Source organism: Rattus norvegicus, chromosome 5 (genome assembly GCF_036323735.1).
Source record: "Rattus norvegicus strain BN/NHsdMcwi chromosome 5, GRCr8, whole genome shotgun sequence".
Lineage (NCBI taxonomy): Eukaryota > Metazoa > Chordata > Mammalia > Rodentia > Muridae > Rattus > Rattus norvegicus.
This window is the reverse complement of record NC_086023.1, coordinates 154,448,197-154,589,672: the sequence shown is the minus strand read 5'-3', so window position 1 is coordinate 154,589,672 and position 141,476 is coordinate 154,448,197. Positions and strand designations below refer to the sequence as shown.

Below are 141,476 nucleotides of genomic sequence, written 5' to 3'. Positions count from 1 at the left end.
CTACAGGAGGTGGCCTTTTCAGGTTTCATATCCCCAATTCTGTGAGTCACAGCTAAGGTCACCCCCATAGATGTCTCCCCTATCCCAGGTCTCTGTCATGTCCTTGAGAAGAGCCCCCACCCCTCACCCCCAAGTCCCATTTACTCCCATCATTAGAAACACACCGAGACCAAGTCCCAGCCCTCCTGTAGCATGGCTCTCCAAATGCCTGTGTATCTGGAGCCACACCAACATCCAGTATGCTCTCAAGCAGTGATGAGTGTTAGCCAAGGCAACAGAGCCGCTGAGGTAGAGAGAAGGCCAAAGGAAGGGCATTTGTGGAGAGCTCAGGTCTGTGAGCTTTCTGAGGAACGGAAGTGTGCAGGCCTGCATGGAAAAGGCATCCATCCAGGTGAGGGTGGAGGGCGGAAATGCTCGCACGCTTACACACTTGCACGCCTCTGCATGGACACCTGTTACCTCAAGAAACAGATTCGGTGACGTGCAGGCCAAAGATGCACAGCTGTCTGAGCTAGAGAGCACGGGTGGAGCGCTCCTCACATGGAGATTGGATTTGAACAGAGAGAAAGAACCAGGGTGGGTTTTAATCACCTGTATTGACGCGTTTCTATCAACACACTCCCAAAGTAAAATCCAAGAAGATTAATAAGATGGGAAAATATTCTCAGGACTTAATGACCAAGAAGGCCCTCCAACCATCATCTCCTATGGAATCTGAATTTTCTTAACTATTTGAGAAATCCTGGAAGCAGAGCCTAGTCCTGAAGGCATCTTCTGTAGACCTCCCTCAGCTGACGTACCTCATGCCTGCCTGGGTGTGTGGGCTCCTCCTAGCTCCAGGTCAGACCTTTTACAGTGGGTTTGGAATATCTCCTTGGGATCACGGGAGGATCACCTCTGATTTGAGTCAAGGTGTGTTCATGTGCTCGAATGCATGCGTGCTTACTTAGGTGGGTGTGTTCATGTGCCCATGTATGGGTTCATGTGGTCCATAAATCGGGAGAATGGAATTTAGACTGGCCTGCTCCCTGCTGGGCTGGGAGCCTCTGTAGAGAGTGTGGCTCTGGAAAGGGCAGCATGGCTCCCCAGGAAGAAGAGTTGGGGCTGTGGTCTTTGCATTGAACCCTTGTTGAGTACTACAGTAACTATTTTGCCTTCCACAACAGCAGAGGTGGGCACTCAGTTAACAGAAGGACTCCATAGATGTCTTAGGGACAACGTAGTCAGTGGAGGATTGATAGACCAGGCTGGGTGTGATCCTTAAAACTAACACCCACCTTGAAGAAATTTCTAAACTTACCTATATCCGATGTCTTTATCTTTAAAGTGGAATAAAGAACCCCAGACTGTTGGACACGGTGGGTTTTGTCTGTAATCCCAGCACACAAAGGATGGTTGCAAGTTTAAGGCTAGACCAAACTATATAAAAAGACTCTCACCAACTAGGTGTCTCCTGAATCCTTTCTAGCAAATGGGCAGTGAGTGCTGAGTCTGTCGTGGAAAGAGGGTCTAGGTCAAATACATTCTCAAGTTGTGTCTGTGTCTAGTGGAGAGAGAAGCCAACAGAAGCCACCCCTGGGAAGAGACAGTCACTGAAGCAATCTAGGAGACTGGAGAAGAACGGGACGCTGACAGGTCTCTAAAGCCATTATACATGGTCCTAGCCTGGGTGCCTCCCAGGACACCTGAATTCAGCATTCACCCAACAGGAGTTTCATATACCTTTAGCCAAATTCTGACTTTTCTATCTCCTCGCTGCTCAGATTATAAGTGTGTGACGCCATGTCAACTCTAAAATTGTGTGTGTGTGTGAGAGTGTGTGTGTGTGTGTGTGTGTGTGTGAGAGAGAGAGAGAGAGAGAGAGAGAGAGAGAGAGAGAGAGAGAGAGATGTATGCATGGTGCATGCATGGAGGTCAGAAAACAGATTTTTTGGATTCGGTTCTCTCTTCTTCCACCATGGGATCCAGGGATCAAATCCAGGCCAGCAAACTTACGCCACAAGCACTTTTACCTGTGGAGCCATCTAGCCAGCCCTTCTAATAACCACGCCAGCTTCAGAAAGGGGCGGTCATAGATGCCACTAAAATGAAAGTCCCTGAGGCCTGCTGTCCCTCATTGGCCACAGAAACTCGCAACAGCTGGCCCACAGCAGGAGCTCAATAAATATCAACGGACCGCACGTACGCTCAGTGGGAAGATGACCACTGGCAGAAGGAGTCGTGCCATCTGGGTTGGTTACAGAGAGTACGTGGGACAGAAACTGTGTAAGATGGAGAGGCTGGTGTCTCTCCACAGGGCGACGCACCCCTGATCTCCAGCAGATACCTAGTGAGAGCAAGTTCTCTGCTCCAGGCCTGACTCCTGATGCAAGACAAGGTCCCTGCTCTCAAGGGACTGACATTCCCACATGGGGAAGTGGGTCTTAAACAATAATAACCGTGCACTGGGACATGAGAGGTGCTGTGAAGAAAACCAAAGGGAGCCAGGGAGAAGATGGCTCAGTGGCAAAGCACCTGTTGTATCAGTATGAGGACCTGAGTTCGAATCCCCAGCACTCATGTTAAAAAGACAGATGTGACCTGTGCTGGCCATGCTATGCTAGAAGCTGGGGGACAGGAGGATCCCTGGAGGTTATGGGCCAGACAGTCTAGGCGAACTGGCGAGTTCCAGGTTCTGCAATAGATCTCGTTTCAAGAATTACAGTGGGGGTTGGGGATTTGGCTCAGTGGTAGAGCGCTTGCCTAGCAAGCACAAGGCCCTGGGTTCGGTCCCCAGCTCCGGAAAAAAAATATTAAAAAAAAAAAAGAAATACAGTGGAGAGAAATCGAGGAAGACACCCAGTGCCAACTTCTGACTTACACACACACACACACACACACACACACACACACACACACACAGGAGAAGGCTAATAGATGACGGGGTCATGGAGATGCTATTATAACGGGCTAATAGCCTCTCTGGGGATGGTATTTGAGCCAGGTGTGGTAGCATCTACCTGTAATCCGAGGACTTGGGAGGCCTAGGCTAAAGGATTCAGAGTCCTATGCCTGCCAGGGAGACAAAGTGAGATCCCAGCGTTAAAAAGAAGGAAGACGACATTGGTGCTGGGAGGGTAGCTCAGTGGTGGAGCACTTGTCCGGCATGTGCGAGGCCCCGGGCTCAAGCCCTGACGTCCCAAAATAAAAAAGATGACATTAGAGCAGAGACATGAAGGAAGCCATGTGGATATCTGAGGCAGGAGATTTCCTCCCCGCTCGGAATAGTTGAAAGAAGCGCGAAGGCATTTCATCCGGTACCCGGGCCTCAATTTCAATCGACTGAAACAAAATAAAGGCTCTTTGAGGTGCAGACCTGAAAGCGGAACAGAAATACACTCCACATGAAAGGCAAACCTTTGCTTAATCTGTTTTCGCTGCTACTGGAGTCTTAAGTGCCTCCTTTATGGCTCAAAACCTACCGGGGAGAGAGATGCTTTAGAAATATAACTCCAAATGAGGAAAACAAAAGAGCACTGAAAGACAGCCGTGACAATGGCCTCCCGCGAAATAACTGGACGTTTTGAGCGCCCCTCTTGATGAGATTTAACAGTCGGAGGCAAATGGCTTGGAGCTCTGTAGAGGAAGATATTCGGATAAGTCATCACAAGATCCCAGCTGGAGGCACAACCCAGTCAGAGATGGTCTTTGGGGGAGAGCCTGCTTGTTATGGTTTGTATATGCTTGGCCTAGGGAGTGGCACTATTAGAGGGAGTAGGAGTAGGTGTGGCCTCGTTGGAGTGGGTGTGGCCTCGTTGGAGTAGGTGTGGCCTCGTTGGAGTAGGTGTGGCCTCGTTGGAGTAGGTGTGGCCTTGTTGGAGTGGGTGTGTCACTGTGGGTGTGGGCTTTAAGACCCTCATCCTAGCTGCCTGGAAGCCAATATTCTGCTAGCAGCCTTCGGATGAAGATGTAGAACTCTCAGCTCCTCCTGCACCACGTCTGCCTGGATGCTGCCATGCTCCCGCCTTGATGGTAATAAACTGAACCTCTGAACCTGTAAGCCAGCCCCAATTAAATGTTGTCCTTGTAAGAGTTGCCTTGGTCATGGTGTCTGTTCACAGCAGTAAAACCCTGACTAAGACAGGCTCATACAGGAAATATTTGTTGGGCACCGTGGTGATTCCCTGCAGTACCAGCATGTGTACTGCTGAGACAGGGGGATTATGAGTTCCGGGTGAGTCTGGACCTCATAGCAAGACTCTCTCTTTCTCTCAGAAGAGGAGCTATAATTGAGCAGCCAGGTGTCTGCAAGACTCCATGCTTGCTGACTTGGAAAATAAGCAGAGGGTACATGGCTGGGGCCCAGCTAGCAGTGTGCATGCCTAACATTCATGGGGCCCCATGTTCCATCCTCAGCATCCTAGAAACTGGGCATGCCAGCAACTCCAGTGCTGGGGAGGTCAGAGCAAGAGGATCAGAAGTTCAAGGTTATTCTATGCTGTACAGTGACTTGGAGCTCTGCACGGAGCCTGGACCACTTGAGATCCCATCTCAGATTAAAAATGAAAGGTGACCAGAACTCGTATCTGCTCTGTCGAGGTTTCAGTCTGGTTCCAGGCTAAGCATCTGATTTACTGTCTTATTCTTCAACTTCATCTTTAATTGTTTGTCTCTTATTTCCAGCCCCATCCCTCCTGTCCCATAAGCACGACTCCCAGGTCCTCTGTCATTCTGTCTGTGTTTACAGATGCACTGACATTTTAACTATATCCACTTAGCCAAACAACTTGCTCTATTGCTCGTGTGTGCTTAGCGTATACAACTGGTGTGTGGCTGTCTCAGCTGTTCTCTTTCTCTGAGGTGTGGTGAAGTTGACTGGTGTGGAGTTAGTCCTTTTAGACAGTAACCCTGAGTCCTTCAGTCACACACTTTGTGTTTTACTGAGTAATGCTCTACTGCAGAACATTGAGGTCACATCCAAGTGTGTGGGGTAAGAAGGCCGTGACACATCTCGGTGAGTTTAGGTCAGACATTTCCCCAAGGTTGGTACACAGCTGTGATCTGTGCTATAAAGTGGTCCACGCCACCAGACAGCACATCACTAAACTGCTCTCCAAACTGGCTGGCCCAGTTCCTCCCAGCGGTGGATTCTTTTAGTTTTCTTGATGGGTCAGGAAGAGTCTGATCAAGGAAAGGTTTATTGGAACTCACCACGGGGAAGCCAGAGTAGCAGATGTGGTTTGTCTTGTGGCAGCGGGAGCATGGGGAGATGGTGTGGATGAGGAAGCTGAGGATGGGACTCCAAACAGGGCCAGTGTCTTCGTCAGGGTCACCACGACCAAAAGCAACTTGGGGAGGAAAGGGTTAATCTGGCTCATACTTCCACAGCATTGTCATCCTTGAAGGCAGTCAGGACAGGAGCTCAAATAGGGCAGGAACCCGGAGGCAGGAGCTGATGCAGAGGCCGGGGAGGGATGCTGCTTACTGGCTTGCTCCCCATGGTTTGTTCAGGCTGCTTTCTTATAGAACCCAGGACCACCAGCCCAATGCACCGAGCCTTCCCACACTGATCATTAATTAAGAAAATGCCCTAAAGACATTAGAGCAGCTTGATATTATGAATGCATTTCTCAATTGAGGTTCCCTCTTCTCAGACAACTGTAGCTTGTGCAAGGTGACATAAGTCGAGTAAGCACAGCCAGTCTATGACACTCTTTTTTTTTTTTTCTTTTTGGTTCTTTTTTTCGGAGCTGGGGACCGAACCCAGGGCCTTGCGCTTCCTAGGCAAGCGCTCTAACCACTGAGCTAAATCCCCAACCCCAGTCTATGACACTCTTAAGGCCCATCCCCAGTGACACTTCCACCAGCCAGATCCTACCTTCTAAAGGTCCCACGGCCTCCTAAAACAGTGCCTCTAGCTGGTGTTCCTACACATGGCAGAAAGGAGGGCTTTTGCACAGCAAAACACCCCACCCTGCACACGGCCATCACACAATGCAAAGTACATCCCGCCCAGTTTCAAGTCTCCATGGTCCTGAGAGTCCCAGCACCATTCAAAAAGTCCACCGACTCTTCAGAGATCTAAGGCAAACTTGTAGCTGTGATCCCCTGTAAGAGTTTAAAATGTTCCCAGTGTACAATGGCCCAGAGCAAACTGATCTGAAACTCACTCTGTAGACCAGGCTGACCTCAGACTCACAGAGATCCACCTGCCTCAGCCTCCTGAGCCCTAGGCTTATGAACGTACATTACTACACCTAACCCCTCTGTAGGCTTTTGATAGAGAAACTGTATAAGGGTATGGAAGCTACTTCAACCACAACTTGATGTTCTTGTGTCTACTATAATTTTTCTCTAACGATTCTTGGCAGATTTATCTGATTCTAAATAAATCCTGCCGTTTTTTAAATTATTAATTTACTACTTGTGTTTATAAGACTTCTCAGGCTGTACCTATTTATTTATAATTTGCTTTAACTAGATTTGAAAATCAGTTGGGAGACTGTCTCCTTTATTCTATGCAAAAACCTCAATAGAAGTGATCTTTTCTACCAAAAGCTTGGTAGGATTCGCCTGCAAAATCTCTGTGGCCCGGTAACATTTTGATGAGGGGTGGGAATGGTTGCTGACCGTGTTTGAAATAGCAGCTAGAATTTAGCAGGCTCTCAGTCACGGATAGAGCAAAGGATGCTTTAGTTCATTTTATCCTTGCACCAACTTCACTATTTGTCCCCAAAGAATATTTCCACTGTTTTCGATCCTCATAAGATGTTGGTACTCTCGGTGTCTCGCATGGTCGACTGCTTCTCCTGAAGCCACTCCGATATTCTCCATCTTCCTTTACTCACTCACACAGTTCAGGGGAGATTTTGGACCCCTCAGTCTTGGAGAGGATCCAAGATTCCGCTTCTGTGGAAACGGTGGCCCCTTTTCTAGCCAGTGGCAGGCTTAGATGTGCGTGTCAGATCAACGGAAGAAGGAGACATGTGAGGGGAGGGCTCGGGGGACAGAGTTTAGGAAGAGAGGATTTTTTTTCTTAATTTTTAAATTTAATTTATTTTTTAACTCTCTGACAAAAAAAGGAAACAAACAGCAGAGAGTCTGTTTTCTGGTAGTGAACATAGCAGTGGTGATGGGAAGTCTGGCGTTCCTGCAGCCATCTTGTGTCTAAGAGGAGCCAGTGTGCAAATAAAGTCATACACTGAAGACAGAAAGAAACTTGATGCTGATGACATTAACACAAGTCCTTAAACTACATTATTTTTGGGCTTGTTATCGGATTTATAACAGACTCTACCATCATCATCATCACCATCACCACCACCACCCCCATCATCATCTGTACTCAGAGCATCCTGCCGCAGCAAACCTGTTGCTGTTGTGTACAAGTGGTTCTGTCATACCGATTATTTTTATGTTTTTAAATATACCTGTGCGTATCATGTGTGTGCAGGGGCCGTAGGAGACTAGAATAGAAAATCCAATCTCCCTTAGCGCTGGAGTTACAGGAGTATGGGTGTTGGGACTCAGCTGAGCCCTCTAAAGAGCAGCATGTGCTCTGAGCTGCTGAGCCACCTCTCCGGCTCCCATCCTGTGCTTTATTTGCGCTCGCACTCAATTCTCCCTCCCTTTCCCTTCCCCCTTCCCTTCTCCTCCTCCCCCTCCCCCTCCCTCTCTCCCTCTGTGTCAGAAATTGCCTTCGGTCCCTGGGATTAAATTCTTGGCATTAGACTTGCCTGGTAAGCACCTTTGCCTACTGTGCAGGTTGGTTTTGGTCAGCTTGACATAAACTAGAGTTTGCATCATCTTCATTGATGATTGATTGATTGATTGATTGATTGATTGATTGAGGTGGGAGAGCCTGGCACAATGAGGGTGGTGCCACCCCGGTATTCTGGGAGGTATACTAAAGGCAGCAGAAATGAACATGAACCAGGAAGCTAGCCAATGAGTGGTGTTCCCCCATCGTCACGAGACAGGAAGCTAGCCAATGAGCGGTGTTCCCCCATCGACACGAGACAGGGAGCTAGCCAATGAATGGTGTTCTCCCATCGTTACGAGACAGGAAGCTAGCCAATGAGTTGTGTTCCCCCATCGTCACGAGACAGGAAGCTAGCCAATGAATGGTGTTCTCCCATCGTCACGAGACAGGAAGCTAGCCAATGAGTGGTGTTCCCTGTTGTCTCTGCACGAGTTCCTGCTTGCAGATTGGAGTGTGACAACCTACAAGACGTAACAGGGTCTTTCCTCCACAAGCTGCTTTTGGGCATAGTGTTTTATCCCAGCAATGGAAAGTAAACTTAACACCCACTGAACCAACCCAGCAGACCCTTCTTTAATACACAAGTCCATTGAGAAGCCTGCCCACGGCCTAGAGGCCCACCTGCCATGCCCGTCCGAAGTAGGAACTACTGTGGTGTGCGAGAATGTGGTGGAGAGATGGGGGAGGAAAGGAAGCAGAGAGGTTTGAGCACTATGAAGGGAGGCAGAACTGGAGGTGCAAGGGTGGAGAGGAAGAGCCTGATGCGAGTGGCCTGCCCTGCCACTTGAGGCCATGGCGAAATCCCAACCTGTGCTGCTGAGGGTCATGTCTGGGCCTGTGGTCGTGCAGCGGCAGGGTTCTGTGTCGATATGGCCCATATTACCCCCAACTGAAGCACTAAGGAAAATCGCCCTGCGCCTCACCTGGGCAGTACAGTAGAGCTGGCCCCGCCTCTTGTCTGCAGCTGTGATGTGGGTGAGGGCGAGCTGCTCTCCCCTCCTCACCCCTTGCCCTACTTGGGCAGGCGGGAGAGCCAGTCCTAGGTCATGAGAGCTGGAGAGCTTTCCCTGTCCCTCCTTGGTTGTAGCCCTTGAAGATAGAACCCTGCACTTTACCTGGGCAGTATAGTGGGGCTGACCACGGTGGCTGGGGCACCTGTGAGCTGGACCAAAGGCCTGAGAGTGGGAGAGCTGGCTCACCCCTTGCTGGCTGTGACACTGGATGAGCTAGCCTGGCAGTGCTGGGGAGCTTGCCCTGGTGGTGTGGGAGCAGAAGAGCTGGCTGGCTGACCAACTCAGCTACCGCCCAGGCAGATGCAGAGCTCTGGGTTAGCCCACTCCAACATCTACCCCATCTATGAACTGCTGGATCGAGTGAAGGGGCCCAGTCCTGCAGATCCAAAGCTGCAGGATCTCCATGACACATGACAACAGGCTACCCGAGAGGAGTCCCAGTGAGGACCCGGTATTGATAGTGTAGCAGAAGCCTGAGGTCTCGAACCGGACAGATGACTCGAACATTTGCCAGGACAGATGTGTGGATAAAAGGGTATACTGTGTGACAGACACACTGTGACACACAGCAGCATTCACAGAGAGATGGTTTGGTAGTGGTAGTTTTTCATTTCCTTTTCCAGGGGTGGGGAGGGTTGCAAGAGTGGAGGACGGATGTGAGGGGGCAGAGAGATGAGTGGGAATGGGGGTACATGATTTGAAATTCACAAAGAATCTATTAAACGTTTAAAAAAAGAGCTGGAGAGATGGCTCAGCGGTTAAGAGCACTGACTGCTCTTCCCGAGGTCCTGAGTTCAATTCCCAGCAACCACATGGTGGCTCACAGCCATCTGTAATGGGATCTGACGCCCTCTTCTGGTGTGTCTGAAGACAGCTACAGTGTACTCATGTACATAAAATAAATAAATCTTGAAAAAAAAAGTAAAAAAAAAACCCAAAGCCCCCAAGTCCATTAATCCCGTTTATTGCCCTTCCCTCATAATTGATAGCTTTAATTTATTGTTCCCTATCTTCACTTCACTCCATTTTCACCTCCTTTTAAGGCTGACACATAAAAAGTGTACCTTTGTAAAAGTTTTTTTTTGAGATGAGGTCTGACCATGTAGCCCAAGTTGGCACGGAATCCTCTACAACCCTCCTCTTTCTGCCTTCCCACTTCTAAAAAATGCATTCAATTCCCAGTGAAAGTGCCTTGGCAACATTTCACTGGTTTTGTGCATCTCCGTCTTAGATACTAATCTCCCTGACAACACCATCTTTGCCCTGGGGATCAGAAGCATGAGTCTGGGTTTCCAGACCGGTGCAACTTTTAATTATTGATTCTTCCTGGCTCAGCTAATTGCTCAGGACTCTTTCAACGCTTAGGAACTCCTTCATTCTTCTGGAGCTTAGCATGTGACCGGCTTCTGTGAATCTTGTGTGATTGGTGACAGGTCAGTGTTCTGGGCTTGGGGTGAGTCTTTTTAAGTCTATTTATGCTAAGGAGTCAAACACTCCATGTCTTTGCTTTTGCTGTCTGTCAGTTTCTGAGAGGATGTGTTCCCATCTGCAGCTACCACTATGAGTTTGCCTGCCTGCTCTGGAAGCCCCCCCACACATACATGGTAGATGAAACAAGCTTCAACAACTTCACACAAACACATACATATGTACGTACATACATACATAAATACATACATACATACATACATATATACACATTCACACACTGAGTGGAGGAGCAAAGCACCAACCATACACATACACACACATACATGCATATATACACACTTAAAATATATACATATATACATAATACATACACACATATACATATATACACGTATACACAGATATACACATACAATATACACATACACATATACATATATACACATATACTCATATGCACATATATACATTTGATGGATGGAGAAAACTCCAACAAGCAAGGTCCAACAACTTTATTTTTTTTCTTAACCTTTTTATACCACCTAAGACAAAAATTTTCTAAGTAAGAAAAAAGATTACCTTATAGACACAAGTTACATATTCTCTAAAAACAATCACAAGGGCATATTCTTCAAGGACAGATTAAAATCATTACACAAAAGGAAATTACAACAGGATTAATACATATTCTTCTTTTGAAACTCATACCTAATTAAACATTTCCCATCTATCTTTCTCTCCACGAGTTCATTGTAACCCCAAAGCAATAATTCTTTGGTCATTAATTAACAAAGTTTAAGCCAGTCTATAGTAGCAAGATTTTTTCTATGCTTAGCCGAGGACAGTTTGTGTTACCAAGAAACACATCAATCTTACATCTTATTTTTAAAGTCTTGTTTAGCTAACCTGGTTAATTATCCATCCTATATTCTTATAAAAATATTTACTCTTTATTCATAACTGTGTTTTCACGGTGCACACTGAAACCTGTGGCCACATCTTTAGATCACAAGATCTGGGAACTCAAACCCAACCTAGAATGAAATGTTTCCTTTGATCATTAACTTGTCCCGAGTCTGTTTTTCTCTCTTGTACAGTTACATTCTTGTAATGCATGAAAACCCATTGTCCTTCTTTTCTAACATTTGCAGCCCCCACTATTCTGCAAGGAAAGGCACATTCTATTTTTAATTCTAACTTTATTATAACTTTCTGGCAAAATAACTTAAAACCATTTCCTTAAACTTTCTATCAACTGCCCTAACTTCCCAAAACTATTTAAATCGAATCAGGAATTCTGTGAAATTATTAGTTCATCCGAATAATATTATTTTATAAAAGTTCATTTTCATATTGATCTGCAGGAAATTCCCCCAAAAGAGTATGCTGCGTCGGGGTTGGGGATTTAGCTCAGTGGTAGAGCACTTGCGGCCTAGCAAGCGCAAGGCCCTGGGTTCGGTCCTCAGCTCAAAAAAAAAAAAAAAAAAAAAAAAAAGAGTGTGCTTCATCTCCCAGGAGACAATCACATCAGATTAAAGGCAGTGAGAGTCTCCCCACACCCAATCGCACCATGCTAGATGTATGAGGAATACAGCAATGAGAAACATGAGAAGGCAGAGCAGCAGCAAGAAGCAATCTAGAGACGAACCCCTGAGGCTGTGCCTCTCTGAGGTACATCCATCACAGCTGTGCAAATGGTGGTGGGCTGTCTCCAGGAAGCTAACTTGCCCACTGCGGTTCCTCCTGCATGGTGTCTGCCACTGTCTCAGAGAAAGGACTTTAGAAAAATAACAAGGATCCGTGTGATCCTTTGGATTCATTTGGATACATTCTTGTCCTAACTTTCTTCTGTTTTCATTTACAGAGTGTGTGTGTATATATTACTTGATGTATATGAAATATATTAATGCACCAAGTAATCAAATAAAATATGTTCACATGATTCAAACTGTAACGTGGTAAGCTTGGATAAAGTACTTGACAAAGTGGGATAACCAAGGTTAGCAACTGAGTCTCAGAGCTCAGAGAGAGGATGGTGACTGTCTTCCAAAGAAGGAGATGATACAATGTCACTTCTCATATAGGAGGTAGGTATGCTAACCATGTAGCTACTTAAGAAAGTCTACTTAAAGAAAAGACAAAATAACATTAGAAGCTATGCTGGAAGGGACTGGAGAGAGAACACAGTGGTTAAGACCCCTTGCTTCTCTTGTAGAGGATCTGAATTCTCTTCCTAGAACCCACATGGCAGCTCATATCCATTTATGACTCCAGTTTCCAGGGGATCTAATGACCTCTTCTGGCCTCCAAGGGCACCAGGCACATACACGATGCACATACATACATACATACATACATACATACATACATACATACATACATACAGGTAAATACTCAGACACCTAAAAATAAAGAAAATGTAAAAAAATTTCTATTCCCATATCTAATAGGCCTTTTTCTAGTTTCCTAACTTTTCCCTATGCACTCACACACAAATGCACACATGTAACCATTGAAAACATGAGAGAAAACATGGGGTTTGTCATTTGAAGGCTAGTTACCTATTAATGTGTTTCCTAGTTCCATCCATTTTCATGCAATTTCATTTCAGCTTTTCTTTATTGCTTAATGAAATTCCAGTCTCTGTGTGTGTGTGCACATGCATGTGCATGTGTGCTTGTGTGTTTACGTGCATATTTGTGTGCATGCATGTGTGTGTATGTATATGTGAATGTGTGTATGTGTGCATTGTTTTGCTTGTTTGTGTGTGCGTATATGTATGTGTGTATGTATATGTAAATGCTTGTGTGTGTGCATTTGTGCTTGTGTGTGCATGTTTGTGTGTGTTTGTGCTTGTGTTTGTGTGTTTATGCACATGTGCATGTATGTGTGTGTATGCACACCCTGTTTTCATTATCCATCCATCAGCGGATGGGCAGCTAGGCTACCTCTAGCCCCCTGTTATTGTGAAAAGAGCACAGATAAGCAGGTTGGGTGCATGTCTCTACGGCAGTTAGGATCAGTTTCGCTGTCCTGAGACCCTGGGGCGGAAGTGCCTCTTGTTCTCAGTCAAAGGTGTAAGGCATCCCTGCCTTAAACAAATTGGCCAGCTCCGCTTCTCCAACAGCTTGTGCACATTTTGGGTCTCAGAGTCATGCTTTGGTAATTCTCAAATAGTCCTAGCCTTTTCACTCTTATTGTGTCTGTTGTGGTGACCTTTGATGACTGACCTTTTGCTGCTGCTGTTTTAATTGTTGCTATGGACTGTGCCCAGAAGAGATAACATGCTGAGCCAATGAATGTTCATCCCCTGACCTCTGCATCCACACACGATTGTTACTCCCACCCTCTCTCCCTTCCAGCTTCCCTACTCACTAAGACAACACTGAACTCAGGCCAGTATTAACTCTACATGGCCTCTGAATGTTCAACTCCAAGAAAGGGCTGAAAACTATGTCAGGCCAAATGTAGGCTTCTGGCCTGAGTATGCTAACTTGCATGACAGAAATTAGATTACAAATAGATCCACCTCTTCAGTGAGCAAGAAACAGAAGACAGGAAAGCCTCACTGTTGAGACAGAGAAATTTAATGGTTTGGAAAAAAAGATCAAACGACCACAACAGTCCCTGAGCCAAGGTCTAATCCAGAGCCAGGGCCTAATTGCATCCATTCTGGGGGCGAGAAGCTCGCAGAGGTTGAACTATGTGGCTTGAAGAAAGAAACCACCACCATAGAGAAAGGAGGAACGAGGTGATGCCACAGGTATAAGGGACCCAGAAGCAGTAGCTCTGATCACTGATTATAGCCACCATAGTAGGCAAGAGGGTCCTGACGGAGGGGAAGTGACTTCCACTGGAGGAAGTCATCAAGCACGGTCACACTTTGCCTTAGGGTTTCCGTTGTTGTGAAGAGACACCACGACCAAGGCAACTCTTACAAAGACAAATATTTAATTGGGGCTGGCTTACAGGTTCAGAGACTCAGTCCATTATCCCCTAGGCAGGTGTGGCACAGGAGGAGCTGAGAATTCTGCATCTCGATCTGACTGTAACCAGGAGAAAAATGGACTCTTCCAGGCTGGGTGGAGCTTCAAAGTCCACCTTCCAACAAGGCCACACCTCCTAACAGTTCCAGTCCCTGTGGGCCACTGCATACATCATAGACTGACAGACAAGGGGATAATGTGGCTGGTTCCAATTGGAGCTCTTCCTTTTCCTGTTGCTGTGGTAAAAATACTCTGACAAAACCAACCTAAGGGAGAAGGGGAGTATTTTACCTTGCAGTTCACAGTGTAGCCCATTAAGGTGGGGAAATCAAGGCAGCAGGAGTCTGAAGCTATCCCACCTAATTTGTGACAGAGGGGGCAGAAATGTGCCTTGGGGGAAAGATGGCCTGTCCAACAAATGGTGCTGACAAAACTGGACTTTGCCTGCAGGAGAATGAACTTAGATTTTTTTTTTTACTTTTCACAAAAATCAGTTCAAAATAGATTAAAGATCTTAACTTAAAACTTGAAACACAGGCTGGAGAGATGGCTCAGAGGTTAAGAGCAGTGACTGCTCTTCCAGAGGTCTTGAGTTCAAATCCCAGCAACCACATGGTGGCTCACAACCATCTGTAATGGGATGGGATGCCTTCTATTGTGTCTGAAACAGCTACAGTGTACTTATATACATTAAATAAATAAATCTTTTAAAAAAAACTCGAAACACTTAAACTTTTAGTAGAAAGCACAAGAAACTTCAAAATGTCGTGGTAAGCAAGAACGTTTCATTTACTTACTTACTTACTTTACTTACTTACTTACTTACTTGTTTGTGGTTTTGAGACAAGGTTTCTTCTCTATGTAGCCCTGGCTGTCCTGGAATTCAATCTTGTAGACTAGGCTGGCCTTGAACTCAGAGATTGACCTGTCTCTGCTCCAGGGTGCTGTGCTTAAAGGTCAGAGCCACCACACCCAGCTTGGTAAGAACTTTTTAAATAGGAAGTAACTCAAATATCAACAGATACATGATGATAAAATGTATCTACATAGAAAAGGACACAACAGCAGAGTTAACAGACCGACAGTCCAGAGAGTGGGAGAAAATCTTAACCAGTTCTGCTTCAGACAGTGACTAAAGTGTAGGATTTACGGAAAATGCACAAATTAAATGCTAATCAACACATGGACAAATGAACTGAATAGAGGTTTTTGTTTAAAGATTTATTTACTATATATAAGTACACTGTAGCTGTCTTCAGATACACAGGAGGAGGATATCGGATCCCATTACAGATGGTTGTGAGCCACCATGTGGTTGCTGGGAATTGAACTCAGGACCTCTAGAAGAGCAGTCAGTGCTCTTAACCACTGAGCCATCTCTCCAGCCCGAGAGGTTTTTGTTGTTGTTTGTTTGCTTTTGTTTTTTGTTTTTTTAAGAAAGAAAGAAACACAAATGGCCAATAGCTATTTTTAAATAGGGTACCCATGGAGGGGCATTCATTATCCTTAGTGCCCTGGAGAACTCGAGCTAGAAATGTGAGATCCGACCCCGCCCTGGTTAGCATGGCTGTCATCACTACATCTGATGACAAATGTTGAAAAGGACGAGGAAAGAACTGGAACCAACCTAGCTTCCCATCAACAGGTGAATGGGTAATGGGAATTGGCACATATATAAAAATGGGACACTACTCAGTTCTCAAGAAAAATGAAGGTAGAATCTTGGCAGGAAAACAGGTGGTTTGGAATGTATGATATTAAGCAAGATCACGCAACCTCAGAAATAAACCTCATGCTCCCTCTCCTATGTGAAATCTAGCCAATAATATATGTATGTATGTAAACAAATGCGCAGGTGGCTACAGTGTAAAATAGAGGAAGAATGAGAAAGGATAAATGTTAGAAGGTGAGGAAGGGCGGGGTGCAGGGAACAGACACGGTTATGACAGAGGACATAAACGTAATTGTTTTTCCTGTTCTAAATCTATCAAAGATTGTTTTGGTTTGGTTTTAGTGGAGGATAAGAGCGTAAGATGTATTTGGCTCCAAATGCACACGATTTGAGGTGAAGCCCCACATCTGTTCTGCATGCCCTATAGAAGTTCATTGGGCCGTATAGACTTTGGGTCTGGCTAGTTTGGGTATGTGATGTTTTTATGCAAGGCTTTTGATGATAAAGTTTATAAACATACTTTTTAAAAGGCTTATAGGAAATCTCTCCTCTGCCTGTGTTGTAGGTACAGAACAAGCCTTGAGGAGTGCACATCTGTTTCCAATGTGGTTTTCTGAACATTTTAAACCCACCGTTGAAGGGAGGAAAAAAAAAAGACCGCTTTCAAGATATCACTATTGGCAACACACACAGATACTCGGAAGCTCTGTTGGAGACATACAATGAGATTAATGCTGTCTGTGTGAATGTTGATACTGTGAAATGACGGCCGTGGAAGTTACTCAGTGGTAGAGCATGTGTCTGTATGCAGGAGCCCCTGTTTCAGTTCCTAGCACTGTAAGTCAATCAACACACTGAAGGTCCCTGTCTTAGTCAGGTTACTATTGTTCGTTTTGCTCACAGTTCCTCAGGAAAAGCAGTGAGGGAAGACCCTGGAGGCAGGAGCTGATGCAGAGGGCATGGAGGGGTGCTGCTTACTGGCTTGCTCATCATGGCTTGCTCATGCTCTGCTTTCTTATAGCACCCGGGACTATGGGGGTAACACCATCCTTAATGGACTGTGCCTTCACCTATCAATTATTAATTATGAAAATACCCCACAGGCTTGTCTGTAGCCTGATCTTTTGGAGGCATTTTCTTAATTGAGGTTTCATTCTCTCAGATGACTTTAGCTTGTGTCAAGCTGACATGAAACTAGCCAGGGTAGTCACTGTTGCCTTGTTCTAAGAAACTGTTACTCTGAGCATCAGTAGTGACCACCTTGACCATCCAGCAGCGGTCAACACCAAGGCAAAACCCTACACTGGTAAAAAGATTATACGTTGGGTTGGAAGGTAGAGCTTGGAGCATGTGGACGCTTGCCAATTCCATTCCCAAGAACCCTTCCGCAGATAGATCGATGATGGCTCAGATGATAAAAGAGATTTTAAACAGTCTCTCTCCATTATGTGTGTGTGTGTGTGTGTGTGTGTGTGTGTGTGTGTGTGTGTGTCCGTCCATGAATGTGTGCACACGCCTATAGTGTTGGACATCAAGCCAGACTGAAAATCCACAGGAGCTGAAGACTGGTTGAAGGCTGGAAAGAAAAACATTGAAGAGAATGGCGGATGTAGGCATCATCTCTGAGCTGAAAGGGAGAAACAGGCTTGAGGGGGAAACCAGCCCTGGGGTCCTGGGTGAGAGGAACATGAGGGGGTCTGTGCACTGTGTCAGCAGACACATTGATTCCAACTTTCTGAATGTGAGAGTGCCTTTGGCCTTGGGCCCAAACAAAACACTGAACTCATCTATAATATATCAGCGGGCGCAGGGCTCGAGAAGTGCCCCAGGCTGGGCAGTGCAGCTGGAGCAAGACGCTCGCCCTTTTGTCTTTTGTCATTTAGGATAGATGAGCAGGCAGCTGACCTTTCTGAGGTATTGGGCAAATTCCAACGGTGGCGCCATCTGAGACTGAGGTGGTCACTGGGCAAGATCTGAAGACTGGGACTTCACTGGGGACTGAAGGAAGAGAGGAGAAACTAATGCTTAGAAAGGCAGGAAGGGGCTGGGGATTTAGCTCAGTGGTAGAGCGCTTACCTAGGAAGCGCAAGGCCCTGGGTTCGGTCCCCAGCTCCGAAAAAAAGAACCAAAAAAAAAAAAAAAAAAGAAAGGCAGGAAGGGGGACCCAAAGCCCCGATACCTGCTCTAACTAACTACCGCAAAGCGCGCGTGCAGCCTGTATGTAGCTGACTTTGATTCCACAAATAATACCACTGCCTTGGGGAGCAGCAAGATAGCTGACCCGGCAGCAGCTGCATGGAAAATGCTATTTAAAGACTCAGCCTTTGCAGCACAGGACCCTGGGCTCGGTATTTGATTGGAAGGCTGCAACTCCATGGAGAGAACCAGATATGGGGGAGGGAGGGAACATCAGCAGGTGGGTGGCTACAGTGAACCCTGAATGTGCTCGATGAGTTCATTATAATAAAACGATGTCCCTCCTCCACCTCTTTCCGAGTATACTGAGTGTGTTGGTTCGTGGAAAGGGCTTGGGATAATGTGTGGTGTGCAGCCATCAGTGGGTAGAAGCTGTCATCGTTGTCATCGCTGTCTCTGCAGCCACCAACTCATGTAAACATGTCCAGGGACGGGGAGAGGCTCAGCTCTAAGGACGGGGTAGTATAGCTGAGTGGTGAGCTTTCCGCCCACTGGCCTCCTGCACTCTCCTTTGTGTTTCCCTGTAATCTTTCCATTCCTTACAGCGAACACACTCATTATACATAAAAAACAAAAGTTAATATTCAAGGCTGAAGAATGAACAGACTCTGGAGTCTGACCTCCTGGGGGAAGCTCTAATTCTTTGGAGAGCTGTGTGTTTGTAGTCAAATTACTGTCTTTCTTTGAGTCAGTTTCCTCTTTTTAAAAATAAAATTGTTTTAAGTGTGTGTGTGTGTGTGTGTGTGTGTGTGTGTGTGTGTGTGTGTGTGTGTGTGATGTGATGGGGGTTATGTGTCCATGAGCACAGGTGCCCACAGATGCCAGAAGAGGGCATCACATCCCCTGAAGCTGAAGTTACAGGGATGGGGAACCAACCTCAAGTTCTCTGCAAGAGCCATGAATGTTTTATTTTATTTTCTATGCCCGTTGGTGTTTTGCCTGCATGTGTGAGGGTGTCAGACTCTCTGCAACCGGAGTTGCAGACAGTTATGCGCTGCTATGTGGGTGCTGGGAGTTGAACCCAGGTCCCCAGGAAGGGCAGTCAGTGTTCTTACCCACCGCTGAACCATCTCCTCAGCCCCACCAAAAATGCTTTTAACCGGTAAACTATCTTTCCAGCCTCACAATCCCTGAGTGGTTATGACAGTTAAAGGAGATAGTATAGACACTCGTGTGGCACAGTACACGGTATATAAAGAGATACATGACAACTGCTCTAGTGAGCAATGGAATGCTGGTGGCGGCTTTAGTTCCGGTGTCCTCGTCCTTGGTATGGGCTTGACACAGTGGGAATGGCAGCTCTTCATTTTGGCAGCTCGTCTTTCAGTGCTGGGGATCAAGCTCAGGACCACTGGAATAACAGTTGCGTGTTCCAGCACTGACTCGCCCTCCTAAGACTCCACAGTGATGAATTAACTGGAACCATGCCTGGTATTTACATGGGGTAGTGGCCCAAGGACCACATCTTTTAAGGTGGAAAGAGTTGAAAGTCCCCAAGTGTCTTCCCTGTCAAGGCCAAGCTTCTACACATAGGGAAGCACATGCTATTTTTACAAAAGCTGTTGCCACTCTGAGAAAGTGATGCATTGTAGTGGATGGTCCAGACATTGTTTTTTATTCTTCCACGGGGGCAACCAGCCAGAAGCCAGGGGCGGTCTTTTCTGTTACCCTATCCTACCATGGACCCTCCTCTAGCCTTCTGGTGCGGTGCTCTTCTTCCTGAATTGTAGGCGAGTCACTTCCAGAAGATTGTCTCCTTCCCAGTGCTCATCTCTGCCCTAGGCATCTGTAACTCCTATCCAGGGGATCTGATGTCCTCTCTGGCCCCCTCAGGTAACAGGTACCCATATAATGTTGACATATATGCAAACACACACACACACACACACACGAGTACACTGACAATCTGATTTTAAGCAGCCTTCAATCTAAGAGGCACCCATGACTTTCACATTTATTTTGCCTGATGTTGTGGTATAATTAAAAAAGCGCACAACTGGTTCCTGCGAGTTCCTACTCCATGAGGATTCAGGCGCCCTGTTTCTCTGTCAGCCACTTTCACATGCTGTCCCCTTGGTGGGTTGTTACCATGCCTGATACACACATCAAGTTTCACAGGCTGTGCTAGCACAGCCCCCCAGCTGTCCTAGCCCCAAGCATTCTGTAGCCTAAAACGGCTTCCTGTCACGGACTCTGCTCACACTCCCAACAACCCAGTGAAGTCATGACTCAACAAACTATAAACCAACAAACAGATTTATATGTCAAATGCTTAATATACAATACATCCACATAATTAACTTACAACCAGTTGATAAGGATATAAAGTGTCCACCTAGATAAGATATAGTTTGCTCATCTAGATGCACAGAATCCTGTACACATCCATCCCTTAAGAATAGTCATACCAACCTATAAATGTGCAGAGAGAAATCTTAACATCTGCCACCATCTTCTCTCCACTGCCCTCTCTCCTCCTTCTGGTCTCCTCTGCCTCTCTAAAACTTTTCTCCTGCCCATCCTTCCTTCTCCCACAGTGACGGCCTCACCTGCCTTCACCTGAATAAGGACACCAACCTACAGCCTGATACCATATATTCCTTTTAAAATAAGAAGAAAGCTTTAAAAATCCCCCTCTTGAGATTGGGAGGTGTAGCTCAGCAGAAGAGCTACTGACTGCCATTTGCAAGATGTGGGTTTGACCCAGGCACTGAAAAAGAATCCATCCTCTGGTAACCATGGTCACGAAAACTCTGTGTGCATGGTGGCCTCTTTCCTTGTGATTCCTCTTTTTAATCCTTATGTGATACAGAACCTGGTTAAACAGAGGAGCTTAGAAGGTATTCCTATTGCTTGAGATGCAAGTCAACTCCATGTCTATACAGAACAGTGGCCAGTATCCATATTGTTCTTTAAAAACACAGTAATTTAGTGCCTACTTGTGGGAGTCCTATGTGCTGAGCACTGTCATGGGTATTTCCTGAACCTGACAGCCTCACATTGTGGGGCTCCTGCTGTAAGTGGGTATGGGGCTGCTAGATGTGGGGGATTGGTACTCACAGCAGCTGTAGGTGAAGGTCTAGAGGCTATGAACATGATAAATCTGATGCTGAAGGTGACAGTGATCTGCCTGGGTAACAGTGACCAGGTGCCTGCTCACCAGGCAGGGAGGGCCCTATCAAATACTGGTTTGACTGTGGCAAGAAAAGTAGCCAAGTGCTGACAAACCACCGATAGGGGGCATGGAATGCTGATTTATTAGCTTGACACAACCTAGAATCACATGGGGCCCTCTCTTGAGTTAACCAATGTCAGACTACCCACTATCCACTGTGGGTGGCACCAATTCCCAGACAAGGGGTTTTGAACTGTGCCCACAATCCAACTGGGCACAAGCAAGAACATGTATGTATTAATTTCTCTCTGCTCTTGACTGTGGATGTGATGTGACCAGCGGTTTGAAGTCTTTGTCTTGCCTTGAATTCCCCCAAAGTAATAGACTAACCTGCAATTGTAAACTGAAATAAATCTTTTTCCCCTTGGTCCTCCTCCTTCTTCTTGGTCTTATTGTGTAGCTCTGAGTGTCCCGGTGTCGGTGTATATATACCAAGCTAGCCTCAAAATTCAGAGATCTGCCTGCCTTTGCCTTCAAAGTCCCAGGTTTAGAGGGTGAGTCACCAAGCCCGACTCAGTATGCTGCTTTTTGTCAGGGTATTTTATCACAACAGAAATGAAATAGAATAGCTGGCTAGAGTACTCTAATGACCCAGACTGTTCTAATTTATAGTTCGTGGCGCTAGCTTCAAATTAGGTGACAGCGATTCGAGAGGCAGCTCTGATCAATAGGTTGGGTTTTTGTTTTAAAGGTGTTGCATTGAGTCAAGCTGACAGCAGCAGTGCTGGGACGAGATCGAACAGCTGTAATCACATTGGGAGCTTGACATTGCAACCAGAAGCCTGGATCTGGGCATCGGTAGCAGGGACAATTAGGTCTCCATGTGATTCAATGACAACTTTCATGACCAGCGCCGATGGGGCTGATGTTAACTGGATCTGATTCACATCCATTTGACTGTCAGGACGCTGAGGCCCGGGTTCAAAAGCAGCTTGGGGTGCTGTGAGTCAAAATAATGGCAAAAGAAACGCTGTGTACACCCACACCAAGACCAGTCCAGAAGTCAGTCTCGTCCCTGCCCCGCACATGACTGTTATGAAAGAAGGAAAGAAATCTTTGTTGTCTCTTCGCTGCTAACCTCAGAGGTGGCAGGGTAAGGGGTGATCATGCAAAGGAAAGTTCTCCCAAGGTACAGTTGCGAAGGTCAGAGGTCAAGAGCAGTCCAGGCACCAACTAATTCTGGGAGCCTACCATTGGTGGAGAGCCTGCACGTGATGTAGCCACCGCCTTCTCGCGAGACCGTCTCCCAACACGTGACTATGGCGTGCGCACATCCGGGCTACGGCCCTGGGCGTCCCCGGCCCCAAGATGGCTGCCTTTTGGCGTCTCCAGCGCTGTTGAATGGAGAAAGCTTTATTGTTCCCTTCGGGCAGGAGTGTTCGTGTTCTCTATGGCGCTGTCAATAAAGAACGGCAGTTTGAATCGGTACTGAACAGGTAACCATAGAAACGGCGCTGGGACTCCGCGTGGAGACCCCTGTTGCGGCGGAGGCTCCAGAGACTCCCTGAGTGAGGGGCGCCCCGGGACCCCTGCGGGACGCGTGCAACGCACGTAGCCAGCTCCGCTAGGCTCGCGTCGGTCGCAGCCGCCACAACCCGCTGTCCTCCGGACGTGCCCCGGGGACGGCCCTCACTCCGGGCGTAATCTCGGTCGTAGCGTCCCGCGGGAGGACGCGGGACCCTGCCTGGCAACTGCGACCCTTTTTACTCCGCTCCCGGGCTGTGCTGTCCACACCGGCGCCCCGAGGACTCCCTCCCCTCCCTTCTCTCAGCTTTTGTTTACTGCGAGACAAGACCGGTTTATCGGTTTTAAAACAGTTATGGGAAAACAGAAGTCATAGAAAATAAAACTTCAGTTCCCAGAAGTGAAATTGCACGGAGACGCAGCCATGTTCGTTTTTAGTTTTTTTTTTTGTTTGTTCGTTTTGCTTTTTTTTAAGTGTGTTGTCCGGCCGCTTGCCTGCCGCGGGGCGGGGGAGTGCGCGCAGTTGACTGGCTGCTTTTTTGGCTTTGATGGAAAGGCCCATAAAGCCAGAGTCATTTCTCTCAGGCGCTTTACAGACCTGGCCCCAGGCACAAGTAGATTGAGCTACTGTTCAATTGACACAGTACCCTGGCTTCCATGACACGGTCGAGCTAGTAGTTTCTCATTCTTTGCAATGTTATCATCTGCCCAGTGTGTGCAGTTGGCCATCTATTTTATGTTTATACGTAGCTTTGCAGTGTATTTTCTCTTCATAAAACGTGTAATGTGATTGTGCTGTTTTAGGTTGTGCTAGGTTATAGGGCTGGCAGTGTAAGCCTGTCTCTGGGACACACACACACACACACACACACACACACACACACACACACACCCTGTATGGTAGCCTAGGTCAAATTGCCTCAGACTGTTAAGTTTTCTCCCTCTGGGAGTGTTCTTCCTTGGAATTGGATCCAAATCTTGATATGGGTGATAGTTGTTTAAGCAATCTAGGGTTAGGGTTAGGAAGTGTAAATTTTCAGTGCTTGGCATAAATTATGCTCACCTGTCAATGTAGACATGATTCTTTTGTGGCAGTATTTCCCGTCTTTTGTTTGCTTTGAGACAAGATCTCATATAGCCCAGGCTAGCCTGGAAATAAATATTATATTGATAATATATAGCGTATAATAGGAATTCATATATATGTCCAACTTTGGTCTGAGGTCCTGCTCCTGTCTTCCGAGTGGTGGGGTTCCAGGCATGTCTCTTGCTGACTTCACTTAACAGGTTGGATGGGGTTTTTGTTGTTGTTGTATTTAAATGTTTGAAAGAGCTTGGGTAATGCACAGGCACACAAATAATTTTCCTTAAAAAAAACCAACAAAACAAAAAACCAAGGCCTGCTGTGTAGCCCAGGCTCACCTTTAACGTGAGATCTTCTTGCCTCAGCTTTCGAATGCTGGGATAAAGATTGTGCATCTCCCCTGCCTGTCTAGCAAGAATGAATGATTTCACACACCCATCTCCTAGCATCATAGGTGAGTGGTTTTGTTGTGAGCAATTTCGTTGTTAGGTACTGGCACTAAGGCTTAACATGAACTGTCACTTACTCTGTGACAGAGAGAGTGCTAGGATTAACATTTTTCCCCGGGGGTTGGGGTGGGGGTGGGGGTGCTGGTATTACATGTTTTATGCATAGGGAGCATGGAGCCGAAGTCAACAGATCAATGCCATGCTGTGTTCCACCTGCTGTCTTTCCTGCAAGCTTGTGAGATCCACAAGAGTAACGCCACACCTGACATTTTGTGGCCTCTGCTACTAGCCAATCCACAACTTCATGTATCCATAAGGATAGTAAATATACAAATTTTGAGCATCCATTGAGCAAATACTTAGGAATTTGTTTCACACCAAGAGCTCAGAGCTGGGTGGCTCGGTGCATCGCACAGCCCTTGTCTGCTCTTACAGTCTGGACAGTGCGGCTTCCTCAAAAAAACAAGTCTTCACTGAAGAAGAGAAAATATCCTAATGGGTCTCAAGTTTTCTTTCTGAGGTGGAGTCTTCTTGGTCTCAAACTGGTAAAGCAACCTGTCCTCCTGCTTCAATGTGCAGTGCTGGATACAGTGTTCTTGCTATTACACGTAATTTAATCTATTTGGAAATACTTACCCAAATTTGGTCCCACATGTATTAAATAACAGTGCAAATTCAGACATGTTGCTAACAAAATGAGGGGTGGCAGGATAGGAGGTTTTTTATCTTTTGAGGCGGGGAAGACAGATTTCTCTTTAGTGTTTAGAGAACAGCTTTTCCAAGTGGAATTTAATTGTTCTTCTAAATCATTTAAAAATTACATTAAATAATGGAGAGAGAGAGAGAAAGAGAAGGGGTGGGGAATGAGGGAAGGAAAGAGAGGAGAATGTAGGTGGTCGGGTGTGGATGCCTGTCTTAGGGTTTTACTGCTGTGAATAGACACTATGACCAAGGCAACTCTTATAAGAACAACATTTAATTGGGCTGGTTTACAGGTTCAGAAGTTCAGTCCATTATCAAGGTAGGAGCATGGCAGCATCAAGGCCGGTATGGTGCCAGAAAAACTGAGAGTTCTACATCTTCATCTGAAGGCTGCTAGTGGACAGCTAGGATGAGGGTATTAAAGCCCATGCCATAGCAACACACCTACTCCAACAAAGCCACACCTCCAAATAGTGCCACTCCCTGGGCCAAGCATATTCAAACCATGACAGTGTCTGAATGCAACAGTGCGATTGAGAAAGAAGGAAGATTGAGTTTACAGGACTTGGTTCTCTCCTTCCACCACGTTGTTCCACCAGGAGAGTCTGACCTCAGATGACGGACTGGCAGCAGGTACCCTTAATCCACTGACCACCTCATCAACCCAGAATTTAGTTCTTAAACCAAGTTAAACAATTGTCTACACAGAAAGTGTTTAAATCATTTTAGTGCTTTAAGCTTGGAGCTGTTTGTGTTCCTCTGTCAGAGACACTTGCATTTTGGGGGGTGTCGGGAATGGAACCCAGGCCTGTTCCACAGCAAGCAAGTGCTCTGTGCCTGAGCTACACTTTCAGTGCCAATATCCGCATTTTCTTAGGGGTTTCTGGGGAAATACTTTATGGTGTCTACAGGGTGTGTTTGCAGTTGATTGTGGATTTCCTTTCAAAATCATCTCGATAAAGTTGCATCCTTTAAGCGAGGCTTGGTGGCACACACCTTTAGTCTGCACTCAAAAGCAAGAACAGGGCAGATCTCTGAAAAGCAAACATCATAAGTCTCTGTCTCAAAAACCAAAAAAACACATAGCATCCTGTACTTTGGTATGGAATACTTGAAAAGGACCAGGCCTTTTGAATAGGTTTGAACAGAATGAGCATGAGAAACCACAGGCTGGGCTAAACCCAGATTTGCTGGAGCTGTCATATGAAAGAATGGATGTCAGGTTTTGCTTTAAACTGTATGCAGTAACCGTGTTGGACATGTCATCAGAAGATGTCACCCGGGCCAGAGAATGGAGCTGGGAGCTGGCCGCAGAGTGGCATGTTAATGCAGTGTTGAACTGCAAGCCCAGAATTAAATGGCTATTTTGGGTCTGGGTGGGACCTTCCCATCTGAGCTGCGCTGTTTCTACTTTGTGATTTGGGTCTGTTGGGTTTCAGTAAAGAGTAGGTGGCGACACCAGCTTTGAAGCATGGTAGGAAACTGCAGGAGGGGCCAGGGCAGACCAATTTGTTTTTCAATCTATTTTATTTCAGTTCAAAGCATCAGTGCAGACAGCAGCCCAGGAAAACAAGTCGCACTTTGGCAACACTCAGCTGCATTTGGAGATTGAGGAAGGCTGGGAGGAACCAAAGTACGGCTTGTTTTCCTGGGCTGTCTGTCTGAGATGATGCTCTGAACTGAAGTAAAATAGATTGAAAAACAAATTGGTATGCCCTATTGCCTCATACTGAGGACTCCTCACATAAGCCCTCCCCAGCACCACCTGGGCCGACACCCTGGGGGAAGGCACTGGCCCTCAGCCTTTCTCAACCCTCAACCCTGAGAGTGCTTTGGTTTTCTGAGGAAATTGAGTTGGGCTATGTGCTTTTCTGGTTCCAATGGCTTACCTTCCAAAGCTGTCATCTGGATAATGTGGAGAAGCAAGCTACTAACCACATAAGAAGGAGTTAAATATTAAGGACATTTATGTTCAGAGATGAAGCTGTCATTTTCTTCAAGCTACAGTATTTCATTCGCAGAAATCACACTGTGAGACCCTGGCAGCCCTCCAGGGAATGGAGGGCAAAGAAGGGAAGCTCCTTTCCTTCTGTTTCCTTGATGTCATTTAACTCAGATCCCAGAACCACAACACCGCGTAACTCATTTCCTTACCCAGAGTAAACACAGTCTAACTGATCCACAAAACCCAAGATCTTTAATCTCCAGAGACGTATTGACTCTCAGTGGATCCATGAGTCCTTTGAAGATGCCTAAGAATCTGCACCAATGCTATTCATTCTTCCTGGAGGAGAGCCCATCACTTTAATCAGATCTCAGAGGGTCCTTGACCCCTCTAAGGAGCAGAGCGGATAATGAATGTTGTATGTAACAACCAGAGTGAAGTGACACAGCCAGTCACTTTGTACAGTCTATGACCTTGACTTCTAGAGTTCTGAAAGTGCCTTTTTATGTTTTGTTTCTTGTATGAAGTGGTCAGACATAATTGACAAGCTTAAGGGCATGCTTCAGAAATGCCTTGTGAGTGTTAGGACCTTATCGGAGACTGGTGAGAAGTGGGCAGTTTCTCTTATCAACCTCGTTAGCAGATCCTGCCTGTGTGCCTTGAGTTCCTTATGTCAACAAGGATGATCTTGAATTCCTGGTTCTCTTGCTTTTTCATTGCAATACTGTGATTACCAGTATGGGCCACCGTATCTTCTTTTAAAAAGTTTGATGTATTTCTTTTAGTGCAAGGAATTAAACTCAGAACCTTGCACATGCTCAGCATGTAGTCTCACATATAGCTTCATCGCTGCTAATCTTTTATATGGTGTGATTTTTAATGTGTTCAACATGGCAGCCACGAGTTGGTTACACGCTCGCCTCTTACGTCAGCCGGAGGCGGTGGTAGACGCTGCCATGGGTTAAGCCCCTAGTCTGTTGGTCTCTGCTTCCCTTTCTCCTCTAGTCAAAGCTACTGTCGCTCAGTGCTTCGTGACACTGCAACAGCCTTCTAATATGCAACCGGATGCATGTTCATAGATGCTCCTTTAGGGTCTCTACCATTTCCTGTTCAGTACCTAGCACTTTGTCCTGTATTAGGAAGAACTCAGTGTCCACCTGTTAAGTGGGCGAGTAAACTAGAAAGGAGAAGTGACAGGGAGAGGACATTGGGAGCTGCTCTCCATGCCAGAACTCCATACCAGAAGCCCCTATGCAGCCCTGCCTCGGAGCCGTTCTCTACCTTAGCTCACCCAGCACTACCATGTCAGCAATAAAATGACTGTTGCTGAACGTGCACAAAGGGCCATGCACTGCACTATATAATTATGCCCTGTGTGCCCTCACGGCCACTCGGCATCACCGCTGGCCCTACCCCACCCCTTTGTTAGAGTCGCCTGAATAAGGAGTTTTCACCTATCTTATTTAGATTTTTACATTTTCTGGCTCTAACCAGAAGTGGAAGCCAGTGAATGCCAGTTTCACTCATGCTGAGTAGGGACATACGTGTTTACTCCAGGAAGGCTGTGCAGCCTGTGAGCCAATCCGCATTTCAAACAAAAAGCCACACAGTGGCCCCATGTCCATTGCTCAAATGACTTCAGCTTTTAGAACTTTGGCCCTGATTATTTGAATATCTAATTTTTTAAGAATTTCCTACGTGAGTCCCATCACTTCCACCCCACAATCTCCCCTCACTGTCCCTGACCCCTCTCGTTTCTATGACCTGTTTAATTATTAGTATAGATAGATAGATAGATAGATAGATAGATAGATAAATAGATAGATAGACAGACAACCTGCCGTGTCTATTTGCCCTATGTATTTATTTTTACAGATCCCAATTACAGATTTATTTAAGGTCCCAATTATTAGGGTTTGTTTTGGTTTTTGTTTTTTTTAATTATTACTGTCATGGTGGTAGTAGGTAGGGCCTTTGGGGCATGCTAAAAGGTGCTTTCCACTGAACTAGAATCAACCAACTTTGCTCCTAGCTCCCATTCCTAAAAACTATGAAGAAAGATTCCCGGTCTATTAGTTTGAAGATAAGGTTACGGCAAACTCCTTCTTAGGCTTGGGAAAGCACACGCTGAAGCCTCCATACCAGAACTGCCAAGGGAAGTGAGGCTTAGCTCTGTATAAAGCCTTTACAGATCGCTTATACATTTTCAGCTCCACTTGTCATGGGATAAGCAGCACAAGGAGACAGGAGCACTGTCCTTAGCCTGGCTGTGTTCTTAGCGTTGGCACAAGCTTCCCATCCAGAATGCTTCTCACTCCTGTCCAGACAGCCAACCTTGCTACGCTTCAATGCCTGCTCCGGCCCCTCCCCTTGGTTTTATTGGAGCCACCAGTCGTGATTGATTTTCTAAGGGCTGCCCTGGTTCGGAGTGCCCAGCTCCTAGCCCGATGTCAGAAGGTAGAGACTTTAAAGACAGAGACAGTGAAGTTTGCTCTATTAGCCTGTAGGTTTGCATGGCACTGTAACTTTGGAGCGTTTCTCTGAGGGCCTGGCAGTCATTAAGTGGGATCACCCTGGACACAAGCTGCTCATTCAGCTGCCCTCTGCTGTCAGTTTCCCTCAGTTCCAGTCAGGTTAGAACCAGAGGGAGAGTTCTGAAGGTCAAAGTCCAGACGGTGGAGTAATTGGCCCCTAGAGTTCTGGGTTTCTTTCCTGGGCTGCAGAATGGTGAGGATGAAATTTTCCCTGTTTCCCTTTGAACATTTTTGAGCAAATAACGATGGAATCCCACAGGCTCTTCGCCAGAGTGAAGGCAGTGGAGAAGCTACACTTTTTTTTGTTGTTAGTTCCTTAAGATAACCCTCTTGTTATACTCCCCGGTGATGGACTGGGGGAAAGCTAGAGATGAAAGCAATTCCCAATTCTTCAAAGACAAAGGAAGAAGTTAACAGCACAGGAGAGGAGAATAGCGTTGCTCTGTGGAGCGCACAAGGGTACGGAGGGTCCAGTGATCTGAGCATTTCAGTAGGACATGGTGCAGAAAGACAGGTGTCTGGAGTCATTCAGTGCTTCTAGCCTTCTCTGAGAAGGCAGAAGAAAAGGCAGATTTAGGCAGAAAAAGTGCTCTTCTTCCCAGCTGGGCCATTGCTCCCTGAGAGCCTAGTGTCTTACCAAGTAGTGCTGGGCATCATGAAGGGCATTGAGTAAGCTCTGCTGTGTAGACAGGCACACTCCATTCACAGACACTGCTGGGAAACTGAGGACGGGGTCATATGAAACACCCAAGAGAGCAAGCCGTAAAAGGGAAGAGTTTGGGCTCATGGTTTGGCCAGTGGCCGTTTGACTCTGCTGGTTTGGGACCTGTGGTGAGGATAGGAGCGTGCAGAGGAACAGAGTCCACTCTCCCCTCTAGGACATGTCCCTGTCAGTGCCCAGACTCCATACACCCCACCTTCCAAACTTCACCACCTCACAGTAGCTCTCTTCTGAGGCTCACACTTATAGCATGTGGGCTTGTGAGAGCGTTTAAGGTCTGCACTGTGCCAGGGCTTTGAACTGCAGAGACTAAGTATGTTTTACCATTTCCTCAGTTTCAGTGGTGCTGGGGATGGAATCCAGGGCCTCTTGTATGCTGGGTAAGTGCTGCGCACGGGAGCTTCACACCCCCTTTCTGAGGTAATTTTAACAAGCACCTTGTTTATTCTGTATGTGGTACCTCTGAGCAGTTGTCCAGATACAAGAGGGCTAGGTCCATCTAGTTGAATGTTCTCAGCCTTGGGTCTTAGAACTTTCTGGTAACATTGTCATCTCTAGCATCAGACAGTGTGGGTTCATTTCCTGACTGCTGCCCTCTGACTTGGGTACTTGGGCAAATCTCTTCATCTTGCTAAGCCTTCACTTCCTCAGTGGAAAGAGGTTAATATTAGTAACTGACTCACTGGTTTTCAGGATTGTGTCATGCCACTTGTATATGATACTTATACATCATGCTTAGAGTATAAGAAATGCTTAGTGTTACCTACTGCAGATGGGTCCCTATGGCAACCTCACAATTGTCTCCATCTTTCCAGATTGTCTTCCTCATTGCTTACCATTTAGAATATACTGTTGGCCCTGTTTGCCTATGGGTTTCTCATCCATGGATTTAGCCAACCTTGGATTGAAAATATTTGGGGAAGAATGCACCTGTTCTGAACGTGTTCAGAGTTTTCCTTTCCTGAACAACTGCTGGAACAGCTGTTTACAAAGCATTTGCATAGGAGATGAAAGTTTACCAAAGGATATGCATAGGTAATTCAGAGTTCTGCACAATATTCTATGAACCTCGGGCCTCCAAAGGCTTTGATAACTGTGGGACTGGAATAAACACATGCACCACAGGACGGCTGTTTATTGTTGTGAATTTAACAAGGACTTAGGTCTGGGGTGAATTCGCTCAACCCTGGGCCTAATCCCCAGCACCAGTTGACTAACACTGAGGAATGGTAGGTGTCCACAGGATGTCCTAGACCAGTTGATGTGAGACACAGCTACATGTGTAAGATAGGAAACAGGAAGGGTCTCTTCTAGACTTCTGTCAACAAAGATCTTGAAGATAAAACTCTCAGCTATGACTCAGAACTGGGCCAGGTCGCTTGAGAAGTCCTTGTCCTGTTATATCGGGGTCTGTATGAAACTCAGATCCTAGCCTGGGGCTCTTAGGAGAGGCCTCACAGTATCCCATTCCCCCCCTTTCCTAGCCAGTTTCCATCCTAATTCAGCTATGTGAGACGAGAGTGGGAATGTATCAAGTCTTTGCTCTCAAAAGCCATTGTAATATCTAATATATATCAAAGACAAAAATATAACTTAAAATGGTGGTGCACAGTAGCAAACGCGAACGTTTCAGCGGGAGAATGTTTATATTCTTCTCCTTGAAAAGTTGTCTTGTGCAGAGCAGTAACAGCTCACTGTGATGAGCGTCTGTGGTGCGACAGGAGCTGTTGATATGTGTGGGCTTGTTTATGTAGATAGATTATTCTCACAGAGCCTCATGAGCCAAGCAAGCCCTGATATCATCTCCATTTTACACATGAGGAAACCGAGTTCCCAAGAATAATCAACTTGCCTCAAGTCTTAGCTTGTTAGGGGCCAAGCTGAGTTCACCCCTGGGCAGCTATGTCTAGAGGGCACACTCCAGACCTTTACTGCTGAGCACACAGCCTCTGGCTTCACAGCACTTAGTGGGATACTGGGTCCCTGCCGGGGCGCTTTCATTTGTACATTAGATGGGGATTTGGAGTTTGGAGTTTGGCCCTGTGTTAAATGTGTCGTCCAGATGTATTCCCTGCCGAAGAAAGATGTATTCAGATAATCAAGTTAGGAGAACTTGCAAGTCATCCAGGTTTTCAGGTCAGAGCAAAAGGCCTATCAGTGACAAAGCCAAGGGTCTTTTGTACACCTAAGAGGCTGGATTTGAAAGCATTAAAGCGGTGATTGCTTGTTGAGACTCTTGACTGCAAGATGGGGAAGTTGGCATTAAGTATAATGCAGTCACAATCCCCAGTCGCTCATTAGGCGGCTGTGCTGCTCAGGGGATTTTGCAGTGGAGTCTGTGAAGAGTAATCTTGGATGAACTGGATCAGAGCAGCGTGCCCAGAAAGGCACCTAAGTCCCGCAGAGCCTCCTTCTGTTGTAATAGCCGTGCAGAATCGCTTGTTTCTATGAATTAGTCAGCGGCTAAGAGGGTTTGAGCAGTTTGCTATGCTATTTTGATGTTTTTGCTTCATTGTATCTTGTAGAACGCCTTGAGAAGACTTTTGTTAGAAGTTGAAAGAATCTGAGAAAAGCAGTTAGTTGCCTAGGGTAGTTGTTAGAGGGAGGGTAGGAGTCAGATGCCTGCTCCTGGGGTGGTTGTTAGAGGCAGGGTAGGAGTCAGATGCCTGCTCCTGGGGTGGCTGTTAGAGGCAGGGTAGGAGTCAGATGCCTGCTCCCAGCTTAGAGTTGTGGAGGCCAGCCTTCTCAGTGATCCGTGAATTTCTTTTAAAATTTTTAAATAGTTTTATAGATTTACTTTAAATTAATGTGTATATGTGTGGGTTAGTGTACATTTGTGCAGGTGCCTATGGACACCAGATCCAGCATCAGATCCCCAGGACCTAGAGTCACACGAAGTAGTGAGGCACTGTCTCTCGGAAGAACAGATGTGTAACCAAGCACTGAGGCGTCTGGCCCCAGCCCGCTTTTCTCCAGGCTTTGTCTCCTTGCCGATCTGTCGATCTGTCGAGGTGGTGGGGATGCTGAGATCAGCAGGTGCTTGATCCAGGAGCACTTGCTGTGCTCTTGACAGGCCGTGCTTTGCTGGGTTCCCCCAGCCTTTCAGTAGCCCTGTTTGGGAGGTGAGGAACCTTGAGCCCCTCACAAATTCCATAAACATAGTTTGTTTTACAATTGGGGTTCACACCAGCCCTGTGTAGTTTGGTTTACTACTGAACCACGCCAGGGGAGAGAGAACTCCTTCCCCAGAAAAGGTGCAGTTGGGCATCTTTGGTAATGTAAGACATTTGTGACTTCTCTTTCCCTGGATAATGTGGACTTAAATCCCACCCTACATGTAAGGAAAATCCTCCTAGCAGTGTCTTGATTACTAAGGTTTGCACATAGCTGGAGTGTAAATGTTTAGTGAGTGAGCTATGTCAGACCCTGGCATTGAAGCAGTCTACACAGACTTACCTTAGTTTCTCATGTTTTTAATTTTTTTTTTAAATAGACAGAAACTCAAGTATCCTAGAGTCACTTCAAACTGTGTGTCCAAGGACAACTTTAAACTTCGGATCCTCCTCCCTCTACGTCTTGAGTTCCGGGTTTACGATTATTGGTATGTACCACTGTGCCTTTTTATATGATGCTAGGGTTAGAACCCAGGGCTTCAGGCCTACTAGGCAAGCACACTACCAACTCAGCTATACCAGAAGCCCCTGGCTTCCCATTTCTTTTAAGTGCCCTGACTGTTTAGCACACATTTGAGCATGAGGTAAGGCTCAGTGGCAGAGTTCTTGCCTGCCCAGCATGTGCGAGGCCCATGTTTGTTCTCCAGCACTAATAAATGAATGAGTGAGTGAGCGAGCGAATGAATGAATGAATGAATGAATGAATAGACAAATAAAACTGGTGCATTTTGAATCATATGAAGAAGACAATGAATCCCCTTTAAGACAGTACTTAGGAATAACCACCATTAGCATTAACACATATTTTATGTTCTGTCTGCAAATACATATGCACATAAATGTGCTTTTAAAGTACACTTGCACTGAGTACTCGAGCACTGGCTGTTTTCCTTTCCCAACAGGGCATGATGGTGCATGCTCACACTTTCGAATCTGAGACAGAACGATCAGGAGTTGGAGGCAGCCCAGTCTACAGGAAACCCTGTGCTTGTGTGTATATGCACATGCTAGAGAGTGTACCCGGTATGGTAGCACATGGCTTATAACCTCAGTACTTCAGAGGCAGGGGCAGACAGGTCTATGCAAATTTGAGGCCAGCCTGGTCTACATAGCAAGGTCCAGTGTGAGACACTGTCTTAAAGCATTGAAAGACAAAGGAAGAGGAGAGGGAAGAGTAGGAGGAGGAGACAGCATTTCTTCCACACTATTAGAAATCCTAAAGTGTGGGCCGGAGAGATGGCTCAGCGGTTAAGAGCACTGACTGCTCTTCCAGAGGTGCTGAGTTCAATTCCCAGCAACCACATGGTGGCTCACAACCATCTGTAATGGGATCCAATGCCCTTTTCTGGTGTCTGAAGACAGCTACAGTGTACTCATATAAATAAAATAAATAAATATTAAAAAAAAAAAGAAGTCTTAAAGTGTCCATTATTTTTTTCAGAAAATGTATTTAGATGTAATTTATTAGATCTAATTTATTTAGATGTGATTTAGTTTAATTGCATGGTTAGTGTCTGTAACCATTACTTACTAATTTTAGGATCTTTTTTTAGATCACTTCAAAACAGTCCGGCTCAGTCACTCTCCTTCCTGCCCTGCAGTCTGCGGTAACCACTCATCCTGTCTCAGGCTCTGAGTTTGCCTTCTGTGGACATTCTCATGCAGGAGGAAGCCCGTGTTAAGAACTTACTTCTTTCTATGGCTAACTATTGCTGCACCCTGTAGAAGTGTGTTGCACCCGTTCCTCAGCTGATGCCCTTAGGTTGTTAGCACGGCCTGCTGGGGTTAATGCTCCACTGCAGACGTTTCTGTGTGGCTATTTGCAGCTCCTCTGAGTGTATCCTGGCAGTGGAGCCATTTGGTGTTTAACATTTTGTTTTTCCTTGAGACAAAGTCTCACTGTGTGCCTGAGCTTTCTGTGTAGTAGATTACAGGTGTGTACCACCACATCCGGTGAGTGTGTTGAGCTTTTTAAGGAACCTCCAGATCGTTTCCCAGGGCAGCTGCAATATCTGCCCGCCCACCTGCACTTCATAGGTTCGTAGCCCCACGCCCAGCAGCACATGACTTTTCTCTCTGCTGTGCTGTCTGGTGGCCTCGCCTAGCCTGAGCAATCCTTCGCTCACGTTAAATTGGCTTCCGGCTCCTTCCATTGTTATGAATGCTCACCCTGCTATAATGCTCTTATCAGAAAGCTGGTTTCTAAGTGACGGTTTCTGTTCTTTTCTTTGTACTTTCACAATGGTGTCCTTTGACCCTTAGCCAGAGTTGGTTGTTTTGTTTTTGAGCTCCTGTGTAGCTTTGGCTGCCCTAACTCCTGATCTTCCTGCCCTACCCTCCAGGTGTGCAGGTTACAGGTATGTGCCACCATGCCAGGCTCTGAAATCTTTCAGATTACATAAAATCCAGTTTGCGTGTTGTCTCTGGTTACTGGCCTTTGGGTATCATATAGATCTGGGCCCTTATGTATGCTAGTCAAGTAGGCATGTTCCTGATGAACGACCTCCAGCCAACAACCTGTTTGAATGGCTGCATAATATTCCCCAAACGTGACCCTATACTATATTTACTTAAAAATCTCTTGTGTTTTAAGTTTTTAGAGTTTTTTCCAAACCCATTCAAATGCTATTGCTTTGAATACAGTGCGGGTGGACATTCCACATCCTTTCTCTGCACTGATAGAATTCTAGAATGGATCTAAGGGACACATCCATTCTTCCTGTCAGGTGTCACTCATTCTGTACTTAATACCTGACATGTAAACTCATTTTGGTAAAACAATCAAGCAGCAGTACCAGTAAATGCGTTGCTCCCTATCCCCAAATATTCTTATCTTATTTTTTTTTCTTTTTTTCGGAGCTGGGGACCGTTTGAACCCAGGGCCTTGCGCTTGCTAGGCAAGCGCTCTACCACTGAGCTAAATCCCCAGCCCCTATTCTTATCTTATTAAAGGGCATTTTTCTAGTTCTGGATGAGCAGCCAGGCTCCACTTGACTTGCAGTTTTCCAGGGAAGTTTAACAGTGAGTCCTATGTCAAAAACCACTACTCTCCAGTTAAACATTACCATTGAAAAAGCTTTCTGATTAATTGCCTCCAAATTGTATCCACGTTTTTAATTTTTTAAAATGTGCATGGGTGTTTTGCCTGTGTGTCTGTCTATGTACCACGTGGATGCATGGTGCTCACAGAGCCCAGAGAGGACATCAGATTTCTTAGAAATGGAATTATAGATGCTTGTGAGCTGCCATTTAGGTGTTGAGAATTGAATATTAACTACGGAGCCCCAATGGTTGGTATTAACTCTTTAGCCCCAACGGTTGATATTTTAATTGTAGTCAAAGAAAAAGTAACAAAGGTGCTGTGTACCATGTCCAGTGTTGTACCAGCCTGAGACACAGATTCCTCCCTGCTGAGGGCCTCTGTTGTTTGCTTATAAGTTGGGTGTTTTAGTTTTGGCCCAAATACAGACATAAGATCCAAAAGCTGCGATCCTGGTTTCTGGCCTTGCTTAGATATATGAACGACTTGAGTGGGCTACTTAGTTTCTGTCTGTCTCTCCATCCATAAATGAATCCGGTTAAATTGTGTAGTCTCCGAGCATAAATAAACTGCACAGTTTCCTGACTTCTATTTCTTAGTGTTTGACAGCATCCTGCTGGGTAGCCCACCCTGGCATCTGACTCACCATCCTTCTGCCCTGTGCTGAGGTGATAGGTACCACCACAGCAACTTTCATCACCTTCTTACAAAGGGTCATTTCATGGTGGTGTACATGGGTGGCTGGATTTCTTTTCTAAGTTTTAATCTGGTGAATGGTGGAAAGGCAGGCTGAGTAACAATGGGGTGAGGCCCATGGAGAAAGCCAGGGAGGAGTAAGGCTGAGTGGAACAGAGGGAACGAGGACTGTGTGTGCAGCCAGCATGTGGTCGGTGACAAGGAAGGGAGCAGGATGAAGCTGAGTCTGAAGTAAGTTGGGAGATTCCTTGGGCTTAGGCAGCTGGGAGCAGGGAGAGGCTGATCAGCCATGGATGGATGCTCAGAGTGGCCAAAGTCAGTGAGGGGCCTGCTTGGAAAACCTCACTCAGCTCGTGGGCGGAGCTCATCAGAGACCCGCATGCATCTGTCACAGGAGAGACCAGGCTGCAGGAGAGTACGGGACCTCAGTGGTGGAAGGAACCAGATACACTGTCATTTGGCCTTGCACCGTAATCCTATAACTTGCATCTGGTTTACTCTAATGACCAAGGTGATTTATGGGGCTTTATCTAAACGTTGGCTCCGTATAGCCAACTATCTTCTGCTCTCTTCTGTGATTTGTAAAGGGCTTTCTGATGCTGTCTGCTCTAGCCACTTGCGTCTTCTCACAGATTATTACAAAGAACAGGCGTAGCTCACATTATGGATCCGTTCTCTGATCTATATTGAGTTATTTATGTTTCCCAAGCCCAGCCAACTGTGAGACTCTGCAAGGATAGGGGTTATGTATCTGCAAGGCTGATAGCCAAGTCAGACCTTTTGGTAAATTAAGTTCAGACCATCTGAGGAAGTTTCTTGGCAGCCAGCTAGCTGATCCGTGCCAGCAGCACTATCTTAGATACATAGCTTCTTCACTCAGTCTGTGGCAAAGTGCAGTAAGAACAAGGCATTCCCAACAAGGTGGCTAGCACTTCAGCTCTGCTCGGAAAAGCTTGGGAGCCTGGAAGCCCTGGCAGCAGAGAACCTGAGGTACTAGGTGAGAAGAGGGAGTCAGGTGATAGGAGGATGAGAAGGGCACTCACTGTGTAAGTCTGGTGACTTGAGGGTGATCCCATCATCCATATTTCTAGTTTCCTTTCTGTTGCTTTAATAAAACACATCGACCAAAAGCAACTGTGGGGGAGAGGGTTCCTTTTAGCTAACAGGTTATGGTTTGTCATTGAGAGAACAGTGGAGGAACTCAGAAACTTGAAAGCAGAAACCATGGAGCAACACTGCTTGCTGGCTTGCACACAGGTTTATGCTTACCTAGACTTCTTGTAAATAGGCAGATTCAACTGCCTGGGGAATGTTACTGTCCACCGTGGGCCAGGCCCTCCTATCAATTAATAATGAACACGGTTCCCACAGACATGCCCATAGGTCAGTCTGATCTGGGCAGTGCTCCAACCGAGACTCCTTTCCTCTAGGCTGTGATAATTAACAACTAATACAAATAAAAGGAAAGAAGTGACTCTCAGAGTTGTCCTCTGACTTCCATATGTTTGCTGTGACACCTTCCCCATCCCCAAAATGTAAAGAATTTTTTTAAGGGCAAAGAGTCAGGCAGACCTGCATTTGCGTTGTGCCTAACATTAATGACTATGGTGCTGTCTTGGGCAAGTTCCCTTGCTGGATACCAGTTTCCTCCACTGTAAAATGGAGACAGTATGCTTTCTACCTGACGGGATAGAAAACGCTTAGCTTGTGCTCCTGGCATTGGCATTTAAGAATCAAGGATCTGGGGCTGGGGATTTAGCTCAGTGGTAGAGCGCTTACCTAGGAAGTGCAAGGCCCTGGGTTCGGTCCCCAGCTCCGAAAAAAAGAACCAAAAAAAAAAAAAAAAAAAAAAAAAGAAAAGAAAAAGAAAAAAAAAAGAATCAAGGATCTGGGAAAGGGGAAGATTTAGAGGACTGGTCAAAAATGATATTTTAATTGTTTCCTCCCCTCCTTGATGAGGAAGGAAGGGTTCCTTCCTGTCCGCAGAGTCTAGGGATGGCCCTACACAGAAAACCTGACAGACGGTGGGTACCATGCTCAGCCGTATGAGCCTGTGGAGGGAGGCACCCTCTGCAGTACCCAGAGGATGTGACTGGCTTCTTCAGCAACTCTGGGGGAGCCGAAGCCACTGCTGAGGGACAAATAGGAGCTGCACTTGGTCTCTGACAGGAAGTTTGTTCTGTCGAGTAACCTGGAGCTGAGTGTGGAGGGGGACTGTGGTCTTTTGAAGCCCTCTCAATATCGCCAAATTCCAAGGCAGCATGTAATATTGAGTTTTAATTTTTGACACCACAAAATAGCGGTCTCGGATGCCATTGCAGGCAGCTTTCAGGGTCTGGCCAAGAGGCTGCTGGGAAGCTGAGCTGTGTGGAGGAAGACAGATGCATTCTGTTTAGAAAAGAAATGTCACAGTAGGTCATGTAGAGAGGCGTGGGCCAAGATCTGTTCACTGTACTTGGGTCTGCACATATTAATGGCTTGTGTGCCATCTGTGGCCTTCAAAGGCCCTGCCCAGGTCCTGGTGACCACTTCTGTGCCCTAAGTAAGGAGCAGCTTGTCCTGAAAGGGAACCCTGTTGGGTCTAGTTAGACTGACAGCAGCCAGGGAATCTGAAGGTTCTTGGAAGACCAGCTCATGGGAATGCAGGCCAGAGGCTCTCGGGTTGTTGCCAAGAGGCTGCGGAGTCGTTTGCCTAACACCTGGCAACTACGGAGATATAGAAGCCTCCGTAGATTAATGCCCAGAGACACTGGGGTGTTGTGGCTGCCTCTGTTTTTACTAGAGCCGGGGCAAACGGGAGGGATGTGCAGAAGACTTGTGACTTCATAGACATGAAGTGTTGCTCTTAACATATTTCAAAATAACCAGATGTGAGCACATGCGATCTGAAGATGTGAGCACATGTGATCTGAGGTTAGTCTGCGGCAGGCAGTGCCTGGTCCACTCTGCAGCCTCTGTGTCGCCTGGAGCTCAAATGCAGAGACTTGGGCCTCATGCTAGAACTTCTGGGTCAGAATTCCCTTTGACAAGATCCCCGTGTGATTCTGAGGCACATTAAAGTCTGGGAAGTTGCTCTGGTGGGTGAGAGGACTTGACTTCCAGTCAGACAGATGGGATGAGACACTCACTGCCTGTGTAAGGCCTTGGGCTGTCACTTAACATCTTCACTGTCGAGGTCTTACTGTAAACGGAGTGCAATGCCTTGCTGGGCTGTTAGCACTAAACATCTTAAGAATTCTTAGAAATGTAGTCTGCTTCAGCATTACGGTGGCTATTGGTGATTCTTTGATAAGTGATGTCCTAGTATAACTAGAAAGAACGCTCAGGCTGGCAGTGCTGCAGAAGGCATGGATTAGCAGTTTAGTTGGTCACCAGACACAGTGGCCCCGGAGAGACCAGCCTGGGTTGTGTAACAAGAACCTGTTTTAAGAAACCGAGGCCGGACACTGTTGCTCAGAGATACAGCATTTGCTTAGTTAGCGTCCAGGAGGCCCCCAGTTTGATCCGTGGAACCTCACACAAGGAAGAAATGGAGAGTGAAAGGGAAGAGAGAAGCAGGGTCTCCTGAACTGCTGGGTGTAGATAGATTAGTCCCCTGACCAGTCCCCTTGAGGAGAGGCTAGAGTGCTTCTGTCAAGTAAGCAGTGGTTGACGGCTCAGTGGTGGGAGAAGAGTTGCCTGTAGGAGGAGTTGGGGATGGCTAAGTCTTAGCAGTGCAGGCTGCACTGTAGAGTACACAGCCATGTTTGTGTGTCAAACCCAGACTTCCGTCAGGACTCAGCCCTTATTAGCTATTTGGTTCCTTCACAAAGTATTTAATGTATCTGTGCCTTAGCTTGCATCTGCGCACAAGGTGAATGGGATTGTGAACTGTAAATCCCAGTACATAAGCGAGCTGTGTGTCCTCGCAGCTCCTCGCTCAGGAGGTAGCCTCCCAGCTCCCTGAAGGTATGTGCCCTACTGAGTCAGCCCTTAGACCTTCCATGCTGGAGTTCTCGGGAGCTATTCTGGCTGCTTGGAATTCTCAGTGACCAGAGTGTGCCTTAGGAAAGATCACTGGCCCATTGAGGTGTTGCTTAACCAAGAAGACTAGTATTTGGGGCAGAATGAGGACGATGGTGATGGTAAGATTAGAAACACAGCCGTGAACCTTGCAGGAGCACAGGAGAGTCTGCATTCCTTAATACAGCTCTGCCTATCAGGCAGTGTTAGAGAAGATACCAAATGACAGCTGCTTTTGAACTTGAGAAATCCAGGCCCGCTGAAGGCTGCAGTCACCCTTTTCTAACCTCACCAACCGTCCTCGAGTTCTCAGAAATAATTGCCAGGGCTTCCCTTTTAACTTGACTGATTCCTCCGGTAGCTTACGTTTGAAATCATCTCTTCGTGTGGAGCGGTCCCCCATCTCTTGTCTTGAGTGTGTGATCTTTGCTCTAATTATGTTGAGAGAGCCCCTTACTTCACCTGGCTCTGGTTGTTTGTGAGCTACTAAACAGCCACAGGGTTAAGGCAGGCCTGGATCAGAGAGCAGCTCAGCCTCTCAGGACCCCAGTCTCTTCCCTTGAAAAGGAGGAGATTGGACTAAGGTCATCTGATCGTGTGACAGGAGTACGTGACAGATAAAGTAATGAAATTCTGTGCCGTGAAAGCAACCAAAAGGGCTCTCCAAGGTCCCTCAGCTCTGGCTGCCACAGAGCCCAGGCGATGAGACAGAAAGCAAGATCGCAGAGGAGACGGTTATCACTAGAGACATTAAAGCAAGAGGTAGAATTAGTACTGGACCCAAACTGACAGTCTTTGACCAAGAATTAATTAGAATAGTTTTTCTTTCCTGCAATAGAAAGCCAGCCATTGGGAACCTGTAGCTGGTTACTGACAGACAGCATGGGTAGGATGTCTGGTCGTCTATCTTTGCTGCTGGTCCCTCTCCTGGATCTGACTTCTCCTAATGCTCTGACTCAGTTAGGTTCTTCCGATTTTGGAAGCTCCTCCCTCAAAGTGCCGGTGCCCTGTCCTCTGCTCAGTGTCTGGCCTCACCCACCATATTGCTGTCACCTGCTGTCACTTGGTGGTGACACCTCTGTCACCAGTGCCTGGTGCAGTGCCATGGAGTCCCTTCAAGAAATGTCTCCTATGGCTGGAGCACTTGACCTTTGCCCTCACCTGTTAAGTCATATCTAAGTGACAAGTACAGCTCCAACCCTTTGCCTTCCCCTGCTGGTCAGCAGGGGCAGAGCCCATCCCTGGTCTCCCCCTTTTCTTCCTCTGATCTCAGACTGAGCCCACTGAGAGTTCTGTTTGCAATTGTTCCAGTGCTGGGTGAACTAGGTGCTCCCTGTGGACATGGGTCTTGATTTATATTCCACGAGGCTCCCACACAACACCTAGCAGTGTGCTGAGTGAATGACGGTGTGTGGGCTGCTGCCCTGAGACTCACGGGAAAGCAAGTACAGGCGATCTAGTCTCCGCTCTCTACTAGTGCAGCGAATGCCTTCACCGGTGCCTTGCTAGGGAACTCGCCTGAGGCCGTGGAAGCAGAACTTTTTCATTTAACAGTGTATGTGGACAGTGTAACCCACAGCGTTACTTCCTTCCGTGTTCTTTAAAGAGATGTCACCTTCCCCCCAACTGTGCCTTAGCTCCTGCTTGCTTTCTCCAGCTTTCTCCTGTGTTCTTCGTAACATAAGGAACCTCAGGACTTCCAAATCCTTTTTGGAAGGAGTCAGGATGGGAATTTAAATAAATAAATATTCTTTGTGCCCCTTTTAGAAAGCTGGCCTAGTTTTCTACTTTGTGTTGAATTCCCATTTGTGTTTTGGGTCATTATACAGCACTTGGTTTAGCCAATTAAGTTTCTTCTGTCTGGTGCCTTTATTCTGAGTTAGTATAGCCTTTTCTTGAGGCTTTAATAGTGCTCCTTTGAGGAGCATCCTTCTTTCTGGAGTTCTTTCTTGTTGCTTAAACGTTTTCCCCACGGGACCTTTGACAATTTCCCCCAGCCTAGCAATTTCTGCAAGTGCTTCATAACGCACTTTATATTGCTCCTGTGTCAATCTTCAACACTTAGAGATTTCAACACTCAGTGATCTTAAGTTTCTTTACCTCCCAAACCACATTGTTCAGACTTCTATTTTCTCTCCATGGAACTTCCCTGCAAAGGGAGATAGACTGAGATGGGAAAGCATGTTGGAAGCTGTGGGAAGTGTAGCTCAGCCTCTGGACTTTCTGTTGCCCTCCCACCCCCAAGCACAGCGGTCTGGCTGTTACTTAGTAACAATTCTGTAGCAGAAAGTCCCCTGCGAAGGTTGAATAGGTTGTGTAGTTTGTTTCTCAAGTGTAGCTTAGCCAGAGCTCTTGGGCTTTCTGTAGCGGATTCCCCCAAAGTGGTCTGCAAATGTCGTACAGTTTGTTTCTTTAAAGACAGAGACCTTAAGTCAGAAGGCCTGTTTTAAACCTATTTAGAGCCTCTCTTGCTAGTAAATGTAGCTAATTTCACTAATGCTTACTGCAGGTACCACTATTTTAAGTGAACACACACACACACACACACACACACAGAGGCAGGCATGCATATGCATCCGCACAGTATAATGTTTAAAAGTTAAAGCAGAGTATTCCTACTTCTTGATAAGAAAATTGTTGTCTGGGATTGGGGATTTAGCTCAGTGGTAGAGCGCTTGCCTAGCAACCGCAAGGCCCTGGGTTCAGTCCCCAGCTCCAGGAAAAAAAAAAAAAAAAAAAAAGAAAGAAAAATTGTTGTCTGTTTATAGTGTGATCACTAATCCTTATGCACTTATTTGCTTCTGTTTAGTGCACTTCTCTTGTCTTCCTTTTCCCTGTCTACTGGTTTAATCACCTCTCCCATGTTCACACCCTCAGGGTGAGAGGCTTACTCACACCCCTGCCACCAAGGTCAGTTCTATTATGCTGCCTAGGCAAGGTACAGGGTCAGTTCTCCTGCTCTCATGACCCCAGGTCAGTTCTCCCATAATGCCCAGGCCAGGGGTAAGGCCAGTTCTACACAGCCCTCAGGCATTAACATGTCCCCAGGCAGCAGACCAGACTAGGGACATCTGCCTGGCTTTTGGTGGCAACAGACTCTGCTGCTGCAAGGCCACAGACCCAGATATGGCCCCCAGTGGCAGGACAGGCCTCATGTATGGGGTTATTTGTCTCGGGCTCAATCTGGCTTGGGGTCCACTGTCCCAGTCAGAGTTCTTCTAGTCTTCAGCATGATCCTGCTGGGCCCTGAGGCCCCAGGCGGGGTTTAACTCCTGCTGACTTCCTGCCCTGGGAGTTTGTCCAGGCCCCGTGATTCTGGGCTGGTGATCTCTCAGGCTCATTTACTCAGATGTTCATAGGTCAGAACACTGAGCCTAACCATTGCCTCTCTCCTCTCTGCCACCTACTGACGCACAGGAGACACAGCAGCCACACCTGCTGGGGTGAGACAGACAGGGTCTGTCTCCTTCAGTGCCCAGCAACAGCTATGTGATGCCACTACCTGATAGGACCAGCTTCGCCGACATTTGTGCCCTGTACTGTCTAGCGTAACCCAGGACTGGCTAGTCGGGTGCTCCGATGGTCTGCTTTCTCTGGCAGTTTCTTTTTTTTTTTTTTTTTTTTTTCTTCTCTTTTTTTGGAGCTGGGGACCGAACCCAGGGCCTTGTGCTCGCTAGGCAAGCGCTCTACCGCTGAGCTAAATCCCCAACCCCTGGCAGTTTCTTTAAAATGCCTCCACGATGCAGTGTAGACAGGAATCTCTCCTTCATCAGGAAAACGTGCCGTTTCTCAAATTGTTACCCTATCTCTTCACCAACAGAAGACAGTCCAGTTCTCAGTGCACCCAATGGTTCGTGTGTTCACTGAACTGGGAACTTGGTGGTTTCTTTGCTGCTGCTGTTTTTCTTACCCTGTCTCTGATGTCTGGTTCATTTTCCCTCTCACAGTGGCCCTGTCACAGATGGTCTCCTCGTCACACACTTTGAGGCTCATCTCAAATGGCACTTCTTGTACATGCTTGGTTTATAGGCACATCCTGAGAGGGGAGAACAGCGCCCCTCTGACACCATTGCTGTGATTGGGAATAACTTGTCTGCCTTCCATCGCTATGAACGAGGAGTTGGTATTATATCTGCGGTGTATTAATTGATATTTTGAAAATTTCATTCTAAAGATATGTATCTATCTGTAATTTTATTTATTTATTATGGGGGTTGCTTTGTCTTGCATATTCTTAGAAGGGTGGCAGAAGCTGAGGAGTGTTGTGGGTGTCCTGTGTCACTCACTGACTTACTCCCTTGAGGCAGGAGGGTCTCTCACTAAGTCAGAAGGTTGCCATTTGGGCCAGGATAACAGAATTTGCCTGACTATTCCCTCTCCCTTCATTTCAGTGCTGCCATAGGCACACATGATGATGCCCAGCCTTTACAGAGTTTTGGGGATTTGAACTCAGATCCCTGTGCTTATATAGCATGCACCGTTACACACTGAGCCATCTTCCCAGCCCTGTCTTTAATTTTAGAAAATTCTCAGAAATGGTACATGCTCCTGTGTGCTCATGTCTCCATCTAGGATGCCCAGCCGATGTCTGTCAGGCTTGTATTGTGTCTTCTACAGTCTTAGCTTTCCTTTCCTATTTCCTGTCTTCTTGGTTCTACTGTCTGCTGTGAGTAGCTGTCCCAGACTTCTCTTCAAATGAGGACCTTTCTGTCTAAGCTGTTCAGCAGTGAATGGATTTTTGTGACTAGTTCCCTTGGTGTGGTGTGGTGTGGTGTGTGTGTGTGTGTGTGTGTGTGTGTGTGTGTGTGTGTGTCCTTTGATGTGTTTGTACCTTGTATTCATGGTATTGCCTGCTTTGCCTGCTATGTCTCATCCTGTTGCTTTAGTTTTTATTTTCATTCACTACTGTGTATATCTGCCCGTGTCTGCCTCAGTGCAGGCTGTTTCCTGTGTGGTGGCCTGTCTTCCGTGGTGTACACTTTCCATTTCTGCTTATCTATTCTCTCAGTCATGGACGTTTCCAATCCCTCTCATCTCTGTACCAAGCTCAGTGAGGCTCGTTTCCTAGTGGGCCTGTGTGTGTCCTCAGGAGAATGCTTCCCAGGCTGCAAGCATGTGTGTACTGCCTGACTCTGAGCTCTTTACCCGACTGCCATCCTAGAACAGTGTGGATGGCAGACCCACCAGTGCTCCCTGAACCCAGTTCTGCTACGCGTTTCTATTTGATTTTGAAGAAACCGAGCACCTCCTGAGCCTTAGTCTTCTCATCAGTGAAAGAGGATAATGTTAGTGTCTGCCACTAACATGGAATACTGTGTGCGTCTTAGGTGTTAGGGAACAGAAGGCGTTGATAAGCAGAATGGCTCATTCTGTCATACCATCACTGCCTGGCAGTCATTTCGCTTGCCCTTCCCTGCACATTCCATTTTCCCCCTAGGATTATTGGACTTTGGTATATTTTTTAGTTATAAATCCCTTGATGCCTTTAAACTTTGCAGATGTTATCTCCCACTTGTGAATCTGCGTAGAGTTCTGTTGACATCTATACACACAAAATACAAGCCCTCCAGTTTCTTTTAGGGCATCATTTAAGAAGCCTTTTCTTACTCTCACTTCAAAGGTCCCCTCTGAAACGTTCTTCTGATACTTGCTCACCCGGCCTTCTTCACGTGCTCTGTGGTGGCAAACATCCTTTCTGGGTTTTTCTGTTTCTCTGTGTGTGTCTCTTTGCTTCGGTTATGAAAGTTGTCCAGTTTCTTCTGATGCATTCCAGAGACAAGTTTTTGTGTTAATTTCTCAGACTGGGATTCCTGGAAGACACAGAATGCTTGCCGTGCCTATGAGGTGTGTGGCTCCCTGCATCAGGTCTGGATGACTAGGGCCTGATGTCAACTTCCTGGTGCTCAGTGCTGCTTTAGCATGGGGGGATGGGCCTGGGCCCTGGGCTTCATGCAGGGTCTCAATTCCTGCTCCCTGTCCTTGGTCTGCTGGAAGCCACATCTCTTGCCTGCATTACTGCAGTGTCCTTCAAGTCCAGAGCCTGTGCGGGAGCTCGGAAGCCCAGGGGCACCGGTCTCAACTCCCATTTGCTATCCCAGCTTTGATTTGACGTCTCTTTCATTCTCAGGTGCCTGGGGACTTTCTTTAACTTGACTATGTATTTTAAAAGCACTTCTGTGGGTTTTATCCAGCATTTCTGTATGTCTGTAGTGGTAGAAAAGATGACTTTATATCACCTCAGTGTGCTGTTTTGCCAAAGGTCGGTTCTGAAATTAGCAGTCCTGTTAGTTTTAGTATTTTTACTTTTAATACATTTCTTAAATAGCCCTTGCCTGTCCTTGAATGTTTTGGGCCATAACTACCTCCATTCTCTTTTTATTGATCAATTCTACCACATTGCTAGCATCCATACTCACTGTGTGATGTGCTTCCAAAGGACCTGGGCTCAATTCCTAGCACCCAGATGGTGGCTTACAGCCGTCTATAACTCCAGTTCCAGAGGCTCCAACACTCTCTTCTGGCCTCCGTGGGCATTGTAGTCCTGTGATACACATACATACATGCAGGCAAAACACCCACACAAATAGCATAAATGTGAATAAAAATGTTTTTCCTCTCCCGTTTTTTAAAAGTGATCCTATAATTTGATTGATTTGTTCTTACTCTGCTTGACTGCTTATTCATCAACTCACTGCATTATTTTTTCTTTTTACTTGTTGATAAGACTATTCAATAGTTTGACTACAAGGATCCTGTGGGCAGTGCTTACATTTTAAATTTCCTGCATGTTTTCTTTTGCTCTAAGTAGCATGAGATGGAGACAGGTTCCCACGCTGTGCCTGCTGCTCCTGCTTCGCAGCCCTCTGCGCTGAGAAACACACAGAACTTTCTCCTCTGTGGCATTTGTGCAGCCCTGACTGGGCTGGCATTGTTATGTAGACTTGGGGTGACCCTCTGCTTCCTTGCTGCTGGGGTGCAGGCCTGTATCGCTACTGAAGCCCAGGTACCTCTTTGTAACATAAATGTTAAAACCACCTCACAGGTACTCAGGCGGTCGCGCTAATGCTCCCAGCCACCCTCTTTAAGGAAATCGAGGTTATAGGAACTGACAGATGTCAGCCACCGAGGTGTGGGTGAGGGGCGGGATGGCTACAAGTGGGAAATAACTCTACAGTCTCTTGGGAACGACTCTGTAGGATTTACTCTGTGCCTGAGTGTTTTGCCTGCATGAATGTCTGTGTGCTTTGTTTGTACCTGGTGCCTGTGGAGGCCAGAAGAGGGCATCATATCCCCTGGGACTGGTTACAGGTAGGAATAAGCACTGCTGGCGCTCTAGGAGGGAGAACTCACGAGAGTGTGCAGGGTGCTCCATGACGGGGTGCTCAGCCCTCATCCCTTCATTGGCCAGGGTCAGGCTTTCCTGACCTTGCTTGTTTGGCGGGGGCTTTTGCATGGGGCCTCTGTTCCTGTGATTTTCTGCTTCTGCCTGACACCCATCTTAGGGAGCAACTGTCTCTCCTCTAATCGAGGTTTCTCCGTCATTCAGCTTCTTGATTAGTGTCGGGACCATGTGTCTTACATGCCCTCCACATACACCCTGAAGCCTGCACTGCAGGAGATGCCAAGAGAAGCAGCCATGATTATTGAACAAAGACAGCCACTATTTCTCTTCTTTTTAAAGAGGGATTCTCCACCTTCTCTTACCCCATGGAGATACTACAGTTTTGTCTTCAGTATAGAGTCTGCAAACCCAAACCTGAGCTGTGCCCTCATCACCTGTCTTCTTCAGTGTTATCTGGACCGTCCTGTCAGCAACCTGCAGTGTTGCTTCTCCTCATGCCATTCAGTTCCTGAAGCACTTGACTCTCCTTCTGTTTCCGCCTCTCATTGGTTTTTCTGGATCTCTTTCATGGTAGACTCTGCCTTTAGAATTATCCTCCTTAAATTCTGTAGAAACACCACTGAAATAACATATTTAAAATACACCTTTGATCATGTGACTTCCTACCACAAATCTCTTTAGTGGCTTCTCTTTGCCTTTAAGAGAAAACCCAGGTTCTTCCATGTGGCCTGCTCACCACTGTGCACAGATAGATCCCCATCTGCCTCTCCAGACCCATCTCTTGACTCTCCCAGTTCCTCGTCATGTTGTAACACCGCTGATCCATTCACAGCCTTCCTCCACCCCAGACCCCTGCTAGGGGGACTCTTCTTACCTGTGTGCCTTCTGCAGGCTGCACTGCATGAACCGTCTCAGCCCTTGCCATCCACTTACCTTCTCGTCTTTTAAGATGCAGCTCAGAGAGCTGGAGAGATGGCTCAGTGTGTAAATGTCTTTGCTACACACCATGAGGGCCTGCATTTAGATATCTATGTAGCACTCTCCATAGATATCCCTGGGACATCTCTACTCCCAGCACCTACTGTGGGGAGATTGGAGGTGGAGACAGTAGAGTCTCTGGAAAGTCATGGACCAAGTAGGCTGGTATTTGCATTCACATACATGAATATACATACATCCTACACACACACACACACACACACACACACACACACACACACACACACACAGAGTCAATACTCTTTCTCCAAGCTTTACTCCGACTCCTGGGCTCCTGTGTCCAAATCCAGGTTGTTATGTGCATATTACAAATGCCCATCATTATATTTCCCTCTGATTGGTGTTTCCTTCTACCACGTCATCAGCGGTATTGTGTGAGGCAGCACTTTAAGCACTGAGAGACAGCAGGCTGTAAAGACCCTCTCCCAGTAAAGCTTAGGCATTACCTAGGAGACAAGTAAGGCACGGCCACCACATCACATACCTGTAGGTAATGTGTGATAGCTGAAAGCAGGGCAGGACAAGGTGCGGACAGTGACCCTGACCAAGTGTTCTCCCCTGGAGATGTTCTGGACATGACCATTTTGGATCTGTTTGGAGACTTGAGGATAGACCCCTGAATATAAACACAGTATTCATTCTTGTTTCTTGTGCACTTGTCTGTGTCATTACACACAGATACTTGTCAGTACACTGGAGTGTTGACTGATCCTGTATCTGTGACACCAAGTCGGTGCCATTTCATTTGCAGCCAGCAATGGTAGCACACGGCTGCAAACTGATATCCTATTATCTCAGTGGTTTGGGAGGCAGCGGCAAGAGGACCAGCTTGAACCACATAAAGAAAGACACTGTCTCAGAAGCCCAACAAACAGAGAGGATGAAGTGGTTTCTGACTCTGAAGCAGTTCAGATTACACATGTTCTACCTGTGCAGCCCTCGAGCACTAAGCGGATGGAGGTGAGCGCACCAGCCTGGCATGCATGTAAGGAACCCTGTGGCTGCTGTGTGCTCTGTGCGATCCTAAGTCAGCAAAGAAGGCAGTGCTTAGAGATGAGAGCGGAGGAAGAATGTGGCAATGCAGAGGCAGCCAGTGGTAGTTAGATCACGGTGTGGTTCATTATAAGAACCTTGACTTTGATCTGACACTGAAGCCTTTGAGGCATTTGTGCAAAGAAATGCTGGGCTCTGACTGTGTGCTAAGTAGATCACTCTGGGTGTGTTGAATAGAAGGTAAGACAGGAAGAGTTATGGAGATCACTTATGAAATTATTGCAGAAATCCTGATAGTTGGGGATGGTGATTTAGACGGCCGTAAGGAATGAGAGGTGCTAAGACTTACATATATGCAAGTAGAACCAGTGGGGTTTTGAAAGATTGGATCTAGTATATGAGGAAACACCAGCATCAGGTTACTATGGGTTTTTATTTCTAGTTTTATTTTATTTTATGTGTATAAGTGTTTGGTCTGCATGAATGCCTGCATACTACATGCATGTTTGGTAGCCTTGGAGGTCAAAGGAGGGCTTCAGATGCCCTGGAACTGGAGTTACAGACAGTTGTGAGCTACCACATAGACGCTAGGAATCAAACTTGGGTGTCTAGAAGAGCAGCCAGTGCTTTTAACTGCTGAGCCATCTCTTCAGCCCCCATTATAGGGTTTTGGTGTGAACAGTTAGGATGGGATTTTGGGAAGTGGGGAAGATGGCAGGGAGCTTTGGAGTCATAAAGTTTCAGAAGCCTTTTAGGTTTCCATGTGGAAGGTTGAGAAAGAACACAGGAAGTTGATATACTGTGTGTTGAAACCAGGAGTTAAAAGAAGCTTGAGCTGGAGAGGTAATGAATGCCCAGCAAAGGGCACAGGGAGGCCTGGCCAGTGAGCCAGTGGAAGCATGAACCACATGGCAAGTATGTACGGGGGAGGGTGATGGTCCCTGCCCAGTGCTATGACAGCTGAGCACTGACTGGGACATCGTATGTCCAGTCTCTGTGTCTTTCTCTCCTGCTGGCTGGTACTCCTGGGGATGGGGGTGGGGGGGTAGGAGGGGAATACAGCAGTTACAGCTCCCAGATCAGCCAGTAGTGGTGACAGGCCTTTCCACAATTGGTTTTCCCTCAGCTACTCTGTGGAATGGGGAAGGGAAGGTGGCTCCTCTCTAGAGTCACCATGAGGTTCCGGTGAGACTGTGAATGTAGAGCACTAAGCATGGTTCCCGCCTAACTAGTCACATAACTGTTATAGTTATGAGTAATTCAGGAGGTACCTGTACCTCCCTGCTGAGAACACGGATGGATGGATGGATGGATGGATGGATGGATGGATGGATGGATGGATGGATTGCTGTTATTGGATGAGTGAATTGTCCTTTGGTTTGTTGAGCATCTCCCCCTAGGCCTTTCTTTCCTGAATGCCTGTTTGTTTAACATAGTCCTTTATGGGTCTCTCTAGGACTTGGTGGAGTCTGAAGGTCTAGAGGAAGGGTTCGAGGGTGGCCCACACCATGGAACTCCCTAACTACAGCCAGCAGCTGCTTCTGCAGCTCTACGCCCTGTGCAAGGAGCAGCGGTTCTGTGATTGCACCATTTCCATCGGCAACATCTACTTCAGGGCCCACAAGCCAGTCCTGGCAGCAGCCAGCCTCCTGTTCAAAACCCTGCTGGATAGCACAGATGCCATCTCCATTGATGCATCAGTGGTGAGCCCTGAAGAGTTTGCCCTCTTGTTAGAAATGACATATACCGGCAAGCTACCTGTGGGCAAGCACAACTTCTCCAAGATCATCTCCTTAGCAGATAGCCTGCAGATGTTTGACGTGGCTGTTTGTTGTAAAAATCTTCTGACCAACCTCGTAAACTGCTCTGTCCAGGGGCAGGTGGTAAGGGATATCTCAGTGCTGTCCTCAGAGGCAGGTGGCAAGGAATCAGAGAAGCCTCAAGTAGAAGTCCTTTCCTCTGAAGGTGCTGGGGAGCCCTCTTCTTCCCTGGAAGTTTCTGCCATGCCAGCAGGCACTGAGAAAGCCAAGACCCAGGAAGTAATTCACATGGTTACTCAAGAGATAAGTGCAGACCCTCCCATTGCCCAGGAGGTTCAGGTGGCTGCAGAGATCACAGGGGCAACTCCTCACACAACCGAAGTTTGTTCCCCTCTCCCTGCTGGACAGATCCCAAGTGAGGCAAAGGCAGCCAGTACAGAAGCAGGTACCAATCATTTGCTTTTGTATTTCATTTTATTTAAATTTGTATTTAATTGAAGTATATACTTCTATTGCCGGTTACAGTATTTGGTGGGTTTTATTTTTTGAAATTCTTTGTTTTGTTGTTTGTTATTTTGGAACTGAGTCCCTCTGTGAAGTCCCAGCTGACTTGGAACTCACCATATAGACCAGGTTGGTCTCTAACTCATGGCAATCCTCCTGTCTCTGCTTCCCAAGTGTTGGGGTTACAGGCATGCATCACCATGCCCCACAAATGTTTCATTTCACTGATAATTTGCCAAAGGTCACCATTAGATAGAAACCCACAGTATACTGCAGCCCATTGCTGGATCTTCTTTTCAAGTGGCTTGTCTGTTGGTATTGAGAGCTGAAGTGGGCTACAGAGCAGAGAAACAGTACTGAGACAGCAATGCCCTGCTTGCCAGAGTGACCCAGGACTGTCACCAGATAGATGGTGTGTAGGGGGAAACCTCAAGATGCTGACAAACTGCTTGTCTCTTGTGTGCTAGGTGGGCCTTCTGTGACTGAGGGCTCTCCTCAGCTGAAAAACTGCTTTTTTGTTTTTGTTTTTGTTTTTACCATTTCAAGTATGAAAGCCCTCGGTTATTTCTTTCTTGTTTTCACTCAGGGTGTGAGAGGAAGCAGGACCAACTGACTCTCCTGCTAGAATATGAAAGTGTCTTCTCAAGTGCAGCCTTGCTCACCCCGGACATGCTGAGGAGACTGGAAGGATGCTCTGAGATTGAAGGGCCTCAGAAGGAGGTAGGTGCCCTGAGCTTCATTTGTGTCACCATCTCTGGAGTCCAAGTCAGCGTCCCTCACAGGTGAGAAAGAGGGACATGTAAGCCACCCACATGAAATGGCCTCCCTCCCTTCCCGGAAGAGCTGGCCTGAAAGGCTGCCAGGTGCTGTGCTTCCAAAGGACACTGTGTTGTGATCACATGAAAGTCAAACTTCTTTTTCCATCAATTTTTTTTTGTCTTGTTCTTGAGACAGGGCCTTGCTCTGTAGCCCAGCCTGGCCTTGAACCCCATTCTACTTCAGGCTCCCAAGTGCTAGGATTTCAGGTGTGTACCACGATGCCCAGACTATCACCATTTTTGTTGTTGTTGTTGTTGTTGTTGTTGTTGTTGTTGTTGTTGTTGTTGTGAGACAGGGGGTCACTATGTAGCCCTGGTTGGACTAGAACATGCTATGTAGACCAGGCTGACCTCCAGCTCACAGACATCCACCTGCTTCTGCCTTTTAACATGGGTACACCACGCCCGACATTATAACCAGTTTTGAGCCATAATCATACCATTCCTTTCCAGTTAATTAAGGATAAACTGACGCAGAAAGGTGGTCTCAGATAACTCCAAATCAGGGAAGTAGATCTCAGAACACGTACAGAGTATTTCATAGAAGCACACAGCAAGTGGCATCTCCTGGGGAATATAGTGGCCCTTTCAGACATTGAAAACTCAGTAATAAACATTTGTTTGGTAATGCTATGCTAAACTTGATAAATAATTTATCTCATTTAATCCTCACAGAAATTATGCTTCTATTTTTTGACCTGTTTTATGGCTGAGAATACAAAGAGGTAATACAGCTTGGTAAAGGCACTGAGCGCATAGAACTCAGAACCAGACCACAAACCCAGGGACTCTGACTGTTCTGTGTGGTACTGAGGGTAGAGCTGGGCCTTCCCTGTGTGTGAAGTACTCTACCACCCAGTACCATCAGCCGGAATTCTGACGGAGAGAGCTGCGCACTAAATTATCCTGATTCCAGCAGGGCAGAAGTGACCCATATGTGTGTGTAAACACTTCGCCTGACAGGAAACCGCCAGATGGTTGTCACGCTGTGTTTTAGCTGCCCTTTTCTGTTTTCAGGCAGGCAACCGAGACCCATCCCCACCTGTGCTCTGCACACCTTACCCTGCAGGGTTCATGCCACAGGCACTTAGAACCCACCTGCTTCCTTTGTCAGCCTGCATCCCCCTGCGGAGCGCTCAGCAGGCGGGCCCAGCAGGGGGGGCGGATCTGCTGGGGCCTCGCTGCTGCAGGCATGTTAACTGCTAATTCCGCCAGTAAATGCCTGCCAGCCGTTCATTGTTTTCCTGGCTCATTGTAGGTTACTTTTTAGAAAATAAATTCAAGATTCTGTATTGATTTTAACCCTGTTAATAAATAGTTGGCCACAGTCATAAATGACTGCCTTGAGAGCTATGCTTTCTACTAAGTCGACCCTGATGCCTTTTTCCAGGGTTGGGGGGGTTGGGAGGGTGGGATTCAAGTTGTAAGTCCCTGGCACCCTTTGTCTGATCGCCCTGAAGGTCATTATGCTTTTCTATTTTCTGCACTTGCGTGTTCTCTCCACAGCTTTCTCCACCTTTGTCATTGGTTTTTACGTTGATAATGTCTGGACGCACCTGGTCATGTTCTCCTTCTGGGTGTCTCTCGCTATGAGGCTCTTTGTAACCCTTGTGTTTGTTTGAGTTGTGTCTTCACTCTTTTTGGATAACACTCTACCTAAAAGTGCCCATTCCAAGAGCCAGAGACATGGGCCCAAGGGTTAAGAGTGCTCACTACTCTTGCAGAGGACCTGGGTTTAGTTCCCAGGCCACAAATGGAGGCTCGCAACCGTCCGTAATGCTGGCCTATGTGGGCATGTCATGGACAAACAGGATACATACATACATGCAGGCAGAACACTCATACGTAAAAGAAAAATAAATTACAAAAACCATATCTTTTATGTGAATCTGTCGAACACTTCCTTTATTCTTTCTTCTCTTCCTAGTTCCTGTTCTGATTTTCTGATGGCAGTAACTTTAGCAGTGTTTGGGAAAGCCCGAGTTCTGGTGGAGATCATTGTAGGCGTATGTTAGTTTTTCGAGTTTGGAGGTCAGAGCGCCAGCTAACAAACCATGTGGCGGCTGTATTTAAAACTGCTATAGCCGTAATTCAGCTTCAGACTTCAGAAAGAAGGGAACAGTCTCTAAGAGCATGGGGTTAGATTAAATATTAGGGCAGAGGAGGGAGCCAGGGAAAGGTCTTGCCTAGTAAGCACAGGAACTGCATTTGATGCCCAGCACTGCAGAAATGAATTACTGAGTAGGTTTAGGCTGGGGAGTGGCCATGCACCAGGGTCTCCCGCTCCTGTTCCTCTCAGGCAGCTGTAGGAGGTGCACTTGGCTGCCGAGCACAGCGTATGTTCAGGTGCAGTTTGCTCTATGTCCAGAGGCCATGTCCCAGGCAAGGTAGACGTGCAGTACCCAATCTTCTCATGGCCTTTGGCAATCCACCCCCCACTCACCTTCCCCGATGCTTTAACCTTTTCTATTCACAACCCCTCTTTGCTTGAGAAAGTTTATGTGACCCTGGGAATACAAGTTTAGAAAATGTATGTAGGGCTGGAGAGATGGCTCAGTGATTAAGAGCACTGACTGTTCTTCTAAAGGCCCTGAGTTCAAATCCCAGCAACCATGTGGTGGCTCACAACCATGGGATCTGATGCCCTCTTCTGTTGTGTCTGAAGACAGCTACTTATATACATAAAATAAATAAATAAATCTTTTAAAAAAAAGAAAAGAAAATGTATGTAAATCTAACATTTATTGGTAGTAAATCACCAAGAACTTTACTTTAAAATAACTGTTTGGTGTACAGTGCTTTCGTCATTTATTACAGACAGAAGTAGATCTGCATACTAATGAGATAGGTGTCCTTTTCATGTAGAGAGTTACATCTTGGCTGACTATTTGGTACTACAAGATGCAGGGAGCGTCCGCAGCTCTTTCAGAGTTGATGAGTACCTGGTCTTCACAGTCCTGAGTGCAGAGAGAGCTTCTTCACACAACTGACAAGAGTACATTTAGGGCCATTTCAGAGATGGTGTGAAATCCTGTCCTAATCCCAAGCCAAAATTCATTTAACCTGTTTTAAAAAATAAAAGTCAGCAATTTAAACAGCAACTTGAAACATAAGCCTTCTAACAGAACACAACCCTTGATGCACTAATTCAGTGCTCACAGAGAGAACTGTGGGTGAGAAACATGCAAAGTCTTTGTTTCCCATAAACCACTTCTCTCTTTAAGCAGAGACCTTGGTGAGAGCAGCAGAATCCCTGTAGCTCCGAGCAGCAATGGTCCTGACTCAGAGCTGGTGTGCCTGACACAGCGTCTGAGCCTGGCAAGCCAGTGTGTGCAAAACAATCTGTACACGATGTGCATTCAGAACCAAGGCCACGGTGAAGTCATGCTGTCAGACCAAGCACAGAACCCTGCCAGAAACACGGCAGAGTCATTGTCTCCATTTGATCTAAACTTTGGTTCTCCTATTGTTGCATGTTCAGAAACATTTTGTTACCAAATCTTTTGTAACTTCCCCACTACACACACACACACACACACACACACACACACACACACACACACACACAGGAATTTAACCCTTGTTGGGCCAGGCTCTAGGTAACCACCAATTTGCTGGTGAGTGTGTGTTTTCTAGTATTACAGAGATGGAGCTGGGGCAGGTAGGGTCTGCTGCCTTAGCATACTTTGTGGAGACCCTGCCATTCTATTGTTCTTTCCTCCTCTCTGGATAATGGTCTGCTGCAAGGCTAACAGTTTGTTTGCCCAGCTTGACAACCTCCTCGTGACCTTGATCAACCTCATCTTTATGAGGTTTCATTTCTCACTATAAAATGGCTGTGTCACCAGGTACTATAGGGTCATCATGACATAATTAGGCTTATTTATGTGGTATTCTCCATAAAGTGCCAGGCACCCAGCAGGAGCTCAGTTGGTAGCAACTGCCGCCTTGGTTTGTAATTACCTCAGTGCTCCTTGACCTAAACAGTCTCTAGGCCCCCTTTTCCTTGAGTGCGCTATGGTGTCCTAGTGCTGTGTGCTTTACACTGACATGTGAGATGTTTGCAGTGGTGGCCCCAGGCTGAGGCTGTAAAGCCTCTGTTGACAGAGGTGCCAACCTCTGAATCGCAGTGCCAGGGTCTTTGGCAAAGTCCTCGGTCTCTCCAGGACAATGGTGTGTTCTGCATGGTCTAGAATGCTTGTTAAGATGTGAGCCTCCAGAGGGTCTGATTCCCAGGCTGTGGTAGAGCGTGGGAATCTGCCTTTAGCAAGATACCCAGTGGGCTCCCACCCTGGTACCTGTGGGCCATGGACCACTCTTGAGAAACACTGCTGAGGTTAGTAACCTCCAGACTCCTACAGTGAGAACAGAGAACATGATGCCTGTGTCCTGAAAAGTGTCCTTCATTCAGCAGACGTTCTCAGAGCAACTGGTCTGAGCCCGGCAGCTCTGATCCCTGTCATTACCGATCACTTCTCCAGGTCCTTCCGAGAGGCTAGCTAGCTCCTGGGTGGAGTCTTGCTGTAAGGCTCCCACCATGAATATTCAAGAAGTGTTCCCTGGAACAGCATGTTTTAAGTTCTAGTACAGCTACAGGGTTTGGCTTTTGTCATTGCTGTTGCTGTTTTTCCTGTTCGCACATTTAAGCTCCCAAGGAGTTTTGAATGTTTTGTTGTTTCTGTTGTGATGTAACTTGACGCCATTAAAAACTTTGGTCTTTTGAGTCCTGCTGCCATTGGTGAGTGGCACTGGGTTCTGGTTGAGACACAGATGTAGGGTATACAAGTGACCTGGACTGAGCTCAGGGAAGGACTTGGGCTCCTGGTGCCCTGGTAGCTTTATCTCCCAAGCTACCCGATGAAAGGCGGCAAAGCCACTCCCTAAGCAATGATCGCTGAAACATGTGAGGCAGGGCACTGCACTCAGTCCCACAGCTGGAACTGATCATGCCGAGCCTTCTGGGGCAGGTGTGTGAAGCACCTCCTGCCAGTCGGTGCCCAGTCTAACAGCCACTACCGTGGGAAAAAGCAAGCAGTGACTTCTGGCTGAATAAAGCATGATTCAAGCCAGCCCACACTTTCTTCAGTTTGTGCCAAAACTTTTAATTGTCTTCCTCCTCTACTCCTAGCCATGTCCCTGCTTTTAATTAATTGTGTATATAGCAAAGTTTTCTTTGTCAAGAATAAGGAGCTAACTTTTCCACTATTGATCTCTGGGCTGCCTGATTCACCTTCGCTTTATGTCCTAGAAAGACTCCTGGAACTGAGGGCCGAGTAGCTGTGTTCTTCGTCAGCTCCATGTCAAAGGCAAGCTAGTTTCCCCTTCTGAGAATCTGATGTCTCAGGGGTGGCCCTGCTCTGCCTTGTCCCCTGGCACAGCTTTTTGTTGTCTTAAGGACAGCGCTTATTGGCTGGGGTGACTCACACAGGTCAATGAGAGGTGAACGGCTGCTGGTGTTTTTGCAGATCTTGACCATTGGCTCAGCAAGTCTGGGCCCCACAGCTACAGAAAGGCTGCAGTCATAGGGAAAGGTTCAGTTAAACCTGGCATGGGTGCCTGCTGCGTACCAGTCTCCAGAGTAATCGCATAGACAAAGAAAGATGGCGTGTATATTGTCCATGTTCCACTCAGTGTTCAGTGCTGGTTCCGGTAAGTCCAGTAGCATCCAGATTAGATGCATTTACCCTGTCACCTTCGGCAAGTTCCTTAGCCTCTCCGTGCTCACCTAGAGCAGCAGGAATGCATCTTGGAATAGCGTGAGGAGTAAAGTACACAGCAAGTCCACACTCAGGCTAGGACGACGTGGAACTATTATGGTCTGTATTATGCTTTATTTTCATTTATTTTGGTGCTAGTGATTGAGGATGCTCTGCAGGCTCCCTACCGGTGAGCTCCACCCAGCCCTGTCTTCATCATTATTTCTGCCCCCTGGCTCTCAGCATCAAAGGGAGAGAGAGCCTTAGTGCACAAGATTGTCACCCAAACAAATATAAAAGGCCTGGGTGGAAACAGTTGAGATAATCGCATAAGTCCAGAGAAAAGCCCTGAGTGAAGGGACAGATTGGATGGTTTTCCTGTGTCAGAGAAGGGAAACTAACTACCTCATCTTTAAATACGTCCACCTGCATCTCACTTGGTAACACTGACTACATGTGAACATATGTCAACATGAATTTACTGGAGTACCTTTAACCCCTTAAGAATCAAGGTGACAAGGTTGTATTTCATTGGGATCTTTGAGTTCTGTTACATGGCTGCAGCCCCGTGCAACATAGCACACCCTCTTGGCATTCCCGTGCCGGGTGAGCCCAGCTGCTATTGCAGGAAGGGCTGGCTGCCCTGCAGGCGGCCTGCAAGCCTGGAGTGCCAGCTCTGATGTGGATGCCCACTCAGTACAGGAATGAAGGGCAGGCCTGCCCCCTCATCAGCCCACTCCTGCTTCTCCTCCCAGGTGGTCAGCCAGCACCACTGCCGAGCAGTGAAGTTAACAAATGTTTTAATTTCACCGCTCAGTAGTTCTGCAAAGGGAGAGACAGCAGAGAGGATAATGAGAAGCACTTCAGAAGCCACTGATGGTGGGAACTCCATTCCCCTCAACTCAGATGATAATGCCAGACACAGTGGATGCCCAGAGAGAATTTGAACTATTCAGAGAGCCATAGGCGAACAAAGGAAGCAGCCTGGCCTGGGATAGAATAAGGCGACTGTGTGATATCAGTAAGAAAGGAAGGGGGGGAGGAAAAATAGAGGAAGCAGTGTGTTTACCCAGGGAGTTAGTCGTGAAGAGCAACTGTGAGCTAACTCTTCTTGTATGAGATTCACTGTAGCATTCAGCAGCCTGGAAATAGCGAGCACTTATCCCTCGGGTTCTGCAAGTCACGAGTCTGGGTGGCACCTGGCTGGTCCTTGACTTGAGTCTCACAAGGCTGTAGCTGGAGTATCAGCCAGCTACTGCTGTCTCCAGGCTCAGTGGCAGAGTGTCTTCTATGCTGTCCCCAGGACCTTAGCAAGCTCCAGAAGGTGTGCTTTCATACCACACTCTGCTGCAATTGGACTTGTGCCTTCTTCTAGTCACCTCTTCCTAGGGCAGTTCAAATATGGCGGCTTGCACCTCCCAGAGCAAGGCAGAGAGCAACAACAGGTGCGCAGAGCAAGTCCACGCTTACACTGTCACATGCACACCTGTGCTCATGGTCCAGACAGAAGAGCATAGTGACCTACCTCCCAGAGGTTTACCATGGTCTCGTCTTGAGAAGTAAGTCACGTGGTTCAGCCTAAGGGTGTAGATATCTGAATGCTGAAGTCATGGGAGCTGTTTTTCATGCTCTTGACCCCAGGGTTCCTACTGCTGTCAGTGAGCGATGTTCTAAAGAGACGGTAGACCAACTAACAAAAGCGCGGGAAGTTGAACTAATTTGGCCAAAGAGGGTTTAAGCATTCGCCTGATGTCTTTATTTCTTGTTCCTTGTTTTTAAAGTAGAAGATATGTTACCTAAGGTTATAGTAAGATCTTTATGTAGTTTTTTTGATGTGTGTGTACCTGCACACATGCAGTGTGTGTTCAGATGCCTGCAGAAGCCAGAAGCCTCAGGATCCCCTAGAACTAGAGTTACAGGTGGTTGTGGACTTCCCAACATGGATGCTGGGGACTGAGCTCTGGCTCTCTCCAAGAGCAGCAAGTGCTGTGAGCCAAGGAAGGATTATTGACCTAAGTTTTGTCCACGCTTACTTTTGGAGATGAACAGAAACCATAAGAAATCCTCATGTATATGAGAAGTATACATGCAACTGTGTGCATGGACTTATGTTTTGGTGACCTCGTGTTTTCGAAATAAATTTTTGCTAAAATAGAAATATTAACTCTATCTTCTCGTTAACTCTACTTTCTCACATTTACACAGAGGTGTTCTCTCAGACCAAAGAGAGGCTTTTGATGTTGTTGTTTTGCCACTGGGGTGGCTGATATTTTGCTGTGATCTAAAGTACTCATTTGTTCTGTGACTCTGAGACCTGGATGTAAGGCATATCTCACAGATTTGTGTGGCTCTAGGTTGGAAGAGAGGACTGGAGATTGAGCCTTTTTACAGGATTGTCTGGGAGAGAAAAAAATAGTTGACAGGAGGCTGGGGACAGCAAGACTGTGTGACAGTTCCCTGTCTCCTCAAAACAATGTTTCAAGCCAGTCTTAGGTCCTGCTATGGTTGTGGATTTGGGAGAAGTCTGAAAGTGGCTGGCCACAAACACGGGTTTTTAACCACAGTGCTTCAGTGTTGCCGATGTCAGGGAGCTATGGTACCAAGGCTGATGATGCCAAGTGATATTGGAAGGTCAGGTGACACGTGCTGAGAGGCAAGGCAGGCTGTGTGTGAGTGTTGGTTCCAGAAGAAACTTTGACACTTTCCTTCCTAGAGCAGAAGCAGTGTTACCATGGGGTAATTAATATGAGAATCATGTTCTCTGACAGCTGGCACCTATAAGCCAACACATTGTTAGCTTTATTACAGAATATAGCTAAATGTAATAAGGCCCATGTCTTTCTAAATAGTCTATCATTCAGAATGTAAATGACTTAAAGTGTTCTTTTTCCTAACTCGCAGATTTTAATTGCATTCTCAAATAGTAAAATGACAGTTCATTCAATTTGAAATTCAGATAGCCTTGCCTGAGAAACACCCAGTGTCATAAGATTCAGGAAGGTATAATTAGGCAAGAAGTGCATTGCATTTGTTAAAAGTATCCTGTACGCCTACTATGTGCCAGGCTGTGTTTCTTGCTGTGACTGTAGAGCCCTGGAAGCAATATAGCAGCCTTCTTAAAGTGTCAGTGTAGAAAACAGTAATGAAACAGCTACAGCATATGTGTCCAGTGCAGAGGAGAGCCACGGAGAGGTGGGCCTGTGGAGGTTGGGCTGGTTAAGTTGCCCTGTCTTCAAGCTGGCACGGTGGGTAAAGGGCTGATGGAGAGGTGTGAGGGTCAAGGTGTCAGAGCCCTCACGCTACACAGGTCGTTCTCAGAGGCAATTAATCTCTCCGTGTGTGCTTGGTTCACAGACCGTAATGGAATGTCTCGAGGCCGAAGGAGGAGGCTCAGCATTCCAGAGAATCCTGGACAAAGTGCATGATGGGAGCCTGGATGTGCAGGTGGCCCTGTCTCTGATGAGACTATGCCAGGAGTCCACACCTGCAGAGAAAGTGTCTCAGATTGAAGGTAGGAGGGCCTCTGACCGCCTGGGTGACCCCGATTAGAGTTTCAGCCAGTAATGTGTATCGTTGGTGGCTTTCATATAGGTTCTTGTGCCAGCCCAGAAGCTGCATGTTAAATATGCAGAGGCTCCTTGTGCGTCTCCATTCCTGCCCTAGTTATCTAGGCTGCTACCTCAACCAGCTGAGGCCACTGTCTTCTTGCCTTTCAAAAAGCCGCACGTCCAAAGCAGTGCCTCAAGTGACTGGTTCGCAGCCAGCACTTAAAGGCTGGAGTTGCTCTCGTTCAGGTTAGGTACAAAGCAGTGGCCTTGCCTACCAGAAGTTAACCTCTGGCTGCCTCCGAAGCTTTGTATTTCGACAGATAAATGAAACATTTTTCCTTTCATAGAGTTTAAACAGAATAATAAAGTATTTTCCTCTCCAAAAGTGATTCTGCATTCAGGTGCACAGAAGCACTTTACTATTCTGTTAGATCTCTCTCGACAGACCACGCTGTCATTTTCTTCAAATTGACTAGCTTCTCTTGTGTGTCTCTAATTCTTTCTCCCCCAGGGAGCGCAGGAGAGGGAAAGACCTTGTCTGTTCTGTTACTAGAACACAAAGAGGACCTGATCCAGTGTGTAACACAGCTCAGACCTATTGTGGAGTTCCTGGAAACAGCCAAGGAGGAATTCCTGCCAGACTCGGAAAAAAGGGTAACTGTGTGGCTCCTCTGCGCCTCCTACATAGTAATCACCTTGGCTGCTCCGAGGGTCCTGTCCCATGCTCCGTTCATTTCTTGCCATAGGTTACACCATGCACTGCAACACATGGCACCTGGGCAGATGGGTGAACGGCTGATCCACTGCGGCTGGGGCTCTGACTTTACTGGAAGCAGCTGGAGCAAGAGTTGACTGTTCAGGCACATTTGTAATTATGATGCTTTTCTTGCTTGTAGAAATGACACATGGGTAATATAGAGATAAAGAGGAAAACAAGCAAAAAAAAAAAAAAAAAAGTGAGAGAGCCCTGCTAGGGACTTCCCTCTCCTTGGGTCCTGAGATGGGGGCAGTGACAGCTCATGGTCCTCTGTTACCCTGAACCTCTCTACAGTGTCTAGTCCTACCACCTCCAACGCCTCGCTCCCGCCTCACTCTTGGGCATTTGTTGCCAATATTTTGGTGGCAGTAAATGACGTTGCAGGGAACGTCCTTGCAGGCAAAGCTCTGCAGACTTCTTGATATTATTTCCTTATGATAAATTTTAAATGGAGTTTTAGAATGGAGCATAAAAGTTTTTGTGGGCATTGTCACATTGCCCTTCAGGAAGGTCACACCAGTTTATTCTCCCAACAGCTAGCTGCTAAAACCCTCATAAAACTGCTGGCATGAGTTCTCGGGGCAACTAGATAACTGTATTTGTTGGTATTATTGATTTCAACTTTGTGCTAAAAATATGTCTGTCTAGAAGAAAGAGTGGGGAGAGAGAATTTTTGTGGCACTGCTTCTTCAAACTCCAGAGTGACTTCGATGCCCAGGAGAGATGTTTCAGAACCGCTGATGTGTTAGCACTGGGCTCGTAGTGTGCTGGGTCCGTCTGTCTGACTCATCTTAGCTTGAGAGTCTAGGCAGACAGATAGGTGGGCAGCTTTTAATCTCAAAAGTGTACTTTGGCAGTGATGATGCATCAGACTTCTGTAAGCGTCATAGACAGTGCCGAGGTGGTGGAGAATGAGCCGGCGTTTTCCTCCTGAGATTTCGGATTAGAGGAAATTTTAGGCACTCAGCTTTGGGATGTTGCTCATTGCACTAGAAGCCCTGATTCCCTGCTGAAAGATTTCATTGATTATTCCTCCCAGCCCTGCCCTGATGAGCTAGGCTGAAAGGGGACTTTGAGCTGTAAAACAGCACTTAGATCGGTCAAGCCAGCCCCAGCTCTCTGCTCTGCGGCAGGATAGACCACACTGTCATTTTCCTCTGTCACTTTCAGTTTTCCTGACAAAACAGGCTGTGGCAGAACTTAAATTAGTTGCAAATCACAGGAACACTTTTTAAGCTGGGGTCATACAGCAACAGCAGCTGCTCCTGGGAGACTCAAGCAGCCCGGCCCAACCCGCTGTAGAAGAGAGTATTTCGGCCATGGCCACAGCTTCCGGGCACCAGGCCTATCAGAACTTGTTTTTTATCAAGTTACGCTTTCTGTGCTTTATCCGTGAAAGCCTCAACTTCTTTCTATAAAAACTGAGAAGCAACAATTTCTTACTTCAGGACCTAAGCACAGCCCTTCCTGTAGCTGCTGTTGGCTCACTGCCTAACAGTCTGCTGAGAGATGTTCAAGGCTTCCAGCGTCCTGAAGTTTGCTTCCCGTGAGCTCGTTGAGGCTGAGGCTCTGTTGGGCTTTCTGCACCCAAGCACACTGAGAGCATCCTCACCACTGCTGTACTGAAGGTGCGCATGCGTCCTTAGCAGTCACACTGGACTCCGGAAGCGGCAGCCTCCTCTCACAGAAACCACAGAAGGACAGTGCAGGAGTTGGTTTGGTTATCTTCGTTTGCAGGTGGGGACAACGAGTTTCTAAGATGCATGTAAGTTGCCCAACGTCACAGGGCATGAAAATCCAGAGCTGAGGTCAGTGTGGCCTTAGGAGCCATCCCTGTGCTGCTTCACTGGGCACCGGAAGGCTGCTTAAGAGTGATGGGTTGCTGCTGAGGTTCCTACACGTTTTAAATACAAGCTCTTAAATTTTAAATTATGGTTCATTTAGTCAGTATCTACCATAGACATTAGACATTATCCAAGGAAAAATGACTGGTTTTAAAGCTCAATTCATTATTTTAGAACGGAGCTAATTTGATAAAGGCAGCTGTGGCATGACGGATCTGCTTGACTGTCTCCTGAGAGCAGGCATTTCCCAGAGGAAGGCTCACAGATCAGTCAGTGTAGAGCTGTGGATCAGATACACTGAAGAAGTCTCCTGATTTCCCGGTCCCATAAGGGCCATGCTATGCATATTACACTGCGCTCCATCTCTTGGACTGGAGAGGGGCTCGGCAGTTGAAAGCACTGGCTGCTCTTCCAGGGGACCTGGGTTCTACTCCCAGCAGCCACATGAAGTTCACAACTGTCTGTACCTCCAGTTCTAGGAGATCCAGCACCCTCACATAGACACACATACAGACAATCACCGATGCATATATTAAAATAAATAAAAATTTTAAAAAGAAAGAAGTAATTGTATGGCAGCAGAAAGTGTCTGTCACGTGTTTTATTATTCACCATCTTTACTAGAGCCCCACGGCCTTTTCGCTCAGAAAGTCCATTGACAAACCAAGAAGGAGCAGGGGAAGTGGAACTGTTCAGCTGGAGTGAAGCTGAAACACGAGGCCACTGAGAATGAGAAAAACTGGAGAATAACAGACTCACGGGGCTGGGGAGATGGGTTGTGGGTAAGACAGCTGCATGCACCTAAGAGCCTGAGTGTGGGTCCCAGCACCCATGCATTAAGTGGGCAAAGTCACCGTGTGTGCTTGGAGCCCCAGGCACATAGAGCATCACTGGGGCTGGCAAGCCAAGATGTGGGTTCAGTGAGAGACCCCGTCTCAAGAGATAAAGGCAAGATTGATAGAACAGGGCACCCAATGTGTTTGCATGAACAGTGCATGCACACACGTGTGCACAGACGTGTACACACACACACACACACAGCACAGGGGTGTGGCATGTATACATGAAAAGAATTTAACAAAAACCAAAACAACCACTCAAAGCCTAGGGACACACACTGTAATCTAAGTACTCAGGAAGCTGAAGCAGGAGGATTTCCCTGAGCTTGAGGCCAACCTGGGCTACAGAGTGGGGACCAGAAGAGCCAAGGCTGCATAGTAAGACAGGTTTGTACAAACAAAGCAAAAGATTTTATAAGAAAAATAATTTGAAAGAATAGTTTATTGTTATCCTTTTAAGTTTTTTGAGTATTCAAAGAAAGCAGAAGAAAATAAACAGAGTTGACGATAGAACAGAGATAGAAAAGGATTTTACCAGTGGTAAGTGCTGTCTTAGGGTTTTACTGCTGTGAACAGACACCACGACCAAGGCAACATTATAAGGACAACATTTAATTGGGGCTGGCTTACAGGTTCAGAAATTCAGTCCATTATCATCAAGGCAGGAACATGGCAGCATCCAGGCAGACGTGGTGCAGGAGGAGCTGAGAGTTCTACATCTTCATCTGAAGGCTGCTAGGAGAATATTGGCTTCCAGGCAGCTAGGATGAGGGTCTTAAAGCCCACACCACAGTGACACACGTTCTCCAACAGGGCCACACCTCCTAAGACAGTGCCACTCCCTGGACTGAGCATATACAAACCATAAAAAGTGCCTACCCATTTCTCAGTCTCGGTATCTTAAACAGACAGGATCCAAAGAGCTGGTCAGATGTGCACTACTTACTGGATCACACCAGCCAGATCTGAGGTGCTTTCAGCGGGCTAGCACTTGAGAGGCTGAAGCAAGAGGATTGCCATGAGTTCAAAGCCAACCTGGGCTATAACAAGTACTAGGCCAGTCCTGCTTCTAAAATGGTTTTCAACAGTGCGAGCGGTTGGAAGCAGACCGCACATAGGCTTGCTGCTGGGGAAGAGTTTCACGGAGCTATTTGTTTGGAGAGTGAGGCTTTTTGGTTTTTGTTTTTAAACAGAAAAGAGAAGGGACTATAACAAAAAGCAAGGCTAGAGACTGGCACAGCGAACGCCATAGAGCCAGCACGCTGCTTGCTAAAGGGTCAGCGCCGCTGAGCTGCACACCCCGATTGCGGTCACACCAGCTTTCACTTTTGGTCTTCATTGCAGCATGTTGCACACTTGGGGAGATTTTAATATTTGTACAATTTGGGGTTATTGGGTTGATGGGAAATTCCTTATGAATCATTTCTGCCCTCTCCCAGGAGCGCTGCTTCTGAGCTTCTCCAGGAAAGTCCTGAGCATAGGACCCCTCCCTCTCTTAGGGAGATGACACTGTCTGGCCCTACTTGAAGGTCTTCCTTGCGCCTTGAAGGTTGTGACTCACGAGAAAACCCCAGAGATCTCCTTAGAAGGCTCTGGCTTCAAGATAACTCTTGAAACATCTGCCCCTGTACTTACTCAGGAACAAGATAATCAGAACAAAGTAAACTTTAAAAAGTCAACAAGATTTGGTGGGCTAGAGGGGCTGTCAGCAGATGAGATCAATAGCCTCTTCCTACTGTACGCTCAGGCGATTACGTGACATAAAAGACTGGGGGCTGCACATAGCATACCCCTCCAGGAAAAGATATAGCAACAAAGTCAAGTTGCCTGGACTTATCGCTGCCGTACACAGGGGCTTATACTAATGAACAAAGAATGGTGTGGAAAAATGATAAAAGAATGAGGTGTCGGCCTCCCTCAGAAAAGCGAGCTTGTGCAGGGCCATTGTGGTGTCCTATGACCTAGGAAGAAAAGAATACCAAGATCAGATACAAATTCTGCAAAAATATAAACATTGTACTATACCTGAAATTAATAATGACTGCGGCAGCTTTGGCCTGATGAGTTTTCTTGAGTTTAATGACAGTTGGTACTCTGAGCATTAAGAGTTAATAATACACCACTCTGGACATGGCAGTCTGCCTGGGCTGGCTTGGAGGTTTTCTTTCAGTTTAGTGCCCTTGAAACCACAAGAGCTGCCATCCTGAGAACAGGCAGTCATTTACCATATACATTTGCTTTGGCAAAACATGCCTCTAGATTCTTAGAAGTTGGGTTCCGGGGTTGATGAGGGGGAATGATTTGTAAAAGATAACTCTGCTCTGTCACGGTTTATCGATGATGACTGAACTAGACATGCAAGAGGAAGTTAAACATGTGTCCGGGGATAAAGATGATCTGATCTATATCTCTTGGAACACCATGAATCTCTCCTTGCCTACTGTGTTCTGTATAAAGAAAAACACCCTGACTGCCAATTAGTCAGGCTGCAAGAGTCTCCTGTGCCTGACTCAGTTCTCTCTCACTCACGCCTTCCCTTCGTCTCTCCTCTCTGGAACCTGTCAACTGCTAGGGCAGCCGTTGTTACCCCTCACCCCCAACACACACACAGACACACAGACACACAGACACACACACACACACACACACACACACACACACACACACACACACACACACACTGGCAAGAGACCCACTCGAGGGGGCTGGAGGAGGGCATCCTGTAAGGCTCTCTTGCTGGTTTTTCCGGCAGTGTGTCAGATTCATTTTGAATTGCAGTAACTGGTGTCTGCTTGATTGCATCCCCCTGCAGGTGATTCAGATCTGCTGTGAGGGCAGAACACCCAAGGAGACGGTAGAGAATTTGTTGCACAGAGTGACGGAAGAGAAGACCCTGCCTGCCAAGAGTCTGGTAAAACTCCTTCAGGCTGTGAGGACAGCATTCCCAAACCTGGGCCTCCTGCTGGAGAATTTGCAGAAAGTAGCGGAATCACCTGGCACCACAGGTACCAGCTAATTGTTCACTCTCTGGACAGGAGCTGCTTGTACAGAAAATCACAGCTTAAAGCTGCCTTCTGGCCCCACGCTGGGAAGATGAGACACGCGTTGAGAAATGGCACTATGAAGCAAGCTCACTGTCGCAGATCAGTTGGAATCTGAGGACTCTTCTCTATTAAGCTCCCTCCTAGGGTCTCTGTGGTTCGGATTTATTAATGAGCCCTCCTCCTACAGGCCTGACCAGAGCTACCCGTGAAACTGCATGGACAGAGGAGCCCAAGAGATTGTGCATTCCAGCGGACCGTGTGGATGGATGTGAGTGGCAAGTTCAAATCCTGATTGTCCCCTTACCCAGCTGTGCGCTACAGTCCCCAGGTTCCCCTCCCCTCCCCCAGTGTCCCTTAGCTTGAGGGAGCAAGCGAGCCTATTTCTGTTCTTAGCCCAGCTGGAACTTCTTTGTCCCTATCCTAGAGTAGATATGGCCAAGATAGCTTTCAGAAAAAACAGATTTTTGAGAAATGGGAGCTTTCCTCTAGCTTATAGTAATGCTTAAAGTGGGGCAGCTCCCAAAATGGAGAGGAAAATAGGTGTTTCCTTGCTTCCCAAGTCAGTGTCACGGTGATGTAGGGTGTGGTGCCGGGTGATTCCTTAGCCTTTAGTTGTACGAGTGCCCCATGTAACAGCATTAAAACCTTCTCTTGCATTTCTGTATACTCCAGTCTCCTTTGAAGGCAGTGTACTTTTCTATCACAAGCTGTGCATGGCATGTTACATGTGCCCTGATCTGGGCAGATGTGTAACGGGAAGACTGGAGGCCACCGTTCCACCCATGTCTGTCTGACCTTAAGCACACAGCTTCACTTTATGAACCCCATTGTCCCTGGAATGAGTGTAAGAATCGTCACGTATATTTTTGTGGCTGTTGTGAAATGACACCTGTTAAACATTTAATGAAGTGCTGGGCACATAGTAGGCCCTCAGCAGTACTAGTTGCTGCCTTACAGTCAGTCTCATCACCGGCCTCTACAGTGGCAGTGGTCCTTCACCTTCAGGATATTTTGGGCTTAGTTTCCAGAGGTGGATTTACTGGGTCAAAGGGGAAAATAAAAACATAACTATATATAAAGTACAGGGCATGCAGATTGCTTGTACTTTCTTTACCTTTAGGAAATCTGACTTAAGAAAGCAGCTGACAGATAGGCTCTGGGGTATCTGGACAGCCTGCCCTCGTCTTCCCGGGCCCTGCCTTGACTGGTGACCCCTGGGCATTGTGAAGAATACTATGTGTACATCGGAGTGTGCATCAGAGCCTCTTACAAACGCAGTGTCCTCATTACCCGCCTGCTGGGCAGTCACTGCCTTCTCCCAGCCTCTAGCCTGTTTGTACAACCCTGAAGCACTGATGATTCTGTGTAGACCAGAGGAGATTTGAACCCTGTGTGTGCAGCCCCAGGCTGGCCACGGGACTCTACTTCACAGCAGAAGCAGCTCATGTCTGCTGTCCTCTCTCAATTGTCTGTGACTCTTGTCTTAGAAGCCCTGGGCTGCCCTTGGTGCATCAGGCATTATTGATCCGATGCTGTCCTTACAGCCTCCCCCAACCCTGATGCCTACGGAGCCGAGCTGTTGAGAAAGTACCATGAAAACCTGTCTGAGATTCTCATAGACAGCCAGGTGCTGCTAAAGGTGATCTCACGGCTGAAGAGCTTAGCCCCCGGAGACAGAGAGGTGAGCAGCAGGGAGGGGGCCAGAAGGGGAAATGCGACTATGTATAAACACTCATTTCCATTTTCTATAAATACATATACACGGCTATGTTGAGAAATGCCAAGAAGGAGAACTAGAAGGTGACTGCTTTTCCAAGGGAAAGTGCTAAATCAATGCAGTTTCTTATTTTAAAATTTCGTTTATTTAGTTTGTAGGGTGAACAGCTTGCAGGAGTCAGTCCTCTCCTACTGGGTGAGTTATAGGGATCAAACTGAGGTCATTAGACTTGGCGGCCAGCACCTCAGACACCTCACTGGCCTAAATAGTTGACATTTCTGTAGTCATAAAGAAAGGCATTTATGAGAACAAATGAAGAACTTTGTTACAAATAAGAAATCTGCCTGAATCCATGTTTGGTAACACATGCCTAAAATCCCATCACTAAGGAGACCAAGGGAAGAGGATTATGAAGTCAGTGTCAGCCTGAGATGTCCAGGGAAATCCTGCCTGAAAACCAAACCATGCACACCACACACACACACACACACACACACACACACACACACACACACACACACACCATTCAGCTAAAATTATTTTGTGTGAGTGTATGTTAAAAGTCACACCAAGGACATGTTGTATGATAAGTTTCTTACTACTGTGTCCCTAACTCCATACCCAACCCCTGACACTCAAAGTGCATGTGATCTGAGAAGCCCTCTGCTCCGGGAACACAGGGTCCGTGTTTCACACCTACGTTTGTGCTGCATCTTGAAGGTCATGCAGACCCTCGTGAAACAGGACTCTGGCTCGGGTGGCGTCAGTTCCCTGATGTCAGCAGCTCTGGAAAGGCAGACTGTCTCTGCAGCGGCCATTTGGCAGCTGCTGCTAGCGGCTCAAGAGACCGAGACCTGCCCGCTGAACCTGCTGTTAGAGGAAGTAGAGAGGGAGCCTGGCGCTGGGGCTTTTTTCCGGGCAGGTGAGTCATCTTCCCTTTGCCTTGGTGTTTCCCTTATAGAAAGAAATGTCGACCCCTAGGAAGTAAGAGACTCTCTTATGGTCACCACCCATGTCCCTCCCCTCAGGAGCAACAGTGGGTTGACCGTAGATGACCAAGGTGCTATGTGTTTAAGGAAGGCAGGAAGAAAGGATTTTGAGTGCATTCAGAAACGTGGTTATTTGAAGAGGTAGATAGTGAATCCTGATTGAAACAAGGCATGGCATCCACATGCATGGGACCATGAGGAGGTACACGCGTGCAAAGGCCTGTGTCAAGGGAAAAGCAAGGCAAGCAGTTGCGCTCAGGGATGTGGGTGCTGCCACCCGTCACTGTGTGTTACTGTGCTCTGGCTACCGTGCTGGCAGCCATTCTGCTCACACCTCACCCAAGGGAGGAGACAGATGGACCGTGTCTGTGAAGAGTGGAGTGGAGAGGTGAAGGAGAAAACAGTGCCCATGGTTTGACTGAGCGTCCGGCCTCCCTTTCTTTCAGTAACTGCCCCAGAGAGCACGGTGTTGGAAACCATCCTGAGGCATAGCAAGCTGGTCCGCGAGGCCATCCAGCAGACAGTGGGGCGTGAACACCTTTCTTCAGAGGAAGAGCACCTGGCAGAGACTGTGAAAGAGGTGGGCACTGGAGGACAGGTGGAGGTTTGTGGGGCATGGAGTTCTGTAGAGCTTTGCAGGGTGGGTGCCTGGCACTGTCTTCCTTCTCTGCAGCGAGCCTACTGCGTGCCTAGTGCGTCCGCGTCACTCGCCCTTCAGAACACCTTTGCCCGTTAGCTTCCCGGCCCTAAGTGGCAGGTGATGTCATCCCCCTTTACAGAAGAGTTCAGGCTTGCACTGTTGTGTTTCCCAGCTAGGACACTGGCGAGTAAGCGGTGAACACGGCATCCAACCCCAGCAGGCACATCTTAAGAGCGGCTGGGACAGTTGAGATGGTGACCATTGTCTACTGTGCTCTCACAAGCAGCTGGTCTCAGACGCAGGAAGCTGGTCCTAACGTGTTGTCTTCTAATTCTTGAAAGAGCCAAGGCAAACATAGATAGACCGAAGCTTTGCCCGTCTGGGGCAGCAGACAGTGCCAGCTCAATCCGTGAGGCATCTCACACTGACCAGCATCCCGGAAAATCTAGGCGGGGGCTGAGGAAGACTAAGAGACGCCCAAACCCTGTCTTGTCCATCCGGTACAGGGAAGGATGGTAAAGGAACAAAGCTCAACTGCAGGTGCACCTGGAGTGTCCTTTTGATCCACACAAGCGGAGGGGCAAGTTTCTAACCATCCCCACCGGCGACAGCCCCGCCTCAGCCTGTGCCTCTCAGACGGGAAGGAGGTGGCAAGGCTCCCACAGAGCTCCAGAGGCAAGGCTCAGCTGCCCACCTCTCTCCAGAGTGCCGCACTTCAGAGCTGGGGCCTCTGCAGTTGATCGTTTTAGCCTCACTAATTAGTCTCCTGCCTGCCTGCAGGGACATCAGGTTTATTTAGGTGGACTTGAAAAGAGCGAAAGTAAAATGTCTTCGCAGTGAAGGTTCCATGTGGCCATGTGACGGTCTGGCTGTATTTTCCCAGTGTGCTGGCTCTCTGCTCATAGCTCCAGCATTCTGAAAGAGGACAGCTTTGAAATCATTTTCCTGGCCTCTTTAAAGCCCCTATTTGAACCTGCTTTAAAACGCTGAGTTTCTTTATGAAAGAAAATGATGTTTAAAAGGGTACATCTAAGTGTCTAAAAATACGAAGCCACTCTTCATGCAGAATTACTTGTAGACGTGGAGACAATTATATATTATGAAAAATTATCTTGATCTCTACAGAAGCAGCTGCTACCAAGTGCTGCAGCCAGCTCATTGCCATCCCCCTGTGCTGACTTCTAGAAGCCTATACCCGTCCGCACAGACTCCCCGTGCTCACTCCTGGGATTTTACAGCACCCCCTTCCTGGGCTCACTTCTAGAATCCTATCCACCCACCCCCGGCCCCAGGCTTTCTGTGCTCAGAAAGGCTTTTTGGGAGGTGCCTGGTGCTGAACCACCGTTCTTGCAGGAAACACGGGTGCCTCCATTTGTTCTCTGCACGTCTTGGTGTGCACCTCACTGGTTTGCATTTTGCTCATTTTCTTATCCTCTGAAAAACAGGAACAGGGTTCTCCACATGCTCAGAGAGAAATACAAACCCCTAAAGATGGCGCTATGTCTTCTAGAATTCAATTTTCTGCCCTGATGTTGAAGATCATGGAGAGAGTCTGATGTTAACACAGCCTGGTGTCTGGCTTTCGTTTAGATGCTGAGCATATCCTCCGAGACGGTGAGCCCTGAAGCCTCCCTGAGAGTGGTGCTGAGCAGAGCCATGGAGAAATCCGTCTCAGCCTCTGTGGTCTGTCACCTCCTATGCAGTGTCCACAGGTCTTTCCCTGGCCTGCAGCCCCTCATGCAGGAGTTGGCACATGTTGGTAAGAAGCAGGGTTTGGGGTCTGCTAAACCTTCCAGGGCGCTTTCTATATTGAGAAGAAGAAACAGTTGATGTAAGAGGATGTCGCTCTCGCTTCAGGAGGTTTGCTCCTTTCATGTGCTCTTGGTACCTAACGGCCAGGAGCGAGGTGTGACACGGTGCTGTCTGTTCAGTGGGAGGTGACAGCTGTATTACTTCTGAGTTTCCTGAGGATCCAGTTAATCTCCCGTCTCCGCTAAGAGTGTGTTAGAGAAGTTACACAGCATAATAGCAGCCGAGCCCTGGAGCCATGAGTCTTCTCCTGTGCAGGTTTCCTTACCAAGGAGAATGCAGAGGAGAGGTGGAAGGTGACCGACGGGCTTCACCCTGGAGCCAAGGACAAAACGGAGGAGGCAGCTGAGGCAGCCAGAGAAGACGGCCGGGCCATGGAACAAAAGGAGCAGGGACCTGAGCCTGTGCCAGAGCGGCAGGAAAAAGACACTTCTGCCTCCCCAGACGCTGCCAAGAAGAGCTTCGTCTGCAAAGCCTGTGACAAGAGCTTCCATTTCTACTGCCGTCTGAAGGTGCACATGAAGCGCTGCCGGGTGGCCAAGAGCAAGCAGGCACAGGGCAAGGGTGACAGTGACACCAGGGACTCGGAGAAGGAGCTGGGGAGGCAGCAGCCGGAGGCCCGCAGCGCGGGTGCAGAGCCCGATGCTCCCAAGAAGAAGAAGAAGCGACTGCCAGTGACATGCGACCTCTGCGGAAGAGAGTTCGCCCACGCCTCAGGTGGGCAGCCGGGCCGCAGAAGCTGTTGCTTGGTTCTGGCCTGGCAGTGTGTGCGCCATGAGTGCCTTAAGCACTAGGACAGGTTCACAGAGGGGCAAGATGGTCGCCTGAGAAGAGCACAGGCGCTGTCCCGACTGTTAGGGAGGTTCCTCGCCACACTTCTGTGCTATCAGCAAGTGTGAGGACAGAAGAACTGAGTGCTTAGCACCACCCACACTGGCACTCATAATAACTGAGCCAGATGTTTAACATCTGCCTTGTTGACACCCACATCCCATCTACTCATTGACATGGAAACCCCAGGGCGTTACATCAGAATCGGTTTGCCTTGCCCCAGATGTCAGGTAACCTAATGAAACTTAAAAAATGAGCTTTGTTTCCTCATTCGTGAGTGGAGAGTTCTTTAAGAGAGGGTTGATGGGGAAGATGGGCTAAAAAAATCTCTGTGCCAGATTCAACCAGGCTAAGATGACTGGGAATCAGGACCAGTGGCATGTGAGTGTCATGGCAGGACGCTGGGGCTGGGGTAGCCTGGCCTCCTATGGGTGAAGCATGAGCCTGGCGAGTGCAGCTTGTTTGGGCATCCTCCTGCCGGGTTCCTCACGCTGACTGCAGTGTTTCTTCTGGGCCTGGTCCCCCTACCTAGGCATGCAGTACCACAAGCTGACGGAGCACTTCGACGAGAAACCTTTCTCCTGTGAGGAATGTGGGGCAAAGTTTGCAGCCAACTCTACCCTAAAGAACCACCTGCGCCTCCACACCGGGGACCGCCCGTTCATGTGCAAGCACTGCCTCATGACCTTCACACAGGCCTCGGCCCTGGCTTACCACACCAAGAAGAAGCACTCGGAAGGTGAGGGACACCCTTCCTCTTCCTGCAGAGGGCCACTGGGGGCACTGGTGAGGCAGGCACCCTAGGTAGGGAGGCAAAGGCAGAGGTAACCATTGTTGGCACAGGCTGTAGAAAGCACCCCTGAAGCTCCTGGAGAGCAGGCTGGAGCAGCGTTAGGACTTTGTGATCAGTTATGTATAGCCGGCAATTGTTTGCACTTAGGTTAGAGTTGAAGCAGGAGAAAGGCCTGATGGGTGCTTCTGGGGGGGCCATGCGGAGTGTTGGCTGACTAGCCTGGAATCCTTCTGCCTCTGTAACTGCTGGCCTAAGGGCTGGGGTGGGGTGGGGCAGGGCAGAGACAGGTGGATTGCTGTCAGTGCATCATCCCAGGGAAGCATCCCAGGATGGTGGAGGAGAACATGGTGGGGACCAGTGCAATAACGTTGGATAAGAGCTCCTGGGTGCGGGTAGCTGTGCCTCCACCGCCTCATCTGAGTGGTTTCAGTGCCTCCCAGCCTCTCTGTCTCAGTGTCCCCTTTACTTTAAAGCAAACCCTCAGCATGCCACACCCCTGCTCAACACCGTGATGGCTTTTCATCTGCAGTGGCAGTGTGAGTCCTGCAGCCTGCCAGGCCAGCATGCTCAGGCCCTGACTGCACTCTGCCACCTGCTCTCTCCACCCTGTTCACTCACGCTCATCTGCATGCCTTGGGTCCTTGTCAGGCCTCAGGCTCTTCCTTCAGGGCGTCTGAGCTGTTCCCTTTCTCGGGCTCCTCCCTTCAGACTCTGCTCCTCTTCCCGGCTCCAGGCTCACCTTCTTGTGACGGCTCTTTGGCCTCCTTAGTGGAAACCACCCTCACCTGTTTCTTTACTTTTCTCCACATGTGCACCATGTGCTAGGCATCTGCACTGTGTGGTTCATTCACCCCTGGTTAGTGCCCCAGTGGACCGCAGGCTCTGGGAAGACGGAGCTGCTAGTCTCTCAAGGAACTTAGAACAGTGAATGGCAACAGAAGGCCCTCAAGAAACACTTGCTTGCCAGGCAGTGGTGGCACAAGCCTTTAATCCCAGCACTTGGAAGGCTGAGACAAGCGGATCTCTGAGTTAGAGGACAGCCTGGTCTACCAAGCGAGTTCCAGGACAGCCAGGGCTACACAGAGAAACCCTCCCTGTCTCAAAAATCCTAAAGAAAAGACCGACAAACAGACTTACTGAGTGGTTCTCCTGAGTGTTATTGCAGACAGATGGTTGGAAACATGCTTGCCCTGTCTCTGTGGCACTTACATTTCAGTGGGAAGAGGGACAGCAAACGTGTGACAGAAATGGAGAGAGCCATTGTATGGAAGAAACTAACAGTGGGGAGCGATGAGAAAGAATGGGGCTTGGGTGTGCTGTTCACACCATGAGGGATCCCCTCAGAGAGAGGAGCAGTCCAGCCAGAGGGACATCTGGAAGAAGGGCCATACCCTCCTTAGTACCAGTGAGCTTTGGACCACAGAGAGCTGGAACCAGAATCATGAGGCACTGTGTTAGGAGGCAGTGTTCAGTTAGGCTGTCAAAGGTGAAGACTTGCAGGGTTTTCTTAGAAGCCAAGGAAAGAACTTTGGTTTTCTCTTCTGTCCTCATGAATTACCAAAAACAATAACTTAAAATAATACATGTTACCACCAGGGAGTTAGAACTTGTTTTGAAAGGGGTCCTAAAAGCTAAAGGTTTCATCTGGGGTGGATTCATAGTTTGGGACTCTGGGATAGACTCAGTTCTTGACCTGTGCAGCTTCTAGGTACTGCCTTGACTCTGGGCCACATCTCTCCGGCCTCTGCACCTATTGCAGGCCTCCTCCTTGGACTCTGTCCTCCCTCTAAGCCACCTGGATAGGCTAGCACAGTCTGTCATCACAAGGCATTTGACTCAGCCACAGCAGTGACTTATAAGGGGACAGTAACAGGTTCTGTGTGTGCACGCATGTACAAATCTTACTTCAGAGTCTGGTCGTAATATGAGAAGGAGGAGGCTACCTGCTCTAGCTGGACTGGGGCCTAGCATTGGGCTTGCTGGTCTTGAGCCCCTCCTGCCCAGTGGCAGCTTCCTGGCCTGGGGGGAGCTGGGGGCCCAGTGGCAGAGGCTGGTTCTCCAGGCTGCCTTATCCCCTGTTCTCTAACTCTAGTCATGCTTTCAAGCACATGGGAGGTGCAGGAATTGGGCTGGGCACTGACTACAGTGGGCCATGCAAGGCTCTGCCCCTCAGACTCCCTAGCTTATCCTATAATGATGGAAAGCCACACTAGGTATTTGGTTATCCTTGCTTTGTTCTGTCGTGAGCCAGGGTCTCATAGCCTAGACTGTTTTGCAAGGAGAACAAACTGTGTTTTGCAAGATCTAAGTTACATTTCTGGACAGAAGGACCTTTCTGTTGCTGGAAATGGAGGGGGTCTTCCTCTGTGTGGAAGCCTAATAAACAGACAGGTTCTCTCACAGACAGGAGCTTTGTTCCCACCCAGTTGTGCTCACCTACAGTGTGATAGGCTGTGCTTGTGAGGAATGTGCGTTTGATGAAGTACCTCAGACTTACCCCACATTGCCTGAGGTAATGTCACCTGCCAGTGACATTTCTCTGGTGTGTGCTTTCGAGTTGGCTCTGTTTGCAGGAGTGCCTTCCGAGTTCACTCCCTCATGTGCATTTGCAGGGAAAATGTACGCATGCCAGTACTGTGATGCTGTGTTCGCCCAGTCGATCGAGCTGTCTCGGCATGTGAGGACCCACACGGGGGACAAGCCGTATGTCTGTAGGGACTGTGGAAAGGGCTTCCGGCAAGCCAACGGCCTCTCCATCCACCTGCACACCTTCCACAGTACGTACTGTAACCGCCATGTCAGGCACCGCAGGCCACACTTGCACTGAGGAGGTCTATCCCGGTCATAGCAGAGTTAGCATTGCACCAATGGGACCCTCTGCTTCCAGTTCTGTGAAACTCACAGTCCTTCAGTCCCTTAAGAAGAATCCCTGTTCAGTACCAAACGTCACCCTCCGAGCATTTGTTTCTTGCATACCACGTGCCTTGCTCCCATCCCCCTGCTTCCACTTTCTTTCTCATGCCAGTTTTTAGCTGTGGGCACAGTGTTAATGTATGCTCTCTGTAAACGTGTCTACAGCTCTTGTCAGTCACCCAGCAAAGACTTTGCCTGAGCGCCTGTGTATTCAACATGTGAGAGGACTCCCAGGTCATGTCCTCAAGGAGTTAGCAAGACTGTCTACTCCTGCCACTGTGGACCTCTAGATAAGTGGGGTTTGGCTCTGACCCAGTGCCAGTGTCTGATGTCTTCTCAACCTCGGGAAATGGGCGACATTCTTCTTCTTTCCCCAGCAGTAGGACTATCAAAAGGGGGGGAACACTTACTCTTCAGACTTAATCTCTCACACCCTAGAGTGCACCATTCACACAAGCCCAGCGTCCAAGCCCCACTTTCACCTGAGCACAGTGTGGCCAGTAGAAACTGTATCAAAGTGTCTTAAAAGACTGTGGACCTGGGATTTCCAGGGGAAACTAGCCAGTGTTTCTGGAGGCGGCCGCTGAGCAGGATTCCTAAGTCAGCGGTTACTATACACACACGGGTTTATGCTTTGGACCCTTGTTATGGGCAAATGACTTTATCATCAAAATATTTTGCTGTAAGTTGCTTTAAGAAAAAGACTGGGGTTTTCTGTCATCTAGATGGCAGAAGTGTACCCATCAGTAGTAGTTCTTATTTCCGAGGGCCCACTGAGGAATCGGCATGGCCATGGGTGTATATGTGAGACCTCTTCCCAGGAATCCCAATGAGATGTTGGCTGCTCTCTTGATTTTTCTAACCTTAAAATAAGACTCACACTAGAGCCTCCTCATCCACTGGGCTGTGAGAGCCAACACACACGGTTCCTGAACGCCTGCCCAGTATTCACCAGGGACCTCTGCAAAGGCTTTACTCTTGGGTCTCAAGTGAGGGCCAAAGAAATGTTCTCCTGCTGCCACTGGCAGGAGACAGCGGTGACACTCCAGAGGGTCTGTGGGGAAACGGAAGATCCAGACATGTCACTGCACACAGGAGGAGCAGAGTGTGATGTGTAAGACAGGAAGTGGGTGGGGGTGGGGGTGGGGTGAGCAGTTTGATGCCGTGGAGATGGTGAGTCCAGAGGCCTGGAGGAGCCCTGCCTCCCTGGGCATAGGGAGTAGGGCGACATCATTGCCCCATTGACTTGGGGTCCTTGGTCTCTGGCCCACAAGAAGTCTGAACAGCCTTCCATCTTGCTGTGAGGTGGGGTGTGTCACTGACTGCTGCTGTCTGTTGTCTCCCTCTGCCCCACCCCCATGCCCTGCCTGGAAGCAGACATAGAAGATCCTTATGATTGCAAGAAATGCAGGATGAGCTTCTCCACACTGCAGGATCACCGGAAGCACATCCACGACGTGCACTCCAAGGAGTACCACCCCTGCCCCACATGTGGGAAGATCTTCAGTGCTCCTTCCATGCTGGAGCGGCACATGGTGACCCACGTTGGAGGGAAGCCCTTTAGCTGTGGGATCTGCAACAAGGCCTATCAGGTGAGCCTGGCCATCAGGAGCCCAGAGCCCATCCCTGCCCACTCCCCATTGGCTGTGGAGGCCTGTCTTCCCCAGCAGACAGGAAGTGTTCATTAGCAGAAGGTTCCAGCATCATTGTGGTGCGAATGTTGGTTTTCTCCTTCAGTGCTGGCACTCTATGGACAGCTGACTCCAGGCCTGAAGAGCACAGGGGAGTGGAGGGGGATTTGAAAGCACACCCAGGGTTGCTGCTCAGAATGGTCGCTGCTTGCTGTCTGTCTCTCAGGGAAGAGTGTGGGTTTTACTGTGGAGATCAGTGTGTAGTTAAAGTTAAAGTGAACCAACACGGAGGTCCAGAAGTAAGCCATGCTTGTCAGAAGCTGGTCCTAGAGAACAACATCCCACATTTATGACAGAGGTATAGGCAGGGCATCCACTCATTTAGAAAAGGAGGAGGGCTAGTTCTGTGCCAGGCCAGGCCTCATGCCGTAAGACTGGGTGTGATCCCTAGGAGACTGCCGACTTGTAGAGCGATGCTCCCAGTGCACTTCTAGAGCTGGGGCAGAGAGGGATGCAGCTTCAGGCTCTGTCCGGGCAGAACTTCCACACCCTAGGGCTCAGCAGCACTGAGATTCAGCTTCCTGCGCAGAACACATATGCTCTAGTCAGGCCAGGCCTTGGTCCTAGTCTGGCCTTTTGCTACTGTGGCCCTAGGCCAGTCCCCTAACTCCCCTGTATGGCAATCTGCCTTACCAGGAAGATCTTTACATCTCCTCCTAAGCTTGCGTGAGGGGCTTCCCCACTAACTCTAGCCTCCAGCACTCCCTGATTCTGGATCCACGAACTCGTCTCAGAACTGTTTCTTGTTACTAAAACTTTCTAGGGCCTAACATTCGCCAAATACCTTACAGCAATTGTCAGGTCTATGGTACCACAACCGGACACACCACCCAGATGTGTTCGCTGCTCAGAACCATCGGTCACCCAAGTTCTCATCACTGCAGTGCAGCTCCTGTGACAAGACCTTTTCCAACACCATCGAGCACAAGAAGCACATCAAAACAGAGCACGCAGGTGACACGAGGGTGCAGCTGAGGGTGGAGGGACTCCCTGTCCTCCGCCCAGGCACTATGCTGATTGCCTCTGCTTTTCCCTAGCACACCAGAGGAGGCCACAGCTGCCCATCAGGAGCAGCAGTTTACGTCCTCAGACCCCTTAGCATAGAGCCCTCAGGAGACCCAGCCAGTACCTGAAAAGGCAGGGTGTCGGTTTCATGGCAGCTGGTTCTAGGTGGGAATCTTGGCTCCAGCACTTAGCAGCTGCATGACCTTGGCAAGTGACATCTCGTCTCAGTCTGTTTTCTTCTCTTCAGAATAGAAGTTATTAATACCTCCCTTGCAGGTACATTTGGGGATAATCGCAGCGGCTGTCAGTCACAGGGCATTTCCTAAGTGCAGGGCACCAACCAAGCACTCTGTGTGCTGTCGCCTGAGTTTCACACCCCCTTTTGCATCCACAGTCTGGGCCACGGCATTACTCCTTACCAGTAGGCTACCCAGATTTCTCCGGACACAGGCTCCTAACTGGGCAGATGCTGTGTGGGGCGAGGGTGCTCGCCCTCCCTGGCCCCTCCAGCTGCGGCCGAGCCACCCTTTTGTCCTCTCGCCCTCACAGATCTGAAGTTCCATGAGTGTGGCCAGTGTAAGGAGCTCTTCCCCACACCAGCTCTGCTGCAGGTTCACGTCAAATGTCAGCATTCAGGTCAGTAGCCCCCAGCATGCCCGAGCCGACAGTGGCTGTGAGTCCTGGTTCCACCGTTCACAGCCGTACAGCGCAGCCTGAGTCCCTTTACTGGCCTGTCTTCCATTTCATCCGGAAGTCGGCGCATCAGTACCAGGCTTTCAGGAGGCCTCAGACCTGGCCCTGTACGCAGCCAGGCATCTCTGTATGAGAGCCAGGGCCACCACTACTAATGCTTCTATCAATAGGAATTGAACCTTTGTTTGACTTTTTATTGGTTCTTTGGGAACGGCACTTTATTCGTCCCAATCCCACTTATCTCCCTGTCCCCTGGTACCTGCCCTTCCACCCTCACAACCTCCCCCACCATAGAAAAATAATCTTGTGGAAGCTGTGGTATATCACAGTGTGTCCCACAGTAGACCCTTTTCCCACACTTCTGAGGCCTCTATCAATGCTGGATCTCACTGGGACTCCTCTAGGATATGCTGTTGTTTCCCTGTCATGGAGATCCTATAGTTTTGGATCTGTAAGTCCAGCCCCTTCGTGCACTCCTCAAAGCCCTGGGTCTGGCCACTAGCTTTCCTTCGCCAGCTCTTCTGGCCATGTGAGGGATGGGGGCGGGGTATGGGAAATGAGTGGCACGGCCAGCTCTCCCACACTTATGCCCTCAGGGTGGGCTCACCCAACGATACTGTGCTTCCTGGCTGTTGTGCAGGCCACTGTCTGAGCACTGCAATTGGCTAGGGGCGGGGTCAGCTCCCCTGTTCTCATGACCCCAGCTCTCTCATAATGCCCAGGCAAGGGGTAGGGCTAGTTCTGCACAGCCCTCAGACATCAGCATATCCCTGGGCAGCAGCCCAGACCAGGAGCATCTGCCTGGCCTTTGATGGTGACCGAGCCCTGCTGCTGCAGGGCCATGGACCCAGACATGGCCCCTGGTGGCAGCACAGGCCAGGACCCCATTGTTCCATGTGGCATCACCAGCTGCTCCCATCAGGCTGTTCCTCACTCCCCTCAGTCTCAATTCTGCCCCTTCACTGGGCCCACATCTGCTTCTCTTTCTCTTCACTTCTCCACCACTTACTTGCTCTTCCTAGTGACCCCTGCGGTCTCTGAGTGTCTGGGGTCGTCTCAGGAGTGCTGCGCTCTGCTTATGCATTATGGCACCCGACAAGGGTCATTTTGGGCGTGGTCTGCCCACTGGGGGCATCTTAGGCTACCTCCTTGTCCAGGTCTCCTGGTGCCAGACTGGTGGTTGTCTCGCGCTCTCTCCTTGCCGAGGCTCCATGGCTCCGCTCTTCTCAGGTTTGCTCCTCACCTGGGCTGTGTGGAATGGAACCATTTTTAAAGAGCCACAGGAAGGGAGGGGCAGGGGGCTGCCAGCTGAGAGTCTGTAGTATTTGTAGTTTCTACACATTTAGTCTTATTGATACTGATGTTATCATATTACCTACTCAAGTACTTGTACAAAAAGGAAAACAGGAAACAAATTAAGGAAGACTTGAGCTTCACGGAGGAGCCTTTGGTCTGTTTCAGTGTTACCTTCCCATCGGAGCGTCAGTACATACAGCACACGCTGTAGGCTTCCATCCGAGCACAGGAAGCCATTGGTTTAGTCTCCTGAGCACCTTATAAAACTGGGCCGCTTTTGGTGCCCAGTCTTGGAACATAGCCAGTGCTTCACTTGCCTTCTCCCTCTTAGACCACACAAACCCTGGGAGGTGAAAAGTGTGCCCCATCCTGTCTAGAGATGTTCTCCTAAGCCATAGACTCAGACCTGCAAGCCTTGATGTTTGTGCATCCACAGTTGTTGCTAATGGCTCCTGATTGCAGTCTAGCCTGCAGCCGTGGGGTGCCACTGATTCCATTCAGAAGTCCTAAGAAGTGCTTCTTAAAAAAAAAAAAAAAAAGGTGTCCTTGAGGCCAACAATATAGCTCAGTGGTAGGTTGCTTGCCTAGCAAGTTCAATTTCCAACATGAAAGAAAGTGCTTCTCGGACAGAAGAAATGGTGTCTGCTGTTGAGTGAACAGCGGGCATCAGCACAGGTGATTCAGACGTAATCCACTGCAAATGGCACTGTGGCCAGAGGGCCCCCAGCCTGCTCTGTAGCTGCTGCTTCATAATGGGGAGCGGAGAGTGTGAGCCTCATGCCCCCTGCCTCTGCTTCCTCATCCTCACTGTGCCTGCCTCTGCCTCCCCTCTGGTGGCTCTGGGCCACCATTCCTCTACAGCCAAATGATGTCTCCTGCCTCCTTCAGGGTCACAGCCATTCCGGTGCTTGTACTGTGCAGCCACTTTCCGCTTCCCTGGAGCACTGCAGCACCACGTCACCACAGAGCACTTCAAGCAGTCAGAAAGCACCTTCCCCTGTGAGCTCTGTGGCGAGCTCTTCACCTCCCAGGCCCAGCTTGATGGCCACTTGGAGTCTGAGCACCCAAAGGTGACAGGCACTGAGACCCAGGCAGCTGCCTCTCGCATGGTGCAGGTGAGTCTGGGGTCATTGGATGCACAGGATTTGAGCACAAGTTTCTGGGGCTTTGCTAGGGCCCTTGGTCCCAAGATCCAGTCCTGTTCTGTGGGCTCTCCTGATGGTAGAGACTCTAGGCAACAGGAAACTCTAGTCTGTTGGTGGCCCCTAGCTAGACAGAACCTGGAACAGGAATTTGACAAAACAGAGCACCAGTTTCTCCTTCCAGCTCACACATTCTCTGAGGAGCATGTGGAATGTGGAGGGGTGCCCCTGGGGAAGGATGGCTGTACTTTGTTGGGCAAGACTAACAGAAAAAAGTGCTTCTTGGACAGGAGAAATGTAGTCCCATCCACAGGCTGTCCACTGTTAAGAGAACAGTGGCATCGGCACAAGTGACTCAGCCGAAGTCCACTGCAGATGGCTGGATACACATCTGCCCACGCCGGTGCCTTCACTTAATTGTTGAGAAGCTGCCTCTGGAAGGCCAGGTTGGAGCCAGCCTGTCCTTCTGCCTTCCACGTTCTCATCTTCGCCACAGGCAGCAGAAAGGACAAGAAACCAGCAACTGTCAGTTGTTCCTAGAGAGTTGGGTGGGCTTGTTGACCAGTGGAGGTCTGTCTGTCCAGCTGTCACACCAATCAGGTGTAAGCCACTCTGGCTCTGCTGCCACCCGACCTAGGGCTTCTCTGCTTTCGGCTTGTCTGGAAACAGCTTCTAGACAAGGTGCCTTGTGGGTGGGCGAGGCCTCCATCCTCCAGGGGAAGAAAGGCAGTTTGTAGTTGTGTTTACAGCAGTAACACTGTGCCAAGTACCTAACTCACCAGTTAGCCCTCAGCGCCACAGGGCTGAACGTACTTTCCTCCCCAGCGCTTGGTCTGCATCCCGGCTGGTCCTCAGGAGCCAGGGGGCTGTGCCTTTTGCATTAAGACACTGCCATAAACACATCAATACATCAAGCCGTATCGGCTCAGAGGTGCATCAGGAAGCACAGGAGAGCTGAGAAAGCCACTGTTAACAGGGTGTGCAGGTTTTGAGGAGCAGCTGTGGTCCATCATGTGGAGGAGACAGGCGCCTCCATCTCACCCCCTAGCCACTGAGGCATGCGAATGAAGTGAGTGGGAGAAGCCACGGTTGAGCCACATTCGGTTGAGCCACATTCGCACCAAGAAGGCTTTCAGCCTCAGGGCGCAAGCTCGGGGTAGACCACTCCTGTTCCCTTGGTCCTCCTGCACAGCACTCACTCTGCATCCCTGACACAGGGGAAGCCGCTGTTCACTGAAGTGTAATCATAGAGTCCACGCACCCTGAGGTGGCATACCGAGCAAAATTATAGCAATTTAGTGCACAGAGTTATTTAAATTGTCTGCCTGCCTCTCTTTTGCATCGCTGGTGTATGAAGCTTCCCTCTTCCCATTAGGTGTAAGTAATTGCTCTCCTCAGGTGAAAACATAAATATCATCATTACAGCATGAGACGGAAGCCATGTAAATTCTGGGTAGCTCACTATGGACACTGCCCAGAGCAGCCTTCCTGTCTTTTCCTTCAGGTGATCCAAGCTCCAGAGCCAGCAGCCCCGGCCGAGCAGGTGATCACGTTGGAGGAGACGCAGCTTGCTGGCTCACAGGTGTTTGTGACCTTGCCAGACCCACAGACCTCCCAGAACAGCTCTGAGCTTGTGGCAGTGACGGTGGAGGATTTGCTGGATGGTACTGTCACTTTGATCTGTGGTGAAGCCAAGTGAGTGGCTGCTCCTTCAGTAGAGGAGCCTGTGTTGGACCAGCACGGATGCCCACGGCCTACCTCTGCTGCTTAGCTAAGCTCCACCCTGGTGCTCTCACGGGGAAGACAGAGGCTTTGTCATTTTCCTGGGATCCAGTGTCTGAGCTAACCACACTGGTGCCAGCACTACTGCCCTTCGTGGCAGAGAGCCTCAGTCCTCCAGGCCTGCATTCCCCCACCCCAGGGAAGTCTGGCTTCTGGAGTCAGAGTCTGAGGGAATCCAGGGTGACCAAGGAGATACAGCATGCTGGCCGCCCTCAGGAGCAGGGCAGTTACCTGAGTCTGAGCCAACAGGGGGCCACAGACACCACCAGTGCCTCTGCCAGTAAAGCACCCACACAGCCTCCAGGGACCCCAGCGTGGCAGCTGTCCTCCCTCCACCCCTGCCCCAGCTCGGGTTCCCTTTGGAGGCTGTAAAACACGCGTTAACAGTGCAGGTCTCCATTGGCTTCCCCAATCCTCCCTGCTCTGTCTTTCTCAAAACAAAGCTTTGAGCATTGCCACTGGGGGGCCGCTTCCTGTGAGGTCACCCAGCTGCCTCTGCCTTCCTGGGTGTTCATCAGAGCCTCCCTGTGAGCTTCAGGCCTTCCACATCTGCTAATCAAGGCTGAACTGCCTCAGCCCGGAGACCTCTTGCTGACTTCCTCTGTACCGTGTGATAGCCTAATGAACCAGCTTGTGGGGGCAGGCCTGTGCCTGCATGTGATGGATTAGCAGCATCTGAGGTGGCCTCTGCTTCTCCTGTCACTGGCCTGCATGTCTGGTGCATGGCCTGCTCTCTGGGATCCCCAGGCTGCATACTTACTGCAGCACCATGCTTCTTTCAAGTCTGAGTGTCGCAGAGCCTCTCATCCTTAGTTCCTGACGTGCGGTCTGTAATTGATGGCTTGTGGAATCCGGTTGGAAGGGCAATTAGATGGATGTTGGTTCCTGCTGCTTAGAGAGAAGGGCTTGCATTTATCTTACCTTTCTAGAAGCCTGAAGAGAGGAGTGGGTTATCACAGTATTTGCCCATCTGGCCCGGCTCCCTGTCACCTGTGTGGCTGACTCCCTACAGTGGGAACACCCTGATTTGGTACTCACCTTTAGCCACCTGCTATAAGATAAGCCCACAGCTTCCTGCCAGGTGCAGCTCACATGAGCTTGTGCAGAGATGTGGGTCCAGTGTGGCCATGGTGAAGGTGCATTGCCCCCATCCCTCAGCTGCCTCACAGGAGGACACAAAGTAGCAGCGTAACCCACAGCAGTGTCTAAGGGCTGCTGCCCTTTGGCCTCAGCTTGGCACAGGCAGTACTGGTGAGTGTCTAAGCTGGACACCAGCTCTGGCCAGCCTCTCCTGTCAACCCTGCCCTCCTCATTCCAGATGCAAATCGTTTGAACTTACCAGCTAGGGAATCCTCCCTTTCTAAAAGTCAATGTTTTTCAAACGTGTCAGCCTCAGAAACCAAACACTGACCAGAAGATGGTGCTCAAGCATCAAAACTTCACCTCCCTGGTTTCTCCACTGCAGTCCTAGCCTGCTGGCTTTCAGACCTGTGCCAGCCGACCAGGGGAGCTCTTGATCTCTAAGTGGTGTAACAGTTCCTCAGTCCATCTGCGTCAAGTAACCCACTAAAAGACAGCGGAGGGGCACATGTGTCCAGGCCCTGTCAGGAACAGCACGTCACAGGCTGTGGAGGACTTAGGAACTGTGTAGTGAGTGTCACCAAAAAGTCTCTTCCTGGTGACAGGCAAACCTTGCAGAGGTCCTGTGTGAGAAAGTCCATTTTTAAATATAAAGAGCTGTAAGTTAGAAGCCTGAATGTCAGGCCCTTTCCAGCCTGAGAAACAGTCTCCGTTTTCCTGGGACCTGGGTGGTGTGCACGTATGTGCAGTCAGCAGACATGGTTCACTACAGAGAGCCTTGGGCAGGTAGGCTTGCTGCCCTTCCTTGGATGCCCAGCTCTGGAATACACACGGCTGGAGGCACAGCAGTGCTGGGTGTGGAGTATGGAGAACTCCTGTCTTCCACGAGTTCTGTGCTGGTGACGTGTGACCTCTGCCCCAGCTGCTGACTTTTTACAGTGGCTCTGAAGAAGGTGAAAGTCTCCACCTACTGCCCCAGAGAACAGCCACATGGGCCTCCTTAGTCCACATTGCTTTTGCAATGGAAATGTGGTTCCATTTGCCTCATCTTCTTGAATACTGCCTGCCTAGCCCTTGGGCAGCAGCTCCAGCAGTCTGTGGGTCCCTTGGAACTTGTGTATTTGAGCAGTGGGACCCCAACTCAGCCACCAAAGAGGGGAAGGCAGATGCCAAGCTGGAGTCCAGTTGGCCCATCACTGGTGTAAGGACAGCAAACTGGTGACTGAAGAGCAGCCTACTGTCAGCAGGAGAGAGCTGCTGTCCTACTGTCAGCAGGAGAGACCTGCTGTCAATGCACGAGCAGAACCTAGGCCAGCGCGGCAGATAAAGGTCTTTCTCGGGTGTTTTACAAGACTGGACTCTTCTGTCTTCTAAGCTGTACGTCGGAAAAGCTTTGAGCTCAGTCCGTACCCAAGCCTGTGATGTGAGTTCTGGGCCTGTGTGTTGTACTGGCCCATGCTGACCACAGGAGAGGCCTCAGCCTTGTCCCTGAGCACTGATGGTTAGGGCTGGGATGAGGGGCAGACAGATGCCAAATGAGGGGAAAGAGCTCTGTGTCCTGGGGACAGGAGGGTGGGCCTTTACATTTCTTGTGCCTGGGAACCTGAGCTGACAGGACGGAGCACTAAGGCCCACTTAGCGTGCGCTCGTTGGGAACAGCAGTGCCTTTCGGAGCTGGAAAGTCGGCCAGTGGTGGAGATGACACTGGTTTGCTCCAGTCAGCCTCTCCCATCCCAGCTTTGTTCTGGGTCCTGTGTGTCCCAGCAGATGACACTCAGAAGGGATTGGGAGTAAATGACTTAGGGCTGAGGGGGTCAAAGGCAGGTTCACAGTTTTGTTGCTGTGGAAACCTTGGGGGCACTGAGAACTACGCTAAAAACTACGGACCTCAAACTTACTCAGTCTAACTGGGCCTCTAGAGAAGAGGGGAGTGGTGAGTTCTTTGCGGACCGATGGTGTTGTTGAGGAAATCATTCCATGAGCAAGTTTACATCGTCTCCAAACGGTGAGGCTGGCCGTGGTTTCCCTGAGCAAGGCTGCTGGTGCTTGTTTCCACCATGGCCAAGACAGCCAGCCCCAGGAGATGTGTGAACTGGATTGCAAACTAGAACTGCTCAACATGCACTGTGGCTAGAAATAAAGTCTGCTTTGGAAGCAGTTGTGGTTTGTGTACTGCAGGAGACTGGTGATTTTGATCCTCCTTGGTTCTGGGCAAAGGGCTTGGCATCCCAGGAGCCCTGCGCATGCACCAACCAGTCAGGTTGTTCCATCTAAGGCTTCCTTCCAGAGGAGCAGTGTGGATCACACTTCAGAGCACTCTGACCACCTGAGTTGTCCTTCACTGTCCTACCTGGGGCCCTAGGGGACACCTGCTCAGCTCCTTCCTGAGCTTCCAGCAGTAAGAAGGGAGATGGTGGCTACTCTTAGGGCTGGGGAACAAGTTAAAGTCCACATTTACTCACTACACTGCAGGTTTACGCACAGGCCAGCCTCCTGTGTCCTCTGATAGAAGGAGCATTCCCCCTCGTCTCCCCCTTGGCACCCCTTACAACACCCATCGCTTTTCATTTCGTTAGCGGCTCCTGAAGCACCAAGTGCGCAGTAAATAACTGAAAAAGCAGAGCCGAAGATGTCACATTACTGGCAGCTGACAAGGAAGAAGAGGTGCGAGGAGGACCAGAGTTCAGGGGAGGCCTGTTACGATTGTGAGCTGAGCCCCACGGCTCAGAAGGTAGGTCCTGGGGAGGCTCTGCACGCACTTCTGAAACAGTCTTGGGTACAAACATGGGTATATCCAGAGCCTACTGACACCCTTCTGTCCATGAGAGGTTCCTCAGACGCTGGAGCTCTCAGGTCTCATCTGGGTCTTGAGTGTCTGCGCCCTGAGATCTAACTGAAGCATGTCCTTGGGCCCTGGTGGAAGGGGAATATAGAGAGGGCTGGCCCGGGGTGGTTTGAGTAGAGGTAGAAATTGGGCTGAGGGATCCCTGGTGAGCCAGCAGTCTCCTACATGGATGAGGGTAGCTGGCTGAGAGGCAGAGCAGCAGAGACAGAAGGGAAGGAAGGGGGAGCTCTCCCACCCCTTACTGAGAAAGTCACCTTGGACAAGCCTTTCCTAAGAGTGATGTGCAAAGTTATTAACATTTTTAAGCACCTGACAGTGCAGAGGCTTCCTAAATGATGGCTGTTAATGTTTATGATAGGTTCAAGGGGCCCAGGAGATGAGCCAGGGCCAAGAAGGATTGCAGGGCTGAGGACAGCACCTCTAAGCTGCCCTGCAGTGAGCCCACAGCCTTCCTAGGACACACGGGCCTGTGGAGTCCTCAGCAGCACAACCAAAGCAAAGGCATGAGACCAAGTCTAGTGAGTGCGGTTACGTTCACTGTTGCAATCTCTGTGAGCCTACGATTGCGGATGTGTTTGGGCAGGAAAAAGAACCACAGTCTAGTGTGATGACAGGAGCCTTATAATCCCAGCTTTCCTGAGCAAGAAACAGGTAGATTGTAAGTTAAAGTCCACATGTACTCACTACACTGCAGATTTACACACAGGCCGGACCACAGAGCAAGTTGGTGATTAGCCTTGGCTACTTGGCAAGACCCCAGGGGCTAATAATAATAATATAAAATTAAGGGGTTGGGGATTTAGCTCAGTGGTAGAGCGCTTGCCTAGCAAGCGCAAGGCCCTGGGTTCGGTCCCAGCTCCGAAAAAAAGAAAAGGAAAAAAAATAATATAAAATTAATATAGGTTAAGGTAAAGTAGCACACTCCCAGCACTCAGGAGCATCTCTGAGTTCAAGGCCAACCAGGTATATAGTGAGACCTTGTCTCAAAACACATGCACACAGACATGCATGTGCATACATACAAGGGCATACACACATGCATGTGTGCACACATACACAAGGAAATGGGAGAAAGTAATTACTGGGGCTACCTTCTCTATGGCTTGGGTTTCTCTGAGAAGAGGCATCTAGGATGTGTGTAGACACCAAGCTTCCCTTTTCTCTGACTCTGTGCTCCATGGTCCCCACCAAGTGCTGTCAGAGCATAGATCCCATCTCAACTGTGTCCCCTCTACAGAACTGGTCACTGGGTGCTTAGGTGGTGGGCGCTTGCTCCTGGAGATGGATCCCAGCCCAGGCACACTGCATTGAGCAGGAAGAGGGCTGTGCCTCGTGTCCTGCAGGAGCTGTTCCCCACAGGTGGCAGCATATACTATAATTCCATCCATTCTTCCCTGCACATCTGCAGCTTGGCAGGACAGAGAGTGGCGCTGGTCTAGAGCGAGTGCTGCTGGAATCCTACAGAGGTGGGGCTCGCCCAGCTTTCATCTCCAGCTGCTACACAATGGAAACCTCTGGCAGCAGAAGTTGGGTTTGCTGCAGTTCTTTTATGCAGCTCTATCCCCGTTGGATTCTGAGCCTTGAAGAAGAGGCCAAACCTGACAAACAGGCTGTTCCTCTGGAAAAGTGGAGAACGCCGGGCTAGGAACAAAGGGGGCCCAACACTCTGCTTCACATCTCTAGCAAGGCTGCTGCCTTAGATACCTATGGGACAGTCTGTGGGAGCATCCTATCTTTGCCCTCTGAGATGAGATTAGCAGAAGGTTGAGCAAGCTAGCCTGAGCTCCCCAGCTGCTCTGATCAAACACCATGCCCGTCACTCTTCTCACACCAGGTTCCCCCAGCGCAGGCCAGGGACAGCTGATCAAACACATCCAGACAAGGTCAGTCCAGGGACCCGCAGGCCTTTCCAGGAGAGATTTCACAGTCCTGGCATCAGGAGGGTCTGATAAAAGTGGATGGGGTGAAAGGGACCCTGGAGACTGGCAGGGGGCCCAGCAGCTTTTCACCCTGTGCAAGAAGTGCCTGATCCAGGTAGGGTTGGGACAGAAGCCGGCTTTGCAAGACCAGCTTTGGGGCTGCCTCAGAGCCCAGGGGCCGCAGCTGAGGAACAAGGTGGCTGTGACGTGCTCCTGTTGGCAAGTAGGGGAGGAAGTTATCAAGTGATGTGCAGGTGAGCTGGGGAGCATGAGATTATTAGATTGTCACAGGGTGACTTCAGGCCTCTCTCACTATGACCCCTTCCTTCAAGGGCAAAGATAGCAGTGTCCTTGCTCAAGTACTGTAAGCCTCTAGGCAGTTGGCCTGGCCCACCAGGTGTCTGACAGCACGGTCCTGTTAGACCAGGGGTCCTAGGAATAACTGATCCCACACCACATGCAGTGGACATTTGGGGATGAGGCTGGAGAGATACATGGCTTCCGTACCTGGGGAACTCAGATACAAGCTCAAGAATACTGTGCCAGTTTAGACTAAGGCTATGAGAGCTACAGATGTGGCACAATTTTCATTTATCTGTCTTGGGGAGGTGCTGGGTTTTTTTTTCCTTAGAAATATTCTCATAGTTTTTTGGGGAGTGCTTGTCATCCAAGCATGAATTCGTGAGTTCAAATCCTCACACTCATGTAATCCCTGGGCCAGGGAGGTGGAAGCAGCATCCTGGGCTTGATGGCCACTTAGTAGAAAACCAGTCAGTGAGCTCCAGGTTCAGTGGGTACCACTGTCTTAAGAATAAAAGGTGGAGAAGTGATTAAGGCTCGAACATTAACCTTTGGCCTTCACATGTGTACTGACGAGCATGTGCACGCACACACATGCGCGTGCGCGCGCACACACACAAACACACACACACACACACACTCATCATTAGTAATTGGTGTTAAATGTTTCCCACACAGTGGGCACTGGCTGGATGCTTTAGGATCCTTAGTCCCTAAAGTCACAGTACACGCTGTGGCATAGATACTGCTGCCTCAGGGTGACTGGTGAGGAAGTCAGAGAAATCACGGTAGCAGTGAGCTTAGCTGGGGCTTGAATCCAGCCGTCTGACCTGGAGATCGTTCGTGACCTTGCTGTGTGTCTTGCTTACTACCTGATCATCCAGGTAAGTGGCAGGTCCCTGCCTCCACTCCCATCACAGCCTGCATGCTGTCACAGCATTGCCTGGCAACTGGCTCTCCTTTCCCACCTTGTCCACGCAATTGAGATGGCAGTGGGACACTGTATTTAGCCGAACAGTGGTGTCTTGCTGTGGGACTATTGACTGGTGACCTGTCCCTGGTTTAGATCCCTGAACCCCTTGTAGCTTCACCAGACACCTACCAGCTCAGTCAGGGCTTCTGGAATACAGCATAGCCACAGATCCTGCCAGAACTCCATGTGCGTGTCTGAGCCTGGTACAGTGTGTGGCACACTGCGGGGGTTCCTTGATCCAAAAACTTAGGGGGAAGGTTCATGGCTTCTCTGGTTTCTCATCCCAGCTGGGGCTCCTAAAGCAAATGTTTCCCATGGCAACATCCATCCTACCAGAGTATCAGATCCAAAGAAGATACAAGGAAGCCTCAGGGCAGAGCCCAGCTCTTGAGTTACTCGGCTCTGGGTTCGAGTCCCTGTCCTGCTCTTTGTTGGGTGTCACTTTGAGTCACTGTCCTATCCTGATGGTCTTGTCTGTAAGATGGGGTAATGCACACTCTCATAGTAACAGACAGACAGACAGACAGACATATAAAAGGCTCTAGTATAGTTGCCGGTGGCCAGCGACCATAATAACTGTTTACATAATGAGTTGGGCACAGAAACTCCACGAGATGCTTCTAACCCTCAGGCAAGGCTGACTGGAGGAGAAGGAGAAAAACAGTACCAGAGAGTAAGGCCTGGTCCCAGCTGTCTGTCTCTCCTTACTTCCCAAGGGCCAGGCACATGGTGTTGCTCCGGAAACTTCTGAGTTTATATATGAGTATAGCAGAGGCCATTGCGCAGATAGCTTGGGCCAGCGCTCCTTCAGCCTCTATCTTCCACGGGCACAACTGGTCATCTTACCTATACATTGTCACTGTTTCTGTCCCAACTAGAAGACTTAAGGCTCTGTGGCAGGTGGAGCAAGAGAGGGAGGCATAAGGCTCAGCCCATCGAAGGCACCCACAGTTGTGCCTGCATGGGACAAATGTCTCACAGGGCCTCGCTTCCCAGTAGCACTCAGCTGTTTCAGCTGGTTCACACACGCGTGTGCTTTTGATCTTTAACAATACGGAAATTCAGAATCTTACCGTCTTCCCCCTCGCAGTAAAGAGATGCAAAGAGTGAGACCTCAGCCTCATTCTCAAGCTTCCTCAGCTAGCCGGAGTCTGGCTTCCCTGACTGCAGACTCAGGCTTCCCCCCCCTCCTCCCCCATCATGCTGTCCCTGCTGTCTGTCCTGGTCCCCTATATTTCAGGGCACTTCTGGTCACTGACTCTTTGATTCTGGCGTCACTGCACCTGGAGTTGTTTTGCTGGTGCAGAAGTTGAAGTTTCGGAAAAGCAGATCACTGTGCTGTGTGAGAAGACAGCTGGCATCAGTCTGCTTCCCAAGGAAAAGCGATGGCACGCATAGCAACAGGGTATAGTGACAGGGACACCATTTGGTCACTGCCACTGTGAGTCTCCCCAAGGCAGGCATCACATCTGTGTTCAGGTCCCTGGATCAGCAGCGTCCCACGGGACTCCATGACAATGGGAACAGTCTACCATGTCATTCAATATGGAAATCACTAGGCCCACGTGGTGGGTAGTACTTGAAATGTAGTACAACGGAGGGGCCTGATTTTAATTTCCATCTTAGCATCAGATGCAGCTAATGACTGTCACTGGACAGCATAGAACTAGACAGAGGCTTGGGATGACAAGTGGCTGAGCCCACCACTGCCATCTAGTCCCAAAGCCTGTGACAGTCCCACTGCTGCCCAGGTCAGAAAGGAAAGGCACCTGATGTGGACGGTACTGGCTGAATGAGTGACCAGTTCAGCTGTGATCTTCAGAAGACACTGTCAGCAGCAAGGCTGTCCCCTCCCTGGGGTCCTGCAGGAAGCACAGACCAGCTCTGCCTTTATAGACTTCTTCATCCAGAGGGACCAAATGGACACTCAGAACGCTGAAAAGGAGCTTAGCTTCTTCAAGGTCACTCTGCTTTCAGGGTCATGATGATGTGAATACAGAATCCCATGTTCTCCATCCTATTTGATCCCAGTAGTGGGCCAGGGCTGAAGAGAAATGAGAAGGGGCCAACAAGGCAGGCAGTAGGCTCTCCCTCCCACGACCTTCAGAAGGCTCCGTCACACAGAGGATCCACACACACGAACTGCGCACTGCCACACGTGTGATGTGCCCCATCTGTGCCAACATCTCCCTCCCTGTCTACCGATGCCACTTGCAGTGAGAGGGAGGAGTGAGATCGTGTGTCCGGGGCCGGTGTGCAGCGAAGGCCTTTCTAGGTTATCTTGTGATGCGTGTGCAGTGCCCCAGTGGTCTCGTGGCCCGGCTCTCAGAGGAGATGCAAGAAAAACTCCGTCCTCAGGTAGATGTGGAGGGATTGCGTCCCAACATGCCTGCCACACAGCTCTAGAAGTACCTCCCTTCAGCGGGTGGGGCCTTGTGACCACTAAGCTGGCACAGATGCGCACCGTGCGTGCGATGATGCATCCTGCCCAGCACAGCAGGATGTGAAGCCAATGGTGCTGCCTGGCTGCTGAATGGAAGTCATGCTTCCTTGCCTGGGTTCTGGTGCCCATGGGTGGTGGGAGACTCTTGCTAGGAGATCTTCATTGACCTACAGCGGAAACCTCAGTGGCAGCTTGAGAGGCAGGTCTGAGCACCTAGAAGCCCTCAGGGCTTCCAGATGCTGAGTCTCCTGGACCACGCCCACCTGGCTCAGTGACCTGACCCAGCATTTGCTCGAAGCTTTCTCAGGGCTCAAACCCGGGCAGCCAAAGGAGAGGGAAGCCACTCTACTCCTAACACAGGGGATGGGGGTGCTCCAAACATGCGCACACTCCCAGAGCCACTGACTCAGCTGTGGCCACCTACACCCAGCCTTCCTACCCAGCTTCTCCATACCCTGCATTACCCATCTAAACATCTCCACTCCAGAGTCACTCACTCCCAGGATCCTCCCTGGACTCCACCGACGACAACGTCAAGTACAATATTGAGCTCATGGTCACTTATGTTCAAGTTTGGGTTTGGGTGTGGGGGGCTTGATGCTTGGTTTGGTTTGGTTTTGGTGGTGAAATATATGTAACACAAACATCTGTCAACTCAAAGTCGAGTGGTTTCAGGTACACCCTTTCCCACTGTGGCCCTTACTACTGGGCTGCTTCCAACCTTCCACATTTCAGCTCTGTACCCATGAAACATTTTCATCACCCCAAAAGAAGCCTCCTCTCCAGCACCAGTCAGCCCTCCCTCAGGGCGCTGTAAGACAATGTGTGTAGCATTTGTGTGGTCTCTATGCTCTGCAGAGCCCCTGGTGCTCGATTAGGAGTAGGCGGCTGAGCATGGGCGCCCCTACCACACCCATTATGCTTCACCAGATCCCTAGAATCCAGGCAGCTCACAAGGATTTACCAAGTACTTACTATGGCTTGATAGTGATACTGGGCACTGGGATAACCACTGTGAGAAGGCCAGCCTGCAGCTTCTGCTGCTGGGGCTCACGTTTAAATAGACCAGGCAGATGAGGAATGAGGAGTGTGCTTGTTGGTGGCTGAGCTCCTGGGAGGAAGATTGAAACCCCAAGCACCAGAAGAAAGAATATTGGAACCAGAAGGTAGCATAGGAAGGTGTCAGGCTGTGTGCACCATTTTAGATGGTGTCTTAGTTTGTTTTCTGTTGCTATAACAGAAGGCCTGAGCCTGGGTATTTTATAAAGAAAAAAGATTTATTCACCCGGCATGGTATAATCCCAGCACGAAGGAGGCAGGGGCAGGAGCATCATGAATTCAAGGCTGGCCTGGATCACACAGCAAGTCCCAGGTTAGCCAGGGCTTCACAGTGAGACTCGGTCACCTCAAAATAAAAACGAAAAAACAAGAAATGCCTGAGCTTCCTACATGTTATCTTTTGCATGACATATTCAAACTGTGCACACCATGGCGGTGAGTAAGCCCAAGAGGGGCCTCGACGGCCAGAGGGTTTGAGCAAAGTCCTGGTAGCTTTCAGGGAGCGGCTAAACAAACCCCTTAGGAGTGCATTTCTGGTGGAGGCAGCAGCAGGTACGAGGGCCCTGAGGAGGATACTGCAGCTAGGGCAGGGTAGGCAAACCGGAGACTGGTTGGTCTCCGGACTGGACGCCAGTTACCCAAGAGCTTGTGGGTCATTTTACAGGTATGGCTGGAGAAGGGTTTTGAGCAGAAGTGCTGGGATGCAATGCAGCAAATAAATGTAAGGGGAAGGGTGGGAGCTGGGGAGTAGGTAAGGGGCTTCTGCAATCTTGTCACAGCAGCACTTTGTACAAATGGAATGAGACGGTGGCACCAACAGAATTCTGAGGCTTTCCTAGGTGAGCGAGGGAAGTGACGGGCGGTGGAGGAAAGCCAGGCGATTAGCTGGTGAGTTGTATGCGGGATCTCTGGGGAAAGAGCAGAGTCCAGGATGACTCCCCGGGGTTTGAGGGCTGTGGGAGAACCTGGAGGAAGGCATGTTTTGGGGAGAGATAAGGAATGTGCTGGGTACTTGGAGTCTGGGTGCCTGTTTAATATTACAGAACATGCTGGCCGGCGTTTCTCCATTGTCTCCTGTCTGGCGCCTGGCATCACAGAACCCCCCTGGAGACCCTAGCTGCAGCTCTGACTTACCAACTCTGTGTGGGAAAGATACAGGGGTCAGTTTGCTTTCCCATCTGTCCGTACACCCATCCATCCAGCCGTCCATCCATCCATCATCCATCTGCCTTCCTAATATGCCCTGCATGTCTAACCTGTGTCAGATCCAGCCAATGGACTCAGCAAGAAACAACTCTGGCCTGATTTCCCCTCCCCTCTCCCCCCAGGGGCTCTCATTCCAGTTACAGACTCCCCAGACTCCCCTTCCAGATTCTGCTCCCACCCCAACCCCCAGGTCTTCGATGGCCAGGTTTCTCCATCGGGAAAATGTTGTGGGTCAGGCTGTCTCCCGGTGCCTCAGGAATCCAACCCTCCCATAGCTTCACAAGATCACTTTGACCCGCCCCCATCCCCATCTTTCGAGCTGGCAGAGGGAGGGCTCTGTGTCAGCACCTTGTGTCCTCCTAGATGCACAGCTGACCAGCAAAATGTGCCCTGACATCAATTTTGCCATCTTCTAGTTCCTTGGAGAAGTGATTAGCCTTGGTGAAACAATTAGACCAACCCAGCACGCATCCTCAGGACCAGGGCGGCCTGGGTTGCAGTGTCTATCCTCAAGGGGGCGATAATGAGCTACCGGGCTGGAAAATCGCGCTCCCTGTTACTCGCCAAGCACAGATGTGCACAGACTACATACACAGACATAATCCATCCACAGAACGAAACTTTCATTAAGGGGAAATTCTTAAAAGGGTCCTTGGGGAATAACACTGAAGACGAAGCAGCCTGGACCAAGAGTCGAGGAACTGGGTCAGGGCTGGGAATACAGTGGCCAATCCTGGTGCAGGGAAGAGGACCCAGCTCAAGGGCACTGCTCCTGAGCCCACCATCTAGGGAGATGCATGCAAGGGTACCTACTGGACAACATGACACCTTACGGCCAGAGCTACCAGGTCAGGGGCCGGGAAAGAAGAGACTCAGCTTCAAGGCTCCCTGATCTAGGCTGGCACTGTGGGCAAGTGCACAGACTGGGCTGGTCCCTTTGGAGAGTTAGGGTGGTGAAGCCCAAGAGGCTTAGCTCGGGGTAACTTCTTGTCTGCAGTCCCCAGGCAGAGCTTAATTCCTTGATGGCAGAAGACGTTCTTGTGGCTGACCTGATTTAATGTAAAACTTCCAGACCAGGGGCTGTATCCAGTGTGCGGGAGGTAAACACAGCCCCCACACCACCATCTCCACCACAGACTTCACCCACAGCCTGGAGGAGCCAATGGAAGTCAATGGTCACCACCTAGGGATAAACGCATCCACTCCTGTGAGGAAAACATTCTATAGGTGAGGGGGAAAGGCAAGTTAATCGCTTTGTCAAAAGTCACACGGTGGTACTGAGTCGGGATTTTAGCCCAGTAAAAGCAGGCAGAGAGCAAAAAAGAATGCAGGCATGCAGTGGTGGGGTGATAGGTGACAGGGAGACAGGCACCCACTGATTTCCTGGACTTGACTTTCCTATAGGTGGCCTGGGCTGCCTGCCTCTCCTGAAGCTGTTAACAAGCATAACACGCACTAAGGAGTCGGACTGAGGCAGCTGGAGACCCTGGAGACCCCCAACAGGGAAAGGGGAAGCCCATGGGGCCGGAGCTGTCTTCTCAGCCTTTCAACTGTCAGAGCCTCACTGGACACAGATCTGACCAAACCAGAGGCCTCATACGGACCCCCCACGGAGACTGAGATAAGGTCCTGGCAGCTTAATGAGCCACTCAGGGCCCCCCACCTGACCTCTGCCAGCCCCCCCCCCAGCCCCATCACTATCCTCCCCTCATCCATCACTCGGGTTACCCCACCCCCAGTTCTGCTGCTCCACTTTGGGCAAGGAGACTCTGCTCTGCTCTTGGAGCCCCGCCTCTCCCTGTGTAGAAACATGGTCCCTTCTGGGCTTTTTAGGGGGTGCGGGGTGTATCTTTTTGCTGCAGCATCTGGTCATGGAATCTGGGCTCTGTTCCGGTCTTCCTAGTCAGAAGTTGCCTCTAGGGGCAAAGTGACTGCTACCACCCCCAAGGTACACCCACCATCTCCATTCAACACTGAAGCAAACAAGCTGGGAAATGACTTGCCTAAGGGCACACTCCGAGGTGGCACTGCATAAAGCCCCAGAAACCAACCCCACAGTCCCAGTTTTGCTAGCACATGGCCCCTAAGCTACAGTGCAGGCCCCTGACACTATTCTACTGATGTCACCTTCTAGGACAGTGTGCCTTCCTGCCCCACAGGGTGGCTCATATTCCCCTTCCAATATGCTTTTTGTTTCTCTCTGAACTGAATCTTGACATTTTAGATCTGTCCCCACCATGGGGACATCCCCGTACACACACACCAGCACAGGGACCTGACCATCTTTCTGCTGGGTCCCCACAGCTGGCCTGGTGTAGGTGTCCAGGAAATGCTTGCCGAGAGAATCCCCCTCACCACGTGGCCAACCACATCTGTCACCCGCTTGATCCTCTCAGCCATCCTCGGAGCAGGCAGTATATGGTTTCAGGGGAAGAAGCCAGCACCCCGAGAGGCTGGCCCAGGGCTAGTAAGCAGCAGAATCTTGTGTCAAGGTTGGCCTGATCTCCAAGCTCACGTTCAAACAAGGGTATGGCACCCACTAGCACTGCCCTGCCAAGGTCACTCAACCAACTGTGGCTCAAGACACTATCTTTATTTCTTTGTAAGGCCTTCAGCTGGGTCCTCTGAGGCCCAGGCATGGAGCCGGTAACACTTTTCCGGACTTCACTCTCGTCTTTTATTCAGCCATGGGAGGGCTCTGCAGACCCCATAATCGGCTGCAGTTCAGCTTGACCGGTCCCCCCGCAGCCCCCTGTGGCTTTCAAAATGAGCACACTCCTTCTGAGACCGTGGTGTCATGAATTCTCTGGCCCCATCTTTGATGAGGCCTCCGGCTGGGGTCAGGCTCTTCTGACAGCCTTGGCAGGAGCCTTTTCAAGCGCCTAATCCACCTGGCAGGTGTTTGAACCCTGGGAAATTATGCCTTCAAATCTTGTCCTAATGAAAACTCGGCCAACACTTGCCAGATGTGGGAAGAGAATGGGAGGAGGGTGGGAGAGGGTAGAAGCCAGCTACTGGTCTTGTCCTAGCTCTGTCCCCAAGACCTTTGCCCCAGGCAGTTCCTTTCTGGTTCTTGCACCTGAGCAACATCCCTTCCTTCTGGCTTCAATCTCCCCACTCGAGCTCTGTGTGTACGCGTGATAAACGGCTCCTGTCTGCAAACTGCCCAGTTGAGGGGGTCAGGGCATCGGATGCAGGTCGAGGCAGCTCTTAGCAGGATGGTGAGACAGACACCTTGGCTGGAAGCACTCACTGTCTGCGCACAGGCATGGGACCCTCTGGGTGGGACCTGTCTTGGGTCCACTGCACAGAGTCACTGTTGAGCATATGCGTGCTGGCTGTGTGAACGTCTCTGCCTCTTCTCGTCATCCTTTGCAGCCTCCTCCGTTTGTCTATAGTGTCCCCTGCCACTCCCTGTCCTTTCCTGTTCTCCTGGTCTCCCCGAGAGCTGTCTCTGCTGGCTTTCAAGTCCTCCATCTCCAGATCTCGGCTCTTCTTCAGTCTAGCTTTTGGCCTGCCAGTCTCTGTCGGTCTGCTTTCCCCTTCCTTTGTGGCTTTTGCTGTCTCGTTTTTTCCCTCTGGATCTAATCACCCCCCTTACTCTCTTGGTTTCTGTTGCTACCCCCACACCCTCCAATCTCACCCCCATTCTCTTCCCTAGTTATCACTACCAGCTCCTCCTCCTCCCACTCTTTCTCCCTCCCTCCCTCTCTGCTCTTATGTCTCCTCCTAGTCACTTGTTCAGCTCTCTCCTCCCCTAGCTTCAATGGAGCCCGGTTCCTCACAGATCCCTTTCCTCCTCGGGAAGGCAGGCGATGGAGAAGCCCCCTGGATGACAGCCGAGCCTGCGCATCCCTCGCATCCCTCGGAGCTGTCACCGAGGAAATCACACACCACCGCCTGAAATTCAAATTAGAGTTTCGCTGAAGCCGCTAAAACTCATCAAACACCATCTTTGAAGTCCCCTAGCAAGCTGGCCAGTGCTCTTAAATGAGTCCCAGTGGGAAACAAGCCGTGGGCTAAGGCTCTGGGCGGCAACCAGGTTCACCAGGAGAGGGGGACCTCGCCTCTTGACATTTGCCCCTGGCCTCATCCAGCCACCGAGGGTCACTCCCACTAGAGGAGTCTCACCAAGGCAGTCCCACTGCAGGAGCTTCATACTTCTCCCACAGATGGGGGGGGGCAGGAAGCAGCAAGGAGAGAGGAGGTGCTCTGGTCCTGCCCTTACAGCCTTTGCCCAAGGGTGAGGAGGTCTGAGTGGGCACTCTGGGGTCAGTTGGGGCTTCTGGGTCCTCTTTGTACCGTTCCTGTTCTGTGACCCAAGACCAGTGACCTCACCCCCTGGAGCCCTCCTCTTCGTAGAGAGGATGAACTCCCAAGGTGCTGCCAAGATAAACTCGTTATGATTTGACAAGCACCCAGCCCATGGCAGCTGCTCCAAAAGGACCCTTAGCAGAATGACAACAATAGCAAGGCTCACGGTCATCAGTAACAATTAGTCAATCGTAAGCACCGGCCGTTGCTTCAGGAGACGACCTGATCTCCTGATGATCGTATTAACAGATGATCTGACGTGATGGCCATTTTACAAATGGGCTGAGAAAGCTCTTCTAGTTCTTATCCCAGCAGATGTCTGCCCCACCCACAACTTCAGAGCCTCTACTAGGGGCCCTAAGCCTAAGCCTGGTCTTCCTTACTGCCTGCACTTCAGTGTCCCCTGCAAATGTCTGCCTGCTCTTTAAACCCCTGCTACCAGGCCCTCCTGACAGGACGGCTTCCTACTTAGAGGCAGCTGGGATCTGTCCCTGACAGACTCTGCCCTCTGCTATTGCCTGGCCTCTGGGTTCCGGTTTTATTACCAACTACCATCAGGCCCAAATGGAGGTGGAGTTTTCTGCTTGTGAACTTCAAATTAAAAGTCCCTGACACACTCTTCCTGTCATCTGTGACACACGACCCCTGGGAAGGACAGAAGTCACTTGCCTGAAGTAGAAAGACGAGCTTCCAAGGACTTTCAGAGCAAGAGAGAAGAGACTGAGTTTTAAAAAGTTCTCCAGGAGGGGCTGAAGGAACCCGGACTGCGTGGTGATGCTGCCAGGATCGGTCTGAGAAGGGACATTCCAGAGGTTGACCTGGGTGGGTTGGTACAGGCGGCTTTGGATTTGGGGAACAGGGCTACACTGTGCAGCCCAAGCTCCACCTCCCTAAGCGATGGGATTACCGTAATGTGGCGCCATGCCCTCCTCGGGGAGTCTTTTGCAGACCGTGAAGCTTGAGTGGTTTGAAGCTGAATCCAATGACTGGAGAAGCAGCGGGGGAAGGGCGTGAGAGAGAAAACACACCGGCTTAGAGAGAGGCCACATCGGACAGGGAAGCTCAGGGTGGCCCTCAAAGGCCTAGGCGACCTGCAGCCAGAGGAAAGATGTGAGTTCAGAACAGTCCTGGTGGGGAACAGTGCAGTCCACGGCACCTGAGCCCTTCCTGCGAGCCCCCACCCCACCCTAGCAGCCTTCCTCTAGTACCTCCGTGGGCCTGTCTAGTTCTAGATGAACAGAAATGACGACATCAGATGGCTCAGCAGGGATATCAGGCAGGTGCTGAGCTCACTGCCAGGCCCAAGCAGCCACCGCCTACCCACAACCACTACCCGATATCAGACAAACTCGCAGGAGTCCCAAAGGTCAGGGCAGGATGAAAACCTTTTCTGGTATGAATCAGAGTCAGAACCAAGGTGGAAACCCAGGCCCTGCCGCTCCATCAGTAAGATTTGACAAAGTTTCTCCAGACTGTTCCTTGATGGCCAGGGTTCCTAACTCATCTCTTCCAGCACCTGGCATCAGCCGCACATTTGGAGGGTGGGCTGAGGGACAAGGAGATGGGATGTTAATTAAGTAGCTGTGACCCATGACCTTTTAAGAAGGACATAGAGGATGAGTGGACGTGCGGCCATGGATCAAATGAGGCCTGAAGAGGACTGCAAGGTGCTCTGGGCTTGAGGCCCAGGGCTTCGCTCCTCTCTGTGCCCACCCCCTTAAGGGGCGGCTCACCCTCCTCTCACCCTTCTGTTCGGCCCCCTGAGCTGCAGCAGTGTGCGCTCATGCACAGCCACGTGTGCCTGTGTGTCGAGCAGACACAGCTACAAGCGCCCCAGGTGTATTTCGGGGCCGCTAAAGCTCCGTGCTTAATGGCTGAAGCTACAGCGGTCACGGCTGTCAACCGGGATTTCATGGGTTCGTTTACATCTTTAGCACCGTCCTTCTCTGACGACTTCATCATGCTCAGCCCCCCCGGCCCCTTCCCCTAGTGGGGAATAGGCGGGGCCTAAGCTAAGCTTTTATGGGTTTTACCAGCTTTTCTATAAACCCAAACCCCAGTGTAGAGTCCCCGTGGGCTCTAGAATTAGGGTCAATTCTCAGACTACCCCGTGTGGCCCAGCAGCAGCATGCCGGGCAAGAGACGTGAAGTCAGGATATGCAGATCCAAAATGAGCAGGAAGTGAGATCTGGAAGCTGGGAATCTCCCAAGTGAGAGGGGAGAGAACTTTAGAGGTGGGCTGGAACCCAGGATTGAATCTGGGAGTGGTAGCGAGCCAGCCTTGCTCGAGGGGTTGTCCAAGTCACTGGAATTAGCATCCAACTGAGCCAGGAATGACCCCCCAGAAGCTCACACACTAAGCCGATAGTCCCCCTGATCTGAGCACACCACTCCTGCTCCCTTGTCAAGGGCAGTTCTAGGGCCTGTGGTTCAAATCTGTCAAAGAACGAGCAAGTGTCACCGTGGTCAGTGCTGGGGTGCAATTCCACATCACAGCAAACAGCACGGCCACCGGTTTTGAGAGCACCCTGCTGCAATGACAGATCGCCTAAGGCAGTGAACCTGTGGTTCAAAACCCCAACAGGGGTCGAATGTTAGGTACTTATCAGATATTAATATTATGATGCCTAACAGTATCAAACTTAAAGTTACGAAGTAGCAACAAAAATAGTTTTATGCGTGGGGGGGGGTCACCACAGCATGAGGAACTGTATTAAAGTGTCACAGCATTAGGAAGGTGGAGAGCCACTGGTCTAATGGTATGAGATGGGGTTGGGGCAGGCTCATTCTACCCAACATTAGGGCTTTAGCCCAGGGAAGGCTTCAAGAAGACGGTGGTGTCTAAGGGGACACCTGCCCAGGTCTAGGAGGCAGAAGAAGCCTCACATGTATGTCCTAGAGCCAGCAAGTGTGGGAAGAACTCCAGGGAGAAGCCAAATGACAGACACGGAGGGCCTACTGAGTCAGGGGCATTGCTGCAGCTAGGATAGAGCGAGACGCCCCGCTTCGAGAGGCAGGGATGGAGGCAGAAAAGCCCCCAGAAGCCGTGACCAGGAGAGAAGACACAACAGAGTTTTAACCAGGGATAGCTGTGATCCCCAGTCTCTTGGGACGGGTGAGTCCCAAGGGTTCCCAGAGAGGAGACACTGTGCTGAACCCATGCTCTTGCTCGGGAAGCCACAGCGGTGTGGGGGGACCATGAAAGCTGATCTGTGTCTCCCTCATACTCTCTCACAGCCAGAGATGAGGCTGTCACAGTAGCCCCAGAAAACTCCCCAAGGAGACACTGCCACCATGGACTGTCACCACATCTCCCCAGCCAGCCCCTTCCCAGGCTTTCACTAGGGGCTGTCTGTCAGTCCTGCCTGAGCCCCAGCTCCAGGGGACAGCAAGGGTGAGCAGGAGCTGCCTTCCCTCCCTCAAAGACAGCCCTGAGCTGAGCTTAGTTACTCTAAGAATCTTAGGGACTCCTCTGGCTGATGGAGCAAACACAGGGCTGGCACCCCAGGGCTCCCATCTCAGCCCGCCTACTTCCTGACCTCCAGGTCTCTTTCCCACCATGAATCTCCACAGAGCCTAATATAAATGACCTGGGACCTTGCAGCCTTGGGGCCAGGCCAGTGCACAGGCAAAGCACCCAGCCACTCTGGACACTTCACCAAATGACAGCTCCTTTCAGCTGTGTGTCCTTCTGCTCCACTAGGGGTTCACAGTGCCACACCCCTCTTAACCGTGGGGGCTGGCATGGGTGCAGACCTCCTCCATGGGTGCTTGGCCTCCTCTGTCTGCAGTGACTCCATGATGAGAGGGTTTCTAGCTGTACTGAGCGAAGAGTGGGAGATTCGCTGAGCGGCCTCAGGGAAGTCATCTCCTCTTTCTGGTCCTGAGGTCACTGCCTCTGCTCACACATGCACATTGTCCCTGTGCATTGTCTTTCACTGTCATGAACTGGTGACTGGATGGCCTGGTCTGTCTAACCTCGCTGCCAGCACACTGCCATGCCCCAAGGGGAGTCTATGTGCCTCCCAGGAGGCTCAGGCTGTCAGGCCCCACAGAACACAGAAGGAAGGAGGTATAGATGAGTTGGGGGGCCTTTGTCAATGTGACAGATGAGCGCCTGAGGTGGGAGAGGCAACGCTGCCCACGAGGGTCCCTGGGCTACAGCACTGACTGCCGACTGCCAAGTGGTGATGGCCACCAGCACCGCAGGGCCACTGAGGGCAAAACTTCCTCCAGACAGCTGCTGATAGGCCTGAGTGGGAGTAGCTGGCAGGGTAGCTGGCCCTGACTATGACCCTGGCTGTAGATTTTCCCAGAAGTAACAGGCCGCCACCCCCTGTCTGATATTCATAATGAAAAGCAGGCTCAGGTCATCAGGTTGCTTAGCATCCAAATCTAGGTCCTACCTCCTTGGTCCCCTCCTCAGCTACCCCTTGGTCTAGAGAGTTACCACCGCCCCATCTCCAGCAAGGTCCTGTCACCAAGCACTGGCCTGCTGCCTTTGTCTGTCTGTAGAAGCCATCACAACACACCGTGAGCTGCTCCCAGCTGTCAGAACGCCATGTGGGCTCCTCTGCCAACAAGGCAGGGTGACAGAAAGGTTATCTTTTAATATCAGAGATATGAATGCCTCTCTTTCTGCTGATGAGCCCTGGCCTGCTCCCTCCTCATCCCCGGGGGAGGTCTTCAGATGGGCAGGGAAAGACAGGCACAGGATGGTGAGGGCCTACTTTGTGCTGGGGGCCCTTTTAATGTGCATAAGCTTAAAGGCCGGGTGGTGATGTCCTCATTTTACAAACCAGGACAAAAGCTCAGAGAGGTGAAGTGTCCTCCCAAAGCCACACAGCAAGGCCTATGCCTGGAGCTGGAATTAGGTCTAAGGCCAAAGCATGTGCTCTTTTCATCCTAACAGCAAATCTTGACCTCTCTAGCTGCTACCCAGGAGTCCCATGCCCTGGCTCTGCTCCAAGCCTGCAGGAAGGTCAGACCCAGCTGTGTTCTCTGGACTCAACAACAGTACCCTGCCCCTTCCCCGTGGTTTCCCGGCATAGGCCTCTCTGCAGGCTATGAGCTGTTCTGTATCCCTGCTGGCAGGCTGGGGTGAGGGGACAGCCAGTAGGCCTGGTTGTTCATAAATCAATAGCCCGGACCTGCACGGTGTCAGCTCACCCCCCAGGCTTCCATGACCCTAATCCATGTTTCTCCAGTCTCCCAGTGCTCCAGCTCCCTGCCCTTCCTGGAGACCTCAGGGCTACGTGCTCCCACGGTGGAACCAGGCAGATCTGAGTCTGCCACTTAACAGCTGTGACATCTTGGACAACTTATGTCACCCCCCTCCCCACCCGGTTCTCATTTCTGTAGAGATAAAGTAGATAAGAATAGAACTCGCTTCAAAGGGCTGCTATTAAGATTAATAAGAACAGTGCATGAGCTGTCACGTGACTCCAGATGTGGAAAGTTCTCGGTAGCTCCCCCCTGCCCCGCCCCACCCCGATCCCTGGTGCACAGAGCCCCAGAGAGGAAGTTGAGCGATTTGCCTGAAGTCTCCAGGTGGCTGAGCTTCAGTTGCAGGTCTGTCTCAAAGGGAGCCAGGGCCAAGCAGCACCAGGCATTTATGATAGGAGACCCCTCTGTCTTAAGGTCCTGCAAGAACAGAAGGGAGGAGAATGCCAACGCGGGAGGAGTTATTTTATATAGTCAAATCTCCCAGTGGGAGCTCGGTGTCAGTGGAAAAGGCTAAGACCTGGAGTGAGTTGTGGCTTGAAGGCAGATAGGGGTTGGATAGAAGGCAGAGGCTGGCACAGAGCTTCTGGACTGCCCTGCCGGAGCCATAATGGGTGGACCTCTCCACCCACACAAAGCAGCTGCCCCTGGAAGGGATCTAATGAGGAGACGAGGGGAGGGGTCTGGCTATGATCTTGGGCTGTGAGCAGTAGCCAGAGGGGCCCAGAGAGTGTGCCCAGATCCAGAGGTACAACATAGAAACAACACAATGGGGGCTTAGAGGCAGCAGACGTGAAGATGGGATACAGTTGTGATCTAGCCTCATCACAGGGCATGATGCTGGAGTTCCAGGTTTGTGTAGCTTGGAGGGACCAGGGGTAACAGCTGGGGCTTGTGGCACTGAGGATGTGGGAGGCTTTACTGAATCACGAGGAGAGAAGAGAAGGGGCCGAGATGAGAGCTAGGCGCAGTGAGAACAGACTTCCCATCCACACTTGTTCCGGGGCAGCGGGGAGTGGAACAGAGAGAGGGGTCGAGCATGTTTGGGTTGGCTTTTCTGGCTGTTGTTCTGTTTTGACATGAAAGTCTCGAACTTGAAGGATGGAGTAGCTGAGGTCGTCCCCCATCTGGACATCTTTCTGATCCACTCTGCGCTTGCCAGGGGTTCCCACCATCCCAGTGATTGATTGTGCATAAACAAGAAGAAGCAATTAGTCTGTGCATGCCTGGCCATTAATAAACCTCTTATGTATTTATAACGACACCTCTCTCACCCTCCAACCTAAAGACCGATATCCTAAGAACAAACATCTTTGGACGAGCCTGGTATAAGACGAGGAGGCCTTGGAAGTCTCCTGCTTGGAACCCAGGGACTCCTGATTTACACGCCATTCTAAGGGCAATGAGGTGAATCAGAAACCACAAGTTAGGAGAAGACTTTGCAGCAGAGGGAACAGGCCAGCCTTTGGTGGGAGAGAGCAGAGCTACCCGGGGTCACCTGGCTAGAGGACAAGTCAGTCTACCCACCTCAGTGTCCCCAAGGACACCTGTCCTAGACTGCCCCCCCAACCCCCATGCAATGGCTCAGACTAGTTAATCTCTGCATCAGTTTCCACATCAAAGCCAAGGACTCTTTGCTCACAGAGTGACTCTGAGCCATCAACAAAGAGAAACAAAATAAAGAGAGAAAGACTTAATTACATGCAACATTCATGCTTAAAGGGGATTCTTAGAGGTATGTATTTTTAAATTGTAAATTTGGTTTTAAGTTTTGGTGCCTATAGCTTCTGCGATATTCCCTACGTTAGGAGGGAGTGCGGTGGCCTGCCTGTTTATCCATTTCATGGTTACACAGCTTCTCAGTGAGAATAGAAGCCGGGTCTGGGTGGCCAATCAGCTTAGTTAGGCCAGACCTGGTACCACCTCAGAAAAGGGCCCAAACACAATTGCTAAGGTCATGACTCGAATTGGTTTTGTTGTTGTTATTGTTTTGAAGCCTGGTTTCATGTAGCCCAGGCTGGCCTCAAATTCATTCTGTAGTTTAAGATGACCTTAAACCCCTGATCCTCTTACTACCGCTTCGAAAAGGCTGGGGTCACAGGCGTGTGCCTGGCTGGCTGGCTGAATAAGTGAACTGATTCCTTAGTTAACATTCTATACCATATATATAGTATATATATATATATTATAGTATATATAGTATATATATTGTGTATATATATTCTTATGTTTCCCTCTTTTGTCTTACTTTTTAAATATGATATTTGGATAGTTTGAATCAAATACATGGTATTCATTGCTTTAAACACTCTTGCTGGACTGAAGTGGAGGATGAAGCCAGCTTGAGTCTCCTGCAGAGCAGGCTCTGTCCGCTGGGGAACTTTCATATACGGGCTTGCCTCCCTTCTAGTTCTGTACACTTCAAGGGCAAAGTCACGTCTTATTATGGGGAACTAGACACCTTCCCAGAGGAAGCTCCATGCCAGGCTCCTCCATGCCCTTTGCAACTCTAAAAAACAACCCAGGAGGCTGTTACAAAATGGAAACTGAGGCCCGGCCCGAGGAAGCTCTTTCTAGATCTGAGGCTCCTCTCAGGCATGGAAGAGATTTGTGTGCGGATTATGGAGTGCCCACCCCCTCCGGCCCTGCCTAGGTGAACCAGGCTGGAGGTGGGTCTAAGGGATGGGACCACTGCAGAGGTTGCCCCAGTTCAGCCCAGGCTTCTATCCCCCTGCCACCTCTTCACCTGCCAGCTCGGCAGAGGAAGGTTTCACAGGCTGGTAAGAGAGCTAGTGCTTGGCTCTCCTCTCCGAGGGTTCTGGAAGCCACACTCATTCAACAACTCTCCCTGTGCATCTGTGGCGTATTAGGAAGACCCCCCCATAGATCCTGCCTTCCCATAGGTCGGCAAACATCAGGGGAGGAGACAGGACTTCAGTTGTCAGATCACACACGTCTCTCTCGGAGCTCCTCTTCTGTCACTGGCCCTTGCTAGACTCCCATTGTGCTTGCCTGTGTCAGGGTAAGAGTCTGCGTGCACAGGTTCCGTGAGAAGAGTGAGAGCACAGCCTGAGTGTGCTCAATGCCTGGAACCCCCACCCCCAGCCCATCTAAGGACCTTCCAGTGCCCATGGCTGCTCGACCCTCACCCCAGGGCCCTCAGGAGCACACTCATTGCCTTTCTTTCTCCCTCCACAGCCTTTGAACAGCAGAGTTCAGGGAGGAGAGACTCCTAAACAAGGGCACACCTGAGCGCTTCTCAGGGGCTCTAGTATCTCAGGGACAGCTGGGGACATTGGATTGCCCACGTCTCAGGCTCTCTGCTAGTCTTAACCCAGGGAAGACTAAGGAGGACTCAGGTTATGAAGCAGATTCTGGCTAAGAATGGCCCTAGCACTCTTCTAGCTCCTCAGGTGTTCCCAGCTGTCCCCAATCACTGTCCAGCTAGTCACTCTGCTAGGTTAAGGCTGTCCCTCCTCACAAGATTGCTCACCCTTGGGTTTTAAGGTAGCATCTTCCAGCCTTCAAAGTCAAGAAACTAATTCCAAGACACACGTGCTTTTGGAAAGACATGAAACCCAGCTCATGTGGCTGGTGGCCCTGGGGCTGGAGCCAGTCACTCTGCCAACGTCACCAGGAGGATGCCTGCTGGTGTCACATGGGTACTTGAGTTCACCGCCCTGGGTCTAGTTAAATTTGCCCCTTCTACCCCAAACCCCTTGACAATCTTTAGTTTAGTATCTGTTTGAATGTCTCTGGTGACAGGTGGCTCACTACAATTTTGAGGTAGTCAGTTCAATCTTCTGGAAAGAGTTCTGAAATGGAACTGCCCCGCCCCTTCTGAGATCAAGATACAGAGCGAAGAAATGAGCTTCAGAGGGAAATGGTCTGGATCCCTCTCTAGCTTCTAACTGGGGGACGGAAGACTCATGGTGGTCTTTTGAGGGTTAGTTTCCTTCCTTCCTCCTCCCTGCCTGCGTGTGAGGGACTTAAACTAGAGCGGGTGCATTTAGAATGCCCCAAAAGAAAGGGCTAACCCATGGGGCACATATGTATGCGTTCCCCAAGTGGTCTTTGCCACTCTGTGTGACCTCGGCCGAAGGTTGTGCCAATCAGGAACTGGTAGGTCCCATTCTCCCTGGTACTCACATTTCGGGCTGGTTTCCAAAGGCTGCTCAGAGGGTTGAATGGCGGTCGGTCCTCCCCTGGAGACATTGCACCACCTGACACCTCTAGCCTGCAACCCTCCCAGGATAGATGGGCGTTAGGGGAATCATGTAAGGAAGGAGCAGGAAGTAAACCTCAACCACTGGCTGTGTGCCTTAAAGGATGCTGAGAGCTTATCTGGTCCCTTTCAAGGAACTCTCACCACAGCCCTGGGGGCACAAATACAGGGATTCCTGATTTGCTCAGCCAGGGTAAGAAACTTGCCTGGGCCCACACAGCCAGGGTGCCCAGCTCTCTGGAACACTGATCTGTCTGGTCCATCTGAACCACGGTGACCACCCAGTCCTGGAGGTGGGGAGGCAGAGCGATGTGTAAACTGCAAGTACCACTGAGTTGTCTATGGGCCCGTGAACTAGAAAGCATGCACGCGCGGTCCCCCGCGAGGTATTGCGTGGGCAGGAGAGGGAGAGCCGGCGGTGCGTCCCGCGTGTGTCCTCCGGGACATCCCCGGGCCCGACTCGTTGGCGAGGTCGCATGCGTGCGGTGCGGTCCACGAGTGGCACGGGGCCAACGCCCCCAGGCACGAGCGGGCCCGGGCGGGCGTGTGCACGTGCTGCCGGCCGGTGGCCGCGGTGCGGGCTCTGCGTCCCGCCCGCCCGGGCGCTGATTGGCTGAGCGCGGGGGCGGCCCCGCCCGGGGCGGTGGCGGGCGCGGGTGCCCGCGTGCGGCTGAGCCGCGTGTGCGCCGGCCGGGGTGCGGGAGAGGCAGGAGCGCGCCACGCGCGGCCGCCGGGCCGAGCCCGAGGAGCGCGGCGCCGCCCGGCCATGGCCCCCGCCCGGGCCCGCCTGTCCCCCGCTCTCTGGGTCGTCACGGCCGCGGCGGCGGCCACCTGCGTGTCCGCGGGGCGCGGCGAAGGTGAGCGGCGCGGCGGGGCGGGGGCGGGGGCGGTGCTGCCCGGGGCGCAACTTCCCCGCCTCGACCCTAGCCGGCCTGGGCGCAGGATGGCACGGGCAGGGGCGGAGGGAGAATGCCCTGGGGACTGAGAATCGGAGGCTGGGGACAAGGGGACAGGACTGGACAGAAAACAGAAGAGGTATGGAGGAGAGAGGGTAAGGGATGGGGACTGAGGACCGAACGGACTAGAAGGCACCGGGCGGACAGGGAGACGAAAGAACCCAAGAATCGGGGACAAGGTACAGAGGACTGAAGGAAAAGGGGCTGAAGATGGCTTTGAGCACAAGGCCAAGAACTGGCTGGGGCCAGACAGAGAGCAGGGGTTTAGAAACACCGGGATGATGGGTGTCTTGAGAGTGGGGTGGGGGCGTAGGCTGGCCAAGGGAAAGGGTCGCCTACATCCAGAAGCACCAGTGGCAGGAGGTGCAAAGAGGAATGGACTCGGAGAGACAGACACAGGGTGGCTCAGAGAACAGAGTCTTTTCTGGGTGAAAGCCAGGTGGACCCTTCACTCGGGGGCCCCAGGCAGGTGGGAGGGGCACCGAGCCCTGAGGACCAAAAGACTCTGGGAAATGACTTCTGGTGAAGGAAGGAAGCCCAGAGCTGAGATTGGCTCCAGCCCTGCCCACCCACACCCTTCCTTGGGTCCCACTCGACACTGCAATCAGACCAAGGGGTTCTGCCCCACATGTGGACTCACCATGCTGTGCAAGACCACTGTTCAGGGCTAAAGCTCATCTCACGAGGCAGGCTGGATTTTTACAGTGTCCACTGCTCCCAAGCAAGCTGGACTATTTGCTCAGAGAGCTTCTGGAATCCCAATACTTAGCTCAGGGGGACCACTCAGCCCACAGGTTCATCCACACAGACCCGGGTTGGCAGAACCTCAGATGCTTGGACGGCATCCCCCACCCCCCATCATGCACACAGCAGGGCAACCATTGCACATGCACTTGTGTGACACCCCCTATGCATGAGGGTGCCGCAGCACAAACAGACACACGCAGCACAGACACAAACAGGCCCTCGGACTTGCATTCATGCCCAGTGAAACTCCGATGTAGGTAAAGTACTATCCCCAAGGAAAGCAAAGCCCGGGGTGGGGGGAGGGGTGTTGCAGGGTGGCTAAGGGGCAAGTGGACAGGCAGAGCTGGCTGTCTCTCTAGTTATGAGACATAATTGGGGGGGTGTTCTGAGTAGGGAAGAGTCAGGGTCAGAAGAACGGTGTCCTGAGAGAAGTTTTCCTAGAGCTAGGCCAAGTGGCGTGGGGTGGATTGTGGTGGGTTAGGGTTGGGGTGGAGCTGGGGTTTCTAAGGAGGTCTTCCGCCAGCCTCCAGGAGTTCAGTGCTGCACCACACACATCCTTGCCTCAACTGTTCTGTGGAGTAGCCAGCGCCTTCCAGAGTCCCAGAGCCCCCACGGTAGTGACTTTACCCAGGCTCTCATGCTGCAGACAGATATTAGAGGGGGATGTGTGTAACAGAGAAGCCACAGCGGGAGAAAAGACAGGCCTGGGAAAGGGGGAGAAACCTACCTGCAGTCAGGGGTATGGCCAAGGGTGTGTTTGCAGAGTGCCCAGACAAGCTAGGGTGATTTGCACAACACAGATGGCCAGATGACGGAGACCTGGGCCTGGTGTGGATGTGGAACACCCAGGAATCCCTTATGACATGGATCTTGCAGTGGTACAGGAGCCAGAATATGCTGGGGAGACCCCTGGGACTCAGGGAAGAGGCAATCTTCCTAGTTGGGGCCAAACCCAGGAAACAGTGCCCGGCCTGGCTATCTGCCCATTGCTTACCATGGCTGCTGGGCAGTCACCTACAGATTCCTCAAGCCACACCAGGCGCCAGGTCTTTGTGGGTGAATCTGCCTCCACTTCAGGGTGGTCTCTAAGGCAGTCTGCGTGTCCTGCCTGATGTCCCTTGGCCACCCGGGTTCTCTGGCCTCCCCATCACGCACTGTGTCCTCGGGGAATGTGAATCAATTTAAGTATTAGTCTCAGTGAAATGGAATGGGGGAAGGTGACAGTACTGGAGAGAAAAAGAATCGTATAATGCCTTCCGTGATCAGGCGGGAGCCGCCAAGGAATTCTGTGCTGTTCAGCACCTGATGGCCTATGTGGTCCCCAGAATGACCTGCTCAGGGAGCCCCAGGAGGACCGCCTGTGGGCATTTCCAGCCGAGGAAACTGAGGCTTGAGGGGTTTGGGAAGAAGCCTTGGAGTCCAGGTCTCCTGTCTTCTGAATAGGGGATGAGTCCAGAGGGGGAAATCAATCTCACGGTCTGGCAGGAGAGGAAATCAGCCAGCTGCATGACCAGGTCTACGTTTCCAAAGGGCCTCAGACCAGACCAGGCAGGCCCAGAACTGGATTCCACCCAAGCCTCCTGGGTTGGTATGGGCTGTCCCTTGAGGTTCACCCCACGCTCCTCAACACCCGCATGGATGACAATGTGAGGTATAGAAGCTGGCAACGTTCCAGAGGGAAAGGACGGGGTACAGGGTGGCGGGGGGTTGTGGAGGAGGGCAGAGAAGGGTCTGGAAGGAGTCGGAGCAAACAGCCCTAGCTTCTCGTACCCTGTTGTGAATCTGATAGAATTGACTTTTGACTTATCTGTGGATTATCTGAAGACTGGATGATGCGATGGGGACTTCGTGGGGACAGACAGTCCCAGAAGGTGGTCCTGAAGTCAGAGTGTCCAGGGGGAGCCTCTGTAGAGATGGATGTTTGTTCAGGGTCCTCCAATGTAGGGACAGGTCTGAATTAGGCTGTTCCGTGCCTAGAGAAGGGACCTCAGGCCTGAGACCCACATACAGGATACTGGCTAGTGTGGGGACACCCCTGACTGCCCTTTCCCCACCCTCTCTCCTCATGGGGCCCCACTGGCCTTGGGGGGAGCTGCAATACAGCCCCCCCTTCCCTCCCCCCAGCCGGCAGGAGGAAAGAGCTTGCCTGACCCACTTTTCTCTCTATTGCCTGAGAGCAAAGGAGGGAGGGAGACGGGAGGCTCTCTCTCTGCCTGTGGCCCTGGCGTAGGGCTGGCTCAAGAGAGGGGACCTTCCTCGGTGGACATTTGTTCCGGTTCTGATCCCCCCACCCCAGTCCCTAGGGACCCAGGAAGGAGTGCAGAGATGCCTTCTCTGGTTCAGCCGGGTTCCTGACGTTGGAGTGGGAGGGTGGAAGGAAGGAGAAAATGAATCTGTAAGAGCATCCTCTCTCTGCAGTCCCTGATAACACTTGTCTCCACCTTTGAGGGCCAGAGAGGGCCAAATTGGAGCTATGCAAACAGCAAGCAGAAGGATATACCCCACCTCCCTGGGGGAAAGTTCCAGAGGCCCAGCTTTGGCCATCTGTGACCTGGCCAGGGCATATTCCACCCTGGTAGGTGGAAGCCATTGGTGGTTGGCTGGGGAAGGAGACCCATGGAGAAAAAATACAAAAGCAAGCAAGCAAGCAAGCAACCAAAAACATGGCAGCCTGTGGGGCTCTGTACTAAAGGCCCCTTGTACAGCCATTGCCATAGCAATAAAAAGCTAGGACCCAGAGACAGGAGGGAACTTACCTTGGGACACACAGCAGGAACAGAGAGTCGGGACTAGAGTTCTGCTCTGCGCAGGACAGAGTGAGGAAGCAAGGGTGTAGGATGTGTCAGCAGGGACTGGCGTTGGCCCCACACTTTACAGGTGGCTTCCTTGCCGCCATCTGAACCCCCAGGTCTTACTGATCCATTTAAAGACAGAGAAATTGAGATTCAAAGAAGTGGGGACCACCTGGGATGTGACAAGGCCCGGGGAACTGATGCCACTCACTCCTCTGGACTGCTGTCTGTTACGAAACACTTCCGTAGGCAAGGTGGCATCTAAGGCTCCCCTGGGAGCACATAGTAGGTGGCATCAGCCAGCAGCGCTTGTCCATGCACAGCCTTCCCATCACTGTCTTTAGTGGTCTGGCAGGCACCAGGCTCCATCCTGGGCACACCGAGGACCTTAAAACCATGAGGACCTTAAAACCGTGCCTGTCCTCGGGTGAACAGCAGTACTTAATGGTGTAGGTAAATGGTGGGACTTAATGTTATAAATGTGAATGCTGTCACCTCCTCAGGGAACACTGGGAGTGAACACCACCACCCCCATTCCACAAAGGAGGAAGCCAGGGCTTCGAGAGGTGAAGAGGCAGAACCAGGACGCTAGCCTATGCTTGCAGGAGCCTACAGACCCGGCTCTGTATGTCCAGCTACTCCAGGCATCCCAGAGCATTGGCAGTATGAGCCCCAGGAGTGACATAGTGACCGGGCAGTTGGCTGAGGGTTGAAGGACACTGTCAAGAGAGAGGCGGGACTTAGACTCCAGACCAGATAGGGCAAGCATGGCTGGGGACTGTGAGCTCCTGGGAAGGGGCAGCTAAGAGTCACCAATGCAGCTGGTTCTGGCTAGGGAAAGGGTCACAGGGGCCTAATGCCCTCTTGTCTTGTGTTTTACAGTGAACCTGTTGGACACATCGACCATCCACGGAGACTGGGGCTGGCTCACATATCCTGCTCATGGGGTGAGTGATGGAACGAGGGAGTAGTGGTTGGAGTTCTGAATCTCAGCATCGCACAGATCAAAAGGAAGCAAAGGCTTCAAGAAGTTCATTCATTCATTCACTCATTCATTCATTCACTCATTCATTCATTCACTCATTCATTCATTCACTCATTCATTCATTCACTCATTCATTCATTCACTCATTCATTCACTCACTCATTCATTCACTCACTCATTCATTCACTCACTCATTCATTCATTCATTCAAGGGCACAGAGAAGTGGAAGATAGAACGGATAGTTCTTAACAGTTTAGCTCACTGGGACCCTTGGGATCACAGAGCCCGCACTGGCATGGGCCCCCGATGTCTGTCTGACCCTTGGTTTGAGGATCTTCATATCTGTGCCCTGGGCCTGCATATTCACAGCTTGCCAAGGCTAGGCCCAGGGTATCTGGAACCATGGTAACAGAGACATGCACGACAAGGTCTAGGCAGACTTCCATGGCCCTGGGGATGGGCCTAGCTCATCCTAGTGATGACAGTGACACCAGCTCAGGCCTGGGAAAGGTCTCGCTTTTCACCTTGAGGGAGGTTTTTATCTTAGGAATCAGGATGAATCTCCACTCTGCCCCTCTGGGGTCTCATCACAGGCAGCAGTGGGCTGAGCAATATCAGCTCCTCAGCACAGCATTCTGGGAACTGGCAGGGCCAAGCCTGAATGCTGTAATTCTCCGGGCCCAGAGCTGTAGCCTGCATGGCCACTTCTGAGGGCACAGGCCAGGCACCCAAGAAACGCAGCTTGACCTGGCTGTCCTTGGGAAGGGCCTGTAGTGGGTCTGCCCTCTTGCTTCTTAACAGTTAAGGGGCAGCCTTGGCCCCAGGTATGCTCTGGCTTACCTGGAATCAGGGACTTGGCCATTCAGTTAATAAGAACCTGGATTTGGGGGGTTGGGGATTTAGATCAGTGGTAGAGCGCTTGCCTAGCAAGCGCAAGGCCCTGGGTTCGGTCCTCAGCTCCGAGAAAAAAAAAAGACAAAAGAACCTGGATTTGGTTTGGGGAGGCTCATACCTGGTCTCAGAAGGCTCTGCTTTTCACAGCACACCAGATACCTATTCTTTTGAGATTTAGAAAATAATAAGGGTTGGGGATTTGGCTCAGTGCAAGGCCCTGGGTTCAGTCCTCTGCTCCGAGGGGAAGGAAAAAAAAAAAGAAAGAAAACAATGATTAAACGTGTTCACATCACCTTGGGAGCAAGTCCTTGCAGGATCGTAGCCCATTCCACAGGTGAGACTACTGAGGCTCAGTGCTCTCTGGTGGTGAGCAAGACACGAACCCAGGTCTCTCTAGGACTAGAGCCTGTGTGGAGCCTACATGTACCCCAGGTGCTGAGGGCTTGTCTGACCTCCCTGTAAGGGGCGACGGTATTGTCCACTGAGTCAAGGATGTGCTCTATCTGGAGCCGGGCGCTTCCCAGAGAGGAAATGAACTACATGGGTCCAAATCTCGGACCTGAGCAGGTCGAGCAGGGGGTTGGAGGGAGTGCGCACACACTCCTCTCCAGGGACCTTCTGTTGGTTCTCCTGCCCAGCACAGAGAGCCTTTAGAGCTGGTTCATGAGGATCGGTCCAGCATTCTCATTCTGCAGCTTGCTCAACTCTCCTCTGGGCTGTGCGTAGCATGAGAGGGGCTATCTCTCTTGGACAGAACACAGCCAAAGGCAGGGGTGCTGGGCTCCAAGATGGGGGACTCTGCCTTCTCTGCCAGTGGGATGGCTCAGGCCACTCACCTCCTCATTTAGACGATCGTAGAGCATGCTCGGTGCAGTGACATCAGGCAATGCATAGAAAGGGCCTTTGGCCAATGAGAAGCCAGAAGCATCGGAGAGGTTAAGCTACTCTGCTTAGACCCAGACCCTATGTACTTAACCAGGCTGCATCTTCCTTCTACACCCACTGGGTGTCCCGTATCTTGACTGGCAACGAACAGCTGTAGTCCAGACTGCCCTAGAGAGGGAGCATATTATTGTCTGTATCACCTTTGACCCTCACCATGCACTGGAGTGGCTGGAAAGAGCAAGCACTCACCGATGAAGCACTCATGGTTCAGAGAAGGAGTGTAACAAACCCAGGGTTGCACAGTTGCTTTGCCCTGCCCTGTCCCAGGTAGAGAACCAGGTGGGGGACAGCATGAGGGAGTCAGTTGCAGAGGCCGCTTGGGCGGGAGTAGCCCTGAGTGGAGACTGAGTGGATTTTGCCCTTCCATTTATTTCCAGGAACCCGGCCACCGCAGGCATCTGCCCTCACTCTGGGGCTGGCAGGGTAGGGCCAGGCCATTGGCACCGGTGGGGACAGCTGGAACGAACTCTGATCAAGCTGGTTGATTTATCTGGGCCCCTGGCAGGAAACAGACAGGGAGCGTCTGGCAGGCTCTTTGGTGTTCCATTAATTGTGACAATAACTTTAGCCCCAGATGTGACACTACTGCCCGGGGCTGGGGTTGCAGCGTGGGGCACGGGGCAGCAAGCATAAGCTCTTACAAGTGAGGCCAGACTCTCAGAAGGCCTGTGGGTGGGACCCTCCGTCCGTTGGTCCTGCAGGCATGCAGCAGATCAGGGGTGTGCTGGCAGGGCAGTGGTGCACTGGTGCCCTGCTCTTTGAGTGCCTTCCTGTGCCAGGCCTGAGCTCAGCACTCTAGGCATTTTCCCCTGGCGTCCTCCCAGCCTAGTGGAGATAGGCCTGCCCGAGGGTGGCTGCCTGGGGTGGAGACCACACAGCCGGCAGAAATGAGGCCAGATGGAGGGGCTTGTGACAGGCAGGAAGGGGGTTGGGACACCCAGGACCCCTGCTGTACCACACATAGATCAAGCTCGACCCCTCGGTTTAATGGAGCTCAGGAGGAGGGGTCTTCAAGCCCCCTCCGCCAGTTCCGAAGTAAGAAGATCCTTAGTTCCTACAGAGCAGAGAGAAAGTCACAGATCTGGACAAGGCCATCTGTCCTTGCTATTCCTTGAGGTCCTCTGGACTCAGCCCCGTGCCTGTCCCTAGCTGGGGCTAGGTAGCGGTGTGGTTGAGGGAGCCAGGGCTCTTCCCTCTCTGCACCTACATGGAGTCCTTGCTTTATCCAGGGTGTTGCTGGCAAGTGCCACATCAGGAGGGCTCAGGTCTCTCCCCACCCCTCACCTCTCTCTCTCTCTCTCTCTCTCTCTCTCTCTCTCTCTCTCTCTCTCTCTCTTTCACACACACACACACACACACACACACACACACACACACCACACCACACACAGTGCTGGGAGGGTCAGGAACCTACTTGTGGGCAGGGTGTGGTGGCGGCCATGATACTAGGGATCGGGATTGAACCCAGACCTTCAAACATGCAGAGCAAGCAAGTGCTGTGCCACCGAGCTACACCCCCCCCCCTCTTTCTTATCATGCCGTTGGTTGGGATGAGATAAGGCAGCATTGGTCCGTCTCTCTGTGGCGTCTTTGGTTAAGTGTGCCGTTAGTACTGGCATCAGGCCCCAGGTCAGTCTGATCTGTGGAGATGAGAAACAGTGATGCCTTCTAGGGGCTGGGAGGGGGGACGTGTTACCCTCCATGGGTACAGCATCCTGGCTTGGGAAGATAAAAGGTGTCCTAGAGAAGGGCAGGACAGAAGGTGGTGACGTGATGTCACAGAGCCATGGGAGCGTGTTTCCTATTGTCGAACGGCGTGGTAAGAGTGGTGATGGTGGGAGATTTTTGTGTGTGAAATAAGAAAGAGTGCGTATTGTGTAAGCTCTTAAGACCTGAGTTAGAATTTTCCGGCACATGCAGAAGAAGCCTAACATGGTTAAGTGTACACCTGACACTCTAGCACTGTGGTGGTGGTGACAGAGGGGACAGGACTACTGGACCTGTTGGCCACCAGCGGAAAAACAGTGAGGTCCAGCTTCAGTGAGAGACCCTGTCTCGAGGGTAGAGGGTGAAAGCAGGTGACGTTCGGCATATTTTGATCTCTCTCCATACACATGGGTGTGCATGCCACCATAGGCACATTCACACACACACATGTACATGCACATTACATGCTTACCCATATCCTAACACAGTATCAGACTCCCATTCCTTTTTAAGCGTGACTAGTATCCTACTGTCTGTATGTGCTATTTTCTCTGTCTGTTGTCTGTTGGTAGGCAGGTTTTTTTCCCCCATCTACTTGAGATTTTTATGTGTTTTCTGTGGCGGGGCTCAGACCCAGGGGATGCTGTGTTCTGGGCAAGCAGTGGACCACACTCAGCAACACGTGGGCTGCCAGTCCTCATCCTGAGCATGGGTACGCAGGCATCTATCTCGTCAAGGCGATACACTCTTAGAGCTGCTGCCTCGTGTAATTCGGTTTTTTGAGATCTGCTGGTCACGGCTGCACGGTTCGAGTCCCCCCAGCGATGCACCAGCTCCTTCATCCCTCGCCGCACCTCTCTTCTGTTTAAATATCTAATGGCTGTGTAGTGGGCTCTGGCTGTGGGCTTGATTCGGATTTCCCCAGTGGTTAGCGACGTGCAGTATCTTTTCCTGTGCTGTTTGGCCATCTGTGTATCTTCTTCAGAGAAACATCTTTTCAAGTCCTTCGCTCCCTTTTTTTTTTCTTTTAATTGGAGTGTTAGTTTTCTGTGGTTGGGATGTATTTCTTTATTTGTTGTGGATATTAATGCCTCCTCTGATACGTGGTTAGCAGACTTCCCCCACTTCCTTTCTTTCAGCTCTGTGGGGTGTTTGCTTTACCTCTGTTTCCCTCACTCGGGTAGGGCCAGATGGAAACAGTAATGCTTAACTTTCCCACAGCCTTGTTCTGACCTGAAGGGAGGGAGCCCAGGCCAGCCCCGGGGACCCAAGCCAAGAATGGCAGAAGCTCATTCGCTAGAATACCCCAGAAGCACACACCGAACCCTGAGTCTGTCCCCAGCAAGGTTGGTTTTGACTAGTGAGTGGGAGGCCAGCCTGAGCCACAAGAGACCCTTACCCCAAACAATAAGCCAGAAAACAACAGGGTAGTCTGACCAGTTGATCAGATATTCATTCGGCAAGCAGCCACAAAGGTGGGGCAGCTAGAGAGGGATTTCACGTGGGGTATAACCCGGGACCACCACTTCTTACACTAAAGGGAGGGGTCCCTTTAATAGCTTAATAGGAAACTGCACTCATCCGCTTCTCCGAGCAAGACCCCCCCCCCCACCGTGGGAGTGATGGGAAAAGCCACAGCAGTCAGAGCCTGGATGGCAGGCTTGGTTCCTCCTAGGCTCTGGCTGAAACCAGCCTTACCCCTTGGTGGCATACATCGGCTCTGCCTCACATCTGTGAGTCAATAACACTTCCATCCGCATTGCTTAAGGATTCATTTGCAGGTGCCTGACCTTGGTGGTGACTGCCTTCCCCGAGAGACATCTTCTCCTGTGTTTCTCCTAGTGTCTGTCTATGCAGGGGGCTGCCGGGAGAACACCAGGCGTGGCTCCCAACTTAGCAGATTGCGTTCTCTTTGCCACAGTGGGACTCCATCAACGAGGTGGACGAGTCCTTTCGGCCCATCCACACGTATCAGGTGTGCAACGTCATGAGTCCCAACCAGAACAACTGGCTGCGTACAAGCTGGGTGCCCCGTGACGGCGCCAGGCGTGTCTACGCCGAGATCAAATTCACCCTGCGTGACTGCAATAGCATTCCTGGGGTGTTGGGCACCTGCAAGGAGACCTTCAACCTTCACTACCTAGAGTCTGACCGGGATCTGGGGGCCAGCACACAAGAGAGCCAGTTCCTCAAGATTGACACCATCGCAGCGGATGAGAGCTTCACCGGCGCAGATCTGGGCGTGCGGAGGCTCAAGCTGAACACGGAGGTGCGTGGCGTGGGCCCGCTCAGCAAGCGCGGCTTCTACCTGGCCTTCCAGGACATAGGTGCCTGCCTCGCCATCCTCTCACTCAGAATCTACTACAAGAAGTGTCCCGCCATGGTACGCAACCTGGCGGCCTTCTCGGAGGCGGTAACCGGGGCTGACTCGTCCTCGCTGGTAGAGGTTCGAGGCCAGTGTGTGCGACACTCAGAGGAGCGCGACACACCCAAGATGTACTGCAGTGCCGAGGGCGAATGGCTGGTGCCCATCGGCAAGTGCGTGTGCAGTGCCGGCTATGAGGAGCGGCGCGATGCCTGTATGGGTGAGTAAAACTCAAGGCGGACTGGCTGGGCTGCAGGTGTCTCTGTATGGGTGGGGCTGCTGGTGTGCAAGATGTCAGCCCCACCATCTGGCTCCCTTTCAAGCAGATGCACAGGGCATCTGGGGACCGGGTAAGAGCCAGGTGGCCCGTCCTGTGACGTTGTCGAAGTGGCCTGCAGGCACGTCCCTAGGTTAGGAAATGACACTGCCTGTAGTTCTAGGGGCTTCAGAAAAGAATATACTTTACTGAGTGAGGTATTAACTCACTCAGTCCCCATCACCACCAAATGAAGCAGGGCTGTCGTTGTCCTGGTTTTGAAGAGTTACAGGGGAGAAGCAGCTTGCCCAAAATGACACAGCCAGGGAGTAGAAAGATAGGCTCTGGGCTCTTGGCTCCGGCCTCTAAGCTGAAAATCGCCAGCCTTCCAATGTGGGGAGTAGAGAGAGGTAGACTTAGTGCTCTGGGTAAAGACACATAGGGAGGGGACATTGCAAAGCCATGAGCAGGACCACCCAAGGAGAGCAGGCTTGGACGGACTTGTCATACGGTCCCAGAACCCGGCTGTCTGTATTTGAGTGAGCTTGCAAAGTCCTGCTGGGGCCAGCTGAGTACCTGGGCGCACCAAAGTTAGTCATAATTGCTAAGGGAGGCCCAGGCATTGTGTTGCACATACGTGTGCATGCACATTTGTGTGTGTGCACATATGTGTGCCTGTGTGTGCATATATGTGGTCTGAGGACCAATGTGGGGCACTGCAGCCCGCCATGCTGAGCATAAGTGCCTAGGGGAGCTCCATAGGCACCAGCTGGGGTACCAGCTGGTGCAGGGCTCGGTCTGGTTTCCTTGTGCACTTGGATCCCCTAGGGGCTGGACACATGGGCCCTCTGCCATCAGGGCACAGGGAAACCTGGCTATGGAGAACCTTGGTTCTGGCTGCAGAGGGCCCAGGGAGAGCCCTTCCTGTGTAGGAATCACGGAGACGCATGCATCAGACACCTCCTGTAGACCGGTAGAGCACACTAGCTCCCTGACGGTTTTCCAATGTTTGCCAAATCTGGGGACTTTAATAAGTCATCTGTGTGCTCAGGGCACAGAGATCAGGGCAGGAGGACCCTGTCTTTGGGAAGTCCCCATCCTTACGATAGCCTTCTGAGTGAGGTGCCACATTCCCACTTTGCAGATGGGACACCCTGAAGCCCTCCGGCATGAGTGGCAGAGTGGATGTGATCCCAGGCCACCTGGCCCTAAGCCGGCCGCTCTGCCATCCTCAGAATCCTCCTGTCACACTCAGACAACTGGTGACAGGTGCAACTATGCCTAACGACCAGGCAGACCGAACGGTGGCACCTGCTCAGCGCTGCCCCAGCTCTAAACTTTAGATGCTTAGAGCAACCTTACAAATAAGCCAGTGAGTCCCACGTGCACCGAGACAGGCTGGCTTGCGGGAAAGACTAGGCAGATCCCTTGGTTGGCAGAGGTGGGGAACGGGGCAGGGCTCTTGGTGAGGATTCCTCAGAGGCTGGGAGAAGCCGAGGCCAAGCTTACTGCCTGCTGCTGCCAGCCCATTAATAAAAAATAACAAAGACACACGGGGCAGGGTTAGGGAACCGCAGTGTGTTTTGAGTTTTACATTTAAATCATAATGCAACATAATTACGCCAGTTGCAAGATAATTACAGGTTTTATAAAAAATATCAATTCACAGTGCACTGCAGGCAGAGAGATGGGGGCGGGGTATGGGTTTGAGTCCCATGTAGAGGGACATTCCCCAGCACTCCCCTGATGGTGGCATCTGTGTTTGTCCGTGTCACCGAATCTGGAAGGAGCCACAAGGGTTCCACACTGAGACCTTCACAGAGGGAGCCAGGCCAGCAGCCTTATCTGGGTATCTGTCTGGAGACTCTAAGTAAACTACCATGTCACTTGGCTCCTCAGGTGACGAGGTGAGATTTCTTTCCTGCTTCAGAAACTTATGGGGGAACTACCAGAGCCCTATAAAGCTGGTCCAGTTTACCACTGAAAGAAAGAGGCCCAGAGAGGTAAACTTACTGACCCAGGGACACACAGGAAAGACAGATTGGCAGGGGTCCCATCTCTGACATCCCCTGAGCAGGAAGTACTCGGTGACCTCCTTAGTCCCTTGCCTGCACGCCTCCCCTCCCACAACTCCTCCAGCAAGCAGAGGGGCCTTGGAGAATCTCCCCGCCCCAGGAGCTGCAGGGAGAGTCTGAAACTCTTCAGTCCTGGTTGCTGTCCTTCCTATCACCTGGATGCGAATGTAAATCACCCTCGGGGGGCCCTAATCATCTTTCTATAAATATCAGAGGCTCATTCGGAGGGGAGCAGGGACGACGACGAGCGCTTTTGCCTTCCTGCCTGTGTTTAAAATCTGATTTAGAATTAATTTCCTTTGGTCGACCACGGGCGGGCACCTTATTTGTCAAATCTCGGGCTCCGTGCAGGGGGAGCAGAAAGGTGGCTGAGGCTGCAGGCAGCTGCCGGCCTGACAGGCAGCCTGGGCAAGGTGCCCTCGGCAGGGCAGCGGCCTCTCCTGGCCCACAGCCTGCAGCTCAGGGCCTGGACCACTCCGGAAGCCTCCTGGGTCACGGGGCAGAACCAGACTGCAGCCCGGAGTGCCTCCATCTGTCCTAGCCACTAATTCGTAGCCCTACCTCCAGGATCCAGGACTCCCTGAGGCCCAGTGATTAGTATTCTTATTAAAGATGATTTTATTTTCGAGGCGTGGATTAATCTGGCCTTGACACGTGATAGCCATATTGGGTATTAGCGGCTCAAGAGGGAACTGGGAGTGACAGAAAGACACAGCCACCTCTAAGCTCTACACTGTGAGGAAAGCTGGATAGGGGCCCAGATGGAAGGTCCCCCCCAACTGGCTTTGCATCACCCCTGGGCTGAGAATTTAGGACTAAAGGGTGCAGCTCTCTGAGGGTGTTTCTTCTTTTGCCAAAGGGTCCTGTGGGCTGAGGTACAATGCAGTGACAGTGCACTTACTCAGCCTCCCGATGCCCCCCAACCTTCTTTCCCCAGCACAGACAGAGGCTCACACACAAGTGAAACATTGTACTCGCACACAGGTGAAACATTGTACTAACAGTTACCAAATACATCTAGTTATAGCTACCAGTGCCAGGTGCTGCCACATCCTGATGCTCAGGTGACCTACACTGCAGCCGCACACTACCACTATTGCTGTCCCCATTTTACAGATGAAGAAACTAGGACCTAATGATGTACCCTAAATCACTAAACCCAAGTAAGGAGTGATGCCAGAAAGAGAGCCAGTCGATCTCCAGTGCCCACCCTCCCCTGCTATGAGCTGTTGACAGCCAAGGACTTTACGGATGGCTGTCATACTGTGACATACGCTTCTTGCCCTGCCACACCAAGATGTCCCACGGAATTACTTGTCTGTCCCTTGTTGCTCCAAAGGTTCTCTGGGCAGAGCCAGCTCCTCTGATCTAGTTTGTAGTGGAGGGGCAGGGGAGTGGGGAATGGGTAAAGGGGTGCCAACCCATCACAGGGGTCTACTCACCGCAGTGAGGGCACTGTTACTCAGCAGAACCGCAGGTCCAGCATAGAAATGCCAGCCCCCCTGCTGACAGTGCTGTCTCCATCCTCTCCTGCCTTGGGAGACTTTGTCCCGGCTGCATCCCAAGACAGATTCCCAAATGGAATTAAGTCTGAACCTTCTTGGGGACCCTTAGAACGAGACAGTTGCTTCGGAGCACAGGGGTATTGTCCCCTCACCTAACAGCTGCTAAACCCCTCCAGTGCTGCAGTCCTGTGCCCCCAAAACCACTTGAGGGTCGTCCTTCCCCCTGGCTCACTTTCTCACCAGTTTATAGAATTTTAGAAATCTGCTTGGCTTTTGCTTGAATAATAAAGAGATCCGACTGGCATCCACGGTTGCCGTGCTCCGAAATGACATTCTCTTTTTTTTTTTTTTTTTTTTTTTTTTGGTTCTTTTTTTCGGAGCTGGGGACCGAACCCAGGGCCTTGTGCTTCCTAGGTAAGCGCTCTACCACTGAGCTAAATCCCCAGCCCCCCGAAATGACATTCTTAAATAAAACTTCGCTGGGGGACTGGCTTTTCCAGAACTGGATTTAGCATGGAGAGAATCCTGCCTGCGGTTGTCCCTGTGACAGAGAGGTTCCACTAAGACAGACCTGGAAGCAGCCTGGCTGGGTGGCACTGGGTCCGCCTGACCCTCCTAAGCAGTCACACAGACTAATCCTTACTAACCAAGGGTCTGCCCATGAGGACCGCCCAGTCCAGGAGAGACTGATGGGGGATGGGAGATAGAGTGACAGGCACAGTCATTTCTGTGTGTTACATGGAGGGCCAGCAATGCTGTCACAGAGGACCAATTGAGAGGGATCCAGAGAGAGGAGTTTAGCACATGGATAGGAAAAGACACCCTGAGAAGAAAGCCCAGCATGTGCAAAGGCCCTGGGGCCTGTAGCATGTGAGAACGACTGGAGCCCAGTCTGGCCTGAGGATGGGAGGCTAAGGTAGAGAGTCAGCAGGGATCCCTGAGACTATCTGACTTGATCTCTTACCCTTCAGATGTTTATCCTTGTGGAGGGGGCTTCTGCCACTGCTCTCCAGGACCCTCTTGCCCTCCTGAGTATGATTTGATCATGTTTGCCAGCATCTCCTTCCCCAACATGGTGGCCCTGGAAGGCGGGCTGGGCAGTTCAGTTCATGACAATGTCCCCTGGCTCTGAAAAGGGCCTGGTCCTGGGTCCTGCTCCTAAGTGATCTAGCCATCGACTGACTGTGAGAAGGCAGGCAGGCCAGAGGTCCCGTTGGAAGTCACTCAGATGAGGTGGAGCAGGTGGCAGGTCTGGCAGGATAAAAAGGTATCCAGGAGACAAGCAGCTGTCAGAGGTGACAGGGTGGTGGGTCTTGGTGCCAGGTTAACTGGGGGAACTTGTGAAGCATCAGACCCCACCAAAGGCTTTACTACCTCAGGGTTTGTGGTGAGGCTGGGGATCTGACTTTCATGGGAGAGGGTCCCTGTTTGTCCAGGCCTGGCACCAAGTCGTGCATGGGTCTCTCACTCGTCCACATCACACAGCCATGGCTTTAGTCACACTCCCTGCGATTGGCAGCTGCTTGGGCCCTGTCAGAATCTGTGGCCAAGGAGAGTGGGTGATTTGAGAAGCTCAGATGTGGGGCTTTGGGGTGTCCACTTTGGGTTTGGAACTCATATCAAGGACCTAGCTCAGCTCCGTGCAACCCTATGGAAGACAAACGCCCCTATCTATGCTCTACCTCCATCCCATCTGATGGGGAGGAAAACAGTATTGTGTTACAGTGGAAGCTCCGTCCCTCCAGGATGGACGGGTGGACAGACAGACAGACACACATACGTTAGAAAGCTCAGGGGGAGTCCCACCCTGAAGCTCTTTGGTGGGCCCCTAGCTTGCCTGTAGCTGCCTTTTCCTCCACAGCCTGTGAGCTGGGCTTCTACAAGTCAGCCCCCGGGGACCAGCTGTGTGCCCGATGCCCACCCCACAGCCATTCTGCCACCCCTGCGGCCCAGACCTGCCGTTGTGACCTCAGCTACTACCGTGCGGCCTTGGACCCACCATCGGCAGCCTGCACCCGTGAGTACCGCCTCGAAGCTCTCCTGATCGGACTCCCAGTGCTCTGGAGCTAGGAGTCTATGAAGTAAGGGTGGGCTGGTGTGTAGGGGAGAGGCCGTTGTCTGTGACTACAGCAGGAAGCTTGACATCCTGGAGTCTGGTGGTTCTCCGCCATCTCTTCAGGGACACCCAAGAGGCCCTTTGCATACTTTCCTCAGTCTTTCAGGGGTGTCTGGTGCCTGGCGAGGGCGTATTTCTAGGTGCACACACCCCGTGTGCCTGAGGTGACTCTGAGGAGCGTAGGAAACTCCTGGCACTGCTGCTGTTGCTTTTTTTTTTTTTTTCCGTGTCAAGCCAGGAGAGGAAGAGAGGGAGAGAGAGAGAGGGGGGGGGGGAGGGAGGAAGGAAGAGTGAGAGTGAGGAAGAAGAGTGAGAGTGAGGAAGAAGAGTGAGAGCCTGCTACTGTTTCTTGACCCTGGCCCCCATCCTCTCTTGGCCAGGGCCTCAGCAGGGGCCCTGCTCTCAGTGCCTGCTACAGAGGAGCCTGAACTGTTTTGCCCTGAAGTTGCTGCCCAGATCCCTTCTCTCTTGATCTTCTCATGGCCACCCAGCCTCAGGCTCCCTGCACAGGCAGGCCAACCCATGAGATCGCTCATCCCCGTGGGTACCGTGCCTACATGTGCCAGCTTCCCTCCTTAGAGGTTCCTGCCCAGACTTGAGCTTTGTCCTGATGTGGGACCTACTGGGACAGAAAGAATTTCTCCTCACGAGGTGAACCTAGCTATCAGTCCCAGACATGTACCCACCCACATCTGGCTAGACTGGCTTCTCCTCAAGACCATAATACAGGGCTCAAAGCTGCCTGGCAGCCTACGCCCGTAAGTCAGGGTCGGCACTTTTGGTGTCTGGTACCTTTGGCTTGGGAAGTCTTTGCATAGTTCAAGAGCCTGAGAATGGTTGAAGAATGGTTCTGAGAGCGTGTGCTTCGAGTCTCTCAAAGCCAAGATTCCTAGCCTGGAATTCTGAGTCTTGGGGTCCTCTGCCTGACCCTGTGCTTTTCCAGTTCAACCCCCATGACACTGCTACCCAGCCCTACAATCAGCCTAACCAAGAGTCTCTCTCCAGAATCTGTGCTGGCCGGCCTGGGCCTGAATAGGCAGGTGTGTGTGATGCCCCACAGCCTGGTGGCTACATAGCAGGCTTCTCATGCCACAGAGAATGCCCAGTGACATTTTTAGTGGCAAAAGCGTGCAGGAATAGAAGAGGGTGGACATGACCAGGCAGTTTACGCATAGTGTGGGTCCTGCGGGCACCCCAGCACTGTGCAGCGTTCCTTCGACTATAGGTGGGAAGTGTAGAAACACACACACACACACACACACACACACACACACACACACACTCACTCACTCTGTGGCGTGGGAACTCAGGTTGCCCTGGAACTTCTGGAGGACGTAAGAGATGTGATTTCTTCGTTAAGAGGCATCAGATACAATGGGGATCCTGGGCCAGCTCTACCCCCATTGTTGCTGTCTTTCCTCAGGGCCACCCTCAGCACCGGTGAACCTGATCTCCAGCGTGAACGGAACTTCTGTGACCCTGGAGTGGGCCCCTCCTCTGGACCCAGGCGGCCGCAGTGACATCACCTACAACGCGGTGTGCCGCCGCTGCCCCTGGGCCCTGAGCCACTGTGAGGCTTGTGGGAGTGGAACTCGCTTTGTCCCGCAACAGACAAGCCTGGCGCAGGCCAGCCTGCTGGTGGCCAACCTCCTGGCCCACATGAACTACTCCTTCTGGATCGAGGCAGTCAACGGTGTCTCCAACCTGAGCCCCGAGCCCCGCAACGCTGCTGTGGTCAACATCACCACAAACCAGGCAGGTAGGCGGAGCAGCCCCAGGGACCCCCATCCACCCTCCCCCAGCTGTTGTTTCTTTTGGTTCTCCCTTCCCACCAGGACCTGAGCAGGGGATCGTTTTTTTGCCTATAGGAACTTAGCCCGAGACTGGGAGAACCCCAGAAAACACAGAGGCAGTCTTCAGTTATGGGTCATAAGCCTGGATTCTAGAACTTTCCCTGCCTTTTCTCTTGTGCAATGGAAGTGACACTACCTGCCTTCCATACTGTGGAGGTTTAGAGAGGGGAGAGTACTCAGTCCAGCAGCTGTCAACGGAGCAGCAGATGTGAGCCACCACTCCCAGCTTATGCAGAGCTGAGAATTGAACCCACTGTTTCACGCACGCATGCCACGCAAACACCCTGCCAGCTAAGCCATGTCCCCAGCCCCAGACGTCATCGCTTCAGTGCCTGTGTCCAGAGTCAGGTGGGTTTGGCCGTATTGGGACCACACCCATTCATGTATTTCTGGTCACTCAGACCGCGGTCATCCCACAAAGGTTCTTTCTTCCTGAACTCTGAGGGCCTATCGAGTGGTAGCCTGGTCCTGAAGAGCAGCCAGGAGCATCTTTCTATGACTACTCCCTCTGGAACATTCCCAGAACCCTCAGCTCCTCCCCCGCCATCTTCTCCCAAGGATATACAGGCATGGCTCAGAAGCCCCCTGTTACTGCATAGGAAGTAGAGGTCAGGACCCAGTGATCAGCCTGCAGGGGAGTTCAGCACTCATTCTTCCAGTGGCTCAGTGACATCTATCCAGGGCCACACCCTCTCTCCACATCGTTCAATCCTCCTGGCCAGCAGTATTCAAGAGCAACCAACCTGTGCCTGGGTTTGCAGTCCTGCCCTGCCTCCCGTCTGCAGGAGCATGGAAGCAGGAGGCTCCCTAGCCCATGGTGAGGGAAGAGCAGACAACCCGGGAGCCTCTGGACAGCACCCACATTAGAGAGAGACACCCCATCACCCCACCCACCCGGTCTCTCACGAGTTGTCCCGGTCCGAAGACCTTCCCCGTCACAAGGCTCTCCTCACAGAGCTACCTCAACAGCACCCACCAGTCTCATCCCCACCTTGGCACCATGGCCACATGCAGCAGACGCCCCTCTCTGTTCTGTATCCCCGCCCATCTGCCTGCCAGCCCCGGTCTCCTTAGAGCAGCCTGCAGAGACTGCTGTAAGTGACTTAGCAGGCCCTGAGTAGTAAGAGGGAAAGCCACCGCAGAGCTGCGAGCTCCCACACCCGACTCCCCCGTATCAGGTCCTTCCAGCTTCCCTGTAGGGGCTTCTTGACTCTTCGTGTCAGAGTCTCTAGTAGCAGCAGCATGTATTGGGCACCACTGTATGCAGTCCCTGCCTTCAGTGAGCATCCAGGCATGCTGGAGCAACAGGACTCCTAGACTCCGGAAGAACTGGCCTGTTAGAGTCTTGCTCTGTAGTCCAGATTGGCCTTGAGTTCATGTTGGTTGTCTTGCCTCCACCCCGAGCATTGGGATTGCAGGTGGGGGCCATCATCCCCAGATTGCTTCATTGTTTGGTCTTGGGTATAACTATATGTGACCTTCAAGCATACTTGGGAGAGCACAGTACCTGCAGATAAAGCCAGGGGTAGGGGAAAGGGCACCTCCTGTGACCAAAGAATCCCTGAACATACATAGGCCTGCTCAGCTCCTGCTCCTTGCTCTTAAGAGCTGTCCCAGCCCGGACTCCAGCCCTGAGTCCTTCCTCAGGAATAGCTGAGGCCCTGCTACATCCCGGCCTCTACTTAGGGTGGAGGCCCTGAATGTAACCAGACCTGAAACTGGCCCCAAAGAGTGACCCGGGAAGCAGCCAGTGCCTCTCCAGGGTATGGGGCTGCAGACTGTCTTGGTGTAGAAGCAGGAGGGTCAACAAACTGAGCCTGTGGTCCTGGAAGAGCCTGGGAAAGACTGGGCAGAGGCCTGGGTGTGGCCCACGCTGGGCCTGATGGGTAGCTGCCGCCCCAGCCCCGTCCCAGGTGGTGGTGATCCGGCAGGAGCGGGCTGGGCAGACCAGCGTGTCACTCCTGTGGCAGGAGCCAGAGCAACCCAACGGCATCATACTGGAGTACGAGATCAAGTACTACGAGAAGGTTCGAGAACGTTCCGGAGGCGGGTGGGTGAGGAGCCAACAGGGAGCTGCGGGCCGTGAGGAGTGCCTCAAAGTCCCACGGCCTTTCTTCTCCGGGCAGGATAAGGAGATGCAAAGCTACTCTACCCTCAAGGCTGTCACCACCCGCGCCACCGTGTCGGGCCTCAAACCAGGCACTCGCTACATGTTCCAGGTCCGGGCCCGCACCTCAGCAGGCTGTGGACGCTTCAGCCAGGCCATGGAGGTGGAGACCGGGAAACCCAGTGAGTGCAAGGATGGGGAGGGCTAGGGAGCCCCACTGGTAAGACCAGGAGGAGGGCAAGCAGGGGAAAGCCAGTAGCTTTACCTGGCTGGGCCCTGGAGATCCCTGGTCTCAGTATCGCATGCAGTGGAGTAGCATCTTTACAGACAGGAAGTGAAGCTCGGTCCTGTCACCTTCGGGCCTCCCCTGAGTCTGAGTGAGGCCTTTGCCAGGTGACTTTTATAGGTGACCCAGTGACATCTCTTAGAAGCTCATACTGTCCACAGCATCCACATCACTGGGGCCTTGCAGGAAACACTAGTCCTTGGGTCGGTGCCCTGCAGCAGGAACCCTGAGAAGCTAAAAATCAGAAACCTAGCAGTTAAAGGCTGATCTATTTGCCTTTCTCCAGCTCCAGCCAGCCAGCCTCCCCCACTGCTGAAGGGTTAAGTGCCCACCTGGCATTCCTTTGTCACCTGTGTGTCCTAAGTATTTATAGGCCCCTTGAGACTGAGCATGGCAATCCTGTCCTTCCCATTCTGTTTATCCTGTGGCCTCCAGTAAGAGATTTCAGAGATCCCTTCCTCCCTGGGAAGCTGCAGATAGGGCTGGGCCCTACCGTAGAGGGCTGAGGAGAGGGTCCCCTGAGGCCAGCACTCACATCTCTCAACACACTCCTGGTGCTGTGAGATTGACAGACAGCACAGGTGGTTTTCAGCTCTTCTTCATTTGGGTCAGGAGAGGGCAAGTGATCGTCAGCGGAATGTTCGGCTTGCACGGTCCCTTGAAAACCAGCAGCCTCCGAGGGGACTCTAAGGGAAGCCTAGTGCAGGCTGGGGTGGGATCAGAGCTGGCTGGTGGCGGCAAAGGGCTGGGCCTTCCTGCAGGGCCCCGCTATGACACTCGGACCATCGTCTGGATCTGCCTGACACTCATCACAGGCCTGGTGGTACTCCTCCTGCTTCTCATCTGCAAGAAGAGGTAGATAATCCTCTGCCTCAGCCCAGCCACAGCCCAGGCACCAGTGGTCTCCTCAGCCACCATCCAGCCATGCCGGACCACACATAAAAGTGCCTAGCCACAACCCGGTCCCACCCAACCCTCCCTACCCTAACCACACTGCCCCACACTGAGGCCAGGGAGCCATGCCTTTGCAAGCATGGCCTGTGTGATGGTCAGTTGCACTGGGGACATTTTGTAGATTATTAATCAAAAACTGAGGACTCTGAGTCTAAGAACAAGGCCGCTCCCATGCAGACTTACTGAGGGACAAGAGCCAACCTGTTGGGAGAAAGGCACTCTGATCCACCTTCTGACTGGGTCTCGGGTGGCCTGGCCCTGGCGGGGTGGTGACTGTCTCACCCCCATGCAGGCACTGCGGCTATAGCAAGGCATTCCAGGACTCTGATGAAGAGAAAATGCATTACCAGAATGGCCAAGGTGGGTACCCGGCCTCGCCTCAGCAGGGCCCAGTGCAGGGCTGGCTTGTCCAGGTGTCTACAGGAAAGGCCAGGCGGGGCCCAGATGCCAAGGCTAGCCATTACAGAGATCACCCCCACTTGCCAGCTGACAGCCCCCAGGGGACGCCAAAGGGGCTTTGGGCAGGGAAAAGCACAGCCTTGTCCATTCACACATAGTTCACGCGCGATTTCTCTGGTGGGCGATTGGGTTATCTTAAACAATATCCCCTGCTACAGTGAGCTTTCCAGGATCCTGTAGAGATTCCAGGAAGCAAGGGAGACATGGGGAGGATCTCCTTCTACATCCTGGCACTGTGCCCACTAACGTCAGTGGGAATACTCATTCCTGCTAGGCTCAGTGCAGCCCTGGGTGTTTAGCCATTTTCTAGTGACCTGCCTTCAGGCAGAGCTGGCACGTACATGTGAACTCCTTTTCTTGATGGCATTAACCCCGTAAGAGCAATGTTAAAGTCACAGACACATGGGGGTCTGGGGTTCAGAGAACAGTGTACATGCCAGAATTAACCAGACACCCGGAACACAGAACCAGAGCCACGCCATAGGCTACCTATTTATGCCTATGGGATAAGCACTGTGGGGTCCCTGCTGTTTGGCATCATATCTAGGGATTTGTAGTGACACCCTATATGCCCTAGGGAACACTGGGAGAGGGAACTTTGTCCCATCCCGATTGAGGGCCCTTCTCCTTGACTCCTCAGCACCCCCGCCTGTCTTCTTGCCCTTGAACCACCCCCCGGGGAAGCTCCCAGAAACCCAGTTCTCGGCAGAGCCCCACAACTATGAGGAACCGGGCCGTGCAGGCCGAAGCTTTACCAGAGAGATCGAGGCCTCCAGGATCCACATTGAGAAGATCATAGGCTCGGGTGAGCCCCAGAGGCTAGGAGGAAGGAGGTGGTATGGGAGGGGACCCTGGCCAGAAGGGTAGGGAGATAGGAGCAGCCTAGAACTCCTGGTGCTGGAGGTTCAGCTCCTGGGCCCCCAAGTGGAAACTGTGTCCCACTGTTAATGCTTGTTCCTTCTGGGTCCTGCAGGGGAGTCAGGAGAAGTATGCTATGGGAGGCTGCAGGTGCCAGGACAGCGGGATGTGCCCGTGGCCATCAAGGCTCTCAAAGCTGGCTACACGGAGAGGCAGCGCCAAGACTTCTTGAGAGAGGCAGCCATCATGGGACAATTCGATCATCCTAACATCATCCGCCTGGAGGGTGTGGTCACCCGTGGTAGGTGCCAGCAAAGGTCAGCTTCCCCCGATGGGACACTCTTATCCAGAGAGGGACTAGGTCTATCCCTTGGGCCACCCTGTCCCTGTCACTGTGCCTCAGGTCTCTAGATGACCCCAGAGTGCTCAGAGCTCAGGACCCCAGTGGGGCCCTGAAGGCTGACCTGAGTCCTGAGTGGGCGTATGTTACCGTCCCTGATCCGCAGCCCTGGCCACCCACACACCACACCTTCATCTTCCCTTTCCTGCCCAGGCCGCCTGGCAATGATTGTGACTGAGTACATGGAAAATGGCTCTCTGGATGCCTTCCTCAGGGTATGTCTGTCCCCACGTAGGGAAAGGGTGCACGTCCATCACCACCAGCCACACAGGTGGGGGGATGCTCACTTGCTGTCCACACGTGGGAGTTCATTCTATTGAGAGTTCACCCCTCACCCCTCTGGAGCTAGCTTCTCATGTTCATGGGGAAGAGGCAGGTGTGAGGGGAAATCTCAAGAACCAGTTAATCACATTGCTTTCTGGAACCCCATGAAGTTCCTGGGGTTGCGAGGGCCCCTACTGCCCTACTTCACGCAGAGGGGTCCCCTGCCATCAGCTCTACCATTTCGGGGGAGGTGATTACATTTTCAGCCCACACTTCTGGGTATTCACTGGGAGGCTGTCAGACCTAGAACGTGACCTTCCTAGGCCTCCATTCCCCAACGGGAAGACACTTCCAGGAGCCCGTGTAAGCAGCCAGTCACTTCCTTTTGTCCACCGCAGTCACCTCTGATCTCTAAGGCATCTCAGGAGATCTCCAAGCCCTGGGCCAGGCACTGTCCCAAAGCCCACACACCACTCTGTGTCCCCTTGCAGACCCACGATGGTCAGTTCACCATCCTGCAGCTAGTGGGCATGCTCAAAGGGGTGGGCGCTGGCATGCGCTACCTCTCGGACCTGGGCTACATTCACCGTGACCTGGCCGCCCGCAACATCCTGGTAGATGGCCGTCTTGTGTGCAAGGTGTCAGACTTTGGGCTCTCAAGGGCTCTGGAGGACGACCCTGAGGCCGCCTACACCACTGCGGTGCGTTGGGAACGTCCTCCTGTGAGCAGGGGCGTGGGCAGCCAGCCATGTTCTAAGGCGTTTGTACTCTCAGGGTGCCGCACACTTGTCTTGCTTATTTTTTTCTAATGGCTCAGGGAGGTGGGTTCCCCTAGAACATGTGCTCTTGGATGGGAGCTGGGGAGTGGGACTCTGACTTGGACTATGGGACAAATCCAGCCATTCCCTCAACATTTTCCTATCCACCCCAGGGAGGGAAGATCCCTATCCGATGGACAGCACCAGAGGCCATTGCCTTCCGCACTTTCTCCTCAGCCAGTGATGTGTGGAGCTTTGGTGTGGTCATGTGGGAGGTGCTGGCCTATGGTGAACGGCCCTACTGGAACATGACCAATCAGGATGTGAGTCTGGGGCCCAGGGGTGGGGTGCAGCTGTGGGTCCTCAACAGGGAACCCAGCCTGAGCCGGGCGATGTGTCCTCACCAAGGTCATCAGCTCTGTGGAAGAGGGTTATAGGCTTCCAGCGCCCATGGGCTGCCCACGTGCCCTGCACCAACTCATGCTAGACTGCTGGCACAAGGACCGTGCCCAGCGGCCTCGCTTCTCTCACGTCGTGAGCGTTCTGGAGGCCCTGGTCCACAGCCCCGAGAGCCTTAGGGCCACAGCTACAGTCAGCAGGTACCAGAACCCCTGTACCAGCCCTGCTGCCCCCCCTCTTCCGAGTCCAGCTTTGCAAATCCTCTACCTTACCTAGGGCTGGGATCGGGAGAGAGAGTGGCCATCGCCCATGTCCTTAGCAAAGGCGGAGTCCTGGCAAGCTACTTACTGAACTCTCTGTTCCCAGGTGCCCAGCCCCTGCCTTTGCCAGGAGCTGCTTTGACCTCCGAGCAGGCGGAAATGGGAACGGGGACCTCACTGTGGGAGATTGGCTGGATTCCATCCGAATGGGCCGGTACCGGGACCACTTTGCAGCGGGCGGGTACTCCTCCCTTGGCATGGTGCTTCACATGAACGCCCAGTGAGTGACAGGGAGGGGAAGAGGGTGCAGGGCCAGGGGAAACCCCACAGCAGTGCAGGGGTGGGCAGCGGGCTCTCTTCCCAGCTCCCAGACTCCTAGAGCCAAACGGGCGGGCCTCACTTCCTTCACAGGGATGTTCGTGCCCTCGGCATCACCCTCATGGGCCACCAGAAGAAAATCCTTGGAAGCATCCAGACAATGAGGTCCCAGCTGAGCTGCACTCAGGGGCCACGCCGGCACCTCTGACCCATGGCCACTTGGCACTGGTCATACCAACTGTCAGGGGCTCTGCGGGGGGGGGCCCCCAGCAGTCAGGGTAGCCCCTGAGCTCTGCCACAGGAGAGTGACAGAGGTCAGGCACCTGGGACAAGGACCTTGGTGCTTTAAGTAGAGAGGACACCTGCCCTCTGGAGGAAGGCACAGGACCTTGTGTCTTCTAGAGCCTGGGGCTCCAACACCAGACGCCAATGGTGACATCACTCGCCTAGCTGTGGGTGCATGCGTGCATGCATACGGGTGACGGTGTGGGCGTGCCCCTCGAGGCCCTGGCGGTTGATGAAAACAATGCGTAACCATGTCTCTGTTCCCCCATTAGGCCCCAGCACAGATGTGTGCAGGTTACCACGCGTGTGCTTGTCTACTAGGGCAGGAGCCACGTGTGTATGGCCACAGATAACACGTCATGAATGAGGAGGCGTGACAGAGTGTGAGCGACACTGCCCAGTTCCCAGGACCTGTGGGGGAACGCACAGTGCCTGGCGGCTGGAGCCCAGGCTGCTTCCGAATCATACCAGCACCAGGCCCACCGTCCAGCCTGGGTGAACCCACCATGGCTGTATCTCAGGTCCGGGACGCCTTCCTACTTTGGGGGCTCTGCCTGGCTCCTCCTGCTACTCAATAGGAAAACAGGGTTCCTGGCCAGTCCCTCTGGCCGCCTTCCGTAGAGGATCACAGCAGAGTGTGAGATGCCCTCGGTGGGCCGTGACTGCCTGACCGTCGCTCTCATGGCTGTGATGCCTCTTTCCAATGTCTCACTGCCCATTCCTGCTGCCCCCCTGCCCATGCTGGGAACAGGAGCCCCAAACCCACCCCTTCCTGTACCAGATAGGTATGCCCAGAGAAAAGGATGCCTTGTCTGATGTCACATGACAACCAAATTTCAGAGTTGGGACCCTCTTCCCCCCCCCCAACCATGGTCTATTCTCCCCAACCCCACCCAAGACAGCTAGGACGGGAGGGGCCTGGGAGACTCATCACCACAGGCTGATACCCCTCCCCCCCTTACGGCCCACCAGGGTATGTAAATGTCTTTTTTTCTACCATGTCAGAATATTTTTTTCCCTCACTCCTGACAATGCAAAAATGGTCTTCAAAGCACATACAAAGCACCCCGGGTGAGAACGCCCCATCCTAGGGGAGGCAGGGCCCAAAGAGCCCCGGCCCAGAGGACAGGGCGGCCCCCTCCCCTGCCCATCCCTGCCCACAGCCAGCACAGCACCCCGCGTGACACCAGCACTGAGCCCCCTCCCTTCTGCAATAATCGGGGGCTTCAGCCCCACCCAGGTGCCGCGGCCAGCTCCTGCGCTTCTATATATTATAGTACTATGTAGCCGAGCTGCCCTTCCTTCCTATGGAAGTGGGAAACATGGTCAGGACACGAGGGGTGGGGACACCTTGTCTTCCACCACCCCCACTCACCCAGTGTCTGGGCTTAGGATCCTCAGGCGAGGCCCCTGGGGTGGGTCCCCCTTGGGGCTCCTGGGGCCTCTCTGTGGTTCCCATCCTGAGTCTGGAATTACTTGCGATGAGAATAAATTGTCTCATCTTTGCCTGCGCATCCTGGTTTTCTTCTCCCCCCTCCCCCCATATCTGCTTCCACTAGGCACCAGCAATGTGTATTTCACACCAAACAAGACCCCTTCCAGCTCTCTCTTCCAGGAGAAGCTGGTCTGGAGAGAACGGCCCTCCCAAAGCGAAGTCTGGGATGCCAATGGACTGAACCCCACGCACTGGGAAGTACACACCTCCCCTAGGCTGGGTGCTGACCCCAAAGCTACGGCCAGCGTTCAGCTCCCAGCCCAGTTCACACAGCCATTTGATGTTCTTGCTTGACTCCCGGTAGGCAAGAAACACGCCACCTAGTGGAGAAAGAGGGGAGGAAAGAAAGGTTCTTGGGAACAACCTGCTGGGATGGTAAGACAAGGCAGGGGGCCATAGCAAGGCTGTCCATTTGAGCCAATGGCTTGGGCTCCTGGGGAAGACGCCTCCACGTTCATAGAGATGAATGAGTAAAGGCTCTCCAACAGAGGATGGGGAGAGGATGCTCTTCGGCTCCCTCTCATTGAGAAAGTTGGAACAAAGGAGTCAGTATTGGCTAGTATGCTCCGAGGGGCCTGTGTCCTATGCAGCAAAAGTCTCATGTGAAACCAGACCCGATGGAAACTCCAAACCCAGCCCCAGACCCCTCCCTGTGGCTTCTGCTGTTCTCTGGAAGGAAAAGACCCAGACTTCACCCTTACACGACAACCATCAGGCTATAATGATTCCCTCACGAGCCACAAACGGAGTGGAGCTTTGAAGAATTTCTGCCACGCTGAGCATCCCAGAAATGGGCTCAAAAGAGTTAGAGGAGGCCAGAGAGAAGGATGTCTGGGGCTGCCACCGAGGGGGAGGGGTTCCTGCAGAAAGAAGCATTTTGATTGGCATTAAATGCCGAGAAGGGCTGGATGGTTGGTTTTCTGGGCAAGTGGTGGTAGGGAGCAAGGTGGGGACGGGGGGTGGGTGGGGAAGCTTGCAAAGGCAGAGTTGGTTGTGCCCGTCCATGTTACGCTGCACCTTGCACTTTGAATAAAAGGCACACCAGCATCTTCCCTGCAGTGTGGCAAGGTCAGCCCAAGATGTGTGTGGAGTAAGAAAGAACCTGGAATAGCCAAGGTGGTTCTGAAAAGGAACAAGGAGGAAAGGGAAGGGGGTGGCCACCATCTACAGCGCAGGTGGGAGAGTTTGATCTGGTCCCAGCCAGAGATCAGCATATGAGAAGAACAGAGACCGCCTGGTACACAGCGGAGCTTCGCCAGGGCAAAGACAGAGCCAGGTTCCACTTAAGGACGACATCAGGACAGCTGGGCACTGCAGAAGAGGCAAAAGGCAATCCCAGCTCACACTATGCACAGGATCAATTCCAGGGTGATGTAGTCT

General features: G+C 50.7%; 2 protein-coding genes and 1 non-coding gene across 21 annotated transcripts; 2 read left to right on the top strand and 1 right to left on the bottom strand.

The window, feature by feature from the left end:
• Window positions 1-20,282: 20,282 nt before the first annotated feature.
• Zbtb40 (zinc finger and BTB domain containing 40) lies at window positions 20,283-89,721 on the top strand. 15 transcript variants are annotated; one of them, XM_039110416.2, is made up of 22 exons: window positions 20,283-22,650; window positions 24,128-24,216; window positions 33,607-33,714; window positions 50,117-50,325; window positions 51,815-52,563; window positions 53,209-53,342; window positions 62,491-62,647; window positions 63,196-63,338; window positions 68,937-69,129; window positions 69,356-69,436; window positions 70,713-70,849; window positions 71,606-71,807; window positions 72,321-72,454; window positions 74,105-74,273; window positions 74,582-75,040; window positions 75,687-75,893; window positions 78,560-78,724; window positions 80,235-80,452; window positions 81,343-81,505; window positions 82,106-82,192; window positions 84,434-84,660; window positions 86,192-89,721. In XM_039110416.2, exons 5-22 carry the CDS (start codon window positions 51,867-51,869, stop codon window positions 86,384-86,386), a joined length of 3,768 nt encoding a protein of 1,255 aa, XP_038966344.1. In that variant the 5' UTR covers window positions 20,283-22,650; window positions 24,128-24,216; window positions 33,607-33,714; window positions 50,117-50,325; window positions 51,815-51,866; the 3' UTR covers window positions 86,387-89,721. The 15 variants fall into 15 exon arrangements, with proteins under 15 accessions (XP_038966344.1, XP_038966339.1, XP_038966340.1 ...); XM_039110411.2 differs by lacking the exon at window positions 24,128-24,216; XM_039110412.2 differs by lacking the exons at window positions 24,128-24,216; window positions 50,117-50,325 and adding an exon at window positions 30,449-30,533.
• On the bottom strand, window positions 44,352-44,481 carry LOC120103324 (small nucleolar RNA SNORA17). Its single transcript, XR_005505392.1, has one exon. It is a non-coding gene; the product is annotated as a small nucleolar RNA SNORA17 (small nucleolar RNA).
• Window positions 89,722-112,706: 22,985 nt separating the features above from the next.
• Epha8 (Eph receptor A8) lies at window positions 112,707-140,107 on the top strand. Of its 5 annotated transcripts, none has more exon segments than NM_001419265.1 (17): window positions 112,707-112,913; window positions 117,434-117,498; window positions 123,005-123,668; window positions 129,146-129,301; window positions 130,824-131,159; window positions 133,156-133,280; window positions 133,380-133,542; window positions 134,408-134,501; window positions 134,893-134,960; window positions 135,700-135,864; window positions 136,033-136,218; window positions 136,471-136,532; window positions 137,073-137,282; window positions 137,513-137,662; window positions 137,748-137,938; window positions 138,105-138,278; window positions 138,410-140,107. In NM_001419265.1, coding segments are annotated over 17 exon segments (3,015 nt in total). In that variant the 5' UTR covers window positions 112,707-112,822; the 3' UTR covers window positions 138,525-140,107.
• The last annotated feature ends 1,369 nt before the right edge of the window (window positions 140,108-141,476 follow it).

Excerpts from the sequence above, each read along its gene's own strand:
- Zbtb40 (XM_039110414.2), top strand. The coding sequence starts at position 51,867 with ATGGAACTCCCTAACTACAGCCAGCAGCTGCTTCTGCAGCTCTACGCC. Across the intron at positions 62,648-63,195 it reads GAAAGTGTCTCAGATTGAAG|GGAGCGCAGGAGAGGGAAAG; the intron begins GTAGGAGGGCCT and ends TTTCTCCCCCAG. Across the intron at positions 71,808-72,320 it reads TGGGGCTTTTTTCCGGGCAG|TAACTGCCCCAGAGAGCACG; the intron begins GTGAGTCATCTT and ends CCTTTCTTTCAG.
- Epha8 (XM_008764322.3), top strand. The coding sequence starts at position 123,071 with ATGAGTCCCAACCAGAACAACTGGCTGCGTACAAGCTGGGTGCCCCGT. Across the intron at positions 131,160-133,155 it reads CATCACCACAAACCAGGCAG|CCCCGTCCCAGGTGGTGGTG; the intron begins GTAGGCGGAGCA and ends CTGCCGCCCCAG. Across the intron at positions 134,961-135,699 it reads GCATTACCAGAATGGCCAAG|CACCCCCGCCTGTCTTCTTG; the intron begins GTGGGTACCCGG and ends TTGACTCCTCAG.